Source organism: Henckelia pumila, chromosome 2, assembly GCF_033568475.1.
Source record: "Henckelia pumila isolate YLH828 chromosome 2, ASM3356847v2, whole genome shotgun sequence".
Taxonomy (NCBI): Eukaryota; Viridiplantae; Streptophyta; class Magnoliopsida; order Lamiales; family Gesneriaceae; genus Henckelia; species Henckelia pumila.
The window spans coordinates 114795162-114939340 of record NC_133121.1 but is presented as its reverse complement, the minus strand read 5'-3'; the positions used below and the strand labels follow the sequence as shown (position 1 = coordinate 114939340).

The window sequence follows — 144179 nt, the reverse complement described above, 5'->3', positions numbered from 1 at the left end:
TCTTCAGAAATCCTGCCGATGATGATAGTCTCTGGGCAAACTAATTGCCGCATCATCACCTCTTCCAAGGTCTCATCAATCCTATAAGGATAACCCAAAGTCTTAATACTATATCCCAAGTCTCTTGCATGCATATGATCTGATACCAATAAATGTAGCGATCCTACCTGGATCTGCTACCTAATCAGAGTTAAGAGCATAATTAAACATGCATTAAATAAATCGCTATGGAAGAATTAAAAAAAACAGACCGGCAGAATACAACCGGTTAAACGAATTCGATTTATACAACCAAATCGAATAAATAGCCTAAAGGCAAAACCTACAGCTAATCCTGCTGTCTTCACTGGTCACTGGCTACTCCAAGCTCCTGATGCTTAATCCTGCACCTACACCTGCCCCGTCGAATGGGGTGTCCAAATACACAGAAAAGACTGGACGTGAGCTCTAAGCTCAATATGAAAGCACTGGGTAAAACATACAAATATGATGCATGCAAATGATAGGGTATCCATATCTGGGATAACTGTAAATAACTGCTCAGTAAAGGTGCCTAGGACATGAGTGGTACAACCCGGGGAGCAAACCCTGTCGACACTGCTCATTCCTATAGGACGTGGACTGTCCCCAGATGCTAATCACCCATGACCCGTCAGTCATTGGACATTAGACATCACCCGTCCAGACAGGGCTGAGCGGCCCTACATGGCTCATCTCACAAGATGGACAGACACAATATGATATGCACATGCTGCATAATATGACACACAAATGCAAAATAAAAGCATGCAAAACCCGCTGGCAATCTCAGTCTGTAGTTACGTAGCTTACTACAGGCAGTTCCTAGCAGTCTCACTCTAGGTTCCAAACCTATATCAGTTCTACAATGCAAATACTCATGCATCAATAATTAAGCTCTAAAAGCCTTAATTAAGCTATTGCATACTCCTAAATAATTTAAGGAGACCATAGCTATACCTGCGTCCGTCGTCAGCCCGCTGATGACAATTGCCTCAAAACTTAGGCACATCTTCGCCTCGACGTCGGGATTGCTATGCCACTCCCGGATTCCCAATAGGATGCCTAGAACTCCCTAAATCTGAGTTAGAAGGCTTAGGAATCAGAGAGAAGAAAGGAAAAGGTGCACATCATTGGTAGAAATCCGTACACCTACTAGATCCACACGTTTAGCAGTAACCCAAAGGTTAATACCTATATGCTCAAGGTACACACTCGTCAAGAAAATCCCTCCATGACTGCTTCCCATAGCAGAACACTCAAACTATATCTCTGGCATGCCAGACGATATCGAACCTTCGATATCAAGCCTGATATCTAATCCAAGGTAATACCTCGTCGTGACTGTCACCAAATCCCTAGACTGAGTAGCCTTCCCACCGCCATATTCTGAAGCACAAAGGCTCCCAAGTACCCTCTGAAGTACAAAAACTCCCAGAGTAATACTGGCATAGGGTCGCACCCCATCACGTCTAAGTCCTGGTCATAGTCCACAACTCTCGGCATATACTAGACCTGGTATCCCGATAAAAACCCATCATCACAAGCCTCAACCTAACAAAGGTCAGACAGCCTACTATTTTAAGAAAACAACTTAGAATAAAGCCCAAATGTTTTAAACCGAACAATATCCCTAATGCCTCTAGATGAGTCCACTCATCGCTGGCACTAACATAGTCCACTGACTAAGTAGGTCAATCCTAGGAAAAATCCTAGACTAACCGCATGTCACACTGTCACAGTTGGCCCACTCAAATCCCATGAGCTGCAATAGTTGAACGCTAATCAACTAAACCCAATCCAAACTTCCGCACAATCATGCAATCATCCACGAATTGCTGGATAAATGAAACATGTATCATTGCTTCCATTTATGTACAATTTCTCAATTACAATCTCATGTAATACATACAGTATTCAAAATACAATGAAATGTACAAATCGAACTTGAAATGATACAACCAAAGTATGATGATTCATTACAACTGAAATACTGTTTACAACTACAACGATACAGTATTTAAGTCATCGTACTAGTCTTCGTTTCTTGAGCATGAAGCTTCTAATCGACACACGCATCGATACAAGCATACTCCCGACCAAGTCTCTCTATATGTCCTCCTACATATAACTCTGGAGAAATGGCTCGTGATAGCTAACCAGCTATGCTCTGCGTTAGTGCATGTCAGTCGACCTCTTTTGCTCACGATCTACCATCAGCGTTCTTCTTGTATTCATATCATGCTTTTGAACACGAAGTTTCCCGTGTGCCTACCGAACTCATCGATACAAGCATACCGGCAACTACGACTGGAGAATCTTCAGAGTAGTGTCATCATGGTAATGACTGTACAGATGCAAGCATCAAGTAAGTCCCCACCAATCCTCTGCCACTGCCTCTAGCATTCGGTACTCGATTCAAAACTAGGACCCATATGAGTAGAAGTCTTGAAAACTCGGACATGATCCATCACTCCTGTCCGCACTTGCTGGAATCCCATAAGCCAAATTTTCAGAAATCCTTCCGATGATAATAGTCTCTGGGCAAACTAATTGCCGCATCATCACCTCTTCCAAGGTCTCATCCATCCTATAAGGATAACCCAAAGTCTCTTTACTATATCCCAAGTCTCTTGCATGCATATGCCTTGATACCAATAAATGTAGCGACCCTACCCAGATCCACTACCTAATCAGAGTTAAGAGCATAATTAAACATGCATTAAATAAATCGCTGCGGAAGACTTAAATAAAAACAGACCGGAAAAATACAACCGGTTAAACCAATTCGATTTATACAACCAAATCGAATAAATAGCCTAAAGGAAAAACCTACAGCTAATCATGTTGTCTTCACTGGTCACTGGCTACTCCAAGCTCCTGGTGCTCCACCCTGCACCTACACCTGCCCCGTCGAGTGGGGTGTCCAAATACACAGAAAAGACTGGACGTGAGCTCTAAGCTCAATACGAAAGCAATGATATAAATACAAATATACGCACACAGATGATTTAAAACTCAAGTGAAAATACTTGCTCATGGCGCCGAGAATATACAGTACCGGCTAGAGAGCGACTCCGCGGGGTACTCGTATACTCCGTATCAGGGCTGAGCCAACCCCATCCTGACCCAAAACCAAAACAGGATACAAGTCCCATATGGAAACTGTCATACCTGACTCGAGTCCAAAAATAAGATCATAGTTCCCTATGGAGACTGTCAATGACTCACATCTCTCCGGATGCAGTCACACGTAAAATCATGTATGTGCTAAGACGGTAAAACATGCTAAAACATGATAAAACATATAGCACATACTCATGCAACATATATGCAAATATATCATGCCGGCTATCTCGGCCAGTACTTACGTACCTTACTACAGGCAGTCCTAGCAGTCCCACTCTAGGTTCCAAGCCTATCATCAACTCTACAATGCAAATATCCATGCATCATTATTTAAGCTCTAAAAGTCTTAACTAAGTTATTGCATACTCCTAAATAATTTAAGGAGACCATAGCTATACCTACTCCGTCGTCAACCCGCTGATGACAATTGCCTCAAAACTAGGCCACAGCTTCGCTACGATGCCTACATCGCTATGCCACTTTTGGATTCCTCATTGGATGCCTAGATCTCCCTAGATCTGAGTTAGAAGGCTTAGGAATCAGAGAGAAGAGAGGGAAAGGTGCTGTATCATTATCACACATGTTATCAGTAATGGAGGAATTCAAACACACTGACCTTTGAGAGATGTTGCGGCTAGGTGTGGCGACACCTGCGGCAACACCTAAAGGATTCACTTGAAATTTTTTCTTGCTCTTCAGTAGGGAAAATAAGGCAGTATGGCTTTCTTCATCTTCCTGTTCTTCTTCTTCAGACTCTTCATCACTCAAAGATGTGTTCATTCCTTTCCTAAGCGTGTTGGCACACTCATTTGCATAGTGTCCAAAACCTTGACAAGCATGACATTGAACAGTGTCCAACTTCTTTGAGACAAACTTCTTCTTCCCTTCCAACATCAGTCGAGGCTTAGGAATTTCAACAGGTTTCCTTGGTGATTGTTCTTCAGATAATCATTGAATTTTCTAGTCATGAGAGAGATCGAATCATCTTCTAAGTCAGATTGATGAACTTCTAAGGATTTTGAGGCTTGAAGGGCAATTGATTTTCCTTTATCCTTCTCTTGTTCTGAATTGTTCATCTCAAAAACTTGAAGGATGTTAATCAGTTCAGTCATCTTCATCTTTGAAGTGTCATTAATTTTTTCAAGCGCCCAAATCTTCTCATTAAATCTTTTAGGCAAGGATCGAAGAACCTTGTTCACCATAGTTTCTCTAGCAATAGGTCCTCCAAGAGAATGCGCCTCTGTACCTATCTCCCTTAGTTTCTTATCATAATGCAGTCGGCTATGATTCCATGCATCTGTTAGAGTAGGTGCCCGTCGAGCCAATGTGTTGGTCGATGGTCCTTGAGAGAACTCTTGTATGACAATCTTTATTTTAATAATATTTGACATTATTTAATTTGGCACATCTTTATCTTTATACCCATGCATGCTGCATAGATAAAGCCCTTGAATATACAAATAGTAGAAAGAATATGAGATGGTCATGTGATGACTATCATGAAACTCATATTTGGAATACTGTATATTCTAAACTGTTCCTAGTCGATTCAGCCGCCATAAAGAAGGATAAAGGCCGCTCGAGCTTGAGACTAGTATTTGCGATATGAGTACCATGTTTCATTGGTAGGGAACATGGAGATGTCCAAGCATGCAAATAGGTGCTCCTTGTAGAGTGCACTGAACAACCCTCCCTAAAAGATTTTTCAAGTGGTTCTCACTTATCGAGTGGAGAAGTCCTAGTTTATGGTTGTACACCATTAGTCCTATAACCCGGGACAACATGGAGACTCTATATGCTAGTGCTTTACTTTGACTTGTTTACCGACTCATCTGGGGTCATCAAGTGGCATTGTTGGGTGTTGTGACGAAACATATAGGAGTCAATGCATTGTAGTCGGGGATTCACCGCTTACCTACGGGTATGGATATCCTATCTTATATCATGCATACGTTGCTGAAATCTCTGATCAGAGTAAGTGGTAATTAAGAAAGGAGTTTTTTGAATTACACTTTCGATGCAACTACGGCATGACACATAGTTATCGATTCAATGACAACTCTCGATAAACCAATGGTTGTCGAATCGGTCGGGATATATGAGTTGAAGGGACCGTACTGTACGCTAACCATAATTGATTGGTTCTTGCAGGCACTATCATTTGATACCTAGGGAGTCATGTAAGCAATGCTGCTAGATGTTTACATGACTGGTTGGGTACTATCAGACTTGAGTTTTCTGACGTTCTTATTATCAATGTGTTGATTAATAAGAATGGAGCTATCTAGGGTGAAACGACCCTAGCTATATAATAAATAAATATGCGGAAAATTTTTTTTTTTTTATACTACTAAATAAAATATGTACATATATGCCCATACATATATGCACTGAATAAAATACTTAAAATAAATTCATGACTAAATAAATAAACAATTTAAATACTTAAATAAAATGCATTCTTTGAATTAAATAAATATCTGAGTCAACCCTATAAATTAAAAATATACTGCATAATCAAAATAAATAAAAAGTGTGCATGCACTAAAATATTTAATAAAATATCCCAAACACCTCAACCCAAAAAAAATAATAAAATGTATCATAAGACTCAAGCATGGTGACTCAGAAGCTGTCACGGTCACGGGGCTACTGCAGCACTGCTCATACGTCCTCACCACCGGTAGGGGTAACCTGCTCGTCTACATACTCACCTGCACCATATCAGTGTAGTGAGCCTAGAGGCCCAACATGCATACTAACAAGGGTTCAAAATAATTTAAAACAATTTAATACTAATACATACATATATGTGAATGAGCATGCTTAAAAAATTTCATAACATAACTTACATAAATAAACATAAATAACATAATACATAACATACATAATATCATACATACTTGAGTTGTTGAGCATTTATTTTCTGAACATCGAATGGTCCTATCCGTAAGTGTGACCCATACTTATAGTGCGACTGATCAGTCTAAGAAACCATCGTACGAGGCTGGTGGCGAACCACCCATACATAAATGGCAGAAACTGCCCATACATAAATGGCCACACTACTTCAATTTCCACCTAAAAAATATTTTTATTTGCTCAACCATAGAATTTCAATCATAGCATAAAAATTGATTTCATGAATGCATGTACTTAAATAAATTGTGTGTCCTTCATTTATATTTAATTTATTTTCTAATATCATATAAATATTCAAATAACTTTTCATGCATAAAAATAATTAAATATAAACTCAGGACACATGCAATTTCTCATGGTTTGATTCAGCTGCTGGCCCTAGACATGCAATCCCATTAACTTAAGACTTGGCCCAATAAATCAACCAAAGCCCATTAAGTCTAAATTAGGCCCAATAACACTGTCCCTGGCCCAATGGGCCCAAAAGCCCAATAACAGGCCCAATAACTTTCATGGGCTCCCAAGCCCATAAAAAATTTCTGGTCAACTTAAAAATTTAAATAAAAATTATTAAAAGCCCAAAAATAATTAAATTAACCCAAATTAATTTAATGGAGCCCAAATAAATTTAAATGGTACTAATTAAATTTTTTGGGAATTTAATTAGCCCATTTAATTCCTAATTAATTTAAAAACTTAAAATAAAAATACCCGAGCCCACTTAAAATAACCCGGACCCGGACCCAACTAATTTAACCCATATTATTTTAGACCCGACCCAGACCACATGACCCAACCCGGATCCACCAACAACCCTAACACCAAAACCCTAATCTCCCTTCTCCCATCTCTCGGCCGCCGCGGGACTGCTGCCGCCTCGCTCTGGCTGCCCCTGGCCGGAGCGCCACCGCCCGGACGTAGCCCACGTCCAGGCGGACCGAACCTAGCCCAGCCCCGGTCCCCATGCAACCTAGCCAAGGAAACCGATGCATCCTTTCCTGAACCCTAACATGTGCAGAAAAAAATCGGGCAGTCATGGTTCTCTTCGAACCAGACCGATCCTAGCCCGTTCCAGCCCGTGTCTGACCCTACCCTTCGACCCTAGGGACCCCAAGGAACCCCTCTAACCATGGACCAGCAGCCCACCTAGCCATGGACAAGAAAACGTGAGCATGAATCATCAAAATGCCAACCGAGTGCAATAGAGAAAGGATTTGAAAAACTTGCTGTCCAAAAATGATGAGTCTCGGTACTACTCACCCACACACATACATACACTGATATAGGATTAAAAAGGGAAGAAAATCATGCCTTAACACCGATTGATAGAGCTAAAAGCGTGTACGACGGGCTTCGGGACGACGGGGCGACGACGGGATGACTTCGAGCTAGAAACTCACGGCTAAAGCTTCTTGGATGGTGATGGCCGATGATGAAGAGCTGAGAGGTGAGGGTGACGGCTGATGGGGGGAAGAAGAGTGATCGGCTAGTAGGGTTGGGTAGATTAGGTTTTATTTTGGTGTTAATAAAAATATAGGTTCAATAATTAAATATAAAAGGTTTTAAATATTAACTACACAACTTAAATTCTTAATTAAAACATTAGAAATCTGATAACATAAAAAAAGTCTCGAAATATTAATTTAAGGGGATTTTAAAAATACTAAAAAGTCAATATTTTGACTAATTTTGGATAAAAATGACCTCTAAAATTAAATAAAATTAAATACTTAAAATTTTGAGATAATAAAACTCAAAATAATATTTTAAGGCTCCAAAAAGGCTCATAAAATAATTTGGGTGAAAAGTTGTCATCTCGTCCGTCCACGGTCCCGTCTACGCGATTAAATAATAAAAATACTAAAAATCATAAAAATCACTAATTATGGGTTAAATGCTTAAAAATAATTTAAATTATGCATAAATAATTCACATAATTATTTAACCCATAAATCATAAATTTAAATAATTAAATATCCTAATTATGCAGGCGGATTTACGTATTTAAAATACCGGGTGTTACAATTCTCCCCCCCTTAAATTGAATTTCGTCCTCGAAATTAAAGTACTTACCCGAACAACTCCGGGTAGCGAGTCCTCATATCCTCCTCGGTCTCCCAAGTAGCTTCCTCCTCCGAGTGATTCAGCCACTGGACTCTGACCATCGGTATGACCCGCGTCCTAAGCCTCCGCTCCTCTCTAGCCAAGATCCGCACTGGTCTCTCCTCGTACACAAGATCTGGTGGCAACTGTAAGGGCTCGAAATCCAACACATGCGACGGGTTGGAGACATATCTCCGAAGCATGGATACATGGAAAACGTTGTGCACTGCCGCTAGCCCTGGAGGTAGAGCTAAACGATAGGCCAACGTGCCAACTCGCTCCAAGATCTCGAATGACCCTATATATCTCGGATTAAGCTTGCCTCTCTGTCCAAAACGCGCTACTCCCTTCATAGGTGACACCTTCAAGAATACGTGATCACCTACGGCGAACTCCAAATCGCGTCGTCTGGCATCTGCATAACTCTTCTGCCGACTCTGCGCAGTCCTCATCCTATCTCGAATCTGCGTCACAATGTCAGCTGTCTGCTGCACAATCTTCGGACCCAACAAAATTCGCTCACCAACCTCATCCCAATGCACCGGAGATCTACATCTCCTCCCATACAGTGCTGCATAAGGAGCCATACCTATAGACGACTGAAAGCTGTTGTTATAGGTAAACTCCACTAATGGCAGTCTAGTCTCCCAAGATCCTCGAAAATCGATGACACAAGCTCTCAGAAGATCCTCGAGAACCTGGATCACTCTCTCGGACTGCCCATCTGTCTGGGGATGAAATGCTGTACTGAACAAAAGTCTAGTCCCCAAAGCTGTGTGCAGACTCTTCCAAAACGTTGAGGTGAATCTCGGATCTCTGTCTGACACGATAGACACTGGTATGCCATGCAGTCTAACAATCTCTTTGATGTAAAGCTCTGCATACTGTGTCAAAGTGTAAGTAGTCCTTACCGGCAAGAAATGAGCTGACTTGGTGAGTCTATCCACAATCACCCAAATCGTTGTACACCCTCTGGTACTCCTCGGTAAGCCAACCACAAAGTCCATCGTAATATTCTCCCACTTCCATTCCGGAATAGGGAGAGGTCTAAGAAGTCCCGCTGGGCGCTGATGCTCTGCTTTGACTTGCTGACAAGTCAAGCACTCTGAAACCACTCTCCCGATGTCGCTCTTCATCCCGGGCCACCAATACAATAACTGTAAGTCTCGGTACATCTTCGTACTTCCGGGGTGAATGGAGTACGGAGATGCATGAGCCTCTGCTAGAATCTCGGCTCTCAACTGATCAACGTTGGGTACCCACATCCTCCCACGGTACTGAACGATGCCATCCTCCACTGTATACAAGAGATTACCTCTAGCCTCATCTCTCTGTCTCCATCGCTGTAGCTCCTCATCAGTGGACTGTCCCTCTCTAATCCGATCTCGCAAAACTGGCTGCACCGTCAACACTGACAAGCTCGGTGCATGGCCGCTCGGATAGCACTCCAAACCAAATCTCTGAATCTCGGTCTGTAGCGGTAACTGTACAGTCAAACATGATACCACTGATGACTTCCGACTCAAAGCATCTGCCACTACATTAGCCTTACCCGGATGGTAGCTAATGTCACAGTCATAGTCCTTAACAAGCTCAAGCCATCTGCGCTACCTCATGTTCAACTCCTTCTGGGTGAAGAAGTACTTGAGGCTCTTGTGGTCGGTGAAAATCTTGCACTTCTCGCCGTAAAGATAGTGCCTCCAGATTTTCAACGCAAATACCACTGCTGCAAGCTCCAAATCATGCGTCGGATAGTTCTGCTCATGAATCTTCAACTGTCGCGACGCATATGCGATAACTCTGCCACTCTGCATAAGTACTACGCCCAAACCAAGCTTGGACGCGTCGGTGTACACCACTAACTCCTCATGTGGCACTGTCATAGCTAACACAGGTGCTAAAGTAAGTGCATCCTTCAGCTGATCAAAGCTCCTCTGACAATCTGGACTCCAACTATACTTCGCGTTCTTCTTGGTTAAGGAAGTCAAGGGTACTGCAATAGAGGAAAAACCCTTGATGAACTTCCTATAGTATCCTGCTAAACCCAAGAAGCTACGAATCTCCGAAGCATTCTTTGGAATCCCCCAATCCCTCACTGCCTGCACCTTGGACTGATCCACTGCAATCCCATCCCTAGAAATTATGTGGCCTAGAAACGCCACCTGCTCCAACCAAAACTCACACTTACTGAACTTTGCAAACAGTAGATGCTCCCTCAAAGTCTGCAAGGCTGTATGCAAATGCTGTGTATGCTCCTCAATGCTCCTCGAGTAGATCAATATGTCATCAATGAATACAATGACAAACTGATCTAGATACGGCTGGAAGACACGATGCATGAGATCCATAAAAACTGCTGGAGCATTGGTCAACCCAAAGGGCATCACCAAGAACTCATAGTGTCCATATCGTGTCCTAAAGGCAGTCTTAGACACGTCTGAATCTCTGACTCTCAGCTGATGGTAACCAGATCGCAGATCGATCTTGGAGAATACCGAAGCTCCCTGCAACTCCAATTCCAGATCCCTGATGACACTAGTGGTAGTGATAATCTGTCCGGATGACATGGTAACATCGTAACCACAGTCGACAACCTCCGGTGTAATGCCTATCCGTCTGATAAAATCTCGGGAGATAAACGAATGCGTGGCTCCTGAATCTAGCAACGCAAACGTGGAGTTGCCTCCAACTAGAATTCTCCCTGCACGCAGAAGATTCCCAACAATTCATACCACTATGCTCCCAAGGTTAAAACACTACAATCCTTAATTCTAATCACAAAGAAACAAAATTCTTATTCTAGCATGCTGATAGTTAAACTCAAGTCACAGGCATTCAGATATAATCGCAATAAAACAAAAGCAAAGAATTGAAAAAGTTCTAGGGGTTAGGTATACCGGTGATCAAGGTGGTATCTGGGTCTGCCTCCTCTGCCTGCATCACATATACTCGCCCACTGACGTTCTGCCTCTGCGGGCAGTTGGCAATCTGATGCCCTGGCTCCTTGCAACGATAGCAGACTCCTGCTCCCAATAGACACTGCCCGGAATGCATCTTCTGACACTTCGGACATACTGGATATCTCCCTGGAGTAGGGGCCCCGCCCCTAGTCTGCTGCTGTGGCTTCCCCTGAGGCCTCTGCTGATTCGGGCCCTTAGATGGCCCTGTAAACTGCTTCTTCGCAGGTGGCTGCGAAGATGGACGCTGATATGCAGCCTGAAGCTGCCTCTTCCCCTGCTGCTCCCTCTGGATCTCTCTCTGACCCTCCTCGGAACGCAAGGCTCTACTCACAGCAGACTCGTATGTAAAGACGTCTGCCATACGCACATCATGCCTGATCTCAGCCTTCAGGCCCTCCACAAACTGCCGCAGCTTCTCCGGCGGACTATCAGCAATCATGGGCACAAAGTGACAGCCCCTCTCAAACTGGCTCACATACTCCACAACAGACCTGTCCCCCTGACAGAGACTCATGAACTCCCGGATCATGCAACTGCGCACATCCTCAGTGAAGTACTTGGCGTAGAAGATACGCCTAAACTCGGCCCACGTCAGTGTAGGTAGATGGACTCCTCTAACTGCACCCTCCCACCAAAGGGCTGCATCACCTCTCATCATGTACGTAGCACAGCTCACCCTGTCGGTGTCTGTGATCCCCATATAATCGAAGATGGACTCCAGAGAGCGAATCCATCCCTCAGCCACCAAAGGATCGGTGGTCCCCATAAACTCCTTAGGCCCCTTCTTCTGGGAACCTCTCCGCTACGTCCTCCTCATGTGAAAGTCTGGGACGTGCAGCCTGCTGCTCCAACAGAGCAGTAATCCCTGCCATCATCGTAGCACTGGCCTGCTCCAGTGCTGTCATAGGGTGCTGCGGAGGTGGCAGTGGAGGTGGAGGTGGAGGTCTCCCTCGTCGGTTCACTAGTTTGGGAGGCATTATGCACCACCTCATATTTATTTCCGTAAATCGCCATGCATAACTAAGTGTTTAAAATTAAGGCTAACTTAAATTCTAGAAATTAAATCATACTATAAACATTTAAAACTTACAGACCGGTAGCGTGGATTTTTGAGCTCGCATAGCAGTAATGACCCCTCCAAAGACCGTGCTCTGATACCAACTGAAACGACCCTAGCTCTATAATAAATAAATATGCGGAAATTTTTTTTTTTTTATACTACTAAATAAAATATGTACATATATGCCCATACATATATGCACTGAATAAAATACTTAAAATAAATTCATGACTAAATAAATAAACAATTTAAATACTTAAATAAAATGCATTCTTTGAATTAAATAAATATCTGAGTCAACCCTATAAATTAAAAATATACTGCATAATCAAAATAAATAAAAAGTGTGCCTGCACTAAAATATTTAATAAAATATCCCAAACACCTCAACCCAAAAAAAATAATAAAATGTATCATAAGACTCAAGCATAGTGACTCAGAAGCTGTCACGGTCACGGGGCTACTGCAGCACTGCTCATACGCCCTCACCACCGGTAGGGGTAACCTGCTCCTCTACATACTCACCTGCACCATATCAGTGTAGTGAGCCTAGAGGCCCAACATGCATACTAACAAGGGTTCAAAATAATTTAAAACAATTTAATACTAATACATACATATACGTGAATGAGCATGCTTAAAAAATTTCATAACATAACTTACATAAATAACATAATACATAACATACATAATATCATACATACTTGAGTTGTTGAGCATTTATTTTCTGAACATCGAATGGTCCTATCCGTAAGTGTGACCCATACTTATAGTGCGACTGATCAGTCTAAGAAACCATCGTACGAGGCTGGTGGCGAACCACCCATACATAAATGGCAGAAACTGCCCATACATAAATGGCAGAAACTGCCCATACATAAATGGCCACACTACTTCAATTTCCACCTAAAATATTTTTATTTGCTCAACCATAGAATTTCAATCATAGCATAAAAATTGATTTTATGAATGCATGTACTTAAATAAATTGTGTGTCCTTCATTTATATTTAATTTATTTTCTAATATCATATAAATATTCAAATAACTTTTCATGCATAAAAATAATTAAATATAAACTCAGGACACATGCAATTTCTCATGGTTTGATTCAGCTGCTGGCCCTAGACATGCAATCCCATTAACTTAAGACTTGGCCCAATAAATCAACCAAAGCCCATTAAGACTAAATTAGGCCCAATAACACTGTCCCTAGCCCAATGGGCCCAAAAGCCCAATAACAGGCCCAATAACTTTCATGGGCTCCCAAGCCCATAAAAAATTTCTGGCCAACTTAAAAATTTAAATAAAAATTATTAAAAGCCCAAAAATAATTAAATTAACCCAAATTAATTTAATGGAGCCCAAATAAATTTAAATGGTACTAATTAAATTTTTTGGGAATTTAATTAGCCCATTTAATTCCTAATTAATTTAAAAACTTAAAATAAAAATACCCGAGCCCACTTAAAATAACCCGGACCCGGACCCAACTAACTTAACCCATATTATTTTAGACCCGACCCGGACCACATGACCCGACCCGGATCCACCAACAACCCTAACACCGAAACCCTAATCTCCCTTCTCCCATCTCTCGGCCGCCGCGTGCAGCAGTCCTTTAGGGACTGCTGCCGCCTCGCTCCGGCCGCCCCTGGCCGGAGCGCCGCAGCCCGGACCTAGCCCACGTCCGGGCGGACCGAACCTAGCCCAGCCCCGGTCCCCATGCAACCTAGCCAAGGAAACCGATGCATCCTTTCCTGAACCCTAACCTGTGCAGAAAAAAATCGGGCAGTCATGGTTCTATTCAAACCAGACCGATCCTAGCCCGTTCCAGCCCGTGTCTGACCCTACCCTTCGACCCTAGGGACCCCAAGGAACCCCTCTAACCATGGACCAGCAGCCCACCTAGCCATGGACAAGAAAACGTGAGCATGAATCATCAAAATGCCAACCGAGTGCAATAGAGAAAGGATTTGAAAAACTTGCTGTCCAAAAATGATGAATCTCGGTACTACTCACCCACACACATACATACACTGATATAGGATTAAAAAGGGAAGAAAATCATGCCTTAACACCGATTGATAGAGCTAAAAACGTGTACGACGGGCTTCGGGACGACGGGGCGACGACGGGATGACTTCGAGCTAGAAACTCACGGCTAAAGCTTCTTGGATGGTGATGGCCGATGATGAAGAGCTGAGAGGTGAGGGTGACAGCTGATGGGGGGAAGAAGAGTGATCGGCTAGTAGGGTTGGGTAGATTAGGTTTTATTTTGGTGTTAATAAAAATATAGGTTCAATAATTAAATATAAAAGGTTTTAAATATTAACTACACAACTTAAATTCTTAATTAAAACATTAGAAATCTGATAACATAAAAAAAATCTCGAATATTAATTTAAGGGGATTTTAAAAATACTAAAAAGTCAATATTTTGACTAATTTTGGATAAAAATGACTTCTAAAATTAAATAAAATTAAATACTTAAAATTTTGAGATAATAAAACTCAAAATAATATTTTAAGGCTCCAAAAAGGCTCATAAAATAATTTGGGTGAAAAGTTGTCATCTCGTCCGTCCACGGTCCCGTCTACGCGATTAAATAATAAAAATACTAAAGATCATAAAAATCACTAATTATGGGTTAAATGCTTAAAAATAATTTAAATTATGCATAAATAATTCACATAATTATTTAACCCATAAATCATAAATTTAAATAATTAAATATCCTAATTATGCAGGCGGATTTACGTATTTAAAATACCGGGTGTTACAATTCTCCCCCCCTTAAATTGAATTTCGTCCTCGAAATTAAAGTACTTACCCGAACAACTCCGGGTAGCGAGTCCTCATATCCTCCTCGGTCTCCCAAGTAGCTTCCTCCTCCGAGTGATTCAGCCACTGGACTCTGACCATCGGTATGACCCGCGTCCTAAGCCTCCGCTCCTCTCTAGCCAAGATCCGCACTGGTCTCTCCTCGTACACAAGATCTGGTGGCAACTGTAAGGGCTCGAAATCCAACACATGCGACGGGTTGGAGACATATCTCCGAAGCATGGATACATGAAAAACGTTGTGCACTGCCGCTAGCCCTGGAGGTAGAGCTAAACGATAGGCCAACATGCCAACTCGCTCCAAGATCTCGAATGGCCCTATATATCTCGGATTAAGCTTGCCTCTCCGTCCAAAACGCGCTACTCCCTTCATAGGTGACACCTTCAAGAATACGTGATCACCTACGGCGAACTCCAAATCGCGTCGTCTGGCATCTGCATAACTCTTCTGCCGACTCTGCGCAGTCCTCATCCTATCTCGAATCTGCATCACAATGTCAGTTGTCTGCTGCACAATCTCCGGACCCAACAAAATTCGCTCACCAACCTCATCCCAATGCACCGGAGATCTACATCTCCTCCCATACAGTGCTGCATAAGGAGCCATACCTATAGACGACTGAAAGCTGTTGTAATAGGTAAACTCCACTAATGGCAGTCTAGTCTCCCAATATCCTCGAAAATCGATGACACAAGCTCTCAGAAGATCCTCAAGAACCTGGATCACTCTCTCGGACTGTCCATCTGTCTGGGGATGAAATGCTGTACTGAACAAAAGTCTAGTCCACAAAGCTGTGTGCAGACTCTTCCAAAACGCTGAGGTGAATCTCGGATCTCTGTCTGACACGATAGACACTGGTATGCCATGCAGTCTAACAATCTCTCTGATGTAAAGCTCTGCATACTGTGTCAAAGTGTAAGTAGTCCTTACCGGCAAGAAATGAGCTGACTTGGTGAGTCTATCCACAATCACCCAAATCGTTGTACACCCTCTGGTACTCCTCGGTAAGCCAACCACAAAGTCCATCGTAATATTCTCCCACTTCCATTCCGGAATAGGGAGAGGTCTAAGAAGTCCCGCTGGGCGCTGATGCTCTGCTTTGACTTGCTGACAAGTCAAGCACTCTGACACCACTCTCCCGATGTCGCTCTTCATCCCGGGCCACCAATACAATAACTGTAAGTCTCGGTACATCTTCGTACTTCCGGGGTGAATGGAGTACGGAGATGCATGAGCCTCTGCTAGAATCTCGGCTCTCAACTGATCAACGTTGGGTACCCACATCCTCCCACGGTACTGAACGATGCCATCCTCCACTGTATACAAGAGATTACCTCTAGCCTCATCTCTCTGTCTCCATCGCTGTAGCTCCTCATCAGTGGACTGTCCCTCTCTAATCCGATCTCGCAAAACTGGCTGCACCGTCAACACTGACAAGCTCGGTGCATGGCCGCTCGGATAGCACTCCAAACCAAATCTCTGAATCTCGGTCTGTAGCGGTAACTGTACAGTCAAACATGATACCACTGATGACTTCCGACTCAAAGCATCTGCCACTACATTAGCCTTACCCGGATGGTAGCTAATGTCACAGTCATAGTCCTTAACAAGCTCAAGCCATCTGCGCTGCCTCATGTTCAACTCCTTCTGGGTGAAGAAGTACTTGAGGCTCTTGTGGTCGGTGAAAATCTTGCACTTCTCGCCGTAAAGATAGTGCCTCCAGATTTTCAACGCAAATACCACTGCTGCAAGCTCCAAATCATGCGTCGGATAGTTTTGCTCATGAATCTTCAACTGTCGCGACGCATATGCGATAACTCTGCCACTCTGCATAAGTACTGCGCCCAAACCAAGCTTGGACGCGTCGGTGTACACCACTAACTCCTCATGTGGCACTGTCATAGCTAACACAGGTGCTGAAGTAAATGCATCCTTCAGCTGATCAAAGCTCCTCTGACAATCTGGACTCCAACTATACTTCGCGTTCTTCTTGGTTAAGGAAGTCAAGGGTACTGCAATAGAGGAAAAACCCTTGATGAACTTCCTATAGTATCCTGCTAAACCCAAGAAGCTACGAATCTCCGAAGCATTCTTCGGAATCCCCCAATCCCTCACTGCCTGCACCTTGGACTGATCCACTGCAATCCCATCCCTAGAAATTATGTGGCCTAGAAACGCCACCTGCTCCAACCAAAACTCACACTTACTGAACTTTGCAAACAGTCGATGCTCCCTCAAAGTCTGCAAGGCTGTATGCAAATGCTGTGTATGCTCCTCAATGCTCCTCGAGTAGATCAATATGTCATCAATGAATACAATGACAAACTGATCTAGATACGGCTGGAAGACACGATGCATGAGATCCATAAAAACTGCTGGAGCATTGGTCAACCCAAAGGGCATCACCAAGAACTCATAGTGTCCATATCGTGTCCTAAAGGCAGTCTTAGACACGTCTGAATCTCTGACTCTCAGCTGATGGTAACTAGATCGCAGATCGATCTTGGAGAATACCGAAGCTCCCTGCAACTCCAATTCCAGATCCCTGATGACACTAGTGGTAGTGATAATCTGTCCGGATGACATGGTAACATCGTAACCACAGTCGACAACCTCCGGTGTAATGCCTATCCGTCTGATAAAATCTCGGGAGATAAACGAATGCGTGGCTCCTGAATCTAGCAACGCAAACGTGGAGTTGCCTCCAACTAGAATTCTCCCTGCACGCAAAAGATTCCCAAAAATTCATACCACTATGCTCCCAAGGTTAAAACACTAGAATCCTTAATTCTAATCACAAAGAAACAAAATTCTTATTCTAGCATGCTGATAGTTAAACTCAAGTCACAGGCATTCAGATATAATCGCAATAAAACAAAAGCAAAGAATTGAAAAAGTTCTAGGGGTTAGGTATACCGGTGATCAAGGAGGTATCTGGGTCTGCCTCCTCTTCCTGCATCACATATACTCGCCCACTGACGTTCTGCCTCTGCGGGCAGTTGGCAATCTGATGCCCTGGCTCCTTGCAACGATAGAAGACTCCTGCTCCCAATAGACACTGCCCGGAATGCATCTTCTGACACTTCGGACATACTGGATATCTCCCTGGAGTAGGGGCCCCGCCCCTAGTCTGCTGCTGTGGCTTCCCCTGAGGCCTCTGCTGATTCGGGCCCTTAGATGGCCCTGTAAACTGCTTCTTCGCAGGTGGCTGCGAAGATAGACGCTGATATGTAGCCTGAAGCTGCCTCTTCCCCTGCTGCTCCCTCTGGATCTCTCTCCGACCCTCCTCGGAACGCAAGGCTCTACTCACAGCAGACTCGTATGTAAAGACGTCTGTCATACGCACATCATGCCTGATCTCAGCCTTCAGGCCCTCCACAAACTGCCGCAGCTTCTCCTGCGGACTATCAGCAATCATGGGCACAAAGTGACAGCCCCTCTCAAACTGGCTCACATACTCCACAACAGACCTGTCCCCCTGACGGAGACTCATGAACTCCCGAATCATGCAACTGCGCACATCCTCAGTGAAGTACTTGGCGTAGAAGATACGCCTGAACTCGGCCACGTCAGTGTAGGTAGATGGACTCCTCTAACTGCACCCTCCCACCAAAGGGCTGCATCACCTCTCATCATGTACGTAGCACAGCTCACCCTATCGGTGTCTGTGATTCCCATATAATCGAAGATGGACTCCAGAGAGCGAATCCATCCCTCAGCCACCAAAGGATCGGTGGTCCCCATAAACTCCTTAGGCCCCTTCTTCTGGAACCTCTCCGCTACGTCCTCCTCATGTGAAAGTCTGGGACGTGCAGCCTGCTGCTCCAACGGAGCAGTAATCCCTGCCATCATCGTAGCACTGGCCTGCTCCAGTGCTGTCATAGGGTGCTGCGGAGGTGGCGGTGGAGGTGGAGGTGGAGGTCTCCCTCGTCGGTTGACTGGTCTGAGAGGCATTCTGCACCACCTCATATTTATTTCCGTAAATCGCCATGCATAACTAAGTGTTTAAAATTAAGGCTAACTTAAATTCTAGAAATTAAATCATACTATAAACATTTAAAACTTACAGACCGGTAGCGTGGATTTCTGAGCTCGCATAGCAGTAATGACCCCTCCAAGGACCGTGCTCTGATACCAACTGAAACGATCCTAGCTCTATAATAAATAAATATGCGGAAATTTTTTTTTTTTTTTTATACTACTAAATAAAATATGTACATATATGCCCATACATATATGCACTGAATAAAATATTTAAAATAAATTCATGACTAAATAAATAAACAATTTAAATACTTAAATAAAATGCATTCTTTGAATTAAATAAATATCTGAGTCAACCCTATAAATTAAAAATATACTGCATAATCAAAATAAATAAAAAGTGTGCATGCACTAAAATATTTACTAAAATATCCCAAACACCTCAACCCAAAAAAAATAATAAAATGTATCATAAGACTCAAGCATGGTGACTCAGAAGCTGTCACGGTCACGGGGCTACTGCAGCACTGCTCATACGTCCTCACCACCGGTAGGGGTAACCTGCTCCTCTACATACTCACCTGCACCATATCAGTGTAGTGAGCCTAGAGGCCCAACATGCATACTAACAAGGGTTCAAAATAATTTAAAACAATTTAATACTAATACATACATATACGTGAATGAGCATGCTTAAAAAATTTCATAACATAACTTACATAAATAAACATAAATAACATAATACATAACATACATAATATCATACATACTTGAGTTGTTGAGCATTTATTTTCTGAACATCGAATGGTCCTATCCGTAAGTGTGACCCATACTTATAGTGCGACTGATCAGTCTAAGAAACCATCGTACGAGGCTGGTGGCGAACCACCCATACATAAATGGCAGAAACTGCCCATACATAAATGGCAGAAACTGCCCATACATAAATGGCCACACTACTTCAATTTCCACCTAAAATATTTTTATTTGCTCAACCATAGAATTTCAATCATAGCATAAAAATTGATTTCATGAATGCATGTACTTAAATAAATTGTGTGTCCTTCATTTATATTTAATTTATTTTCTAATATCATATAAATATTCAAATAACTTTTCATGCATAAAAACAATTAAATATAAACTCAGGACACATGCAATTTCTCATGGTTTGATTCAGCTGCTGGCCCTAGACATGCAATCCCATTAACTTAAGACTTGGCCCAATAAATCAACCAAAGCCCATTAAGACTAAATTAGGCCCAATAACACTGTCCCTGGCCCAATGGGCCCAAAAGCCCAATAACAGGCCCAATAACTTTCATGGGCTCCCAAGCCCATAAAAAATTTCTGGCCAACTTAAAAATTTAAAAAAAAATTATTAAAAGCCCAAAAATAATTAAATTAACCCAAATTAATTTAATGGAGCCCAAATAAATTTAAATGGTACTAATTAAATTTTTTGGGAATTTAATTAGCCCATTTAATTCCTAATTAATTTAAAAACTTAAAATAAAAATACCCGAGCCCACTTAAAATAACCCGGACCCGGACCCAACTAACTTAACCCATATTATTTTAGACCCGACCCGGACCACATGACCCGTCCCGGATCCACCAACAACCCTAACACCGAAACCCTAATCTCCCTTCTCCCATCTCTCGGCTGCCGCGTGCAGCAGTCCTTTAGGGACTGCTGCCGCCTCGCTCCGGCCGCCCCTGGCCGGAGCGCCGCAGCCCGGACCTAGCCCACGTCCGGGCGGACCGAACCTAGCCCAGCCCCGGTCCCCATGCAACCTAGCCAAGGAAACCGATGCATCCTTTCCTGAACCCTAACCTGTGCAGAAAAAAATCGGGCAGTCATGGTTCTATTCAAACCAGACCGATCCTAGCCCGTTCCAGCCCGTGTCTGACCCTACCCTTCGACCCTAGGGACCCCAAGGAACCCCTCTAACCATGGACCAGCAGCCCACCTAGCCATGGACAAGAAAACGTGAGCATGAATCATCAAAATGCCAACCGAGTGCAATAGAGAAAGGATTTGAAAAACTTGCTGTCCAAAAATGATGAGTCTCGGTACTACTCACCCACACACATACATACACTGATATAGGATTAAAAAGGGAAGAAAATCATGCCTTAACACCGATTGATAGAGCTAAAAACGTGTACGACGGGCTTCGGGACGACGGGGCGACGACGGGATGACTTCGAGCTAGAAACTCACGGCTAAAGCTTCTTGGATGGTGATGGCCGATGATGAAGAGCTGAGAGGTGAGGGTGACGGCTGATGGGGGGAAGAAGAGTGATCGGCTAGTAGGGTTGGGTAGATTAGGTTTTATTTTGGTGTTAATAAAAATATAGGTTCAATAATTAAATATAAAAGGTTTTAAATATTAACTACACAACTTAAATTCTTAATTAAAACATTAGAAATCTGATAACATAAAAAAAATCTCGAAATATTAATTTAAGGGGATTTTAAAAATACTAAAAAGTCAATATTTTGACTAATTTTGGATAAAAATGACCCCTAAAATTAAATAAAATTAAATACTTAAAATTTTGAGATAATAAAACTCAAAATAATATTTTAAGGCTCCAAAAAGGCTCATAAAATAATTTGGGTGAAAAGTTGTCATCTCGTCCGTCCACAGTCCCGTCTACGCGATTAAATAATAAAAATACTAAAAATCATAAAAATCACTAATTATGGGTTAAATGCTTAAAAATAATTTAAATTATGCATAAATAATTCACATAATTATTTAACCCATAAATCATAAATTTAAATAATTAAATATCCTAATTATGCAGGAGGATTTACGTATTTAAAATACCGGGTGTTACATAGGATATGCTCATATAAGGGACTTGTTGATCCTGAATCACATGGAGATGTGAACCCACTGCTAGTTGTATCAGTGAACCATTGAGGGTCACACTAGTACTAGCTTTTTAGATCCCGTTGAGATTAAAATAAGTTCAATGTGTTGAACAACTTATAAAGGAGTTTATAAGTAAAATAAATTAGAAGTTTGACTTCTAAATTGGAGAATGAATGGAATAAGTAACTTTTAATTTGTGAATGTGTTCCAAGATTAAAAGTTGACTTAAAATAATTAGTTTATGAAAATGGTGATTTTCTAAACTATTATTTTGAACTTAGTTGATTAATTCAAGTGTTGAATTAATTTAACACTAGTAGACATTTTAATGTACAAATAATTAAATTAATTCAAGTGTTGAATTAATTAAACACTATTGAGTCTAGTAGAGCTCAAATTAATATAGTGTTGTATAATTATTGATACTAGTGGACTTGAATGGGTTCAAGTTAAATTTAATTAATTGATTAAACTTAAATGAGTTTAGGTTTAATAATTAATTAAAATTAAGTTCAAATGACATTTGAATATATATATTTATATATGTATATATATATATAGGCGTGTATATATATATATATATATGATATATATATGTGTGTGTATGGAATTTGAAGGGTTGTAAGATGGTTTGCAACTTTCCATGCATGTTTAATTGTACCCATTAAATCCTTAACCATTAATATATTATTATGAATAATATATAGATATAACACACAATATTCCATTCCAATTTCAAAAAAGTGGCCGAACACTCCATTGAATTTTCTCCAAAATTTTTCTTTCATTTTGAGGGAGAATTAAAATGATATCTCAATGAAAAATCCTCTAAATATTCTAGTGCATATTTAGAGTGGATTTAGATTGTCTAGTCGTGGACCTAATTCGGAGGCTCGAAGAGTTGAATCCATTTTGAGCAAGGAGTGCTCTTGGAAGCTTGTAGATTGAGTCTACCATTTTTCAAGAGCCTAGTTGTTAATTAACTTGGTTGGAGCCATAAATCAATCTTTGAGATTGATAGGTAAAATTCTAAACACCCGATGGTTGTTTGAGTTTTTGAATACTACACAAGTGCTCGGATTTCTTTTATTAAAAATTTTATATTTCCGCTGCGTTTCCGGGCACGAGTTAACCGATCCCCTTCAGTGGTATCAGAGCCTAGGTTACTCTTTTGTGTAGTATTTGTTGGATATTATGTTGAGGTCAATTTCTAACCGCATGAGAAAATCAATATTCTAACTTTTAGGGCAAATTTTATAAAAATTATTTTTTTTATTTTCGGGCAGCCCTTGGGCTGCCCGAAGGTGTCCTAGGGGCAGCCGTGGGCTGCCCCATATTTTTAATAAAAAAAAAAAAAATTTGGCCGGAATCCGGCAACGGAGTTTCGGTGACGACTGTGACGACTTGAGTTTTTCAAAAGGTGTTTTGGAATATCATGTGTCATAGGCCCTAAATTGTTAAATATATTATAGTTGATTTTTATGAAAAATTAAACTTTATAATATGTGATTTTTCTCATAAAATAAATAGTTAAAGTGTGACTTTGATTATTTATAGTAAATTGTGATTTACAAGAAATTCAATTATAAATAAATTAATTTGAAAGTAAACAAAGGTGTTTGTTTATTTTGTTAATTTATTTTATAATTGTGGTGGTTAGTGATTGGACCAGGATATATAATATTTGATCAATTAATTATTGAGATAATTAGTTGATGGTGTATGATATGTGATATTGTGCATGAAGGATGATTAAAAGCCCAAGACCAATTTGCTAGGTGTATGCTAGGATATTTTGTGTTGAATGGTTGTAATAATTATCAAATTACAAAGTGAGGCTTGGTTTATGGCCCATTCCCACCCCATGAGATGTATCCCTATTTTCCATGGATATTTTCATGTAAAATATTTGATAGCGGAAGTTCAAGATTGGAAGATGGTGGGTCGTGATGAATTATGAAGATCCAAGACATGTAAATATTGAAAACTTATGTAATTGTTGCATTTGCATCCCATGCATTCCCTAGGAATTGGACCTAGGCCCGTGTTTGGCTCACACGGGCCAAATAGTTTTTGGGGCGATTGATCATCCTTATTAATTAGTATGTGCGTTATTATTTTATAATAACAAATTTGCATGAATCCGGAAAACATACGATCAAACATGGCGATCTTTAAAATTAATGATGAGACCTTTTTCAAAATTAAAAACCCTCATTTTGAATTAGATTCAAAATTTATATCAAGCCCGAAAAGGGAAATTATAAATTTGTTTATAATTTCCATGTCTTCCATCGACAATGGATGCATGACGAACGCTACCCGTATTCAATGCTCGGCTCATATTATTGGGGGGGCTTGGATGCCGAAAAGCTGTGACATCCATTGACATGGTGATGTGAACTACGTGAAACTCCCATGACTTCGGCTCATATTATTGGGGGAACTCATGGCGACCGTCCATTAAGGTTCGATATCGATGGGTAAGGCTTGACACGTAAAGATGAATGACGTCATATTATTGGGTCCTAATCAAGCGTGAGACAAAAGTTTACGTAAGGGTTGCATGGAGATGCAATTGGAAACTACCTTTTAGAAATTATGATTGGCTGATATTATTCGGGATCGTAATTGGCTAATTGGACCTTATGTACCTACTGAGGACAGGAGTTTCCCGTTTTTACTAGAGGGTAGTAAAAATGTCAAAACAGTGGGAGTAAATATTTATAAAGTTAAAGTTCACACTTTATATCTTATTAAATATTTTAAAATAGTCATTGACATTTATCTGTTATTATTTTTCAGTACAAGTTTTGACAATGTCATCAATTCGCAATCCGTTGTCTGCAATACTCGACAAACATTTACTGACCGGTCCAAATTACCTTGATTGGCTAAGAAATCTGAAAATTATCTTGAACTCGGAGAGGATTGCATACACACTTGATGAGTCGCCCCCTGATACGGCTCCGACTGATTGTAGCCCTGAGGAGCTACAGACTTACAAGGATTGGTGTGACCATGACTTGAAAGCCAAGTGTTATATGCAGGCTTCTATGAATGATGAGCTTCAGCGACGTTTTGAGAGTGCAAAGCATGCTGCTGACATTCATTTGCATCTCAAAGAACTCTTTGTTGAACAAACACGCCCACTTCGACATGCGATTGTCAAGGAGCTAATCACTTTGCGCATGCGAGATGGGGCTTCGGTCCATGAGCATGGCCTGAAGTTGATTGGGCTCGTGGAGAAACTCGTTAGCATGGATCTTGTGCTACCAACTGAGTTGACCACAGACGTGTTGCTCTTGTCACTGCCTAGCTCATTTGATCCTTTTGTGGTGAATTTCAACATGAACAGGTTAGATCCAACCCTTGAGGAGTTGGTTAACATGCTTGTTACGTTTGAATCCACAATCAAGAAAGAGAAGCCGGTTCTTTATATGGGATCTTCATCTGGTTCAAAGAATAGACCACATGGGAAAGGAAAGAAGTGTTCCTTCCAAGCTCCCAAAAAGAACGTGCCCTTGACGAGGCAAGCTCCGAGTCCCGTTGTGGTAGCCACACCAGTTAAGGCTAACAAGACTAATGACGTCTGTCATCACTGTAAGAAACCTGGACATTGGAAGCGTAATTGCAAGGAATATCTTGACCAGAATGGTTCTGGAAAAGGTATGTTCTACATTGAAGTAAACATTTCACTTAACTCTTCTTCTTGGGTATTGGATACCGGCTGTGGCTCACATCTCTGTAATGATTTGCAGGTGATGGCAAGAAGTAGGAGACTCAGAGATGGTGAGACCTTCTTGAGGATGGGCAATGGAGCAAGAGTTGCAGCCAAAGCTATTGGAGATGTTTACTTATTGTTGGACAATGATTTTAAATTATATTTGAGAGATGTTTTGTTTGTACCAGATTTGGTGAAAAACATTGTTTCCATTTCTATGTTTGATAAAGATGGATATTCTTGTTTATTTGGCAAAGGTGTTTGCAATATTTACAAGAATGAATGTTTAATTGGTACATGACAATTGGAAAATGATCTCTATAATTTAAAATTAAAAGATATTCCTATGTATAATGTCCAAGAGATATCAACAACATCCAAAAGAAAACAAGATACTCTAAATCCAGCACACTTATGGCATGCTCGATTAGGTCATATATCTTTTAAAAGGATGAACAAGCTAGTGGGAGAAGGCATGTTTGATATGTCTGATATTAATTCTCTTACTACTTGTGAACCCTGTCTAAAAGGAAAGATGACCAAAATTCCCTTTAAGGGCCATGTGGAGCGAGCCAAGGGACTGTTGGATTTGATCCAAACAGATGTGTGTGGTCCACTTAGCATCACCACTAAGCACGGACATTCTGACTTCATTACCTTTACCGATGACTTCTCTAGGTATGGGTATGTGTATTTGATGAAATACAAATCTGAAGCTTTTGAAAAGTTCAAAGTATTCAGAAATGAAGTAGAAAAACAATTGGGACAAAGCATCAAGGCACTTCGATCGGATCGAGGTGGTGAGTACTTGAGTACTGAATTCCAAGAGTATCTTAGGGAGAATGGGATTCTCTCACAGTGGACTCCTCCTGATACACCTCAGTTGAATGGTGTTTCAGAACGTCGTAATCGAACTTTGATGGACATGGTTCGGTCTATGATGAGGTTCACGGAGTTGCCGCCATCCTTTTGGGGAAATGCACTTGAGACAGCGGCACTGTTGTTGAACAATGTCCATTCAAAGGCAGTTGATAAGACACCATATGAGATATGGATGGGAAAATCTCCAAAGTATTCTTATCTCGAAATTATTAAATAGGCTAATTTTAAAAATTAATAAAAGTCAATAAAGAGACTAATTTTGGCTAAAAATAGCCCCTTAAATAAATATATAATTAAATACTAAAATTTTCTTGACAAAATACTTTAAAATATTATTTTAAGGCTCATAAAACTCATAAAATATTTTTGGCTAAATATTTTGGTATCTCGTCCGTCCACGGTCCCGTCTACGCGATCAAAACCAATTAATTTCCATAAATCACAAAAGTCACTAATTTTGGGTTAAATGCTAAAATAACTTAAATCATGCATATAAATCACATAATAACACATAAATTCATTTAACCTTTATTTTAAAATTAATTTCTCCTAATTATGCATGCGAATTTACGTATTAAAATTTCCGGGTGTTACAATTCTCCCCCCCTTAAATTGAATTTCGTCCTCGAAATCCGACGGATCAATCATCTGTCTGGGAGGCATTCTGTACCACCACATATTTCTTTACGTAAATCGCAATGCATAACTAAGGGTTTCAAAAATCTTACTGAACATGAAATACTTAAAATTAATACATATGCTCCTTCTAAATCTTATTAAAACATTTAAAACTTACAGACCAGTAGCAGGATTTCTGAGCTTCACGTGGCAGATGGACACCCTCCGAGGACCGCGCTCTGATACTAATTGAAACGCCCTAGAACTACTAAATGCGGAAAATGAAACGCCCTAGAACTACTAAATGCGGAAAAACTTTTTTTTTTTTTATACTATACTATATACATATACGCCCATACATATATGTATAAACTTTAAAAATAATATTACAAATAATAACTCGCTTAATAAAATAATAAACATTTATTTGATAAAATCTTGAGTCGTGCAATAGATAAAATAATGTATATAATGAAAATTTATAACTTATGTCTACTAAAATCATGAAAAATCAATAAGTATTCATAACCACTGTAAACATAAAAATATCCTGAATATATAACTCATGCATAAATAAAACTCTAGCGAGACGGTCACGGGGCCACTGCCATGCTCGCTCATACGTCCTCGCCACCGGTAGGAGCTACATCATACTCACCTGCACCATATAAGCGTAGTGAGCCTAGAGGCTCAACATGTCTAATCCTTTATAACAAGCTTAAAAATAATGCATCACGTAAATACTAATACATATACATGTACATGAGCATGCGTGGAAACATTTTTCATAACATAAATGCTTAATCATAAATCTTATACATAACATAACTTTCTTCATCATACATAACATAATTGAGCAAGTCATAAACAGAAAAACTGTGTATGGTCATATCCATGAATGTGACTAATAACTGTGCCGACTGATCAGTCTAAAGAACCATCGTACGTGGCGGTGGATAAATCCACCTCTATGCTGGTAGTAAACTACCTCTGTGCCAGTGGTAAAACCCACTTCTATGCCGGTAGTAGAACTACCTCTGTGTCAGTGGTAAAACCCACTTCTATGCTGTCACATCACTTCAATTTCCATAAAAAATATTTTTCATGCTCAATTCTTAATCATAAACACATCATAAAATATTTCATGTATGCATGCACTTAAAATATGTCCGTAATATATATTTAATTAATTTTAATAATAAATATACTTTTACTTAAAATAGACTTAATGCATAAAAATAATTAAATATATATTCCGGACTTAGTTTATTTTCATGGATTGGTCCAGACTGCTGGTCTCTCTACTAAACCCCTTAACTGACTTAAAGCCTGTTAACTAACTTAAAGCCCATAATTAAATAACTACTTTTAAAAAATATAATTTTTACTAAAATAAAATACTTAAATGTTATTGGGCTTAAATAAAAATATTTAGGCCCAATAACTAATTAATTCATAAAAATTCCTAGACTGGCCCAATAAAATCACTGACTAGTCCAAAAATTCCGATGGGCCCACGGGCCCATAAAATTATTGGGTTAACTTAAAATAAATTTAAAAAGCCCAAATAAAATTATTTGGAAGCCCAAATAATTTTATTTCTAATTAAATGGCCCAAAAATCCAATTAAAGCATTAAACATTTTAAAATTAAAAATACTCGAGCCCGGCCCACCTAGCCCAGACCCGGACCTACCTGACCCAACCCTAGACCCTACTGACCCGACCCACTACCTTGACCCGACCCGAAACCACCCAGAACCCCCAACCCGATTCCCCCTCCTCTCATTACCTTCGGCCGTGCGAGCAGCCCCCTATTCCGGCATTCGGCCGGCCAACTCCGACCAAAAATGGCCGGAGCACCACCACCCTCAACAAGCCAACTCCTAGGCGGTTCTTTCACGACAAGAACCAGCCCAAACCATTGCCTAGAGACAGAGAACGAAGCCCTGCAAGTTGGCCCTTCCTCAGCTCGCGCGCAGCCGGAGCAGTCCCAGCGTTTTGCTTCGTGCCGATGACTCAGACCACCAAAGGCCACGAAACCAGTCCTCAATCTTAGCCAACATCCTAAGCTTTCAAACCCAACAAACCTCACCCAAAATAATGGCCTGAGGAAGGAGAACGAAGTCTTCTTCCTCAGGACCCTAATCTGCGCGAGCTGTGCAACAGAAATGGAAGGCTTCGACTTGGACCCCTCCAGCCTCAAACCGACCACACTACTCAACCCTAGGGACCCGACCAAGCCCTTAGCCCTGGACCGAACCATGCTAGGCAAAAACATGAGTTATGATCATGAATTCTCTTATACATGCATCAAACATCAAAAGTTTGCATAAATTCGAAATACTTATGAAATTTCTGAACAAGAACAATCATGCATGAATAATAGCTCATATGGTGGCCAAAGAAAAGTTTTAGACATGCCTTTAAATTATTGAAGAAGAATATCGCGTCTACGGGTTTCCGGAACGACGAACGGACCAAAATTCTTCAAGGAATGAAGCTCGAATGATCGGCTATGGAGGCTGTTTTCTCTAAACGTGAGAATGGGGTGTGTGAGGGAGATGAGTGTCGGCTAAATAATTTGTAGTGGGTGGTGGGGTTTGGGGTAGGTTTAGGTTTTTAAATTAATTTTTGTATAATAAATATTAACTAATTAATATAGATAATATATCATAGAAAATATAATTAAAACTCTAATCATAATAATAATAATCTGATAAGATAACTCCAAATCTCGAAATTATTAAATAGGCTAATTTTAAAAATTAATAAAAGTCAATAAAGAGACTAATTTTGGCTAAAAATAGCCCCTTAAATAAATATATAATTAAATACTAAAATTTTCTTGACAAAATACTTTAAAATATTATTTTAAGGCTCATAAAACTCATAAAATATTTTTGGCTAAATATTTTGGTATCTCGTCCGTCCACGGTCCCGTCTACGCGATCAAAACCAATTAATTTCCATAAATCACAAAAGTCACTAATTTTGGGTTAAATGCTAAAATAACTTAAATCATGCATATAAATCACATAATAACACATAAATTCATTTAACCTTTATTTTAAAATTAATTTCTCCTAATTATGCATGCGAATTTACGTATTAAAATTTCCGGGTGTTACAATTCTCCCCCCCTTAAATTGAATTTCGTCCTCGAAATCCGACGGATCAATCATCTGTCTGGGAGGCATTCTGTACCACCACATATTTCTTTACGTAAATCGCAATGCATAACTAAGGGTTTCAAAAATCTTACTGAACATGAAATACTTAAAATTAATACATATGCTCCTTCTAAATCTTATTAAAACATTTAAAACTTACAGACCAGTAGCAGGATTTCTGAGCTTCACGTGGCAGATGGACACCCTCCGAGGACCGCGCTCTGATACCAATTGAAACGCCCTAGAACTACTAAATGCGGAAAATGAAACGCCCTAGAACTACTAAATGCGGAAAAACTTTTTTTTTTTTTTATACTATACTATATACATATACGCCCATACATATATGTATAAACTTTAAAAATAATATTACAAATAATAACTCGCTTAATAAAATAATAAACATTTATTTGATAAAATCTTGAGTCGTGCAATAGATAAAATAATGTATATAATGAAAATTTATAACTTATGTCTACTAAAATCATGAAAAATCAATAAGTATTCATAACCACTGAAAACATAAAAATATCCTGAATATATAACTCATGCATAAATAAAACTCTAGCGAGACGGTCACGGGGCCACTGTCATGCTCGCTCATACGTCCTCGCCATTGGTAGGAGCTACATCATACTCACCTGCACCATATAAGCGTAGTGAGCCTAGAGGCTCAACATGTCTAATCCTTTATAACAAGCTTAAAAATAATGCATCACGTAAATACTAATACATATACATGTACATGAGCATGCGTGGAAACATTTTTCATAACATAAATGCTTAATCATAAATCTTATACATAACATAACTTTCTTCATCATACATAACATAATTGAGCATGTCATAAACATAAAAACTGTGTATGGTCATATCAATGAATGTGACTAATAACTGTGCCGATTGATCAGTCTAAAGAACCATCGTACGTGGCGGTGGATAAATCCACCTCTATGCTGGTAGTAAACTACCTCTGTGCCAGTGGTAAAACCCACTTCTATGCCGGTAGTAGAACTACCTCTGTGTCAGTGGTAAAACCCACTTCTATGCTGTCACATCACTTCAATTTCCATAAAAAATATTTTTCATGCTCAATTCTTAATCATAAACACATCATAAAATATTTCATGTATGCATGCACTTAAAATATGTCCGTAATATATATTTAATTAATTTTAATAATAAATATACTTTTACTTAAAATAGACTTAATGCATAAAAATAATTAAATATATATTCCGGACTTAGTTTATTTTCATGGATTGGTCCAGACTGCTGGTCTCTCTACTAAACCCCTTAACTGACTTAAAGCCTGTTAACTAACTTAAAGCCCATAATTAAATAATTACTTTTAAAAAATATAATTTTTACTAAAATAAAATACTTAAATGTTATTGGGCTTAAATAAAAATATTTAGGCCTAATAACTAATTAATTCATAAAATTCCTAGACTGGCCCAATAAAATCACTGACTAGCCCAAAAATTCCGATGGGCCCACGGGCCCATAAAATTATTGGGTTAACTTAAAATAAATTTAAAAAGCCCGAATAAAATTATTTGGAAGCCCAAATAATTTTATTTCTAATTAAATGGCCCAAAAATCCAATTAAAGCATTAAACATTTTAAAATTAAAAATACTCGAGCCCGGCCCACCTAGCCCGGACCCAGACCTACCTGACCCGACCCTAGACCCTACTGACCTGACCCACTACCCTGACCCGACCCGAAACCACCCAGAACCCCCAACCCGATTCCCCCTCCTCTCATTACCTTCGGCCGTGCGAGCAGCCCCCTATTCCGGCATTCGGCCGGCCAACTCCGACCACAAATGGCCGGAGCACCACCACCCTCAACAAGCCAACTCCCAGGCGGTTCTTTCACGACAAGAACCAGCCCAAACCATTGCCTAGAGACAGAGAACGAAGCCCTGCAAGTTGGCCCTTCCTCAGCTCGCGCGCAGCCGGAGCAGTCCCAGCGTTTTGCTTCGTGCCGATGACTCAGACCACCAAAGGCCACGAAACCAGTCCTCAATCTTAGCCAACATCCTAAGCTTTCAAACCCAACAAACCTCACCCAAAATAATGGCCTGAGGAAGGAGAACGAAGTCTTCTTCCTCAGGACCCTAATCTGCACGAGCTGTGCAACAGAAATGGAAGGCTTCGACTTGGACCCCTCCAGCCTCAAACCGACCACACTACTCGACCCTAGGGACCCTAGGACACCCCTTGACCAAGCCCTTAGCCCTGGACCGAACCATGCTAGGCAAAAACATGAGTTATGATCATGAATTCTCATATACATGCATCAAACATCAAAAGTTTGCATAAATTCGAAATACTTATGAAATTTCTGAACAAGAACAATCATGCATGAATAATAGCTCATATGGTGGCCAAAGAAAAGTTTTAGACATGCCTTTAAATTATTGAAGAAGAATATCGCGTCTACGGGTTTCCGGAACGACGAACGGACCAAAATTCTTCAAGGAATGAAGCTCGAATGATCGGCTATGGAGGCTGTTTTCTCTGAACGTGAGAATGGGGTTTGTGAGGGAGATGAGTGTCGGCTAAATAATTTGTAGTGGGTGGTGGGGTTTGGGGTAGGTTTAGGTTTTTAAATTAATTTTTGTATAATAAATATTAACTAATTAATATAGATAATATATCATAGAAAATATAATTAAAACTCTAATCATAATAATAATAATCTGATAAGATAACTCCAAATCTCGAAATTATTAAATAGGCTAATTTTAAAAATTAATAAAAGTCAATAAAGAGACTAATTTTGGCTAAAAATAGCCCCTTAAATAAATATATAATTAAATACTAAAATTTTCTTGACAAAATACCTTAAAATATTATTTTAAGGCTCATAAAACTCATAAAATATTTTTGGCTAAATATTTTGGTATCTCGTCCGTCCACGGTCCCGTCTACGCGATCAAAACCAATTAATTTCCATAAATCACAAAAGTCACTAATTTTGGGTTAAATGCTAAAATAACTTAAATCATGCATATAAATCACATAATAACACATAAATTCATTTAACCCTTATTTTAAAATTAATTTCTCCTAATTATGCATGCGAATTTACGTATTAAAATTTCCGGGTGTTACAGTTAGAGTAGGTGCCCGTCGAGCCAATGTGTTGGCCGATGGTCCTTGAGAGAACTCTTGTATGACAATCTTTATTTTAATAATATTTGACATTATTTAATTTGGCACATCTTTATCTTTATACCCATGCATGCTGCATAGATAAAGCCCTTGAATATACAAATAGTAGAAAGAATATGAGATGGTCATGTGATGACTATCATGAAACTCATATTTGGAATACTGTATATTCTAAACTGTTCCTAGTCGATTCAGCCGCCATAAAGAAGGATAAAGGCCGCTCGAGCTTGAGACTAGTATTTGCGATATGAGTACCATGTTTCATTGGTAGGGAACATGGAGATGTCCAAGCATGCAAATAGGTGCTCCTTGTAGAGTGCACTGAACAACCCTCCCTAAAAGATTTTTCAAGTGGTTCTCACTTATCGAGTGGAGAAGTCCTAGTTTATGGTTGTACACCATTAGTCCTATAACCCGGGACAACATGGAGACTCTATATGCTAGTGCTTTACTTTGACTTGTTTACCGACTCATCTGGGGTCATCAAGTGGCATTGTTGGGTGTTGTGACGAAACATATAGGAGTCAATGCATTGTAGTCGGGGATTCACCGCTTACCTACGGGTATGGATATCTTATCTTATATCATGCATACGTTGCTGAAATCTCTGATCAGAGTAAGTGGTAATTAAGAAAGGAGTTTTTTGAATTACACTTTCGATGCAACTACGGCATGACACATAGTTATCGATTCAATGACAACTCTCGATAAACCAATGGTTGTCGAATCGGTCGGGATATATGAGTTGAAGGGACCGTACTGTACGCTAACCATAATTGATTGGTTCTTGCAGGCACTATCATTTGATACCTAGGGAGTCATGTAAGCAATGCTGCTAGATGTTTACATGACTGGTTGGGTACTATCAGACTTGAGTTTTCTGACGTTCTTATTATCAATGTGTTGATTAATAAGAATGGAGCTATCTAGGGTATGCTCATATAAGGGACTTGTTGATCCTGAATCACATGGAGATATGAACCCACTGCTAGTTGTATCAGTGAACCATTGAGGGTCACACTAGTACTAGCTTTCTAGATCCCGTTGAGATTAAAATAAGTTCAATGTGTTGAACAACTTATAAAGGAGTTTATAAGTAAAATAAATTAGAAGTTTGACTTCTAAATTGGAGAATGAATGGAATAAGTAACTTTTAATTTGTGAATGTGTTCCAAGATTAAAAGTTGACTTAAAATAATTAGTTTATGAAAATGGTGATTTTCTAAACTATTATTTTCAACTTAGTTGATTAATTCAAGTGTTGAATTAATTTAACACTAGTAGACATTTTAATGTACAAATAATTAAATTAATTCAAGTGTTGAATTAATTAAACACTATTGAGTCTAGTAGAGCTCAAATTAATATAGTGTTGTATAATTATTGATACTAGTGGACTTGAATGGGTTCAAGTTAAATTTAATTAATTGATTAAACTTAAATGGGTTTAGGTTTAATAATTAATTAAAATTAAGTTCAAATGACATTTGAATATATATATTTATATATGTATATATATAGGCGTGTATATATATATATATATGATATATATATGTGTGTGTATGGAATTTGAAGGGTTGTAAGATGGTTTGCAACTTTCCATGCATGTTTAATTGTACCCATTAAATCCTTAACCATTAATATATTATTATGAATAATATATAGATATAACACACAATATTCCATTCCAATTTCAAAAATGTGGCCGAACACTCCATTGCATTTTCTCCAAAATTTTTCTTTCATTTTAAGGGAGAATTAAAATGATATCTCAATGAAAAATCCTCTAAATATTCTAGTGCATATTTAGAGTGGATTTAGATTGTCTAGTCGTGGACCTAATTCGGAGGCTCGAAGAGTTGAATCCATTTTGAGCAAGGAGTGCTCTTGGAAGCTTGTAGATTGAGTCTACCATTTTTCAAGAGCCTAGTTGTTAATTAACTTGGTTGGAGCCATAAATCAATCTTTGAGATTGATAGGTAAAATTCTAAACACCCTATGGTTGTTTGAGTTTTTGAATACTACACAAGTGCTCGGATTTCTTTTATTAAAAATTTTATATTTCCGCTGCGTTTCCGGGCACGAGTTAACCGATCCCCTTCAGTGGTATCAGAGCCTAGGTTACTCTTTTGTGTAATATTTGTTGGATATTATGTTGAGGTCAATTTTTAACCGCATGAGAAAATCAATATTCTAACTTTTAGGGAAAATTTTATAAAAATTATTTTTTTTATTTTCGGGCAGCCCTTGGGCTGCCCGAAGGTGTCCTAGGGGCAGCCGTGGGCTGCCCCATATTTTTAATAAAAAAAAAAAAAAAATTTGGCCGGAATCCGGCAACGGAGTTTCGGTGACGACTGTGACGACTTGAGTTTTTCAAAAGGTGTTTTGGAATATCATGTGTCATAGGCCCTAAATTGTTAAATATATTATAGTTGATTTTTATGAAAAATTAAACTTTATAATATGTGATTTTTCTAATAAAATAAATAGTTAAAGTGTGACTTTGATTATTTATAGTAAATTGTGATTTACAAGAAATTCAATTATAAATAAATTAATTTGAAAGTAAACAAAGGTGTTTGTTTATTTTGTTAATTTATTTTATAATTGTGGTGGTTAGTGATTGGACCAAGATATATAATATTTGATCAATTAATTATTGAGATAATTAATTGATGGTGTATGATATGTGATATTGTGCATGAAGGATGATTAAAAGCCCAAGACCAATTTGCTAGGTGTATGCTAGGATATTTTGTGTTGAATGGTTGTAATAATTATCAAATTACAAAGTGAGGCTTGGTTTATGGCCCATTCCCACCCCATGAGATGTATCCCTATTTTCCATGGATATTTTCATGTAAAATATTTGATAGCGGAAGTTCAAGATTGGAAGATGGTGGGCCATGATGAATTATGAAGATCCAAGACATGTAAATATTGAAAGCTTATGTAATTGTTGCATTTGCATCCCATGCATTCCCTAGAAATTGGACCTAGGCCCGTGTTTGGCTCACACGGGCCAAATAGTTTTTGGGGCGATTGATCATCCTTATTAATTAGTATGTGCGTTATTATTTTATAATAACAAATTTGCATGAATCCGGCAAACATACGATCAAACATGGCGATCTTTAAAATTAATGATGAGACCTTTTTCAAAATTAAAAACCCTCATTTTGAATTAGATTCAAAATTTATATCAAGCCCGAAAAGGGGAATTATAAATTTGTTTATAATTTCCATGTCTTCCATCGACAATGGATGCATGACGAACGCTACCCGTATTCAATGCTCGGCTCATATTATTGGGGGGGCTTGGATGCCGGAAAGCTGTGACATCCATTGACATGGTGATGTGAACTACGTGAAACTCCCATGACTTCGGCTCATATTATTGGGGGAACTCATGGCGACCGTCCATTAAGGTTCGATATCGATGGGTAAGGCTTGACACGTAAAGATGAATGACGTCATATTATTGGGTCCTAATCAAGCGTGAGACAAAAGTTTACGTAAGGGTTGCATGGAGATGCAATTGGAAACTACCTTTTAGAAATTATGATTGGCTGATATTATTCGGGATCGTAATTGGCTAATTGGACCTTATGTACCTACTAAGGACAGGAGTTTCCCGTTTTTACTAGAGGGTAGTAAAAATGTCAAAACAGTGGGAGTAAATATTTATAAAGTTAAAGTTCACACTTTATATCTTATTAAATATTTTAAAATAGTCATTGACATTTATATGTTATTATTTTTCAGTACAAGTTTTGACAATGTCATCAATTCGCAATCCGTTGTCTGCAATACTCGACAAACATTTACTGACCGGTCCAAATTACCTTGATTGGCTAAGAAATCTGAAAATTATCTTGAACTCGGAGAGGATTGCATACACACTGGATGAGTCGCCCCCTGATATGGCTCCGACTGATTGTAGCCTTGAGGAGCTATAGACTTACATGGATTGGTGTGACCATGACTTGAAAGCCAAGTGTTATATGCAGGTTTCTATGAATGATGAGCTTCAGCGACGTTTTGAGAGTGCAAAGCATGCTGCTGACATTCATTTGCATCTCAAAGAACTCTTTGGTGAACAAACACGCCCACTTCGAAATGCGATTGTCAAGGAGGTAATCACTTTGCGCATGCGAGATGGGGCTTCGGTCCATGAGCATGGCCTGAAGTTGATTGGGATCGTGGAGAAACTCGTTAGCATGGATCTTGTGCTACCAACTGAGTTGACCACAGACGTGTTGCTCTTGTCACTGCCTAGCTCATTTGATCCTTTTGTGGTGAATTTCAACATGAACAGGTTAGATCCAACCCTTGAGGAGTTGGTTAACATGCTTGTTACGTTTGAATCCACAATCAAGAAAGAGAAGCCGGTTCTTTATGTGGGATCTTCATCTGGTTCAAAGAATAGACCACATGGGAAAGGAAAGAAGTGTTCCTTCCAAGCTCCCAAAAAGAACGTGCCCTTGACGAGGTAAGCTCCGAGTCCCGTTGTGGTAGCCACACCAGTTAAGGCTAACAAGACTAATGACGTCTGTCATCACTGTAAGAAACCTGGACATTGGAAGCGTAATTGCAAGGAATATCTTGACCAGAATGGTTCTGGAAAAGGTATGTTCTACATTGAAGTAAACATTTCACTTAACTCTTCTTCTTGGGTATTGGATACCGGCTGTGGCTCACATCTCTGTAATGATTTGCAGGTGATGGCAAGAAGTAGGAGACTCAGAGATGGTGAGACCTTCTTGAGGATGGGCAATGGAGCAAGAGTTGCAGCCAAAGCTATTGGAGATGTTTACTTATTGTTGGACAATGATTTTAAATTATATTTGAGAGATGTTTTGTTTGTACCAAATTTGGTGAAAAACATTGTTTCCATTTCTATGCTTGATAAAGATGGATATTCTTGTTTATTTGGCAAAGGTGTTTGCAATATTTACAAGAATGAATGTTTAATTGGTACATGACAATTGGAAAATGATCTCTATAATTTAAAATTAAAAGATATTCCTATGTATAATGTCCAAAAGATATCAACAACATCCAAAAGAAAACAAGATACTCTAAATCCAGCACACTTATGGCATGCTCGATTAGGTCATATATCTTTTAAAAGGATGAACAAGCTAGTGGGAGAAGGCATGTTTGATATGTCTGATATTAATTCTCTTACTACTTGTGAACCCTGTCTAAAAGGAAAGATGACCAAAATTCCCTTTAAGGGCCATGTGGAGCGAGCCAAGGGACTGTTGGATTTGATCCATACAGATGTGTGTGGTCCACTTAGCATCACCACTAAGCACGGACATTCTGACTTCATTACCTTTACCGATGACTTCTCTAGGTATGGGTATGTGTATTTGATGAAATACAAATCTGAAGCTTTTGAAAAGTTCAAAGTATTCAGAAATGAAGTAGAAAAACAATTAAGACAAAGCATCAAGGCACTTCGATCGGATCGAGGTGGTGAGTACTTGAGTACTGAATTCCAAGAGTATCTTAGGGAGAATGGGATTCTCTCACAGTGGACTCCTCCTGGTACACCTCAGTTGAATGGTGTTTCAGAACGTCGTAATCGAACTTTGATGGACATGGTTCGGTCTATGATGGGGTTCACGGAGTTGCCGCCATCCTTTTGGGGATATGCACTTGAGACAGCGGCACTGTTGTTGAACAATGTCCATTCAAAGGCAGTTGATAAGACACCATATGAGATATGGATGGGAAAATCTCCAAAGTATTCTTATCTAAGAATATGGGGATGCCCTGCTTATGTGAAGCAGATAGTGGGAGATAAATTGGATGCTCGATCCATTTTATGCTACTTCGTGGGATATCCAAGGAATTCGGTTGGATATTATTTCTATCATCCCAAAGAAACAAAGGTGTTTGTTTCTAGGAATGCAACCTTCTTGGAGAAGGAATTTCTATTGGATAGAAAATGGGAGATGATAGAACTCGAAGAAGTTCGAGAAACACCCACGATTATGGAACCCACACCCAAACAGCCAAGAGAGGAGATACAAGCTCCTAGAAGATCCGAGAGGATCTCAAGACCACCTATGAGGTATGGTCTTCTTCTTGAAGAGGGCCAAGATGAGCCTGGCCATGGATGTGATCCAAGGACCTTCAAGGAAGCATTGTCTGATGCTGATTCATCCAAGTGGCTTGAAGCTATGGAATCTGAGATGAATTCCATATATTCGAACCAAGTGTGGAATCTTGTGGATCCACCTTAAGGAATTGTTCCTATAGGGTGTAAATGGATTTACAAGAGGAAGCTTGGGACGGATGGGAAGGTTCTGACCTTCAAGGCTCGATTGATGGCAAAAGGTTATACTCAAAGGCAAGGAGTTGACTTTGAAAAAACTTTTTCTCCAGTCGCAATGTTCAAGTCCATAAGGATATTGCTTGCCATTGCCGCATGGTATGACTATGAAATATGGCAAATGGATGTGAAGACAGCTTTTCTTAATGGGGATATTAAGGAAGAAATTTACATGTCTCAACCTGAAGGGTTCACATCTATTGGAAGTGAGCATAAAGTTTGCAAACTTCAGAGATCTATCTATGGTCTCAAACAGGCATCTAGGAGCTGGAACCTCAGATTTGATGGTACAATCAAAGAGTTTGGGTTTACTAAGAATCCTGAGGAACCATGTGTGTATAAGAAGGTCAGTGGGAGTGCTGTGACATTCCTGATACTTTATGTTGATGACATTCTACTCATTGGGAATGATGTAGGAATGTTGCAATCAACTAAAGTATGGTTATCGAGTAAGTTCTCGATGAAGGACTTGGGTGAAGCATCTTTTGTATTGGGAATACAAATCTATCGGGATAGATCGAAAAGATTGCTTGGTCTCACCCAGTCCACATACATTGATACCATCGTGAAGAGGTTCTCGATGGATGAGTCTAAAAGAGGACATCTACCAATGTGTCATGGCGTGTCTCTATCCAAGTCCATGTCTCCCAAAAATGATGCAGAGATAGAGACGATGACACGCATTCCATATGCATCTGCAATTGGTAATATCATGTATGCGATGATATCTACACGTCCTGACGTGGCCTTTGCACTTAGTGTTACAAGTAGATATCAATCGAACCCTGGTCTTCCACACTGGAAAGCTGTGAAAGACATTCTCAAGTATTTGAGAAAGACTAAGAATATGTTCTTGGTTTATGGGGGTGGAGAACTAAAATTGGAAGGCTATACCAACTCTAGCTTCCAAAGCGATGTTGATGATTCGAAGTCAACTTCCGATTTTATATTCATGCTCAATGGTGCTGCTGTTTGTTGGAAGAGTTCCAAGCAAAATAGCACTGCGGATTCAACCACTGAGGCAGAATATATTGCTGCATCCGATGCTGCAAAGGAAGCTGTTTGGATTAGGAATTTTGTTCAAGAGTTGGGCGTTATTCCTAATGGAGTTGATCCAGTCCCGGTGTACTGCGACAACACTGGTGCAGTTGCTCAGGCAAAAGAACCAAGGTCTCATCAAAAATCCAAACATGTACTGAGAAAATACCACATCATCCGGGAAATTGTGGAACGAGGAGATGTCTTGTTAGTCCTATCAAAAATCCAAACATGTACTGAACAACCCTCCCTAAAGGATTTTTCAAGTGGTTCTCACTTATCGAGTGGAGAAGTCCTAGTTTATGGTTGTACACCATTAGTCCTATAACCCGGGACAACATGGAGACTCTATATGCTACTGCTTCACTTTGACTTGTTTACCGACTCATCTGGGGTCATCAAGTGGCATTGTTGGGTGTTGTGACGAAACATATAGGAGTCAATGCATTGTAGTCGGGGATTCATCGCTTACCTACGGGTATGGATATCCTATGTTATATCATGCATACGTTGCTGAAATCTCTGATCAGAGTAAGTGGTAATTAAGAAAGGAGTTTTTTGAATTACACTTTCGATGCAACTACGGCATGACACATAGTTATCGATTCAATGACAACTCTCGATAAACCAATGGTTGTCGAATCGGTCGGGATATATGAGTTGAAGGGACCGTACTATACGCTAACCATAATTGATTGGTTCTTGCAGGCACTATCATTTGATACCTAGGGAGTCATGTAAGCAATGCTGCTAGATGTTTACATGACTGGTTGGGTACTATCAGACTTGCGTTTTCTGACGTTCTTATTATCAATGTGTTGATTAATAAGAATGGAGCTATCTAGGGTATGCTCATATAAGGGACTTGTTGATCCTGAATCACATGGAGATGTGAACCCACTGCTAGTTGTATCAGTGAACCATTGAGGGTCACACTAGTACTAGCTTTCTAGATCCCGTTGAGATTAAAATAAGTTCAATGTGTTGAACAACTTATAAAGGAGTTTATAAGTAAAATAAATTAGAAGTTTGACTTCTAAATTGGAGAATGAATGGAATAAGTAACTTTTAATTTGTGAATGTGTTCCAAGATTAAAAGTTGACTTAAAATAATTAGTTTATGAAAATGGTGATTTTCTAAACTATTATTTTGAACTTAGTTTATTAATTCAAGTGTTGAATTAATTTAACACTAGTAGACATTTTAATGTACAAATAATTAAATTAATTCAAGTGTTGAATTAATTAAACACTATTGAGTCTAGTAGAGCTCAAATTAATATAGTGTTGTATAATTATTGATACTAGTGGACTTGAATGGGTTCAAGTTAAATTTAATTAATTGATTAAACTTAAATGGGTTTAGGTTTAATAATTAATTAAAATTAAGTTCAAATGACATTTGAATATATATATTTATATATGTATATATATATAGGCGTGTATATATATATATATGATATATATATGTGTGTGTATGGAATTTGAAGGGTTGTAAGATGGTTTGCAACTTTCCATGCATGTTTAATTGTACCCATTAAATCCTTAACCATTAATATATTATTATGAATAATATATAGATATAACACACAATATTCCATTCCAATTTCAAAAAAGTGGCCGAACACTCCATTGCATTTTCTCCAAAATTTTTCTTTCATTTTGAGGGAGAATTAAAATGATATCTCAATGAAAAATCCTCTAAATATTCTAGTGCATATTTAGAGTGGATTTAGATTGTCTAGTCGTGGACCTAATTCGGAGGCTCGAAGAGTTGAATCCATTTTGAGCAAGGAGTGCTCTTGGAAGCTTGTAGATTGAGTCTACCATTTTTCAAGAGCCTAGTTGTTAATTAACTTGGTTGGAGCCATAAATCAATCTTTGAGATTGATAGGTAAAATTCTAAACACCCTATGGTTGTTTGAGTTTTTGAATACTACACAAGTGCTCGGATTTTTTTTATTAAAAATTTTATATTTCCGCTGCGTTTCCGGGCACGAGTTAACCGATCCCCTTCAGTGGTATCAGAGCCTAGGTTACTCTTTTGTGTAGTATTTGTTGGATATTATGTTGAGGTCAATTTTTAACCGCATGAGAAAATCAATATTCTAACTTTTAGGGCAAATTTTATAAAAATTATTTTTTTTTATTTTCGGGCAGCCCTTGGGCTGCCCGAAGGTGTCCTAGCGGCTGCCCCATATTTTTAATAAAAAAAAAAAAAATTTGGCCGGAATCCGGCAACGGAGTTTCGGTGACGACTGTGACGACTTGAGTTTTTCAAAAGGTGTTTTGGAATATCATGTGTCATAGGCCCTAAATTGTTAAATATATTATAGTTGATTTTTATGAAAAATTAAACTTTATAATATGTGATTTTTCTCATAAAATAAATAGTTAAAGTGCGACTTTGATTATTTATAGTAAATTGTGATTTACAAGAAATTCAATTATAAATAAATTAATTTGAAAGTAAACAAAGGTGTTTGTTTATTTTGTTAATTTATTTTATAATTGTGGTGGTTAGTGATTGGACCAAGATATATAATATTTGATCAATTAATTATTGAGATAATTAATTGATGGTGTATGATATGTGATATTGTGCATGAAAGATGATTAAAAGCCCAAGACCAATTTGCTAGGTGTATGCTAGGATATTTTGTGTTGAATGGTTGTAATAATTATCAAATTACAAAGTGAGGCTTGGTTTATGGCCCATTCCCACCCCATGAGATGTATCCCTATTTTCCATGGATATTTTCATGTAAAATATTTGATAGCGGAAGTTCAAGATTGGAAGATGGTGGGCCATGATGATTTATGAAGATCCAAGACATGTAAATATTGAAAGCTTATGTAATTGTTGCATTTGCATCCCATGCATTCCCTAGGAATTGGACCTAGGCCCGTGTTTGGCTCACACGGGCCAAATAGTTTTTGGGGCGATTGATCATCCTTATTAATTAGTATGTGCGTTATTATTTTATAATAACAAATTTGCATGAATCCGGCAAACATACAATCAAACATGGCGATCTTTAAAATTAATGATGAGACCTTTTTCAAAATTAAAAACCCTCATTTTGAATTAGATTCAAAATTTATATCAAGCCCGAAAAGGGGAATTATAAATTTGTTTATAATTTCCATGTCTTCCATCGACAATGGATGCATGACGAACGCTACCCGTATTCAATGCTCGGCTCATATTATTGGGGGGGCTTGGATGCCGGAAAGCTGTGACATCCATTGACATGGTGATGTGAACTACGTGGAACTCCCATGACTTCGGCTCATATTATTGGGGGAACTCATGGCGACCGTCCATTAAGGTTCGATATCGATGGGTAAGGCTTGACACGTAAAGATGAATGACGTCATATTATTGGGTCCTAATCAAGCGTGAGACAAAAGTTTACGTAAGGGTTGCATGGAGATGCAATTGGAAACTACCTTTTAGAAATTATGATTGGCTGATATTATTCGGGATCGTAATTGGCTAATTGGACCTTATGTACCTACTGAGGACAGGAGTTTCCCGTTTTTACTAGAGGGTAGTAAAAATGTCAAAACAGTGGGAGTAAATATTTATAAAGTTAAAGTTCACACTTTATATCTTATTAAATATTTTAAAATAGTCATTGACATTTATCTGTTATTATTTTTCAGTACAAGTTTTGACAATGTCATCAATTCGCAATCCGTTGTCTGCAATACTCGACAAACATTTACTGACCGGTCCAAATTACCTTGATTGGCTAAGAAATCTGAAAATTATCTTGAACTCGGAGAGGATTGCATACACACTGGATGAGTCGCCCCCTGATTAGGTCATATATCTTTTAAAAGGATGAACAAGCTAGTGGGAGAAGGCATGTTTGATATGTCTGATATTAATTCTCTTACTACTTGTGAACCCTGTCTAAAAGGAAAGATGACCAAAATTCCCTTTAAGGGCCATGTGGAGCGAGCCAAGGGACTGTTGGATTTGATCCATACAGATGTGTGTGGTCCACTTAGCATCACCACTAAGCACGGACATTCTGACTTCATTACCTTTACCGATGACTTCTCTAGGTATGGGTATGTGTATTTGATGAAATACAAATCTGAAGCTTTTGAAAAGTTCAAAGTATTCAGAAATGAAGTAGAAAAACAATTGGGACAAAGCATCAAGGCACTTCGATCGGATCGAGGTGGTGAGTACTTGAGTACTGAATTCCAAGAGTATCTTAGGGAGAATGGGATTCTCTCACAGTGGACTCCTTCTGGTACACCTCAGTTGAATGGTGTTTCAGAACGTCGTAATCGAACTTTGATGGACATGGTTCGGTCTATGATGGGGTTCACGGAGTTGCCGCCATCCTTTTGGGGATATGCACTTGAGACAGCGGCACTGTTGTTGAACAATGTCCATTCAAAGGCAGTTGTTAAGACACCATATGAGATATGGATGGGAAAATCTCCAAAGTATTCTTATCTAAGAATATGGGGATGCCCTGCTTATGTGAAGCAGATAGTGGGAGATAAATTGGATGCTCGATCCATTTTGTGCTACTTCGTGGGATATCCAAGGAATTCGGTTGGATATTATTTCTATCATCCCAAAGAAACAAAGGTGTTTGTTTCTAGGAATGCAACCTTCTTGGAGAAGGAATTTCTATTGGATAGAAAATGGGAGATGATAGAACTCGAAGAAGTTCGAGAAACACCCACGATTATGGAACCCACACCCGAACAGCCAAGAGAGGAGATACAAGCTCCTAGAAGATCCGAGAGGATCTCAAGACCACCTATGAGGTATGGTCTTCTTCTTGAAGAGGGCCAAGATGAGCCTGGCCATGGATGTGATCCAAGGACCTTCAAGGAAGCATTGTCTGATGCTGATTCATCCAAGTGACTTGAAGCTATGGAATCTGAGATGAATTCCATATATTCGAACCAAGTGTGGAATCTTGTGGATCCACCTGAAGGAATTGTTCCTATAGGGTGTAAATGGATTTACAAGAGGAAGCTTGGGACGGATGGGAAGGTTCTGACCTTCAAGGCTCGATTGATGGCAAAAGGTTATACTCAAAGGCAAGGAGTTGACTTTGAAGAAACTTTTTCTCCAGTCGCAATGTTCAAGTCCATAAGGATATTGCTTGCCATTGCCGCATGGTATGACTATGAAATATGGCAAATGGATGTGAAGACAGCTTTTCTTAATGGGGATATTAAGGAAGAAATTTACATGTCTCAACCTGAAGGGTTCACATCTATTGGAAGTGAGCATAAAGTATGCAAACTTCAGAGATCTATCTATGGTCTCAAACAGGTATCTAGGAGCTGGAACCTCAGATTTGATGGTACAATCAAAGAGTTTGGGTTTACTAAGAATCCTGAGGAACCATGTGTGTATAAGAAGGTCAGTGGGAGTGCTGTGACATTCCTGATACTTTATGTTGATGACATTCTACTCATTGGGAATGATGTAGGAATGTTGCAATCAACTAAAGTATGGTTATCGAGTAAGTTCTCGATGAAGGACTTGGGTGAAGCATCTTTTGTATTGGGAATACAAATCTATCGGGATAGATCGAAAAGATTGCTTGGTCTCACCCAGTCCACATACATTGATACCATCGTGAAGAGGTTCTCGATGGATGAGTCTAAAAGAGGACATCTACCAATGTGTCATGGCGTGTCTCTATCCAAGTCCATGTCTCCCAAAAATGATGCAGAGATAGAGACGATGACACGCATTCCATATGCATCTGCAATTGGTAATATCATGTATGCGATGATATCTACATGTCCTGACGTGGCCTTTGCACTTAGTGTTACAAGTAGATATCAATCGAACCCTGGTCTTCCACACTGGAAAGCTGTGAAAGACATTCTCAAGTATTTGAGAAAGACTAAGAATATGTTCTTGGTTTATGGGGGTGGAGAACTAAAATTGGAAGGCTATACCAACTCTAGCTTCCAAAGCGATGTTGATGATTCGAAGTCAACTTCCGATTTTATATTCATGCTCAATGGTGCTGATGTTTGTTGGAAGAGTTCCAAGCAAAATAGCACTGCGGATTCAACCACTGAGGCAGAATATATTGCTGCATCCGATGCTGCAAAGGAAGCTGTTTGGATTAGGAATTTCGTCCAAGAGTTGGGCGTTATTCCTAATGGAGTTGATCCAGTCCCGGTGTACTGCGACAACACTGGTGCAGTTGCTCAGGCAAAAGAACCAAGGTCTCATCAAAAATCCAAACATGTACTGAGAAAATACCACATCATCCGGGAAATTGTGGAACGAGGAGATGACTTGTTAGACAGAGTCGCCTCCGCAAATAATGTTGCTGATCCACTAACTAAGCCTTTACCAGGACCATTGTTCAAAAAGCATCGCATCAGTGGGTTTGAAGAATATGGGTAGTTGGCTCTAATGCAAGTGGGAGATTGTTAGAGTAGGTGCCCGTCGAGCCAATGTGTTGGCCGATGGTCCTTGAGAGAACTCTTGTATGACAATCTTTATTTTAATAATATTTGACATTATTTAATTTGGCACATCTTTATCTTTATACCCTTGCATGCTGCATAGATAAAGCCCTTGAATATACAAATAGTAGAAAGAATATGAGATGGTCATGTGATGACTATCATGAAACTCATATTTGGAAAACTGTATATTCTAAACTGTTCCTAGTCGATTCAGCCGCCATAAAGAAGGATAAAGGCCGCTCGAGCTTGAGACTAGTATTTGCGATGTGAGTACCATGTTTCATTGATAGGGAACATGGAGATGTCGAAGCATGCAAATAGGTGCTCCTTGTAGAGTGCACTGAACAACCCTCCCTAAAGGATTTTTCAAGTGGTTCTCACTTATCGAGTGGAGAAGTCCTAGTTTATGGTTGTACACCATTAGTCCTATAACCCGGGACAACATGGAGACTCTATATGCTAGTGCTTTACTTTGACTTGTTTACCGACTCATCTGGGGTCATCAAGTGGCATTGTTGGGTGTTGTGACGAAACATATAGGAGTCAATGCATTGTAGTCGGGGATTCACCGCTTACCTACGGGTATGGATATCCTATGTTATATCATTCATACGTTGGTGAAATCTCTGATCAGAGTAAGTGGTAATTAAGAAAGGAGTTTTTTGAATTACACTTTCGATGCAACTACGTCATGACACATAGTTATCGATTCAATGAAAACTCTCGATAAACCAATGGTTGTCGAATCGGTCGGGATATATGAGTTGAAGGGACCGTACTGTACGCTAACCATAATTGATTTGTTCTTGCAGACACTATCATTTGATACCTAGGGAGTCATGTAAGCAATGCTGCTAGATGTTTACATGACTGGTTGGGTACTATCAAACTTGAGTTTTCTGACGTTCTTATTATCAATGTGTTGATTAATAAGAATGGAGCTATCTAGGGTATGCTCATATAAGGTACTTGTTGATCCTGAATCACATGGAGATGTGAACCCACTGCTAGTTGTATTAGTGAACCATTGAGGGTCACACAAGTACTAGCTTTCTAGATCCCGTTGAGATTAAAATAAGTTCAATGTGTTGAACAACTTATAAAGGAGTTTATAAGTAAAATAAATTAGAAGTTTGACTTCTAAATTGGAGAATGAATGGAATAAGTAACTTTTAATTTGTGAATGTGTTCCAAGATTAAAAGTTGACTAAAAATAATTAGTTTATGAAAATGGTGATTTTCTAAACTATTATTTTGAACTTAGTTGATTAATTCAAGTGTTGAATTAATTTAACACTAGTAGACATTTTAATGTACAAATAATTAAATTAATTCAAGTGTTGAATTAATTAAACACTATTAAGTCTAGTAGAGCTCAAATTAATATAGTGTTGTATAATTATTGATACTAGTGGACTTGAATGGGTTCAAGTTAAATTTAATTAATTGATTAAACTTAAATGGGTTTAGGTTTGATAATTAATTAAAATTAAGTTCAAATGACATTTGAATATATATATTTATATATGTATATATATATATAGGCGTGTATATATATATATATATGATATATATATGTGTGTGTATGAAATTTGAAGGGTTGTAAGATGGTTTGCAATTTTCCATGCATGTCTTGCAACTTTCCATGCATGTTTAATTGTACCCATTAAATCCTTAACCGTTAATATATTATTATGAATACTATATAGATATAACACACAATATTCCATTCCAATTTCAAAAAAGTGGCCGAACACTCCATTGCATTTTCTCCAAAATTTTTCTTTCATTTTGAGGGAGAATTATAATGATATCTCAATGAAAAATCCTCTAAATATTCTAGTGCATATTTAGAGTGGATTTAGATTGTCTAGTCGTGGACCTAATTCGAAGGCTCGAAGAGTTGAATCCATTTTGAGCAAGGAGTGCTCTTGGAAGCTTGTAGATTGAGTCTACCATTTTTCAAGAGTCTAGTTGTTAATTAACTTGGTTGGAGCCATAAATCAATCTTTGAGATTGATAGGTAAAATTCTAAACACCCTATGGTTGTTTGAGTTTTTGAATACTACACAAGTGCTCGGATTTTTTTTATTAAAAATTTTATATTTCCGCTGCGTTTTCGGGCACGAGTTAGCCGATCCCCTTCAGCATCCTCATATCCACAGTTGCAAAAATTGCATTGAGTGCTTTAGCATTGTAGCTTGAACTTTGTCTTTTCTCGGCAGTCCAAGTTTCTTCTTGCTTGATGATGTAGTCTCCATCTTCATCTAGCGTCTTTAGAGGAGTCCAATCAGTCAGAATACTTTGCCAAGCACGAAAATCCATAGCCTTAATAGTATATCGCATCATATTCTTCCATAGTGCGTAATTCGTGCCATCAAGGACCGGAGGTTTCAGAAACGAGTTCGCAACAGACGATGAGTCCATCTTATTTCCTGTATAAAATAAACAAACCAAGATCAGTTCTTAGTGTATCAAGAAGATGACTCTGATGCCACTTGTAAGAGAAAAGGGGTTGCACATAAACAGTTTGAGGTGTTGTCACAAAGTGTTGACAACACCTACAATAACACCTTCAGTAATTTGCAGCGAAATATAATTAAAGCGTAAATAAAATAAACAAGCAACTATATAAATAGACTCAATTGATTTAAACAAGAGTATAAAATACTCTTGCAGCGCCTCAGGGCAAAACTTCATTAAAAACTTTCAAAGAGTTTTACAAACCCTAAAACTAGTGATTATTGTAAAATTCAATTTCTCAAAACAAGTGAGAAAATAAAGAGTAAAAGTTCTCCTAAAACATTCTATATGAACTAGAATAACGAAAACGAAGTAAGGAGAAAAACTTGAAGTCAAAACTCGTGAGACAATAACACTCTTCGATCAACAATCTTCGAGTGTTCTTCACGGCTTCAAGCAATCAACTTTCCCAAAGATCTCTGAAATTTCAATGAACTCATTTCTAATAAATAATTCAGAATGATGAGTATTAGAAAGAGCATATGGAATTTGATATGTAATAGAATATGGTCTATTACCTTCCTTCATCAGTCTCTTTTCCTTGAATTTTTGATGCAACGTCAAGGCTCGACTAAAGTCCCTGTCAGCTAAATTGATAACTCCTACAATTTTTCCTGCACAAAGATTTCTCGAGATAGTACCCAGGACATCATCTTGAATATTCCCCATTCTTTTATCACATACTACGATATCTATGAGTGAATCTATTCCTTCTTTAAAAGTTGCCTTGATCATTATTTGGATTGCTCCAATATGAGTCCAAGACATCGTCCTTGCTACCTCACCTTTCAACTTTTGCAATTCCTCTCTTATTTCTTCAAAAGGAATTAACTGCATCTCTATTTGATTACTTGTTAACTCCATGGGGATTGCCATTTCCCTTCTGGATACTTTATAAATCAAATTATGTCTTCTTTGTCTAAGCCCTAGGTTGCCTAAGACTCTTTCTACTTGTCCTGCCAAAAATCCCTGGTACTTTTGTAACGTTGGATTTTTTCTCATATCCTTTGGACCATATTATGAGATATCGTGGTTTGGCTAAAGAATCCAGCCAAACTTTCATGTGTTTCATGCCGAAACACTTCTTCTTTATTCTGATTCTGATCCATCCTCAGAATCTTCTTGACTAAACAATATCTCTTCTTCGTATATGCTTTCATCTGAGGGGATATCCTCAAATTGATATACTTGGACTAGATCTTGAAAAAAGACCGCATCATCCATATCTGGTGTTGCTTCAAAGAGTTTAACTCTTTTTTTCTCGTTTTCTGGACAATTTGTAGATATATGTCCTCTTGCTCCATATGTCCAGCAGTTGCAATCCTTGAAACTTTCACTTGCTCTTGTATAAGTTCTTCTGAAAGTTCTTCTTGATGGTGTTCTTCCCCTGCTTTGTGATGAGATTGTTACTGGGGATGTTCTTGTAGGTCCACTTCTTTTTCCTGACCTATAAGATCTGGCCTTTTGTTTGGACCAAATTGTCCTTGGTTTTCAAGAACTTCTCATTCTTTTATTGTAGGGATTACTTCTGAATTTCTTCCTTTTAAATCCCTGTGATCTGTTTCCAATGATCGTTAGAAGATCATTATCTTTACAACATAAAGGTGTACGTTACCCCTTATTTTCTTGTAGTTCTTCTGTAATGCTGCCATATGGCACCATTCTGCCAATTTTCCTTTCAAAAAGGATGCGCGTCTTGCCAAAGTATCAAGATGACCTGGAACGTATTCTTTAATCAACATTTCTCTTCAGGGACTTGGCATTTTTGCGAAAAATAGCTGAATAGCTACATTTTCCTTAACTCCTTAATTCCATCTGTATTTAGTGAATAACATAATGTATTCATCAACTAAACAGATATCATGTAACTCGAGGATATACAGAGCTTGAGTATATCTTCTCTTTTTCACTATATCTTGATTGTTGAAATAGTCTACCCCTATGAATTGTGCTTTAAATAAGGTGGCCATTCTTTCTCAAATTTCGCTGAGGGATTCTCCTGCTAAGATTGATTCCTTCGTATCTAGCATAGTCATCTCCCAAGCAATCTTGACATATCCCATTAGACTCTTTTCTAGAAGTTTAATGAATCCCTCTTTATTGAGATCTAATGTCCCTGCTGCAATTCTCATAGCTGACGTCCAATCATCTATAAGATCTTCTCTGTTTTTGAAGTCCAAAAAATCAAGGTTTAACATAACCCCGTAAGGATGTATTGGATCTAAAATAGTTTTTTCGTAAGGAGTTTGATGGAGTGGGATTTTACTCCTTCTTGATCTGGTTCCTGCTGGATGTGAATTTTCTCCAACCTAAAACTCACTATGTGGTTCTTTTGTTTTAACCACATATATTGGGGGTTTTCCTATGGGTTGTTCACCCTCAGGGGAGTTCATTTTTAGATCTACTACTTTGAGATTCGCAAAAGAATCTGCGAGATCTTGTAGATCCTCGAGATTTAATCTATCTAAAGTAGTCATCAGATAGTGTTTTTCTCTGATACTGCTTTTATAAGATTAATCATCCTTTCATCATCAGTTAAAGGTTTTTGAACTATTTTGGTTTTACATTTCTGATGTAACAACGGTTCGGTATCAAACGAGAGTGGTAACCTTCCTCCTGTATTTCTTTTTCTAGTACCTGAAGTTTGTTCTAGATTTGTGACTTTAGTTTGAAGATCCTTTAGGGTTACAAGAATTTCTTCTTGTTTCTTAAGGATTCCTTCAATCTACCGAGGTATTTCATGCAGCTGATTGCTGTAATATTGTACCGTCTTTTGAATTTCTCTAAGATCTCCGAAGAGTTTAGAGGAATCTGGGGTAATTTCTAAAAATTGAGAGTTAGAAATCATCTTTCTGTCGTAAGTAATCTATTGTGAACAAATTAACTTGTTTATAGGATTTCATATAAATAAAATCCTCTTGATTCAAACCTTCGTTTGAAGTCATCTTTTGTAAAAAATCTTCTCCTCAACAAAGAAAAGTATGAGTTAACGAATAATATTAAGTCTGAATATTTAACCTAAAGCTTTGATACCATTTTTGCGGATGATTCAAGTACCATAATTGAGCACAAACATTGCATAAATGGAGTACATAAATGCATAAATTGGGTACAAGAATTAAACATTGGATTTGACCAAGTTTGGTGGTCTTAGGGAGTTTTAAGAAAGAATTTTTATTGTAGGGATTTATAAAAAAGTTAGGTTTGGGTTTAGAGATTTATTCACAATTGACTCTTATTTTAAACTTCTTAGACCTTAAATATATCATACATTAAAAATTAAAAATTAAAAATTAAAAATTAAATTCTCTAAATACATTATACAATAGGGTTGTATACCATACTATCTCCCCTTTTATCAACATCACAATTTCCTCCTCCCTCCTAAATCTCATCACCGTCACCTTCTTCCCGATCAATTTTTCCATTTTGAGGGTCACCCCATTTCCGTCGATTTCCACTCATTTTACAGTATCCCCAATTTTCCTTGACATCCCCATCCAAAAATTCTCATCAACACAGAAAAATTGGGCAAGAAAGCAGATAAGAAACCCTAAATTGAAATTAGTTGAGTTCAAGGTTTGGAACACAATCTCGGTTGAACTTTACGAAGAATCAAAGAATCTTGAAGCAGGTTTCATTGTTGATTAATTGAAGAAAAGCTCTATTGTCGGTAGAATGGAATCTAAAGATAAGTTTTCTTCCAACCTTGCGTTATTAGGTACCTGTAAGTGCAAATGTCAACTTTTTGTCATTTTAATTTTTAGTGGATGTAGTTTGGAAGATATATTTTTTATTTTGTCTGGCAAATATGAAGAAATAAATCTCTTGTCTATGTCATTACAATACCTAGCTCCGTAGCACAAGATGTATGTTACCTTAAATGATAACGATGATGTTCGTAATATGATTCATCTTCACATGTATATGAGGCTGAGTGTGATCGAATTGAGGGCTGAGTTGAAAGACCAGATTCAAAGAGGGTTCAATATGGAGAGGTAAAATACATATGTTTCTTGATTATTCTGCCCTATGACCTTATTAGTGATGTTATGATTTTTTTTAATCGGTGTGCTTCTGTAACTCATGTTAAGCATGAATTTGCACATGACATTATTTATACATCTTTTAGTTCAAAATATTAATTTTATAGCTCTATATTAGTTGATTAGTCCTTTATGAAACATGACTGCACAATATAAAATTATGTACATATTTAAGTTCATTTTCAATCTTGATGGTGCGTATGAAATTGTTTCTACATTTTTAAGTTCAAAGTAGTAATTTTATATACGTACAATATATTTGTCGTGGTATGTTGAATTCTGAAGTTATGAATATGAAATTCATAAGGGTTGAAGAAGATAACAGACAATCCAGAAGTGATAATGTGGTTGAAAAAGCCCCCATACAAAATTCACTTGAATCTTGGTTACATTGCATTCCCGGGAAAGGGCAGACATTTAAGGATACTACAGAATTTTGAACGTACACTAAAAATTATACTGTTGCAACTCAACGCTCATTTTGTTATAAGAAAAATGATATCAGAGAGATTAATTTGTTTGTACTGAAGTAAATTGCAAATGGAAAATTTATTCCTCTAGACATAAAGCAGACAATCTATTTGGTATCATAAAATGCAATTTACAACATACATGTAGAGATTATGTGGCAGAGGACATCCAGGGCCGGTCCTATTAGTTTTTTTGGCTTGAGTCTAACTTAAAAAAGGTCCCTACGAACACTCATAATACTTCATTACAAATTTCTTAAGTAAAATCGGCAAAACGAAAATACAATATTTATTACAATGCAATATTTTTGTTATAACTAAACATGCCAAACATATTAAAAATGTTCACTTTAACACAACTCGCCTTACAGTTTTGGTGGCAAAAATACTAATCAAATCAGTATAATCAAGTTGTTCAATAACTTTTTTTTTCAATTGATAACATAGCCAACCCATTCAATCTTTCTTGTGACATAGTAGATCGTAAAAATGTTTTGATGAGCTTCAACTTTGAAAAACTTCTTTCTGCGCTTGCCACTGTAACTGGTATAGTTAACAGGATTGCTTAGGAAAACAACCATCCATCCTTTTCAAATAATCTAATATATCAATGGCTGATGTTGATTCTTCTAGCAAAGAACACTTCAAAAATGTTAACTCCGAAAACAAATCATCTCCATTAACATCAGAACAACCATTATGTTTAAGAGAAATTTCAAGATTTTTGCATGACATCAACAAGCTTTCATCATCTGCAAGTCGTAGTCTCTCTACCTTGAATAGAAAATCAAATATTTCTTCATATTTTTAAACTGCTCAAATCGAGACTCAATAGACGAACGAGTTTGATCAACTATAAAGAGAAAGTAGTTAACTCTGAATGACTCCTCTGCTGACAGTGCTACTTCAGTACTACTACTTTCATCAAATTATTTTTTTCTACGGACAACTCATTTTTCTCGAAATACAGCTTCAATACCCATTACACTTGCCATTTCTTTAGCTTCAACAATTGCCTTATCAAAACCAGATTCTCTATAATCTTCAAGAAATACCAAAATTCCTTGTAAGAGTTTGATAGCAACATCAATATCTATATTTTTGGATTGAATAAATTTACTCACAGTGTTTATTGCGAATAACAAATTATACCAAATCACAACACCAAGTAAGAATTTCAAACTTCTCAAGTTCATATAATGCCAAGGACTCTGCTTCACTCTTTGTTTTTGGATCTTCAGTTTCTTTTGTCAAATCAAGCAAAGCATCTCTAATTTGAGCAATTTGTTCTTTTATAGGTTTCACGCTCTCTACATGACTTTCCCAACGTGTTTGTGATAATGGCTTAACTGTCAAACCCTTTACATGATCTTTAAAAATTCTCCATCGCTTGGTAGATGAGGAGAATAATGTATAAATGCGTTGTATCACTCCGAAAAATGACATAGCTTGAGGACAACAGTTCGCAATATCACATAATGCCAAATTAAGGCTATGACAACCACATGGAGTATAAAAGGCTCTGGGATTTATTTCAAGAAGCCTTTTTTGTGCACCTTTGTGTTTTCCTTTCATGTTAGATCCATTGTCGTACCCTTGACCTCGTATATCATCAATATCAAGCCCAAGATTGATCAAAGAATCCTTAAGATGCATAAAAAGCCCAAGCCCAGTCGTGTCATCCACCTCTATAAATTCTATCCAATATTCTTTCACTTTTGTTGAATTTTCCGACTCATCCAAACATCGTATGACAAGAGACATTTGCTTCTTATGACTAATATCTGGAGTACAATCTAAGATGATTGAAAAGTATTTTGCCTTTTTGACTTTTTCAAGTAATTTCTTTCTTACTTCATCTGCCATCATTTGTATCAATTCATTCTGAATTTTTTAACCAATATATGTAGTATAGGTTTCATGGTCTTTGATACGTCGGAGATGCTCTTTCATTATCGGATCAAACTCAGCAATCATTTCAACCATCTGCAAAAAGAGGCCATTATTTTCAACATAAAGTTTCTCACAACTTTCTCGAAATGCCAATTCATTTTTCGCCAATGTTTGCACTATGGCAATTATCCTGTGCAGCACAAGTTTCCAGTGTTCTTTTTCTTTGTTCAAATGTACCTGTGCTTTTGCATCAATTGTTTGATTCTTTTGTAACCTTCGTTCCAGTTCAATCCAATTAGTCATACACTTCATATGCTCCTTACTCGCTTCATGGGCTATAAGACAACAACTTAAATTATGCCAGTCGTTGTATCCTTCATTAGCTAATTGGATACCAATCTTGTTCTTTTGTTTTTTGAACAATTTACAACAAAAACAAAATATTCTGTCCACATAATTTGAATACAACAACCATCTTCTATCATTTTCCTCCCCGTTTGACAAAATTCTTTTATAATGCAATACATTAAAATGTCTATTAGTACTATCTTTTGAAAACAAAGTACGAGCATCTCTCTTTGGACCCCTCTCTACTAAAAAGTCTATCATTTTTTGATCAATATTATCCCACTTTTTTGGATCATCAAAACATGTCATTTGACTTAAAATTTCATGTTGAACTTTCTCATCATTTTTCTCAGAAAAATTGGATTCTTCTATATTGGAATTTTCAAGAACCCCCTCATTGTTGCCCATTTCATCCATATTGACAGATTCAAGAACTTCCTCCTCATCATTTAATTCAATACATTCTTCTTCATTCACCAAATTTTCAGCCACATTTTTACTCTCTGCAATACTAGGATTGAATACTTACCGATATCTCCGGCTTGACTTTGAATTAATGATTCTATCCTCAACTTTCTTTTTCTTTTTTGGTATCCCGACATGTACTTGGGAGGCATGATATATGAATTTGCCTAACAAAAAAACAATGAAACAAAATATAATTTTTTTTCACTTAACCAATTCACAAATAACAATGTAATAGCTATAAAATTGCAATCATAGTTGAAAAGATAATATAAATTCGATGGCACAATTCAAAGCAAAATGAGCAATATGATTAGTGATTATTTGAGAAGGATTAATCAACACAACCCAATTATATAATCTAGAATAAATGTCAACACTTTAATTTAAGAAATTTGTTTAACAAGTCAATAAAATTTGAAGCCCAACAAACAATAATTTAATAATATTAAAAATCAAAACAAATAAACAATGATATCAAATTAGGGCTCACGGTTTTCCCAAATCTAAAACAAAAAAATATTTCATATTCACTAATTAGTAATTACTGACATGTGGCTGAGGCGTAGATTTAGTTATTTGATGAAATTTTTCTACGTGATGAAAAGCTTAAAGATTAAACCCACCAAAGCAGAGAAGTGATTTTCTCGGAGAAACGAAAAGCAGAAAACAACTTTTCCCTTTATTTCGTAAAATGAGCTTACTTTCTCGGAATTGTTATTTGTTCAATGTGAAAGAATTATAAATGGGCCGGTGGATTGAATTTTAAAGTTTTTTTTATAATCATAGACTTATATTTATTATTAATATATACTTATATAAACCCAAAAAAACGGGCCCTAAAAAAAATTGAAATTTTAGGGCCCGAGTCCATTGACTCTTTAGCCTCAAGAAAGGACCGGCCCTGAGGGCATCCAAGAGCTGATGCAACTTGGGTTGTAATTTTGATGAAAGAAAAAATAAGGGCAGAACCATCTTATCATCCATCTTCATTGTTGAAAGATAAACATAGGGATTATGGAGTAGAATTAGAGTACCACAAGGTTTTGAAGGTCAAGGAATTAGCTATGCATGATATCTATGGTACCAAAATTGATTGTTACGATAAATTGATGGTATTGTCGTAATGTTCGAGAAACAAATCCTAGTGTGGCAAAGTACGAGATTGATGCTTTAACTAATAAATTTAAACGTTTATTCATTTGTTTCAATGTATGTGCCAGTAATTTTTCCAATGGTTGTAGACCAATGATTTTTTTGGATGACACTCATATAAAAACAAGTATAAAGGTAGCATCGTACTTGTTGTGAGAAAGGATGATAATGATGATATTTTTACATTGACATATTCTGTAGTGGATGCCGAGAATGATTGTAACTGAGAATTATTATTTTTTTTAAATTTGAGAAGTCTTCTACTTTCACAACATATCAGGGGGTTCGAAAATTTCACCTACTTCTCTGATAGACATTCTAGTATCATCAAGGTTGTTCATTTATTATTTCCTGGTAGTCACCGTGCTTATTGTAAGACCTCGATTCTAGTCATCTAATTAAGAAATAATCCAATCAATAAGCATACAAGATCCAAGATTGAAAATAATAATAAAAAAAATTCTTTTCGTGAACAGTGCCTCGCTCGAGCGCACGGAACCCGCGCTCGAGCGAGCAAAGTTCTGTCCATTTGTAAAAACAGGGCCTCGCTCGAGTGCAGGAAAGGCACGCTCGAGCGAGCCAATTTCTGCTCAAAAATAATTTTCCCAAGTTTCTCTCGCTCGAGCGTAGGAAGTGGCGTTCGAGCAAGACCTGCTCTGCCTCAAAATTAAAATACAGGCTCAAAACTCCTAATCCAACATCTAAGCCATTACACGACATGTCGGGGTATAAAATACATTCACAACATCATACAAACCTCAAAACTCCAATATTGATACAACATACTTCAAATAAAGTTCAAGTCCTAAGCATGCTTCAAAACATAACGAGTTTATCATGCTATTCGAATGCTATTCCAAAGCCTCACTTCTATCAATCACAACCCGATCTAGCCATGCTGCCTTTGACTTGATCATGTCCCACCTGATGCCAAACACACATACAAAGACAAGACAACAACCGGATAAATCCAGTGAGAATAATATTCTCAGTAAAAGAGACAAACATGCAATAACAAATAATATATCAAAACATGATATATCAACCACTAGACATGCAATTTCACGTAGTATATCAATAACATGAAATCAATAACTCATTTTGAAATGTAATAAAATGCAATGCATGTCATCAGGTTTCAAGATCATCTAAATCGGATGATCAAAGGGAGTTTTGTTTTTTGATTCGTCGGTTGGGATCTCGAGGCCAAGACATCACCACCACCCACCGACTCTCCTGATCAAGGTAAATGCGATATATCTTGCTTCCTCTAGACTTAGGAGCACTATAAGGAGTTATTTTATTCTCGACCATTGGAATAAATCATCGACCAATGCCTCTCGATTATAGTCTCCAAACGTCTAATTCGATGAGATTCAAGTAATTCGGCTCAAGATGAATGCATATGAAAATCGTAATACATTCAACATATAATAAAATTAATTCAACTAAACATGCAAGTATGTGGTTTAGTGACTCGAGAATCAATCTGAATTCGAGTATTCGTCCCTATTTGATTCGATGTTGGCTTTTACCTTTTCTTCGATTTGATGAAGCTTCCCAATCTGATCAAACTACAATGGTAAAAGATTCAATCAGAAATCATTCGATTCAAAACAACGAATAAGGTATCCTCGATACCAAACCTCGATCAATTCTTCGAGCTTTGAATTCTACGAACTCTGAATCCAACATCCCTCAGTCAGCTCTATACGGAGATATAAAGAATTCAATATCAAACAATCCAATTCAAATCAATTTAAAAGCTTAATTCCAACTCCTAAAATCCCGAAAAACTCAAGCTGACTGCATAACGGCTATAAATTCGACTATCCGAAATCACAGAAAACAATCTATAAATCTAAACAACTCAAAATAACAATAATTCATCTCATTCCATCAAATTCCAACAAATCCCAAAATACCATTTTTGAATTTATGCCTAAAAATTCATAACAATTACGAACGACATTCTTTTTCCGATCCGATTTCGGATATATGATCTATGCTAGCTCAAGCACGTTATATCCGAATTTCATCCAATTTTAATGGCATCCAAAAATTGACAAAAAGCCGATCAAAGAAAAACTTACGGTATAACGGAGCTCTCTAATCTATGATTGAGAATACACCTTCAGATTGAAATTCCATCGGACGGATCGAGCAGAAACTGAAATCTAAAAGCTTGGGAGAGGTGTTAATGGAGTTGGGCAAGATGGAGAAGAAGATGGAAAGGGAGAATTCTTAGTCACACGCCTAATCACCTATTTATATTAAGTAAAGTAGTCAAATTGTATTTTGGTCCCTGAATTTTTCAAAAATTACAATTCAGTCTCTTATCAAAAATCAATTCAACCCTCGGATCTCATAACCTCTGGTTATAATTCTTAATCTCCTTTAAAATTGGTTAGGCTAATTTGGAGTGTTACACTTATTGTTTGAGGCACTTGGTGAATAATTTTATGAAGCAGGTTAGTAATTATTTGTAATATGAATTTCCAGAATTTTGTTATTTTTTTTATTTCGATGTAATAATGCATTTATTTTGTTGTTATTGTAGGTTATGCGAATTTATCCAATACACAACAAGAAGCATTGATCTTCTGTGTTTAAAAAGGTTGCATACGCCGCTTATCATTAGGAGTTTATGCGAAAAAATTAACAATATCTCAGAATCCATGCCTCTTGCAAGAAAGTTTATTAGTAATTCAGAACCTAAAAGTTGGGCGAATGCTTTGTTTTGTGGAAAACTTTGGGGTGTCGTGAATAATAACATGGCTGAATGTTGGAATAATTGGGTTAAACCAACACATTATCTTCCAATTGTGGGTATGGTGGATCATATATGTGACGTCCCGTATTTTTAATATTTAATAAAAGTGTTGCAGAAACAAATGAGAAAAAATTTTCTAAACTTTTTAAACTATGCAGGGAGTGCATCGCCTGAGTAAATAAACAAAATAAAATATGAAACACGGATGCAACCCTACATTTAAGTCCATCTAAGGTACGATACGTCAAAACCTACTACTAATATTTAAATGGAATAAGGGAATGTGAGTTACTATAAACAAATTATTACATCAAATACATTTAAAATAATCTAGGAACTCACTTAACAATTATCAAACCGAAATGAACATTTAAAAGACTAAATATTTGAAATCCTCAAAACTCATCATTAAAAGACTGACAATGAAAATAATTAAATCATTATTTTTAAACATCGTACGTATAATATTGACAATAAGACATAAATAAACATAGGTAAATCTTTTTGCTTTAAATACATTAGAGCATCTGAACTGTCGTGTCATGCAATGAATTCGCCTCTTGGACTATTCAGCCGTGCTACCAAAGCTTTTTAAATAAAAACTGCTAAACCATCTGCACCATTCAAGTGTTGGAACATGCGTCCTCGGATCAAAGATGTGATATCCGGTGCAGCGAAAGTTTAAAATTTTTTTATATGGAACGATTCCATATCATGGATATCAAATCCTAACGATTAAATTATGCAAGTAAAATAATAATAACAATTAATATTTTACCTCTTCAAGCTATGACTTGATTATGGACTCCAACAGATTAAATCTGCTCTTGTTGTAAATCCCAGGAACTGATGACTCGCTCGATCAATCTCCTGAATTAGGTCCACGAACAGAAAACTAAAACCCTCTGATTGATTGCACTAGAAATCAATCAGATGTTTATCGAAGAGATTTACAGATTTGATCTGTCAATTCAGAATGTAATTTTCCAAAAATCACAGACTGAATTCTCTCTCAAAAGGGAGACAGGATTTTCGAATTTTCCTTAGAACTCTTCTAGGATTTTTGAAAATTGCTCTGTCAATTATGAGATTGTGTGTCTAATTTATGTACTGCAATAACTTATTTATAATGTGGGCTACTAACAACTTAGGGTCCATTAGTCATAAGTTCAAGCCTGACAAGCAAAGCCCGCATGTTCAGAAATTAATATAAAATTCATCGTGACTCAGAATGATAAACCAATTTCACCATTGTGCATAGAAACCATTTCTGCAGCTTTTAAAGTGAAGATAATTTTTCTGAATCCGAATTCAGTGATTTCCAAAAATGCCCATCCTTATGTCATTTTAGGAAATTCTACTCCCTTTAGTTAAGAAGTCCAACTTTTCTTTCGCTAAATTTAACTCTTTAAATTTAACTATCTCAACGGGGATTAGTAATTCATTACTTGTGTGACCCTCAATGGTTAAGGGATACAGTTAGCCGTGAGCTCACAACTCCTTGTGACTCGGAACAACAATTTTCGACTTACTCATCGAATCATGGTAAGAGCGTCTAGCAACATCGCCCTATGATTCCCTAGGTATCACTGATAGTGCCTACAAGAACCAGTAGGTTTTGGTTAGCGTACAGTACGGTCCCTTCATCCACATATCCCGATCGAATCAACAACCATTGGTACATCGAGAGTCGTTCGAGATTCGATAACTATGCAATGCATCTTGAAGATCAAATAGTGACATCGCATGTGCTACTAGGAAACCAAGTGTAACACCCGGTATTTTAATTACATAAATCCGCCTGCATAATTAGGATATTTAATTATTTAAATTTATGATTTATGGGTTAAATAATTATGTGAATTATTTATGCATGATTTAAATTTATTTTAAGCATTTAACCCATAATTAGTAATTTTTATGATTTTTAGTATTTTTATTATTTAATCGCGTAGACGGGACCGTGGACGGACGAGATGACAACTTTCTAGCCAAATTATTTTATGAGCCTTTTTGGAGCCTTAAAATATTATTTTGAGTTTTATTATCTCAAAATTTTAAGTATTTAATTTTATTTAATTTTAGGGGTCATTTTTATCCAAAATTAGTCAAAATATTGACTTTTTAGTATTTTTTAAAATTCCCCTAAATTAATATTTCGAGTTTTATTTATGTTATCAGATTTTTTTTAAGGTTCAATTAAGAGTTTAAGTTGTATATTAATTATTTAAAACCTTTTTATCTTTATTATTTAACCTATATTTAATTAACACCAAAAATTAAACCCTAATCAACCTAAAAATCCTAGTAGTCGATTTCTTCACCCCTTAGCCGCCTCCACTCTCACAAAATCTTCATCTCCTTCGGTCAAGACCAGCTCCAAGAACACCATAGCCATTATTTCGAAGGTTCCAAGCAAGCCAAGGCATCCCGTCGTCGTCCCGTCGTCCCGAAGCCCGTCGTTCACGCTTTTAGCTCTATAAATCGGTATTAAGGCATGTTTCTATTCACTTTTCAAACCTATATCAGTGTATGTATGCGTGTGGGTGTGTAACATCAGAATTTATCAATTTGACAGCAAGCTTTTCGAATTTCCTTCACTAATGCTCTCGGTTTTGAAATGTGTTGGTTCATGCTCACGTTTTTGTCATCCATGGCTTGAAGGGGGCTGCTGGCTAGGTCCTACGGGGTCCCTAGGATGTCTAGATGAGTCGCCATGGCTGGGTTGGGGCTAGGAATCACGGCCGATTGGGTTTTCAGAAAGGAACCTTAGGCGCGCAGGTTAGGGTTAAGGTGGAAGAGGGTTCGGTGTAGGCTAAGGGGGCAGCATGGGGTTCGGGCCAGGGTGTGGTTCGAACCGGCAGGACCCTGGGGAGGTCCTGCCAGCGGGGCTCCGGACACGGTGGCCGGAGCTGGGCTGCAGCAGGCCGTGAAGGCCTGCTGCTCGCGCAGCCGAGGCGAAGGGAAAGAAGGTAAGGTAGGGTTTCGGGTTCTAGGGTTAGGCTTGGATCCGGGTCGGGTAAGGTGGTCCGGGTCGGGTCTAAAATAATATGGGTTAAGTTAAGTGGGTCCGGGTCCGGGTTATTTTAATTGGGCTCGGGTATTTTTATTTTAAAGTTTTTAAGTTAATTAGGAATTAAATGGGCTAATTAAATTCCCAAAAATTTAATTAGTACCATTTAATTTTTTTTTGGGTTCCATTAAATTATTTTGGGTTATTTTATTTATTTTTGGGCTTTTAATAATTTTTATTTAAATTTTTAAGTTGGCCAGAAATTTTTATGGGCTTGGGAGCCCATGAAAGTGATTGGGCCTGCTATTGGGATTTTGGGGCCCATTGGGCCAGGGACAGTGTTATTGGGCCTAATTTAGTCTTAATGGGCTTTGGTTGATTTATGGGCCAAGTCTTAAGTTAATGGGCTTGCATGTCTAGGGCCAGCAGCTGAATCAAACCATGAGAAATTTGCATGTGTCCTGAATTTATATTTAATTATTTTATGCATGAAAAGTTAATTGAATATTTATATGATATTAGAAAATAAATTAAATATAAATGAAGGACACACAATTTATTTAAATACATGCATTCATGAAATCAATTTTTATGCGATGATTGAATTTCTATGGTTGAGCAAATAAAATATTTTAGGTGGAAATTGAAGTAGTGTGGCCATTTATGTATGGGCAGTTTCTGCCATTTATGTATGGGCAGTTTCTGCCATTTATGTATGGGTGGTTCGCCACCAGCCTCGTACGATGGTTTCTTAGACTGATCAGTCGCACTATGGGTCACACTTACGGATAGGACCATTCGATGTTAAGAAAATAAATGCTCAACAACTCAAGTATGTATGTTATGTATTATGTTATTTATGTTTATTTAAGTAAGTTATGTTATGTAATTTTTAAACATGCTCATTCATGTATATGTATGTATTAGTATTAAATTGTTTTAAATTATTTTGAACCCTTGTTAGTATGCATGTTGGGCCTCTAGGCTCACTACACTGATATGGTGCAGGTGAGTACGTAGAGGAGCAGGTTACTCCTACCGGTAGTGAGGATGTATGAGCAGCGCTGCAGTAGCCCCGTGACCGTGACAGCCTCTGAGTCACCATACATGATGTCATATGATACATTTGGAATATTTTAAGGGTTGATGTTTTTGGATATTTTATTAAATATTGTTAGTGCATGCACACTTTTATTTATTTTATTTATGCAGTATATTTTTAATTCTTAGGGTTGACTCAGATGTTTAATTATTTTTAAATCATGCATTTTCTTAAGTATTTAATTGTTTATTTATTTAGTCATGTATTTATTTTAAATATTTTATTCTGTGCATATATGTATGGGCATATATGTACATATATTTATTTAGTAGTATAAAAAAAAAAAAAATTTCCGCATATTTATTTAGTAGAGAGTTAGGGTCGTTTCACCAAGTAACCTAAATCACATCGAGTACTCTGGCCAGAGATTTGGCACACTAATATCTCCTCAGATCGCATAGGATATTCACACTCGCAAGCGTGTGGTGAATCCTTGACAACAAAGCATCGACTCCTATATGTGTCGTAACTGTACCCAATCCCGACACCTGATGACCCTCATAGAGTCGGTAAACGAGTCAAAGTATAGTACTAGCATATAGAGTCTTCATGATGTTTCAAGTAGTAAGGACTAATGGTGTACAACCAAAACCGCGGACTTATCCACTCAATTAATAATAACCACTTGGAAAGTTCGAATAGGGTAGTTCGATCATTCATCATATGAATATCCATTTGCATGCTTTGAACATCTCTATGTTTCATACCAATGAAACGTGATACTTGGCATCGCAAATGCTAGTCTCGATCTCCAGCGATCCTTATCCTTATTTGCGGATGGCTCAATTAACTAGGAACTGTTTAGAATATACAGTGACTATAAGATGTGTTTCATGATAGTGATCTCTCTTTATTCACTATCTCATCTTACTTTCACTATAGTATATTCAAGGTCTTTATCAAAACAACAATAGTATATCACAATATAACATTATGAAGAAAGATAAAGAAAATGCCATTAATGAATATAAATTATATTAAATAAAGATTGTTTACAATAAGAGACTCTCAAAGCCCTTAGCCACAACTTGGCTAGCGGAGCATCAACTCTTTCAATCTTCCACTTGCCCTATAGCCAACTAGTCATACTACATAGTCCCATTGCTTCGCGATGTTTGTCAAACAATGGTCCTGGCAAGGGCTTAGTAAGCGGATCAGCGATATTGTCTGCAGAGGCCACTCTCTCGACAGTGATGTCTCTTCTTTCCATGATCTCCCGGATGATGTGGTATTTCCTCAGTATGTGTTTGGATCTTTGATGAGACCTTGGTTCCTTTTTCTGAGCAACGGCACCAATGTTGTCACAGTACACTGGGACTGGACCAACAGCTTCAGGAATTACACCCAACTCTTGGACGAAATTCCTCATCCAAACGGCCTCTTTAGCAGCAGCTGATGCTGCAATGTATTCTGCCTCAGTGGTGGAATCTACTGTGGTGTCCTTCTTGGAACTCTTCCAAGAGACAGCACCGCCATTGAGCATGAATACAAAACCAGAGGTTGATTTCGAGTCATTCACGTCGGTTTGGAAGCTAGAGTCGGTATAGCCTTCCAATTTCAATTCTCTTCCTTCATAAACCATGAATACATTCTTAGTCCTTCTTAAGTACTTAAGACCATAAATGCATTCTTAGTCCTTCTTAAGTACTTAAGAATATCCTTCACGGCTTTCCAATGCATTTGATCGGGGTTGGCCTGATATCTGCTCGTGACACTCAGAGCAAAGGCTACATCCGGTCTGGTAGATATCATCCCATACATGATACTACCTATGGCTGACGCATATGGTATGTGTGTCATTTTCTCTATCTCTTTGTCAGTCTTGGGAGACATAGACTTGGATAAAGAAACTCCATGATACATAGGTAGATATCCTCTCTTGGACTCATCCATAGAGAACCTCTTCAATATAGTGTCAATGTAGGTAGCTTGAGTGAGTCCTATCATTCTCTTAGATCTATCTCTATAGATCTGTATTCCTAGAATATAGGATGCCTCACCTAAGTCTTTTATCGAGAATCTACCTGATAATCATATCTTTGTTGACTGCAACATCCCTACATCATTCCCAATGAGTAGGATGTCATCAACATAAAGCACTAAGAACGTCACAGCATCCTTAACTACTTTCTTTTACACGCATGGTTCCTTCGGGTTCTTGATGAAACCAAGTCCTTTATTGTTTCATCAAATTTTTGGTTTCAACTTCTTGATGCCTGTTTGAGATCATAAATTGATCTCTGAAGCTTGCATACCTTATGCTCACTTCCCATGGATGTGAATCCCTCAGGCTGCATCATATAAATCTCTTCCTTAATGTTTTCATTAAGAAATGCAGTCTTCACATCCATTTGTCATATCTCATAGTCATACAAAGCTGCTATGGAAATTAGGATTCTTATGGATTTGAACATTGCGACTGGTGAAAAGGTTTCATCATAGTCAACACCTTGTCTTTGAGTATAACCTTTTGCCACCAATCGTGCCTTGTAGGTCAATACCTTACCATCAGGCCCAAGTTTTCTCTTGTATATCCATTTACACCCTATTGGAACAATTCCATCGGGAGGATCTACTAAAGACCAAACTTGGTTTGTATGCATCGAGTTTATTTCTGACTGCATAGCTTCAAGCCATAAATTCGAATCCGCATCAGAAATTGCTTCCTTGAAGTTTTTTGGATCATATCAAATGTCGGGTTCACTTTGATCCCTTTCAAGAAGTAAATCATATCGAATAGGAGGTCTAGAAGTCCTCTCGGATCTTCTAGAAAGAGGCGTGTCATTTAATGGTTCCTGAGGTGTGGGATCGTTATTTTGTATCTCGGGTTCTTCTCGAATTTCTTCAAGTTCCATCATCTTGCCTTTCTTATCAAGTAAGAACTCATTCTTCATGAAGGTGGCATTTTTTGAAACAAACACTTTTGTTTCAGTAGGATGATAGAAATAATATCCGATTTAATTCTTCGGATACCCTACAAAATAACATAAGGTGGATCGACTATCCAACTTATCTCCCACTGTCTGCTTCACATAAGCAGGACATCCCCAAATCCTCAAGTACGAATACATAGGAATTTTGCCAGTCCATAATTCATATGGAGTTTTGTTCACTGCTTTAGTGTAAACATTGTTCAACAACAATACCGCCGTTTCAAGCGCATAGCCCCAAAACGAAGGTGGAAGCTCAGTAAAGCTCATCATAAATCAAACCATGTCCAACAATGTTCGATTGCGACGCTCCAAAACACCATTTAGCTGAGGTGTCATAGGAGGAGTCCACTGAGAAAGAATCCCATTCTCTTTTAGATAGCCCAAAAACTCGGTACTTAAGTATTCTCCACCTCGATCCGATCGAAGTGCTTTAATACTTCCGTACCTAGAATAATCATCAGTAAAGGTAATGAAGTAGTTGTGACCAAATTTAGTACCAATACTAAATGGGCCGCAAATATCTGTATGGATCAAATCCAATAAATTTTGACTACGCTCAGGTTTTTCTTTGAAAGGAGTTTTAGTCATTTTTCCTTTTAGGCAGGACTCACAAGTTGGTAGAGAGTTAATATCAGACATATCAAACATGCCCTCTCCCACTAGCTTGTTCATCCTCCTTGAGGAAATATGACCTAGCCTAGCATGCCAAAGGTTTGCTGGGTTTTGACTATCATTTTTCTTTTTATTTGTTGTTATCGGTTTATCAACATAATTAATTGAAACGTCTTTTAATTTTAAGTTATATAGATCGTTTTTAAATTGTCCATTTCAAATCAAACATTCATTCTTGTAAATATTTCAAATCCCATTCGCAAAATTGCAAGAAAAATCTTCTCTATCAAGAATAGAAATAGAAATAATGTTTTAATGAAATCTTGGCACAAATAAAAAACATCTCTTTCAAAATATAGCTTACAATTGTTTTGCAAAATCAAACAAATGTTTTCCATAGCTTTGGATTCAACTCTGGAATCATTCCCGAGCCTTAACTGGATCTCACCCATCCTTAGCCTATTACTACTTGTCATCATCTGCAACTCATTGTAAATGTGAGATCTACATCTGGTATCCAATATCCAAGAAGTAGTATTAAGTGAAACATTTATTTCATTATAAAATATATCCTTAGCAGTTCGTAACTACTCGATATATATATTCTTTGCAGTTGCGCTTCCAGTAACCGGGTTTCTTGCAGTGATGACAAACTTTTTTAGACTTGTCCATCTTTGCATGTAACATTTGGCCTTAAGATCATGGTCCTACCATTTCTCTAGTTCGGCCAACCTTTTCGAAGTTACATCAGCCGAGGCTGTTTTTGGAGGAGCCTTTTTTAGCACGTAGAAAATCTTTTCCGAACTCAAGATAATCTTTTAACTTACGGAACCATTCCGTATAGTTTGCGCCAGTCAGTTTGTTTTGTTCGAGAATTGAGACATGTGGATTACGAAGATTCATCATAATGATATACTGAGATAAAAGCAGATAATTATCGGTGATTGCTTAATTAATTTACTAAGACATAAAATATGGCAAGATTTATTTTATGAATTTTACTCTCACTATTTTAACGATTTCACTACCCTCTAGTGAAAACGAGAAACTATTTTCTTTAGTGGGAACATGGAGTCCAATTGACAAATCATAGTCCCGAATAATATCAGCCAACCATAATTTTCAAAAGGTAGAGCCAAATTGCTTCCAAAGCAATCCCCATGTTTTTATCTTATGTCCAATAAGAGCCCAATAATATGACGTCGTTTATTGTGACATGTCAAGATGACCCATCAATATTAAGTTGTGATGGACGGTCGCCATGTGGATCCCCAATAATATGAGTCAATCCCATGTGAGTTTCACCCAACTTACAACATGTGTCGATCCAATGCACAACTTTTCGACGAACGAGCCCCCCCAATAATATGAGCTGGACCGTGCCCGCGGGTAGCATCTCATACATTGATCGTTGATGGAAGGTAGGAACATTTAAACAATATTTAAATTCCTTTTTATCTTGATATCAATTTTAAATCAATTTAAAATGAGGGATTTTATTTTGAAAATTTGTCTCATCATTCAATCTTTGTATGCTTGCGGGATTTATGCAATTTAGTCTAAACATGCATACAACAATAATATCATATATATTGTTTAAAGGATGATCGATCCCAAGAACTAATCGACCCGTGGTTGCCAATCACGAGTCTAAGTCCAATCCTAGGTGATATGCAGGTATGCAATGCAATCCTATTACATTGAGCTTCCAATTTACATTTCTTCGGTCTTTATTGTCTGCTGGGCCCACCATTGTCTTCAAATCTTTATCTCCCACTACGTCTAATAAATTTACAATAAATTTCGATGACAAGTAGGGGATACATATTTAAGGGTGGGAACGGGTCATAAACCAGGCCCACTTTTTATTACAAATGACAATTCAAATTGGGCCATAAACCAAGCCCATTAAAAAAAACCCAACAACAATAAAACCAAATGTAAACAACCTAACATACACCTACAAAATTGGTCATGGCAATCGATCATCCTTTTATCCAATAATTAATTCAATAATTAAATAATTGGATAACATGCAATGACAACATAATTAAAAAGATAAAATCAAATTTTATCTAATATATTCATAAGATCATATCTTATCATCAATTGTACCAAAATAATTAATTTTATAAAATCTAATTTAACGGATAAAATTTATAAATTTTCCAAAAATTCAAATTTATCCAAAAATCAATTTTAAAAATTTCGGACTCAAACAATTTGACCCGATGCCTCGTGGACCAATCAAAAACAATTTTCGATCGGACCAAAAACTAAAATTTCAAAAATCTAAAATTCTTTTAAAAAATTAAATTTTAATTTTCCGGGCTGCTCGGGACGTTTTCGGGCAGCCCCGCCTCCACGTGGGACAGGGCTGCCCACGTGGAGCTGGGCAGCGATCAAGTCGCTGCCCTTGGGCAACAACAGACCCTGCCCTGGGCTGCGATCACATCGCTGCCCCGGGCAGCGACGATCGCTGCCCGTGTTGCCCTTCAAAAAATTTTAATTTAAAATTTTGTTTTGTTTCAAAAACCGAGGCTAAAAATTTTGTACAATCGATTAATTTTAATCATTTGATCTGAGAACAACCTGTCTCTGATACCACTGTTGGAACACGCGTTCTTGGATCAAAGATGTGATACCCGGTGCAACGGAAGTTTAAAATTATTTTTATATGGAACGATTCCATATCATGAGTATCAAATCCTAACGATTAAATTATGCAAGTAAAATAATAATAACAATTAATATTTTACCTCTTCAAGCTATGACTTGATTATGGACTCCAACAGATTAAATCTGTTCTTGTTGTAAATCCCAGGAACTGATGACTCGCTCGATCAATCTCCTGAATTAGGTCCACGAACAGAAAACTAAAACCCTCTGATTGATTGCACTAGAAATCAATCAGATGTTTATCGAAGAGATTTACAGATTTGATATGTCAATTCAGAATGTAATTTTCCAAAAATCACAAACTGGATTCTCTCTCAAAAGGGAGACAGGATTTTCAATTCTCCTTAGAACTCTTCTAGGATTTTCAAAAATTGCTCTGTCAATTATGAGGTTATGTGTCTAATTTTTGTATTGCAATAACTTATTTATAATGTGGGCTACTAACACCTTAGGGCCCATTAGTCATAAGTTCAAGCCTGATAAGCAAAGCCCGCATGTTCAAAAATTAATATAAAATTCATCGTGACTCAGAATGATAAATCAATTTCACCATTGTGCATATATAGAAACCATTTCTGCAGCTGTTAAAGTCAAAATAATTTTTCTGAATCCGAATTCAGTGATTTCCAAAAATGCCCATCCTTATGTCATTTTAAAAAATTCCACTCCCTTTAGTTAAGAAGTCCAACTTCTCTTTTGCTAAATTTAACTCTTTAAATTTAACTATCTCAACGGGGATTAGTAATCCATTACTTGTGTGACCCTCAATGGTTAAGGGATACAGCTAGCCGTGGGCTCACAACTCCTTGTGTAGTAGCCCGTAACCAAAATCAGTGATTAAGGAATTAATCATAAATTACTTGGGAAGGGTTCGGAAGCTCCAAAGGCAAGATCGGAAGCTCCGAAGGTGAGTTCGGAAGCTCCGAACAGGATCAGAAGCTCCAATCGAATTACGTCAGGCATGACGTGTGGCATGATTGGAAGCTCCGATCAGGATCGGAAGTTCCGATCACCTCTATCCAAAGTCAACCAGTGAGATTTTGACACGTGAAAGATGAGCGAGATCGGAAGCTCCGATGTCGGGATCGAACGTTCTGATCGAGGAACGGAGATTCTGATCGTCGTCTATAAATAAGGGGTGCCGAGCTCACATTTGAGTGCACCAATTCCTCTCTTCTCTCTCAATTCCTTTGCCTTCTAACTTTGATCTAGGGAATTCTAGACGTCTCGTAGGGAATCCGGAAGTGGCATAGCAATCCAGGCGTCGTAGCGGAGCCGTGGCCTAGTTTTGAGGCACTCGACATCAAAGGGCTAACGACGGACGAAGGTATAGCTTTTGCTTCCTATAAATATTTAGGAGTATGCAATTGCTTAGTTAAGGCTTTTAGAGCACTTTAATGATAGTATTATCATTTGGCAGTGTAGAGCAGACTATAGGCGTGGACCTAGAGTTGGTAGAGCTTGCACTGATTTGAGGTACGAAAGTACTGTTCGAGATATCCTGACTGAGTATGCATGTATTATGTAACTGCATGGTTTATATGTCATTGATTTATGCTGCATTCATTTGCATACTGAGCTATCTCCTTTGAGATGTCTGTTAGTAGGGTTTTTCCCTACGTGGTTGGACTTCCATCGATTTGGGTCTGGCATATCCACTGGTATATTTGTATGGGAGCCACCTCCTGAAGCGACGACACAGCGTGCTACATACCAGGGCCCGGTGTGTCTCTGTTATCTGATCCTTGACCTCGAGTTTATAGGGAGTTCACTTTGCATCCATGTATACTCATACTCTCGTACTAAGCGTTTTATGCTCACGTCTCGTACTCTGTGTTTCTGAACACCCTATTCCATGGGGCAGGTTTGCGATTGGACGAGGCGGGTGGATCCAAGAGGGGCTAGGTAGTGGTTGGTCAGCTGGAGCTTCGCCTAGGTTTTATTCTGTTGTTATTTGGAATAATACAGCTGTTCGATATGGTTGTATAATATTTGGGTATTTACAGATTTCTTGCCTTGGGATTGTATTTTGTTTATGGTTTCCGCAGTTGAATTCTGATTTTTGTTTTGATTAAGTTAATTGCATGCCTAAGTTCTTTTTAGTAGGTTAATTTTTTGTTCTGATTTTTTATTCTGTCACTACATTTATGGTATCAGAGCATGCAAAGTATTCTTGGAATTTAGATTCTACATAAGATAACCGTTAGGTTAATTTTGTAGATGTCAGATCGTGACGACCAGAGTTCTCATGGTAGTATTGGTGGGCGTTGGGGTGATGCCGACCGGGAGCCTCGTCGGGAACGTCGCCATCGTCATCGAGATGAGGACCATTTCAGTGTACTTCGATTCTTGCAGACGGGGCCTAAGCCCTTGGTTGGAGTTGAGTCTCTGGAGGATGCGGAGAACTGGTTATACCGCATGGAGACGACTTTTCAGACTTTCCAATGCACCGAGGAGCAGAAGATGGAGACACTGGGTTATCTTCTGGATGGACGTGCGCACAGGTGGTGGAGGTTTACTTCTGCACCTTTTGTTGCGGCGAGAGGAGTGGCCACCTAGGCCGAGTTCCTCACAGCTTTTCAGAAGCTGTATTTTCCTCCTGCACTCCGTCAGTCAAAGGCTGGCGAGCTACTGATTCTGCGATAGGGAGCCATGTCTATTGATGAGTATCAACAGAAGTTCTTTGATCTTCTATCCTATTGCCCCGAGATTGCTGACAGCTCTAGGATGAAGTATAATCTGTTCCTTCAGGGCCTTAACCCTGAGATCCATGACCGTGTGGCGGTTGGTGACGACATGTCCTACGAGGGTTTGGTGAGCCGTTGTCACCAGGCAGAGGACAGCATTCGGCGGAACAGGTCTTTCTCTCAGTCGAGACCTGCTAGTTCTTTGGGTCTCCGTGCCCAATATTTCAAGAAGTCTGGATCTACTTCTTCTTCCTCTGGCTCTGCTGGTGTTGTCCGTTTCGAAAAGAAGGACAAGTGTGATCATTGTGGGAAGAACCATCCATCCGACAAGTGCCGTAGAGCTTTTGAAGCTTGTTTCCATTGTGGAGAGAATGGTCATATCCGGAGGGATTGTCCACTATCTGGGGGAGGCGGTTCTGGTTCTGGATCTGGTTCTCAGGCCACCGTTCCGTAGAGGTCACAGGGACAGCCTGCTGGGAGTTCTCATTTGAGGCCTTGAGCTTCTAGCCAGGTGTTTGCCCTGAGACATGATCAGGCAGTGGAGGAGAATGAGAAAGTCATCGCAGGTACATTTCTACTTTATGGTATACCTGCTCTTGTACTTATTGACACTAGTGCATCTCATTTCTTCATTTATGCACGTTTTGTTAAGAGGCATAAGTTACCATGCATTGCACTAGACGTAGTGATGTCTGTTTCTACTCCGACGGGCCAATCTGATTTGGCTAAGCATCTAGTGATGGGTTGCCCTTTAGAGTTCGAGGGGAACATTCTGTTAGCGAATCTCATGGTCCTTGCGATGGACGACTTTGATTGCATTCTGGAAATAGATATGTTGACTACCTATCGAGCTTCAGTGGACTGATATCAGAGATTAGTACGCTTTCATCCGTAGGGGAGTGAGAGCTGGTTTTTCTATGGAGAGGGAGCGTGACCCCCGATGCCTTTGGTATCAGCTTTGAGAGCCTGTCAAGCTCTAGAGTCTGGCGGGGAAGGCTACCTTATCTATGCAGTTGATTTGTCTGTTGAGAGTATTGGGATAGAGAGTATTCCTGTTGTGGATGAATTTCCAGATGTATTTTATGATGAGATTCCGGGTTTTCCTCCTGTTAGGGAAGTCGAGTTTGGCATAGAGTTGATGCCGGGTACTTTGCCTATTTCTCGAGCACCGTATTGTCTGGCTCCATCAGAGATGCGTGAGTTGAAGAATCAGCTATAGGATCTTTTGGACAAGGGGTATATTCGTCCTAGTGTATCTCCTTGGGGAGCTCCTGTTCTCTTCGTGAAGAAGAAGGATGGGTCTATGCGGCTATGCATTGACTATCGGCAGCTGAATCGAGTCACTGTGAAGAACAAGTATCCTTTGCCTCGTATTGATGACTTGTTTGATCAGCTGCAGGGCACTTTAGTTTACTCCAAGATTGACTTGAGATCTGGGTATCATCAGTTGAGAGTTCAAGATCAAGACGTAGCCAAAACTGCATTCCGTACTCGCTATGGGCATTACGAGTTTCTAGTGATGCCATTTGGCTTGACTAATGCACCGGCTTTATTTATGGATCTGATGAACCATGTCTTCAGGGAGTATTTGGACAAGTTTGTCGTGGTCTTCATTGACAACATCTTGGTGTATTCGCTTAATACAGAAGAGCATGTTTCTCACTTGCGGTTGGTACTGCAGACTCTTCGATATGAGTAGTTGTATGCCAAGCTGAGCAAGTGTGAGTTCTGGATGGATCGAGTGGTCTTTCTTGGCCATATCATATCCAGGGAGGGGATTTTTGTTGATCCAAGCAAGATTGAGGCGGTGCTTAATTGGTCGCGACCGACGACAGTTGCTGAGATCCGTAGCTTTTTGGGTCTAGCAAGATATTATCATCGCTTTATTTTGAATTTCTCTCAGCTAGCTCGACCTTTGACGCAGCTTACCCGCAAGGGTGTGGATTTCGAGTGGTCCTCCGAGTGTGAGGAGAACTTCTGTGAGCTTCGACGGCGGTTGGCTTCTGCGCCGGTGTTGGCATTACCGTCAGGATCTGGAGGGTATGTGGTGTACACTGATGCTTCTCTTCAGGGGTTAGGTTGTGTCCTGACTCAGAATGGGCATGTGATCGCATACGCTTCTAGACAGCTGAAGCTTCACGAGGACAACTACCCAGTCCATGATTTGGAATTGGCAGCCATTGTGTTCGCTTTGAAGATCTGGCGTCATTATCTGTATGGCGAGAAATTTGAGATATTCACCGACCATAAGAGTCTCAAGTATTTGTTCACTCAGGCGGAGTTGAACATGAGGAAGAGACGTTGGATGGACTTGCTTAAGGACTATGATTGCGAGATTAAGTACCATCCGGGATCTGCTAATCTCACCGCTGATGCTTTGAGTCGCAAGGTGCGACTATCCGCACTTCAGACTTGTTCAATGTCTAGAGCGATCAGTGACTGTTGTACTTCAGGATATACTTTCAAGCATAAGAAAGGTATGCAGGGTATCTAGATGTTTGCGATATTATCTGAGCCAGCTTTGTATTTGCGGATTCAAGATGCTCAGATGTCTGATTCGAAGACCCAGCGTTTAGCTCGTCTAGCTAATGAGGGTAGCTCGTCTTGATTTCATTATCAGTCAGATGGATTTCTGTGTTTGTCTGGTAGGCTTGTGGTTCCGCAGGATGTAGAGTTGCGAGAGGAGATTTTGTCTCAGGCACATCGCACTAATTTGAGTATTCATCCTGGGAGCAACAAGATGTACAAGGATCTACGTACTCGTTTCTGGTGGAAGGGAATGAAACGCAGTGTTTATCAGTTTATTTCAAGATGTTTGGTGTGTCAGCAGGTCAAGGCAGAGCACCGACGACCTGGAGGATTGCTTCACAGTCTGCCTATTCCGGAATGGAAATGAGAGTTTATCACAAAGGACTTTGTGACCCATTTGCCGGTATCCCCGAGGAACTGTGATGCTATCTGGGTTGTGGTGGAGCGACTCACCAAGTCAGCGCATTTCATTGCCTATAGCCGAGAGTACTCTGTGGATCATATGGCTTGGTTGTACATTCAGGAGATCGTTCGACTTCATGGAGTGCCTGTGAGCATTGTCAGCGATCGGAACCCCAGGTTTACTTCTAGATTCTGGGGGAGTGTTCAGCGTGTGATGGGTACTACTCTCAGTTTGAGTACTGCCTATCATCCGGAGACTGATGGTCAGTCAGAGTGCACTATCCGTACTTTGGAGGATATGCTTAGAGCGTACGTCATGGATTTTGGTTCAGCCTGGCAGGATCATTTGCCATTGATCGAGTTCGCGTACAACAACAGCTATCATACTAGTATTGGGATGAAGCCTTTTGAGGCATTGTACGGGCGACATTGTCGTACTCCACTCTTTTGGGAAGAAGTGGGGGAGAGACAGGCTGAGGGACCGGAGTTTATCCAGCAGGCGGTAGACATTGTTGATCAAATCAAGAAATGGATTAAGACTACACAGGATCGTCAGGCCAGCTATGCTAACACTAAGCGTAGGCCTTTGTAGTTCGATGTCGGGGAGAAAGTGTTTCTGAGAGTGTCACCTTTTCGCAAATTCTCAGATTTGGCCTTAAGGGCAAGTTTTATCCAAGGTTTATCGGTCCGTTTGAGATCTTGGAGAGCATTGGCGATTTGGCTTATCGACTAGCTTTGCCACCGCATCTTTCCAGTATTCACGACGTGTTCCACGTATCTCTGTTGCGTCGGTATGTGGCGGATGAGTCTCATGTTTTGCAGCGGTCTGAGGTTCAGGTGAGCAAGGATTTGACCTATGTTGAGAAACCTATTCGTATCCTGGATCATAAGGATAAGATTTTGCGGAACAAAGTCATTCCTTTGGTTTTAGTTCAGTGGCAGCGCCGAGGCACTGAGGAAGCTACTTGGGAGCTTGAGGACAGGATGTGTGAAGACCATCCTGAGTTATTTTGATTTCATTCTTAAAGTTGTATTCAGTTGCAAACTCTGTAAATGTTTTATTTGAATAAAGAATGTTTTTGATTTCTGTATTACATTCAGTACTTAAGATCTAATTTCGAGGAAGAAATATCTTAAGTGGGGGAAAATGTAGTAGCCTGTAACCAAAATCAGTGATTAAGGAATTAATCATAAATTACTTGGGAAGGGTTCGGAAGCTCCGAAGGTGAGTTCGGAAGCTTCGAATAGGATCGGAAGCTCCGATCGAATTACGTCAGGCATGACGTGTGGCAGGATCGGAAGCTCCGATCAGGATCGGAAGTTCCGATCACCTATAACCGAAGTCAACCAATGAGATTTTGACACGTGGTAGATGAGCGAGATCGGAAGCTCCGATGTCGGGATCGGACGTTTCGATCGAGGAACGGAGGTTCCGATCGTCGTCTATAAATAAGGGGTGCCGAGCTCACATTTGAGTGCACAATTTCCTATCTTCTCTCTCAATTCCTTAGCCTTCTAACTCAGATCTAGAGAATTCTAGACGTCCCGTAGGGAATCCGGAAGTGGCATAGCAATCCAGGCGTCGTAGCGGAGCTGTGGCCTAGTTTTGAGGCACTCGACATCAAAGGACTAACGACGGACGAAGGTATAGCTTTTGCTTCGTATAAATATTTAGGAGTATGCAATAGCTTAGTTAAGGCTTTTAGAGCACTTTAATGATAGTAGTATCATTTGGCAGTGTAGAGCAGACTATAGGCGTGGACCTAGAGTTGGTAGTGTAGTGACCCTTACCTGGATCACCTACTAAACAGAACTTAGGCATGCAATTAACTTAATTAAACTGATATCAGAATAAAACTGCGGAAACCATAAACATTATACAATCCCAAGGCAAGGAATCTGTAAATAACCAAATATTATACAACCAGATCGAACAACTGTATCAATCCAATAACAACAGAAATAAAAACCTAGGCGAAGCTCCAGCTGACCAACCACTGCCTAGACCCTCTTGGATCCACCCGCCTCATCCAATCGCAAACCTGCCCCATGGAATAGGGTGTCCAGAAATACAGAGTATGAGACGTGAGCATAAAACGCTCAGTACGAGAGTATGAGTATACATGCATGCAAAGTGAACTCCCTATAAACTCGAGGTCAAGGATCAGATAACAGAGACAGACCGGGCCCTGGTATGTAGCACGTTGTGCCGTCGCTTTAGGAGGTGGCTCCCATACCATAATACCAGTGGATATGCCGGACCCAAATCGATGGAAGTCCAACCACTAACAGGATAGAGAAAAACCCTACTAACAGACATCTCGAAAGAGATAGCTCAGTATGCAAATGAATGCAGCATAAATCAATGACATATAAACTATGCAGTCACATAATACATGCATATTCAGTCAGGATATCTCGAACAGTACTTTCGTACCTCAAATCAGTGCAAGCTCTACCAACTCTAGGTCCATGCCTATAGTCTGCTCTACACTGCCAAATGATACTACTATCATTAAAGTGCTCTAAAAGCCTTAACTAAGCTATTGCATACTCCTAAATATTTATAGGAAGCAAAAGCTATACCTTCGTCTGTCGTTAGCCCTTTGATGTCGATGCCACCAGAACTTGGGCAAAACTCTGCTATGACTTTCGAACGCCTCGACGACTCCCGGGTCAAGCCTAGGAAGGCTAGAACAACTCGAATACGACTAGAGTAGAGAGAAAATCAGGAATTGGCAATTGAAAGTAAATTCTCAGCCTTCTATTTATAGACAACGATCGGAGCCTCCGATCCTCAATCGGAACTTCCGAACCTCGATCGGAACATCCGATCCTGCCATTGGAGCTTCCGAAGATCCTGATCTGCCACATGTCAAAATATCACTTGTTGACTTCGGATAGGGGTGATCGGAACTTCCGATCCTGATCGGAGCTTCCGATCCTGCCACACGTCATGCCTGACGTAATACCATCGGAGCTTTCGATCCTGCATCGGAGCTTCCGATCTCGATCGGAACGTCCAATCCTGCATCGGAGCTTTCGATCCGTCCGGTACTCAATTTATTTAATTAGCGTTGATTAATCCCTTAATCACTAATTTTTGGTTACGGGCCACTACAGGTAGATCTTGCACTGATTTGAGGTACGAAAGTACTGTTCGAGATATCCTGACTGAGTATGCATGTATTATGTGACTGCATGGTTTATATGTCATTGATTTATGCTGCATTCATTTGCATACTGAGCTGTCTCCTTCGAGATGTCTGTTAGTAGGGTTTTTCCCTATCCCGTTAGTGGTTGGACTTCCATCGATTTGGATCCGGCATATCCACTAGTATATTGGTATGGGAGCCACCTCCTAAAGCGATGGCACAGCGTGCTACATACCAGGGCCCGGTCTGTCTCTGTTATCTGATCCTTGACCTCGAGTTTATAGGGAGTTCACTTTGCATGCATGTATACTCATACTCTCGTACTGAGCATTTTATGCTCACGTCTCGTACTCTGTGTTTCTGGACATCCTATTCCATGGGACAGTTTTGCGATTGGACGAGGCGGGTGGATCCAAAAGGGGCTAGGTAGTGGTTGGTCAGCTGGAGCTTCGCATAGGTTTTATTTTGTTGTTATTTGGAATAATACAGTTGTTTGATATGGTTGTATAATATTTGGGTATTTACAGATTCCTTGCCTTGGGATTGTATTTTGTTTATGGTTTCCGCAGTTGAATTCTGATTTCTGTTTTGATTAAGTTAATTGCATGCCTAAGTTCTGTTTAGTAGGTGATCCGGGTAAGGGTCACTACATCTTGTGACTCGGAACAACAATTTCCGACTTACCCATCGAATCATGGTAAGAGAGTCTAGCAACATCGCCCCATGATTCCTTAGGTATCACTGATAGTGCCTGCAAGAACCAGTAGGTTTTGGTTAGCGTACAGTACGGTCCCTTCATCCACATATCCCGACCGAATCAACAACCATTGGTACATCGAGAGTCGTTCGAGATTCGAACTATGCAATGCATCTTGAAGATCAAATAGTGACATCGCATGTGCTACTAGAAAACCAAGTAACCTAAATCACATCGAGTACTCTGGCCAGAGATTTGTCACACTAATATCTCCTCGGATCGCATATGATATCCACACTTGCAAGCGTGTGGTGAATCCTTGACAACAAAACATCGACTCCTATATGTGTCGTAACTGTACCCAATCCCGACACCTGATGACCTTCATAGAGTCGGTAAACGAGTCAAAGTATAGTACTAGCATATAGAGTCTCCATGATATTTCAAGTAGTAAGGACTAATGGTGTACAACCAAAACCGCGGACTTATCCACTCAATTAATAATAACCACTTGGAAAGTTCGAATAGGGTAGTTCGATCATTCATCATATGAATATCCATTTGCATGCTTTGAACATCTCTATGTTCCATACCAATGAAACGTGGTACTTGGCATCGCAAATGCTAGTCTCGATCTCGAGCGATCCTTATCCTTATTTGCGGACGGCTCAATTAACTAGGAACTGTTTAGAATATACAGTGACTATAAGATGTGTTTCATGATAGTGATCTCTCTTTATTCACTATCTTATCTTACTTACACTATAGTATATTCAAGATCTTTATCAAAACAACAATAGTATATCACAATATAACATTATGAAGAAAGATAAAGAAAATGCCATTAATAAATGTAAATTATATTAAACAAAGATTGTTTACAATAAGAGACTCTCAAAGCCCTTAGCCACAACTTGGCTAGCGGGGCATCAACTCTTTCATCAAGTATAGTGAGTATAAAGGACTCAGCAAGATTAAAATATACATATCAATGCCATCATGGTTTCCAAATAATTCAAACTTAAAAGAACATGAACATCATGATGCATTAGACTTAAAATTATTGAACATAATCTTCAAAGCTCTTAAAATGCAAAGGTCATAACCATGAACTGCGTCATGCCTTACATCAAAAGCTTGAAAATCAACTTCATGCGTGAATGCATAACCTTACCTTTTGATCCTTGAAGAAATGTATGCACTTAAAAATCTTACTCAAATAACGAGGCTTGAACATACATCAAACCATGAACGTAAATCATGAACATAAACCATGAACTTAACATATCATGACATAAACATAAACATGAGGGTGAACATGATTATAATCTTAATTGATGAATTATGTAAAGTTGTGGCAACCGTCTGATAGGCCTGATCTTATCATTCATTGTTGATCAACAAGTAATTGGAAAGGCCCCTCCAAAGCTTATCCCGAAGTGACAGTCCCGTGTCTTTCCATAGCTTAACTCATAATTGGAAAGGCCCCTCCGGAGCTTATCTCGAAATGTCAGTCCCGTAGATTTGGAAAGGTCCCTCCGGTGCCCATCTCGAAGTACCAATCTCGTATTTGCCACCACAAAGACACATAAGACATCAAATTCCTTTATACTTCATCATCATATCATTTCATCGTCATATCATCTTACTTTCATCATAACTTATCATTCATCATATCATTATGAAGCATCATTGTTTCATCGTAACTTTCGTCATAACTTTCATTTCATGAACATAAAACTTTACTCAATAACTTAATGCATGCTATAGATGATTAAAAATCATACTTTCATATTGAACATAGGTTTCATGAATGAAACTTAGACATGTACATGCATAATCGGTCCACGTAAGTCGTTCTTTTCTCTCTTGACTTAAAACTTGAAACTTTTTGCATAGAAACTCTTAAATATACTTTATAAGCCTTTAAAGATCATAAACATGAATTTAGGACCCTAAAATAACATAAAAAAACTTCAAATCAGAAGGCCATGCGCGCGGGGGCGCCACCTTTCGGGCGTGGGCGCGCATTCTCTGTTTATGGGTCTGCTTGTTTGTTCTTAAACTCTATTTTGTAGTCGGAATTTGGAAAAATGGTAAACATAAAAGTTGTATCCCATGATCTTGGATTTAAAATGCAGGAAACCTCAACTCAATTGGAGTTTTCAGTAAAACGTTATGTTCATTCTCCCGAAATGTGTCACTTCTAGAAATTCAAATCACTCGACACACTTCGGGGCGATTTTGACTAATCTTTCAAAATGATTTTGACAAAACTCAAAACATGAAAGTTGTATATAAATGAGGTATCTTTCAAATAAAATTAGCCTCATAACATTTGGATTATTAAACTAGTCTTAATCATCAAAATAGTAACAAGTGCCGCTAATCCGGTGCTACCAAACACGTCTCATTTCAATGTTTTAACTTAAAAGTTAACTCCAATACTTCTAAATCATAAAAATCATATTTTTCACAATACAATACTTGAAATAACTTTCATCATAACTACAAGAACTCTTCAAAACTTAAAAGAAACATGAACTCTTGAATCAAACTCAAGAACTTGACAACAACAACCTACGCTTCACGATCTCGTAAAATCATAACTTCATGCTCTTGAAATTCATGAAAATCATGCATTCATATCTCAACATACATCAATTCATATCAAAATACATAATAGTTTGAATGGGTTTCAAAATCTTTTAAATTTGTACTTGCCTTAGATCTTTGAAGAACAAGATTAACTTGGACCTTGGTAGAAATCTAGCCATACCCGAACGGAATCGAGACATGATCAAAGTGAGGCTAAAATGAGATGATATGAAAAGATTTATTCAGCTATTACTAGGCTCAAAATAACACATATACATGGTGAGGAGACACCAAAAACCAAAGACAAAATCAAAGAAGAATTGCAGTAGAAATTAAGTGCAAAGGCAGCTTACAAGAAGGCTTTGATCTAGACTGAAACGTCCACCAAAAATAGCGATTCATAGCTCAAATCGAATGTACGGATGTAAAGAAGATAACCATTCAACGGATTGAAGTTTGGACATCAAATGAAGAAGTTATGACCATAATACAAAAGCTGCTCATAGGATGACGAGTTTGAGAGATGAAGATAGAAAGAAGAAATGAAGAAAAGGAAAGAAAAGAAAAGAATAAGATGATGCAACGTGAAACATGGAGAAGGAAGGGGACAAAAGGATTGATTTGGGGGAAACATGGGTATCATGGGTGGGGTAGGGAGTAGATAGTGATAAGGACGGTGATTATGAATGCTACATCAAACTTAGTTTGTCTAGCACACTTCAAACTGGAATAATAAGATTTTTCCCTCCCGATTATTAAAATAACATCATATCAATATTATACTCAAAATAATCATAGAATTATTTACTACGATCTCGTGCGTAGGCTAGTCTCATTTTCACAGTTCAAGATTAATTCAATCATGAAACAATTAAATTATTTAACAAGACATAAAATATATTAGGCATATACCTAACATCAATTAATTTAAATCATAACTTTAAAATTCATAATTAAAGTGCACAAACAATTAAAATCATTTAACACAATAATTAAAAGTATATTTTTAAAACGTGAATTATTCACTTTTAAATCATTTACACAACACATAAAATCATTTACACAACACATAAAATTATTTAATTAAGAATAACGTTTAAATCATAAATAATCAAATGAAATAACTTAAAATTCATTTAAAATTCTTGTAATAAATAATGAATAGATTTATGGATTTTTCAGATATTACAATCTACCCTCCTTAAAAAGAATTTCGCCCTCGAAATTCGACTGATCGATCTCTAAAAACATAATTTTGCATCAAGTTAATCCATACAATCGCACATTTACATTTCAATTTCCAAAATTCATTGTCTCATGAATCATACATCCGCTGCGCACTCTAATAAACAAAATATTACATCATTCTTATTTGAAATTTTTAGTCTTATCGGATCGAACATTTCTGTTCGAATCGGCTACAAATCTGCTTTACGACTTAATTCTGATCACCAAAATCCACAATATCTTCAGACACGTGATTTATACTCAAACGCTAGGTAAAGGTCAAAGAAAATGATAACAAAACGACTTGTTTTCTTCTTCTTTCGCCCTATAAATATGATCACAAAACAAATTTCAATCACACTCAACTTACACTTTCGTACACAAGGTATTTCTCTAAGATCTCGAAGAAGATGGCATTTTTAATGTTATTCATTGAAACCATCATGATTATCCTTCTCATGTACCTTGTATTTACCGGTGAATATCCACCCCAACATTTTTTATTTGTTCTTACAAATGCTTGTACTCCTTGTTCTTCCATTATCTTGTATTGTCGTAATAATAGAGCTTAATTAAACCCAATCAAATTCTCAAATTCATATGCAAAAACTTAGCATTCAAAGTATTAATATCAAAAATAAGCTTGTTCCAGCAAACTTAACCTTGTAATACTCCAAAATTAATTTCACATGTCAACAAATTTTCGCGTCACATCTTAATCCTAAATCATTCTTCTTATAGTCCAAAGAAACAATCACCGAGAACATTATTTGTCATCGAACCTATTCTATACAACAAGAGTATTCCAACGGAAAATCAATTATCATCTTACATCCTCATGCTGAAAGTATAACATCATCAGAGAATATTCTTAACTTAATGCCCAAGAAGAAAATTTTCATCAACAAATCATTACTTCCCCAAGATACTCTTAATCAAGTCAGACTCATTACAATTCCAATCCAAAAATCCATCAAACATAAGAAAATTTTCTGTTGAAAATCACAGGTGATCATAACTGTAAGAGAAAACACAATTGAAAATTTCAAAAATTAAACTTACAGTCATGAAGGCAGGAGCATTTGATTCCTTGACGAGATTGCATGCACGAACTATCTCCTAGAGCCAATTTCTCTGATACCAACTGTGACGTCCCGTATTTTTGACATTTAATTAAAGAGTTGCGGAAACAAAGGAGAAAAATTTTTCAAAACTTTTTAAACTATGCAGGGAGTGCATCACCCCAGTAAATCAACAAAATAAAATATGATACACGGATGCAACCCTACATTTAAGTCCATCTAAGATACGGCATGTCAAAACCTACTACTAATATTTAAATGAGATAAGGGAATGTGAGTTACTATAAACAAACTACTACATCAAATACATTTAAAATAATCTAGGAACTCACTTAACAATTATCAAACCGAAATGAACAATTAAAAGACTAAACATTTGAAATCCTCAAAACTCATCATTAAAAGACTGACAATGAAAATAATTAAATCATTACTTTTAAACATCTTACATATAATATTGACAATAATACATAAATAAACATAGGTAAATCTTTTTGCTTTAAATACATCAGGGCATCTAAACTGTCGTGTCATACAATGAATTCGCCTCTTGGACTCTTCAGCCGTGCTACCAAAGCTTTTTAAATGAAAACTGCTAAACCATCTGCACCATTCAAGTATAGTGAGTATAAAGGACTCATCAAGATTAAAATATACATATCGATGTCATCATGGTTTCCAAATAATTCAAACTTAAAAGAACATGAACATCATGATGCATTAGACTTAAAATTAATGAACATAATCTTCAAAGCTCTTAAAATTCAAAGGTCATAACCATGAACTTCGTCATGCCTAACATCAAAAGCTTGAAAATCAACTTCATGCGTGAATGCATAACCTTACCTTTCGATCCTTGAAGAAATGTATGCACTTAAAAATCTTACTCAAATAACGAGGCTTGAACATACATCAAACCATGAACGTAAATCATGAACATAAACCATGAACTTAACATATCATGACATAACATAAACATGAGGGTAAACATGATTTTAATCTTAATTGATGAATTATGTGAAGTTGTGGCAACCGTCTGATAGGCCTGATCTTATCATTCATTGTTGATCAACAAGTAATTTGAAAGGCCCTTCCGGAGCTTATCCCGAAGTGCCAGTCCCGTGTCTTTCCATAGCTTAACTCATAATTGGAAAGGCCCCTCCGGAGCTTATACCGATGTGTCAGTCCCGTAGATTTGGAAAGGTCCCTCCGGCGCCCATCCCGAAGTACCAATCCCGTATTTGCCACCACAAAGACACATAAGACATCAAATTCCTTTATGCTTCATCATGATATCATTTCATCGTCATATCATCTTACTTTCATCATAACTTATCATTCATCATATCATTATGAAGAATCATTGTTTCATCGTAACTTCCGTCATAAATTTCATTCCATGAACATAAAACTTTACTCAATAACTTCATGCATGCTATAGATGATTAAAAATCATACTTTCATATTGAACATAGGTTTCATGAATGAAACTTAGACATGTACATGCATCACATAACATAATCGGTCCACGTAAGTCGTTATTTTCTCTCTTGACTTAAAACTTGAAACTTTTTGCATAGAAACTCTTAAATATACTTTATAAGCCTTTTAAAGATAATAACCATGAATTTAGGACCCTAAAATAACATAAAAAAACTTCAAATCAGAAGGCCATGCGCGGGGGCGCCACCTTTTAGGCGCGGGCGCGCATTCTCTGCTGATGGGTCTGCCTGTTTGTTCTTAAACTCTATTTTGTAGTCGGAATTTGGAAAAGTGGTAAACATAAAAGTTGTATCCCTTGATCTTGGATTTCAAATTCAGGAAACCTCAACTCAATTGGAGTTTTCAGCAAAAAGTTATGTTCATTCTCCCGAGCTGTGTCACTTACAAAAATTCAAAGCACTTGACACACTTCGGGGCGATTTTGACAAATCTTTCAAAATGATTTTGACAAAACTCAAAACATGAAAGTTGTAGATAAATGAGATATATTTCAAATAAAATTAGCCTCATAACATTTGGATTATTAAACTAGTCTTAATCATCAAAATAGTAACAAGTGCCGCTAATCCACTGCTACCAAACACATGTCTCATTTCAAAGTTTTAACTTAGAAGTTAACTCCAATACTTCTAAATCATAAAAATCATATTTTTCACACTACAATACTCGAAATAAATTTCATCAAAACTAAAAGAACTCTTCAAAACTTAAAAGAAACATGAAACTCTTGAATCAAACTCAAGAACTTGACAACAACAACCTACGCTTCACGATCTCGTAAATCATAACTTCATGCTCTTGAAATTCATGAAAATCATGCATTCATATATCAATATACATCAATTCATATCAAAATACATAATAGCTTGAATGGGTTTCAAAATCTTTTAAATTTGTACTTGTCTTAGATCTTTGAAGAACAAGATTAACTTGGAAATTGGTAGAAATCTAGCCATACCCGAACGGAATCGAGACATGATCAAAATGAGGCTGAAATGATCTGATATGAAAAGATTTATTCAGCTATTAATAGGCTCAAAATAACACATATACATGGTGAGAAGACACCAAAAACCAAAGACAAAATCAAAGAAGCATTGCAGTAGAAATCAAGTGCAAAGGCAGCTTACAAGAAGGCTTTGATCTAGACTGAAACTTCCACCAAAAATAGCGATTCATAGCTAAAATCGAATGTACGGATGTAAGAAAGATAACCCTTCAACGGATTGAAGTTTGGACATCAGATGAAGAAGTTATGACCATAATACAAAAGCTGCTCATAGGGGGACGAGTTTGAGAGATGAAGATGGAAAGAAGAAATGAAGAAAAGAAAAGAAAAGAAAAGAAGAAGATGATGAAACGTGAAGAATGGATAAGGAAGGAGACAAAAGGATTGATTTGGGGGAAACATGGGTATCATGGGTGGGGTAGGTGTTGGAGAACGACGATCAGATCAATCAAGATTGATACCCGGTGCAGCGAAAGTTTAAAATTTTTATATGGAACAATTCCATAATGGGTATCAAACCTTTACGATTAAATTGTGTGTGTGTAAAAATTAAATAACAATTATAAATTTTTACCTCCAATCTCGAATCGAGATTTATGGACACCAACAGATTACTCTGCTCTTGTTGTGTATCCCTGGAACTGATGGACGAACAGTTCTTCAATCAGGTCCACGAACGGATAATTAATCCCTCTGATAGATTGCACTAGAAAATCTATCAGAAGTTTTTACGAAGAGAATTAACGAATTTGATCCGTTAAACCAGACTGTAATTCAAAATTCACAGGCTGGATTTTCCCGAAAAGAGGGGGAGGGAGGCGGCCACTATTGAGAGAAAATACTTAGGGTTTTCGAAAATTTGTGACCTGTTGTGTCTAATTTCTGTACTGCAATAACTTATTTATAATGTAGGCAACTAACAGCTTATGGCCCATTAGTCATAAGTTCAAGCCCGACAAGCAAATCTCGCATGTTCAGAAATTAATATAAAATTCATCGTGACTCCGATTGATAAACCGATTTCACCAATGTGCACAGAAACCATTTTTGCACCTTTTAGAGTCAAGATAAATTTTCTGAATCCGAATTCAGTGTTTTCCAAAAATGCCCATCCCTATGTCATTTTAGGAAATCTTACTCCTCTACTCTTAAATAAGAAGTCCAACTTCTTTGTTCATTAAATTTAACTCTTTAAATTTAACTATCTCAATGGGGATTAAAAATCCATTACTCTGTGTGACCCTCAATGGTTCAGGGATACAGCTAGCCGTGTGCTCACAACTCCTTGTGACTCGGAACAACAATTTCCGACTTGCCCATCGAATCATGGTAAGAGCGCCTAGCAACATCGCCTCATGATTCCCTAGGTATCACTGATAGTGCCTGCAAGAACCAATAGATTTTGGTTAGCGTACAGTACGGTCCCTTCATCCAAATATCCCGATCGAATCAACAACCATTGGTAAATCGAGAGTCATTCGAGATTCGATAACTATGAAATACATCTTGAAGATCAAATAGTGACATCGCATGTGCTACTAAGAAACCATTTCTTAAAACACATCATGTACTCTGGCCAGAGATTCGTCACACTAATATCTTCTCAGATCGCATAGGATATCCACACTCGCAAGTATGTGGTGAATCCTTGACAACAAAGCATCGACTCCTATATGTGTTGTAACTGTACCCAATCCCGACACCTGATGACCCTAATAGAGTCGGTAAACGAGTCAAAGCACAGTACTAACATATAGAGTCTCAATGATGTTTCAAGTAGTAAGGACTAATGGTGTACAACCAAAACCGCGGACTTTATCCACTCGATAAGTGATAACCACTTGGAAAGTCCGGATAGGGTAGTTCGATCATTCATCGTATGAATATCCATTTGCATGCTTCGAACATCTCTATGTTTCTTACCAATGAAACGTGGTACTCTGCATCGCAAATGCTAGTCTCAATCTTGAGCGATCCTTATCCTTATTAACGGACGGCTCAATCGACTAGGAACGATTTAGAATATACAGTGACTATAAAATGTGTTTCATGATAGACATCCCCATGTTCTACCACATCTTACATACACTATAGTATATTCAAGGTCTTTATCAAAACAACAATAGTATATCACAATATAACAATATAAAGAAAGATAAAGTCATTGCCATTAATAAAAGTGTAAATTATATTAAACAAAAGATTGTTTATACAAAGAGTCATCAAAGCCCTTAGCCACAAGTTGGCTCACCGGGCACCCACTCTTTCAATCTCCCACTTGCCCTAAAGCCAACTAGTCATACTACGTAGACCCATTGCTTCGCGATGTTTGTCAAATAATGGACCTGGCAAGGGCTTAGTAAGTGGATCAGCGATATTGTCTGCAGAGGCCACTCTTTCGACAGTGATGTCTCCTCTTTCCACGATCTCCCGGATGATGTGGTATTTCCTCAGTACGTGTTTGGATCTTTGATGAGACCTTGGTTCCTTTGCCTGAGCAACGGCACACGTGTTGTCACAGTACACCGGGACTGGACCAACAACTTCCGGAATAACGCCCAACTCTTGGACGAAATTCCTCATCCAAACGGCCTCTTTAGCAGCAGCTGATGCTGCAATGTATTCTGCCTCAGTGGTGGAATCCGCTGTGGTGTCCTGCTTGGAACTCTTCCAAGAGACAGCACCGCCATTGAGCATGAACACAAATCCAGAGGTTGACTTCGAGTCATCCACGTCACTTTGGAAGCTAGAGTCGGTATAGCCTTCCAATTTTAGTTCTCTTCCTCCATATACCATGAACATATTCTTAGTCCTTCGTAAGTACTTAAGAATATCCTTCACGGATTTCCAATGCATTTGACCGGGATTAGCTTGATATCTGCTCGTGACACTCAGAGCAAATGCTACATCCGGTCTGGTAGATATCATTCCATACATGATACTACCTATGGCTGACGCATATGGTACATGTGTCATTTTCTCTATCTCTTCATCAGTCTTGGGACACATAGACTTGGATAGAGAAACTCCATGACACATGGGTAGATGTCCTCTCTTGAACCCATCCATTGAAAACCTTTTCAATATGGTGTCGATGTAGGTTGATTGTGTGAGTCCTATCATTCTCTTAGATCTATCTCTATAGATCTGTATCCCTAGAATATAGGATGCCTCACCCAAATCCTTCATCGAGAATCTACCTGATAACCATATCTTTGTTGACTGCAACATCCCTACATCATTCCCAATGAGTAGGATGTCATCAACATAAAGTACTAAGAATGTCACAGCATCCTTAACTACTTTCTTGTACACGCATGGTTCCTCCGGGTTCTTGATGAAACCAAAATCCTTTATTGTTTCATCAAATTTCTGGTTCCAACTTCTTGATGCTTGTTTTAGACCATAAATTGATCTCTGAAGCTTGCATACCTTATGCTCGCTTCCCATGGATGTGTACCCCTCAGGCTGCTTCATATAGATTTCTTCCTTAATGTCTCCATTAAGAAAAGCAGTCTTCACGTTCATTTGCCATATCTCATAGTCATACCAAGCAGCTATGGCAATAAGGATTCTTATGGACTTGAACATTGCAACTGGTGAAAAGGTTTCATCATAGTCAACTCCTTGTCTTTGAGTATAACCTTTCGCCACCAATCGCGCCTTGAAAGTCAATACCTTACCATCAGGCCCAAGCTTTCTCTTGTAGATCCATTTACACCCTATTGGAACAATTCCATCGGGAGGATCTACTAAAGACCAAACTTGGTTTGTATGCATCGAATCTATTTCCGACTGCATAGCTTCAAGCCATAAATTTAAATCCGCATCAGAAATTGCTTCCTTGAAGTTTCTTGGATCACATCCAACATCGGGTTCATCTTGATCCCCTTCAAGAAGAAGACCATATCGAATAGGAGGTCTAGAAGTCCTCTCGGATCTTCTAGGTACAGGCGTGTCTATCAATGGTTCCTGAGGTGTAGGATCGTTATTTTGTATTTCGAGTTCTTCTCGAATTTCTTCGAGTTCCATCATCTCGCCTTTCTTATCCAATAAGAACTCCTTCTCCAAGAAGGTGGCATTCCTTGAAACAAACACCTTTGTTTCAGCAGGATAATAGAAATAATATCCGATTGAATTCTTCGGATACCCTACAAAATAACATAAGGTGGATCGACTATCCAACTTATCTCCCACTGTCTGCTTCACGTAAGCAGGACATCCCCAAATCCTCAAGTACGAATACTTAGGAGCTTTGCCATTCCATAACTCGTATGGTGTTTTGTCCACTGCTTTAGTGTGGACATTGTTCAACAACAATACCGCCGTTTCAAGTGCATAGCCCCAAAACGAAGGTGGAAGCTCAGTGAAGCTCATCATGGATCGAACCATGTCCAACAAAGTTCGATTACGACGCTCCGATACACCATTCAGCTGTGGTGTTATAGGAGGAGTCCACTGAGAGAGAATCCCATTCTCTTTCAGATAGTCCAAAAACTCGGTACTTAAGTATTCTCCACCTCGATCCGATCGAAGTGCTTTAATACTTTTACCTAGCTTGTTTTCTACTTCAGCCTTGAATTCTTTGAACTTTTCAAATGCTTCAGACTTATATTTCATTAAATATAAATACCCATACCTAGAATAATCATCAGTAAAGGTAATGAAGTAGGTGTGTCCATATTGAGTACCAATTCTAAATGGACCACAAACATCTGTATGGATCAAATCCAACAGATTTTGACTACACTCAGGTTTCCCCTTAAAAGGAGATTTAGTCATTTTTCCTTTCAGGTAGGATTCACAAGTAGGTAGAGAGTTAATATCAGACATATCAAACATGCCCTCTCCCACTAGCTTGTTCATCCTCCTTGAGGAAATATGACCTAGCCTAGCATGCCAATGGTTTTGCCGGGTTTTGGCTATCGATTTTCCTTTTGTTTGTTGTTGCCGGTTTATCAACATAATTTATTGGAACGTCTTTTAGTTTTAAGTTATATAGATCGTTTTCAAGTTGTCCATTTCCAATCAAACATTCATTCTTGTAAATATTGCAAATCTCATTCACAAAATTGCAAGAATAACCATCTCTATCAAGCATAGAAACAGAAATAATGTTTTTAATCAAATCTGGAACAAATAAAACATCTCTTAAAAGTAACTTAAAACCGTTCTGCAAAATTAAATAAATATCTCCCACAGCTTTAGCTTCAACTCTGGAACCATTTCCGAGCCTCAGCTGGGTCTCACCCATTCTAAGCCTGCGACTTCTTGTCATCACCTGCAAATCATTGCAAATGTGAGATCCACATCCGGTATCCAATACCCAAGAAGTAGTATAAAGTGAAACATTTATTTCAATATAGAACATACCCTTCGCAGTTCGCAACTGCTCTAGATATTCCTTGCAGTTACGCTTCCAATGACCGGGCTTCTTGCAGTAATGGCAAACATCCTTGGATTTTTCCATGTTTGAAGCCTTTGTCTTGTACTTCTTCTCGGGTTTGATTTTCTTGGGTGGGGCAGAACGTTTCTTACCCTTTGTACTTGGCCCCTTCTTAGCAGAAGAAGAGGAGCCCACCAAGAAAGCCGGTTTATCCTTCTTTAAAGTGGATTCATATGTCACAAGCATATTGATCATCTCTTCAAGGGAGGCCTCTATCTTGTTCATATTGAAATTCACCACAAATCCGTCAAACGAAGAAGGAAAAGATAGAAGTAGTAAGTCCACGTTGAGTTCATGCTCCAACACCAAATCAAGGGTTACCAACTTCTGTATGAGCCAAATCACTCGTACCCCATGATCACGGACCGAAGTTCCTTCACGCATGCAACAAGTCATTAGCTCCTTTACAGTAGCGAACCTTTCAGCCCTCGATTGAGCCCCAAAAAGTTCCTTGAGTTGTACGTGAATGTCAGCAGCATTCATGGTGTCCTCAAATCGCCTCTGGATTTCATCCGACATCGAGGCTTGCATATAGCATTTGGCCTTGATATCATGGTCCCACCATGTATCAAGTTTGGCTAACTCTTTCGGACTTATGTCAGCTGGTGCTTCCTTTGGAGGAGATTTTTCTAACACGTAGAGCATCTTCTCCGAAGTCAAGACAATCTTCAACTTACGGAACCATTCCGTATAGTTTGCGCCAGTCAACTTATTTTGTTCGAGGATCGAAAAAATTGGATTACGCGAATTCATCTTTATGAAATACTGAAAAGAAACAGACAAATATCAGTGATTGTTTAAGTAATTTACTAAGACATAAAATAGGCGAAATTTATTTTATGAATCTCACTCCCACTATTTTAACGATTTCACTACCCTCTAGTGAAAACGGGAAACTGTTTTCCTTAGTGAGAACATGGAGTCCAATTGACAAACTATGGTCCCGAATAATATCAGCCAACCATAATTTTCAAAAGGTAGAGCCCAATTGCTTCCAAAGCAACATCCACGTTTTTACCTCATGTCCAATAAGGGCCCAATAATATGACGCCGTTTATTGTGACATGTCAAGATGACCCATCAATATTAAGTTGTGATGGACGGTCGCCATGTGGATTCCCCAATAATATGAGCCGATCCCATGGGAGTTCCACCCAACTTACAACATGTGTCGATCCAATGTACAGCTTTCCGACGAACGGGCCCCCCCAATAATATGAGCCGGACCGTGTTCGCGGGTAGCATCTCATACATTGATCGTTGATGGAAGGTAGGAACATTTAAACAAATTTAAATTTCCTTTATTTATCTTGATATCAATTTTAAATCATATTTAAAATGAGGGATTTTAATTTTGAAAATTTGTCTCAACATTATTAAAATTTTGAATGCTTGCCGGATTCACACAATTTTGTCTAAAACATGCATACAAACAATAATATCATATATTATATAGGATGATCGATTCCATTTCTAATCGACCCGTGGTTGCCAATCACGAGTCTTAGTCTAATCCTAGGTAATATGCAGTATGCAATGCAATCCTATTACATTAGCTTCCAATTTACATTTCTTCTGTCTTTATTGTCTGCTGGGCCCACCTCCATCTTCAAATCTTCATCTCCCACTAAATCTAATGTATTTACAATAAATAACAATGACAAGTAGGGGATACATTTTTAAGGGGTGGGAACGGGCCATAAACCAAGCCCACTTTTATTACATATGACAATTCATATTGGGCCATAAACCAGGCCCATTAATAAATCCAACAACAATAAAAACAAATGTAAATTCCTAACATACACCTACAAAATTGGTCATGGCAATCGATCATCCTTATCCAATAACATTTAATTCAAAATTAATTTATTGGATAACATGCAATGGCAATTTAAATTTAAAAAGGATAAAATCATATTTCATATATAAAATCTTATTTTACATACAAAATCATATTTTATCTTTTTATCAAATAAAATCATATTTTATCTATAAAATCCAATTTTATACATAAAATCATATTTTACTCAATATATCCATAAGATCATATCTTATCATCAATTGTACCAAAAATAATTAATTTCAAAATTCAATTTAACGGATAAAATATTTAAATTTTCCAAAAATTCAAATTTATCCAAAAATCAATTTTAAAATTTTCGGACTCGAACAATTCGATCCGACGCCTCGTGGACCAATCAAAAACAATTTTCGATCGGACCAAAAATAGAATTTTAACATATTAAAATTTTAATTTTAAAAATTAAAAATTAATTTTCCCGCGGGCCGCCCGGGACAATCCCGGGCTGCCCGCGCCTCGGGCCGGGCAGCCCGGCTGCCCCTAGGGAAGCGACGATCGCTGCCCTGCACGGGGCAGCGACCATCGCTGCCCGTGTATTTTTGCCCGAAAAATTTTTAATTTAAAAAAATATTTATTTTTGTTTCAAAAACCGAGGCTTAAAAATTTTTGTACAATCGATTAATTTAATCGCTTGATCTGAGCAACCTGGCTTTGATACCACTGTTGGAGAACGGCGATCAGATCAATCAAGATTGATACGCGGTGCAGCGGAAGTTTAAAATTTTTATATGGAACAATTCCATAATGGGTATCAAACCTTTACGATTAAATTGTGTGTGTGTAAAAATTAAATAACAATTATAAATTTTTACCTCCAATCTCAAATCGAGATTTATGGACACCAACAGATTACTCTGCTCTTGTTGTATATCCCTGGAACTGATGGACGAACAGTTCTTCAATCAGGTCCACGAACGGATAATTAATCCCTCTGATAGATTGCACTAGAAAATCTATCAGAAGTTTCTACGAAGAGAATTAACGAATTTGATCCGTTAAACCAGACTGTAATTCAAAATTCACAGGCTGGATTTTCCCGAATAGAGGGGGAGGGGGCGGCCACTATTGAGAGAAAATACTTAGGGTTTTCGAAAATTTGTGACCTGTTGTGTCTAATTTCTGTACTGCAATAACTTATTTATAATGTAGGCCACTAACAGCTTAGGGCCCATTAGTCATAAGTTCAAGCCCGACAAGCAAAGCCCGCATGTTTAGAAATTAATATAAAATTCATCGTGACTCCGATTGATAAACCGATTTCACTAATGTGCACAGAAACCATTTCTGCACCTTTTAGAGTCAAGATAAATTTTCTTAATCCGAATTCAGTGTTTTCCAAAAATGCCCATCCCTATGTCATTTTAGGAAATCTTACTCCTCTACTCTTAAATAAGAAGTCCAACTTCTTTGTTCATTAAATTTAACTATCTCAACGGGGATTAAAAATCCATTACTCTGTGTGATCCTCAATGGTTCAGGGATACAGCTAGCCGTGGGCTCACAACTCCTTGTGACTCGGAACAACAATTTCCGACTTGCCCATCGAATCATGGTAAGAGCGCCTAGCAACATCGCCCCATGATTCCCTAGGTATCACTGATAGTGCCTGCAAGAAACAATAGATTTTGGTTAGCGTACAGTATGGTCCCTTCATTAAAATATCCCGATCGAATCAATAATCATTGGTAAATCGAGAGTCGTTCGAGATTCGATAACTATGCAATACATCTTGAAGATCAAATAGTGACATCGCATGTTCTACTAAGAAACCATTTCTTAAAACACATCATGTACTCTGGCCAGAGATTCGTCACACTAATATCTCCTCATATCGCATAGGATATCCACACTCGCAAGTATGTGGTGAATCCTTGACAACAAAGCATCGACTTCTATATGTGTTGTAACTGTACCCAATCCCGACACCTGATGACCCCAATAGAGTCGGTAAACGAGTCAAAGCACAGTACTAACATATAGAGTCTCAATGATGTTTCAAGTAGTAAGGACTAATGATGTACAACCAAAACCGCGGACTTTATCCACTCGATAAGTGATAACCACTTGGAAAGTCCGGATAGGGTAGTTCGATCATTCATCGTATGAATATCCATTTGCATGCTTCGAACATCTCTATGTTCCTTACCAATGAAACGTGGTACTCTGCATCGCAAATGCTAGTCTCAATCTCAAGCGATCCTTATCCTTATTAACGGACGGCTCAATCGACTAGGAACGATTTAGAATATACAGTGACTATAAGATGTGTTTCATGATAGACATCCCCATGTTCTACCATATCTTACATACACTATAGTATATTCAAGGTCTTTATCAAAACAACAATAGTATATCACAATATAACAATATGAAGATAGATAAAGTCATTGCCATTAATAAAAGTGTAAATTATATTAAACAAAAGATTGTTTATACAAAGAGTCATCAAAGCCCTTAGCCACAAGTTGGCTCACCGGGCACCCACTCTTTCAGTAGGGAGTAGATAGTGATAAGGATGGTGATTATGAATGCTACATCAAACTTAGTCTGTCTAGCACGCTTCAAACTGGACTAATAAGATTTTTCCATCCCGATTATTAAAATAAAATCATATCAATATTATACTCAAAATAATCGTAGAATTATTTCCTACGATCTCGTGCGTAGGCTAGTCTCGTTTTTTCAGTCCAATATTAATTCAATCATGAAACAATTAAATTATTTAACAAGACATAAAATATATTAGGCATATACCTAACATCAATTAATTTAAATCATAACTTTAAACTTCATAATTAAAGTGCACAAACAATTAAAATCATTTAACACAATAATTAAAAGTATATTTTTAAAACGTGAATTATTCACTTTTAAATCATTTACACAACACATAAAATCATTTAATTAAGAATAACATTTAAATTATAAATAATCAAATGAAATAACTTAAAATTCATTTAAAATTCTTGTAATAAATAATGAATAGATTTATGGATTTTTCAGATATTACAATCTACCCTCCTTAAAAAGAATTTCGTCCTCGAAATTCGACTGATCGATCTCTAAAAACATAAGTTTGCCTCAAGTTAATCCATACAATCCCACATTTACATTTCAATTTCCAAAATTCATTGTCTCATGAATCATACATCCGCTGCGCACTCTGATAAACAAAACATTACATCATTCTTATTTGCAATTTTTAGTCTTATCGGATCGAACATTTCTGTTCGAATCGGTTACAAATCTTCTTTAAGACTTAATTCTGATCACCAAAATCCACAATATCTTCAGACACGTGATTTATACTCAAACTCTAGCTAAAGGTCAAAGAAAACAGTAACAAAACGACTTGTTTTCTTCTTCTTTCACCCTATAAATATGATCATAAAACAAATTTCAATCACAGTCAACTTACTCTTTCGCACACAAGGTATTTCTCCAAGATCTCGAAGAAGATGAAGAAGATGGCATTTTTAATGTTATTCATTGAAACCATCATGATTATCCTTCTCATGTACCTTGTATTTACCGATGAATATGCACCCCAACTTTTTTTATTTGTTCTTACAAATGCTTGTACTCCTTGTTCTTTCATTATATTGTATTGTCGTAATAATAGAGCTTAATTAAACCCAATCAAATTCTCAAATTCATATGCTAAAACTTAGCATTCAAAGTATTAATATCAAAAATAAGCTTGTTCCAGCAAACTTAACCTTGTAATACTCCAAAAGTAATTTTACATGTCAACAAATTTTCGTGTCACAGCTTAATCCTAAATCATTCTTCTTATAGTCCAAAGAAAAAATCACCGAGAACATTATTTGTCATCGAACCTATTCTATACAACAAGAGTATTCCAACGGAAAATCAATTATCATCTTACATTCCTCATGGTGAAAGTATAACATCATCAGAGAATATTCTTAAGTGTAATGCCCAAGAAGAAAATTTTCATCAACAAATCATTACTTTCCCAAGATACTCTTAATCAAGTCAGACTCATTACAATTCCAATCCAAAAATCCATCAAACATAGGAAAATTTTCTGTTGAAAATCACAGGTGATCATAACTGTAAGAGAAAACACAATTGAAGATTTCAAAAATTAAACTTACAGTCATGGAGGCAGGAGCATTCGATTCCTTGACGAGATTGCATGATGAACTATCTCCTAGAGCCAATTGCTCTGATACCAACTGTGACATCCCCGTAATTTTTACATTTAATTAAAGAGTTGCGGAAACAAAAGAGAAAAATTTTTCAAAACTTTTTAAACTATGCAGGGAGTGCATCACCCCAGTAAATCAACAAAATAAAATATGAAACACGGATGCAACCCTACATTTAAGTCCATCTAAGATACGGCACGTCAAAACCTACTACTAATATTTAAATGAGATAAGGGAATGTGAGTTACTATAAACAAACTACTACATCAAATACATTTAAAATAATATAGGAACTCACTTAACAATTATCAAACCGAAATGAACATTTAAAAGACTAAACATTTGAAATCCTCAAAACTCATCATTATAAGACTGACAATGAAAATAATTAAATCATTACTTTTAAACATCGTACATATAATATTGACAATAAGACATAAATAAATATAGGTAAATCTTTTTGCTTTAAATACATCAGAGCATCTGAACTGTCGTGTCATGCAATGAATTCGCCTCTTGGACTCTTCAGCTGTGCTACCAAATCTTTTTAACTGAAAACTGCTAAATCATCTGCACCATTCAAGTATAGTGAGTATAAAGGACTCAGCAAGATTAAAATATACATATCGATGTGTAACACCTGGTATTTTTAATTACCTAAATCCGCCTGCATAATTAGGATATTTAATTATTTAAATTTATGATTTATGGGTTAAATAATTAGGTGAATTATTTAAGCATGATTTAATTTATTTTTAAGCATTTAACCCATAATTAGTAATTTTTATGATTTTTAGTATTTTTATTATTTGATCGCGTAGACGGGACCGTGGACGGACGAGATGACAACTTGCCACCCAAATTATTTTATGAAACTTTTTAGAGCCCAAAAATATTATTTTGAGTCTTATTATCTCAAAATTTTTAGTATTTAATTTTATATAATTTTAGGAGTCCTTTTTATCCAAAATTAGCCAAAATATTGACTTTTTAGTGTTTTTAAAATTCCCTTAAATTAATATTTCGAGATTTTTTTTATGTTATCCGATTTCTAAAGTTTTAATTAGGAATTTAAGTTGTATATTTAATAATTAAAAACCTTTTATCTTTATTTATTTAACCTATATTCTATTTAACACAAAATCAAACCTAATCTACCCAAACCCTATTTATCCGATCACTCCACCCCCTTAGCCGCCTCCACCCTCACAAAAATATTCACCTTCTTCATCGGTCTAGCAAGAAAGCTCCATAGGAATCGATTTCTTCAAGCTTCCAAGGTGGTTGTTCATCGTTCGTCATCCCGGGAATTGTTCTACGCGCTTCTAAAATCGAACACCGGTGAAAGGCATGATTTTCTTCTCATTTTAACATCATATCAGTATATATTATGTAGGTTATGGTAGGCATCGAAATTCTTTAATTATTTTTAGAAAAATTGTTGAAGGATGTTCTTTGCATGCATATTCATGGTTCACGTTTTTTTTCTTGTTATTGGATCGCATGGTTTGGTTCAAGGCTGAGGGTTCGGTCAGGAGGGGTCCTTGGGTGCCTAGGGAGCGAACCTTGGTCAGGTTGCAGGCTGGATGAAGGCTAGCCGATCGGGTCTTGACTTGGAAAGGCTGGGGGTGCGGTTTAGGGTTAGGTGGAAGGTTGGTTCGGGTTCGAGCTAGGGGTCCTGGCTGGGGCCGAGCCTGGTTGGGTTGGGACCGCCCAGATGTGGGCTACATCTGGGCGGTAGGGCTCTGGCCAGGGGCGGCTGGAGCCGGCCGGCAGCAGGCCGTGAGTACCTGCTGCTCTCGGCCGAGAGGGATTCAAGAGGGGGGGAGTCGGGTTTAGGGCTCCAGGTGGCTTCCGGGTCGGGTCTTGGGTCCGGGTTGGGTCAGTAGGTTAGTGGGTCGGGTTAAGTGGGTCCGGGTCCGGGTTATTTTAATTGGGCTCGGGTATTTTTATTTTTAAGTTTTTAAGTTAATTAGGAGTTAAATGGGCTAATTAAATTCCCAAAAATTTAATTAGTACCATTTAATTTATTTGGGCTCCATTAAATTATTTTGGGTTAATTTAATTATTTTTGGGCTTTTATTAATTTTTATTTAAATTTTTAAGTTGGCCAGAAATTTTTATGGGCTTGGGAGCCAATGAAAGTTATTGGGCCTGTTATTGGGCTTTTGGACCCATTGGGCCAGGGACAGTGTTATTGGGCCTAATTTAGTCTTAATGGGCTTTGGTTGATTTATTGGGCCTAGAAAAGTTGTTAATGGGCTTAAGTACACTAATGGGCCAAGTCTTAAGTTAAATGGGCTTGCATGTCTAGGGCCAGCAGTTGAATCAAACCATGAGAAATTGCATGTGTCCTGAGTTTATATTTAATTATTTTATGCATGAAAAGTTATTTGAATATTTATATGATATTAGAAAATAAATTAAATATAAATGAAGGACACACAATTTATTTAAGTACATGCATTCATGAAATCAATTTTTATGCTATGATTGAAGTTCTATGGTTGAGCAAATAAAATATTTTAGGTGGAAATTGAAGTAGTGTGGCCATTTATGTATGGGCAGTTTCTGCCATTTATGTATGGGTGGTTCGCCACCAGCCTCGTACGATGGTTTCTTCGACTGATCAGTCGCACTATAAGTATGGGTCACACTTACGGATAGGACCATTCGATGTTAAGAAAATAAGTGCTCAACAACTCAAGTATGTAGGATATTATGTATGTTATGTGTATTTCAGTGATTTCTTTAAGCAACATTTATGTTAATATTTTTGAGGCATACTCATGCATTTATAGGTTTAGTATTATGTACGAAAGTGTATTAAATTATTTTAAACCTTTGTTAGTATGCATGTTGGGCCTCTAGGCTCACTACACTGATATGGTGCAGGTGAGTACGTTGAGGATGACGTTGTACCCACCGGAGGCGAGGACGTATGAGCAGACATGTAGCAGTGGCCCCGTGACCGTGACAGCTTCTGAGTCACCATGCATGTTGTGTTATGATACATTTTAATATTTTCGAGGGTTGAGTTTTTTGAATATTTTATTAAATATTTTTAGTGCATGCACACATTTCATTCATTTTATTTATGCAGTATATTTTTTATTATAGTGTTGACTCAGATATTCATTTAATTTAAAGAATGCATTTTACTTAAGTATTTAATTATTATTTATTCAGTTATTTTTAAATTTTTACTATTCTGTGCATATATGTATGGGCATATATGTACATATTTTATTTAGCAGAAAAAAGAAAAATTTCCGCATATTTATTTATTATAGAGTTAGGGTCGTTTCAGTTGGTATCAAAGCCAGGTTCTCGGAGGGGTCATTACTGCTATACGAGCTCAGAAATCCACGCTACCGGTCTGTAAGTTTTAAATGTTTATAGTATGATTTAATTTCTAGAATTTAAGTTAGCCTTAATTTTAAACACTTAGTTATGCATGGCGATTTACGTAAATAAATATGTGGTGGTGCAGAATGCCTCCCAGACCAGTGAACCGACGAGGGAGACCTCCACCTCCACCTCCACCGCCACCTCCGCAGCACCCTATGACAGCACTGGAGCAGGCCAGTGCTACGATGATGGCGGGGATTACTGCTCTGTTGGAGCAGCAGGCTGCACGTCCCAGACTATCCCATGAGGAGGACGTAGCTGAGAGGTTCCAGAAGAAGGGGCCTAAGGAGTTTATTGGGACCACCGATCCTTTGGTGGCTGAGGGATGGATTCGCTCTCTTGAGTCCATCTTTGATTACATGGGGATCACAGACACCGACAGGGTGAGCTGTGCGACGTACATGATGAGAGGAGATGCAGCCCTTTGGTGGGAGGGTGCAGTTAGAGGAGTCCATCTACCTACACTGACGTGGACCGAGTTCAGGCGTATCTTCTACGCCAAGTACTTTACTGAGGATGTGCGCAGCCGCATGATCCGTGAGTTCATGAGTCTCCGTCAGGGGGACAGATCTGTTGTGGAGTATGTGAGCTAGTTTGAGAGGGGCTGTCACTTTGTGCCCATGATTGCTGATAGTCCACAGGAGAAGATGCGACAGTTTGTGGAGAGCCTGAAGGCTGAGATCAGGCATGATGTGCGTATGGCAGACGTCTTTACATACGAGTCTGCAGTGAGTAGAGCCTTGCGTTCCGAGGAGGGTCGGAGAGAGATCCAGAGGGAGCAGCAAGGGAAGAGGCAGTTTCAGGCTGCATACCAGCGTCCGTCTTCGCAGCCTCCTGCGAAAAAGCAGTTTACAGGGCCATCTAAGGGCCCGAATCAGCAGAGGCCTCAGGGGAAGCCACAGTAGCAGACTAGGGGCAGGGCCCCTACTCCAGGGAGATATCCAGTATGTCTGAAGTGTCAGAAGATGCATTCCGGGCAGTGTCTTATGGGAACAGGAGTCTGCTATCGTTGCAAAGAGCCGGGACATCAGATTGCCAACTGCCCGCAGAGGCAGAACGTCAGTGGGCGAGTATATGTGATGCAGGCAGAGGAGGCAGACCCAGATACCTCCTTGATCACCGGTATACCTAACCCCTAGAACTTTTTCAATTCTTTGCTTTTGTTTATTGCGATTATATCTGAATGCCTGTTACTTGAGTTTAACTATCAGCATGCTAGAATAAGAATTTTGTTTCTTTGTGATTAGAATTAAGGATTGTAGTGTTTTAACCTTGGGAGCGTAGTGGTATGAATTGTGGGGAATCTTCTTCGTGCAGGGAGAATTCTAGTTGGAGGCAACTCCACGTTTGCGTTGCTAGATTCAGGAGCCACGCATTCGTTTATCTCCCGAGATTTTATCAGACGGATAGGCATTACACCGGAGGTTGTCGACTATGGTTACGATGTTACCATGCCATCCGGACAGACTATCACTACCACTAGTGTCATCAGGGATCTGGAATTGGAGTTGCAGGGACACTCCATTCGAGCAGATCTAGTGGTTCTTCCATTGACCAGGTTTGACTTGATTTTGGGTATGGACTGGCTATCAGTTAATGGAGCTTCGATTGATTTCCGACGTAGGACAGTGTCAGTGAAGCCTGCAGGAGGTGAGATGTTTACTTTCTTTGCATCTCAGTCTAGCAGTATTCCTCAGATGATATCACTTGTTCGTGCAAGAAAACTATTGCGCCATGGATGTCAGGGCTTTCTTGCCAGTGTGGTCACTACCTCAGACGTTTCTAGCAGATCTTTATCAGATATAGAGGTGGTACGTGACTATCCAGATGTTTTTCCTAACGATGTTGCAGGAGTTCCACCAGTGAGAGAGGTGGAGTTCAGTATTGAGTTGTTGCCGGATACTGTGCCTATCTCTAAGGCACCGTATCGACTTGCTCTTACAGAGATGAGAGAGTTGAAGGAGCAGATTCAGGAGCTGTTGGAGAAGGGCTTTGTTCGTCCTAGCTTTTCTCCATGGGGAGCTCCAGTGTTGTTTGTGAAGAAGAAGGACGGCAGCATGAGATTGTGCATCGACTACCGAGAGCTCAACAGAGTCACAGTGAAGAATAAGTATCCACTACCGAGGATAGAGGATTTATTCGATCAGTTGCAGGGAGCTTCGGTATTCTCCAAGATCGATCTGCGATCTGGTTACCATCAGCTGAGAGTCAGAGATTCAGACGTGTCTAAGACTGCCTTTAGGACACGATATGGACACTATGAGTTCTTGGTGATGCCTTTTGGGTTGACCAATGCTCCAGCAGTTTTTATGGATCTCATGCATCGTGTCTTCCAGCCGTATCTAGATCAGTTTGTCATTGTATTCATTGATGACATATTGATCTACTCGAGGAGCATTGAGGAGCATACACAACATTTGCATACAGCCTTGCAGACTTCGAGGGAGCATCGACTGTTTGCAAAGTTCAGTAAGTGTGAGTTTTGGTTGGAGCAGGTGGCGTTTCTAGGCCACATTATTTCTAGGGATGGGATTGCAGTGGATCAGTCCAAGGTGCAGGCAGTGAGGGATTGGGGGATTCCAAAGAATGCTTCGGAGATTCGCAGCTTCTTGGGTTTAGCAGGATACTATAGGAAGTTCATCAAGGGTTTTTCCTCTATTGCAGTACCCTTGACTTCCTTAACCAAGAAGAACGCGAAGTATAATTGGAGTCCAGATTGTCAGAGGAGCTTTGATGAACTGAAGGATGCACTTACTTCAGCACCTGTGTTAGCTATGACAGTGCCACATGAGGAGTTAGTGGTGTACACCGACGCGTCCAAGCTTGGTTTGGGCGCAGTACTTATGCAGAGTGGCAGAGTTATCGCATATGCGTCGCGACAGTTGAAGATTCATGAGCAGAACTATCCGACGCATGATTTGGAGCTTGCAGCAGTGGTATTTGCGTTGAAAATCTGGAGGCACTATCTTTACGGCGAGAAGTGCAAGATTTTCACAGACCACAAGAGTCTCAAGTACTTCTTCACACAGAAGGAGTTGAACATGAGACAGCGCAGATGGTTGGAGTTAGTGAAGGACTATGACTGTGACATTAGCTACCATCCGGGTAAAGCTAATGTAGTAGCCGATGCTTTGAGTCGGAAGTCGTCAGTGGTATCATGTTTGACTGTACAGTTACCACTACAGACCGAGATTCAGAGATTTGGCTTGGAGTGCTATCCGAGTGGCCATGCACCGAGCTTGTCAGTGTTGACGGTGCAGCCAGTTCTACGAGATCGGATTAGAGAGGGACAGTCTACAGATGAGGAGTTACAGCGATGGAGACAGAGAGATGAGGCTAGAGGAAATCTCTTGTATACAGTGGAGGATGGCATCGTTCAGTACCGTGGGAGGATGTGGGTACCGAACGTCGATCAGTTGCGAGCTGAGATTTTGGCAGAGGCTCACGCATATCCGTACTCCATTCACCCCGGAAGTACGAAGATGTACAAAGACTTGCAGCTATTGTATTGGTGGCCCGGGATGAAGAGTGACATCGGGAGAGTGGTGTCAGAGTGCTTGACTTGTCAGCAAGTCAAAGCAGAGCATCAGCGTCCAGCAAGACTTCTTAGACCTCTCCCTATTCCGGAATGGAAATGGGAGAATATTACGATGGACTTTGTGGTCGGCTTACCGAGGAGTACCAGAGGGTGTACAGCGATTTGGGTGATTGTGGATAGACTCACCAAGTCAGCTCATTTCTTGCCGGTAAGGACTACTTACACTTTGACACAGTATGCAGAGCTTTACATCAGAGAGATTGTTAGACTGCATGGCATACCAGTGTCTATCGTGTCAGACAGAGATCCGAGATTCACCTCAGCGTTTTGGAAGAGTCTGCACACAGCTTTGGGAACTAGGCTTTTGTTCAGTACAGCATTTCATCCCCAGAAAGATGGTCAGTCCGAGAGAGTGATCCAGGTTCTCGAGGATCTTCTGAGAGCTTGTGTCATCGATTTTCGAGGATCTTGGGAGACTAGACTGTCATTAGTGGAGTTTACCTATAACAACAGCTTTCAGTCGTCTATAGGTATGGCTCCTTATGCAGCACTGTATGGGAGAAGATGCAGATCTCCGGTGCATTGGGATGAGGTTGGTGAGCGGATTTTGTTGGGTCCGGAGATTGTGCAGCAGACAGCTGACATCGTGACGCGGATTCGAGAGAGGATGAGGACTGCACAGAGTCGGCAGAATAGTTATGCAGATGCCAGACGACGCGATTTGGAGTTCGCTGTAGGTGATCACGTATTCTTGAAGGTGTCACCTATGAAGGGAGTAGCGCGTTTTGGACGGAGAGGCAAGCTTAATCCGAGGTATATAGGGTCATTCGAGATCTTGGAGCGAGTTGGCACGTTGGCCTATCGTTTAGCTCTACCTCCAGGGCTAGCGGCAGTGCACAACGTTTTCCATGTATCCATGCTTCGGAGATATGTCTCCAACCCGTCGCATGTGTTGGATTTCGAGCCCTTACAGTTGCCACCAGATCTTGTGTACGAGGAGAGACCAGTGCGGATCTTGGCTAGAGAGGAGCGGAGGCTTAGGACGCGGGTCATACCGATGGTCAGAGTCCAGTGGCTGAATCACTCGGAGGAGGAAGCTACTTGGGAGACCGAGAAAGATATGAGGACTCGCTACCCGGAGTTGTTCGGGTAAGTACTTTAATTTCGAGGACGAAATTCAATTTAAGGGGGGGAGAATTGTAACACCCGGTATTTTTAATTACGTAAATTTGCCTGCATAATTAGGATATTTAATTATTTAAATTTATGATTTATGGGTTAAATAATTAGGTGAATTATTTATGCATGATTTAATTTATTTTTAAGCATTTAACCCATAATTAGTAATTTTTATGATTTTTAGTATTTTTATTATTTGATCGTGTAGACGGGACCGTGGACGGACGAGATGACAACTTGCCACCCAAATTATTTTATGAACCTTTTTAGAGCCCAAAAATATTATTTTGAGTCTTATTATCTCAAAATTTTTAGTATTTAATTTTATATAATTTTAGGAGTCCTTTTTAGGGTTAATTGCATTCACACCCCCTGTGAAAAGTCTAAAAGGCATATAACCCCCTAAGAAATATTAATAGGCTAATGCATCCCTCGGTTTTTTAAAATGTAGCACATTTCACCCCTATGTTATACAAACTCGGGCACATTTATACCCTCTCATAGGGGTTTTTATGCTAATTTTTTTAAAACATAGGGTCTAACATGCTATTAATTTTACACATGGGGTTTTATGCCTTTTAGACTTTTCACAGGGGATGTGAATGCAATTAGCCCGTCCTTTTTATCCAAAATTAGCCAAAATATTGACTTTTTAGTATTTTTAAAATTCCCTTAAATTAATATTTCGAGATTTTTTTTATGTTATCCGATTTCTAAAGTTTTAATTAGGAATTTAAGTTGTGTATTTAATAATTAAAAACCTTTTATATTTATTTATTTAACCTATATTCTATTTAACACAAAATCAAACCTAATCTACCCAAACCCTATTTAGCCGATCACTCCACCCCCTTAGCCGCCTCCACCCTCACAAAAATATTCACCTTCTTCATCGGTCGAGCAAGAAAGCTCCATAGGAATCGATTTCTTCAAGCTTCCAAGGTGGTTGTTCATCGTTCGTCGTCCCGGGAATTGTTCTACGCGCTTCTAAAATCGAACACCGGTGAAAGGCATGATTTTCTTCTCATTTTAACATCATATCAGTATATATTATGTAGGTTATGGTAGGCATCGAAATTCTTTAATTATTTTCAGAAAAATTGTTGAAGGATGTTCTTTGCATGCATATTCATGGTTCACGTTTTTTTTCTTGTTATTGGATCGCATGGTTTGGTTCAAGGCTGAGGGTTCGGTCAGGAGGGGTCCTTGGGTGCCTAGGGATTGAACCTTGGTCAGGTTGCAGGCTTGATGAAGGCTAGCCGATCGGGTCTTGACTTGGAAGGGCTGGGGGTGCGGTTTAGGGTTAGGTGGAAGGTTGGTTCGGGTTCGAGCTAGGGGTCCTGGCTGGGGCCGAGCCTGGTTGGGTTGGGACCGCCCAGATGTGGGCTACATCTGGGCGGCGGGGCTCCGGCCAGGGGCAGCCGGAGCCGGCCGGCAGCAGGCCGTGAGTACCTGCTGCTCTCGGCCGAGAGGGATTCAAGAGGGGGGGGAGTCGGGTTTAGGGCTCCAGGTGGCTTCCGGGTCGGGTCTTGGGTCCGGGTCGGGTCAGTAGGTTAGTGGGTCGGGTTAAGTGGGTCCGGGTCTGGGTTATTTTAATTGGGCTCGGGTATTTTTATTTTTAAGTTTTTAAGTTAATTAGGAGTTAAATGGGCTAATTAAATTCCCAAAAATTTAATTAGTACCATTTAATTTATTTGGGCTCCATTAAATTATTTTGGGTTAATTTAATTATTTTTGGGCTTTTATTAATTTTTATTTAAATTTTTAAGTTGGCCAGAAATTTTTATGGGCTTGGGAGCCCATGAAAGTTATTGGGCCTGTTATTGGGCTTTTGGACCCATTGGGCCAGGGACAGTGTTATTGGGCCTAATTTAGTCTTAATGGGCTTTGGTTGATTTATTGGGCCTAGAAAAGTTGTTAATGGGCTTAAGTACACTAATGGGCCAAGTCTTAAGTTAAATGGGCTTGCATGTCTAGGGCCAGCAGTTGAATCAAACCATGAGAAATTGCGTGTCCTGAGTTTATATTTAATTATTTTATGCATGAAAAGTTATTTGAATATTTATATGATATTAGAAAATAAATTAAATATAAATGAAGGACACACAATTTATTTAAGTACATGCATTCATGAAATCAATTTTTATGCTATGATTGAAGTTCTATGGTTGAGCAAATAAAATATTTTAGGTGGAAATTGAAGTAGTGTGGCCATTTATGTATGGGCAGTTTCTGCCATTTATGTATGGGTGGTTCGCCACCAGCCTCGTACGATGGTTTCTTAGACTGATCAGTCGCACTATAAGTATGGGTCACACTTACGGATAGGACCATTCGATGTTAAGAAAATAAGTGCTCAACAACTCAAGTATGTAGGATATTATGTTATGTGTATTTCAGTGATTTCTTTAAGCAACATTTATGTTAATATTTTTGAGGCATACTCATGCATTTATAGGTTTAGTATTATGTACGAAAGTGTATTAAATTATTTTAAACCCTTGTTAGTATGCATGTTGGGCCTCTAGGCTCACTACACTGATATGGTGCAGGTGAGTACGTTGAGGATGACGTTGTACCCACCGGAGGCGAGGACGTATGAGCAGACATGTAGCAGTGGCCCCGTGACCGTGACAGCTTCTGAGTCACCATGCATGTTGTGTTATGATACATTTTAATATTTTCGAGGGTTGAGTTTTTTGAATATTTTATTAAATATTTTTAGTGCATGCACACATTTCATTCATTTTATTTATGCAGTATATTTTTTATTATAGTGTTGACTCAGATATTCATTTAATTTAAAAAATGCATTTTACTTAAGTATTTAATTATTTATTTATTCAGTTATTTTTAAATTTTTACTATTCTGTGCATATATGTATGGGCATATATGTACATATTTTATTTAGTAGAAAAAAAAAATTTCCGCATATTTATTTATTATAGAGTTAGGGTCGTTTCACGATGTCATCATGGTTTCCAAATAATTCAAACTTAAAAGAACATGAACATCATGATGCATTAGACTTAAAATTATTGAACATAATCTTCAAAGCTCTTAAAATGCAAAGGTCATAACCATGAACTTCGTCATGCCTAACATCAAAAGCTTGAAAATCAACTTCATGCGTGAATGCATAACCTTACCTTTCGATCCTTGAAGAAATGTATGCACTTAAAAATCTTACTCAAATCACGAGGCTTGAACATACATCAAACCATGAACGTAAATTATGAACATAAACCATGAACTTAACATATCGTGACATAAACATAAACATAAGGGTGAACATGATTTTAATCTTAATTGATGAATTATGTGAAGTTGTGGCAACCGTCTGATAGGCCTGATCTTATCATTCATTGTTGATCAACAAGTAATTGGAAAGGCCCCTCCGGAGCTTATCCCGAAGTGCCAGTCCCGTGTCTTTCCATAGCTTAACTCATAATTGAAAAGGCCCCTCCGGAGCTTATCCCGAAGTGTCAGTCACGTAGATTTGGAAATTTCCCTCCGGCGCCCATCCCGAAGTACCAATCCCGTATTTGCCACCACAAAGACACATAAGACATCAAATTCCTTTATGCTTCATCATTATATCATTTCATCGTCATATCATCTTACTTTCATCATAACTTATCATTCATCACATCATTATGAAACATCATTGTTTCATCGTAACTTCCGTCATAACTTTCATTTCATGAACATAAAACTTTACTCAATAACTTCATGCATGCTATAGATGATTAAAAATCATACTTTCATATTGAACATAGGTTTCATGAATGAAACTTAGACATGTACATGCATCACATAACATAATCGGTCCACGTAAGTCGTTCTTTTCTTTCTTGACATAAAACTAGAAAGTTTTTGCATAGAAACTCTTAAATATACTTTATAAGACTTTAAATATCATAACCATGAATTTAGGACCCTAAAATAACATAAAAAAAACTTCAAATCAGAAGGCCATGCACGGGGGCGCCACCTTTCAGGCGCGGGCGCGCATTCTCTGCTGATGGGTCTACTTGTTTGTTCTTAAACTATATTTTGCAGTCGGAATTTGGTAAGGTAGTAAACATAAAAGATGTAGCCCTTGATCTTGGATTTCAAATGCAGGAAACCTCAACTCAATTGGAGTTTTCAGTAAAACGTTATGTTCATTCTCCCGAGATGTGTCACTTCCAGAAAGTCAAAGCACTCGACACACTTCGGGGCGATTTTGACTAATCTTTAAAAATGATTTTGAGAAAACTCAAAAAATGAAAGTTGTAGATAAATGAGGTATATTTCAAATAAAATTAGCCTCATAACATTTGGATTATTAAACTAGTCTTAATCATTAAAATATTAACAAGTGCCGCTAATCCGATGCTACCGAAAACATGTCTCATTTCAAAGTTTTAACTTAAAAATTAACTCCAATCCTACTAAATCATAAAAAATCATATTTTTTACACTACAAATCTTGAAATAACTTTCATCAAAACTACATGAACTCTTCAAAACTTAAAAGAAACATGAAACTCTTGAATCAAACTCAAGAACTTGACAAGAACAACCTACGCTTTACGATCTCGTAAAATCATAACTTCATGCTCTTGAATTCATGAAAATCATGCATTCATATCTCAACATACATTAATTCGTATCAAAATACATAATAGCTTGAATGGGTTTCAAAATCTTTTAAATTTGTACTTGCCTTAGATCTTTGAAGAACAATATTAACTTGGACCTTGGTAGAAATCTAGCCATACCCGAACGGAATCGAGACATGATCAAAGTGAGGCTGAAATGAGCTGATATGAAAAGATTTCAGCTATTACTAGGCTCAAAATAACACATATACATGGTGAGGACACACCAAAAACCAAAGACAAAATCAAAGAAGAATTGCAGTAGAAATTAAGTGCAAAGGCAGCTTACAAGAAGGCTTTGATCTAGACTGAAACGTCCACCAAAAATAGCGATTCATAGCTCAAATCTAATGTACGGATGTAAGAAAGATAACCCTTCAAACGGATTGAAATTTGGACATCAGATGAAGAAGTTATGACCATAATACAAAAGCTGCTCATAGGGTGACGAGTTTGAGAGGTGAAGATGGAAAGAAGAAATGAAGAAAAGAAAATAAAAGAAGAAGATGATGCAATGTGAAGAATGGAGAAGGAAGGAGACAAAAGGATTGATTTGGGGGAAACATGGGTATCATGGGTGGGGTAGGTAGTAGATAGTGATAAGGATGGTGATTATGAATGCTACATCAAACTGAGTCTGTCTAGCACACTTCAAACTGTATTAATAAGATTTTTTTTCTTCCCGATTATTAAAATAAAATCATATCAATATTATACTAAAAATAATCGTAGAATTATTTCCTACGATCTCATGCGTAGACTAGTCTCGTTTTCTCAGTCCAAGATTAATTCAATCATGAAACAATTAAATTATTTAACAAGGCATAAAATATATTAGGCATATACCTAACATCAATTAATTTAAATCATAACTTTAAACTTCATAATTAAAGTGCACAAACAATTAAAATCATTTAACACAATAATTAAAAGTATATTTTTAAAACATGAATTATTCACTTTTAAATCATTTAAACAACACATAAAATCATTTAATTAAGAATAACGTTTAAATCATAAATAATCAAATGAAATAACTTCAAATTTATTTAAAATTCTTGTAATAAATCATGAATAGATTTATAGATTTTTCAGATATTACAATATACGTGTTCAATTCATGAATATGATGCACCCGCATCGTGAAAAACCTTAGCCATGGTCCAAGAATTAAACCTGAAGAAGGAAAAAACTCTTGCAAGCACATATATTGAATTTCAATACTTGATAGTTCACGGATCATGTGGTTGGAAATTTGAGGTTGTTGATGGTGACAAATCATTTTTTGTTAATTTGAATGATTGGAGTTGTTCATTAGAGCTTGTGAGATCAACATATTATCGTGTACGCATGCTTGTGCAGCTATTAAGTCGAAGTCTTTGTCTCTCTACTCTTTGTGTGATCGGTATTTTCACAATGAAATTTATCAAGCGTACAAAGGAATTATTAATCTCATACCTACATTTGACATGTATGAGGACAATATTGGTGAAGAATCTATAATCAATGCTCCTGATGTACGCTGTCAACCCGGTCGTAGGAAGACTAAAACGAAATACCATCCCAGGTTGAAACACGGTTGCAAAGTGTGGTCGTGGTTGTAAGAAAGGGCATAATAGACGCAGTTGCAAAGAAGCTATAGAATAAGTTTTTTTTTTTTTACTTTTCCTTGACGCAGTCCTACTCTTTAGTGCAGTTATAATGACTGGTTTGCCTAGTTATTTTTCTTTATATTATATGATATATGACACATACTACTGATATACACTGTGTTTACATTTCCACGGGAAAAAGAGGATGAATGAAGTACAATCATCCATGGATTTACCAAAGAGGAGGCATACATGTTATGGTCATAGCATTGGTGGTGTTTTGCTTTCATAGCCTCATATTGTTGACATTTTCTGGAAGTTTTGTTTTGAGAGATTCAAGTAGTTGGACTTTATTTATGGTTTAATTCCTAGAACATCTTTGTTTTGTGGACAAACTTTTGTGTTGGCATATTAAGTCAAATTTGTATTCTGGAAAAGTTTTGATATTGTTGTGTTTGATTTTTTTTTTGTGTTATTAGGTTGATGTGATGGTGTGTGTTGTGTGTTTTTTTAGCACCGTAGATTTTTTTAAAAAAAAACGACAATAGAATGTTGAATTTGAGACTAAAAATGAGTACAGATATAGTGAAATTAGGTATAGTTATTTCTAATATAAGATACTCTTGAACCCAAATCGGGTATACAACTAACGAACAAAAAGTTTTTCAATTATGGCATCCAAATTAGTACCAAAATCAAAGATCAGTTTCATCCATCAATGTCTCATTAGAACAATGAAAAGAACAAGAAGGAGAACAAGTGCATTGAGAAAAAATGTACAACTGAAACAACAACATATTCGTGCAATGTAAACACCCATCATGTCATTCCTTTCAAAGATTTGGTGATCAAGCTGCTAAGTTAAACCAAGTGTTGAGGTTGATGATGATTGTTGATCCGGTGAGTCACCATATTGGATTCATAGTTGTGCACTTGTTGGATTTTGTCGCGGTGTCATGTGTATCATCATGGTATTCATCACACCAATACAATTGATTTTTCTGTTGAAGATCACTTGGACAAATGTAATAATACTTTCTCGGTTGTGTAGCACGAGCTTCAGCTTGTCTTAATATCATTTTCCCGAAACCACATTGGTATTGTGGTGCGTCCTTGTACTCCATTCTCTAACCGCAATAACTTGTGAGGTGAGAGAACGACGTTCAAAAAAATTTGAATGAAATGCATACCTGGATTAATTCGGAAAGCAATTCCTTGAAGCAAAAATGTATGAAGTAGTAGGATTGAACCGTGTAAAATTTGGTTGGTCAACATTCAATGAGTTGAAGTGGGTGAGATATGCTTGTATAAAGCTGCTAGATTCTACAGCTGTTATCGAGTAATATTCAGGGTATAATAATATAATAATGGGGTTGTACAGCTGTCCAGAAATATGTACCTGATAGTACTGAACGTGCTTGGTTTCCCACTATCTGTACCTATATGACACTCAAGTGTACCTATTGGGCATGCATTTGTACCCCGTAAATTTATTGTGTTACAATTAAGATTCAATACTTTGGATTTGAAATTATTCAACCTTGTTTGTCTAAATACTCTGAGATTTAAGTATGTGAAACATATGTCAACATGTCATTATATGTTTTGGATATTGGTGGTCACTACATGAAATCATATCATTCAAGCATATCATATTCATTCTTGTACTAGTTACAGTGAAGTTGAAAACTTTTTCATACTAATTATCACAATTTTTAAAGAATTCTAAAAATTACAAAGAATTTGATCACATGTTTCATACTTATGTAAACATATCATATACATGAATGTGCTTGATGCACATTCATATGTACTCCATGGTGTACTCGACTTACTCTATACATACTTTATTAAATACTAAACGTACCCATTTTGCATGCATTTGTACCTTGTAGGCTTATGATGTGTACTTAAAAAATTAAATTATCTACAACCGATCAAATAGTACTGAATGTGCTTGGTTTCTCACGATTTGTACCTACATGACGCTCAAGTTTACCTATTGGGCATGAACTTGTACCTCGTAAATTTATTATGCCACAATTAAGATTCAATACTTTGGATTTGAAATTATTCAACCTTTTTTGTCTAAATACTAAGAGATTTAAGTATGTGAAACATATGTCAACATGTCATTACATGCTTTGGATATTGGTGGTCACTACATGAAATCATATCATTCAAGCATATCATATACATTCTTGTACTAGTTACAATAAATTTGAAAATGTGTTTCACATTAATGATCACAATCCTTAAAGAATTCTAAAACTTATAAAGAATTCGATCACATGTTTCATACTTATGTAAACATATCATATACATGAATGTTCTTGACTCACACTCATATGTACTCCATGGTGTACTCGATTGACTCTCATACGTACTCCATTAAATACTAAATGTACCCGTTTTGCATGAATTAATTTGTACCTCTTAGGCTTATGATGTGTACTTGAGAAATTAAATTATCTACAACCGATCAAATGGTACTGAATTTCCTTGTTTTCCCATGATCTGTACCTATATGAAGCTCAAGTATACCTATTGAGCATGCATTTGTACCTTGTAATATGCACATGTACTAGAAATATGCTTGGTTTCCCACAATCTGTACCTATATGACGCTCAAGTGTACCTATTAGGCATGAATTTGTACCTTGTAAAGTTATTATGTGTAATTGTGAAATGGAATTATTTACATTCATCAAATATTACTAGATATATGCTGGATTTCTCACGATATGTACCTATATTACGATCAAGTATATCTATTATGCATGCATCTGTACCTCGTAGGCTTATGATGTGTACTTGGGAAATTAAATTATCTACAACCAATCAAATAATACTGAATGTGTTTGGTTTCCCACGATCTGTACTTATATGAAGCTCAAGTGTACCTATTGAGCATGCATTTGTACCTCGTAAAAATATATGTTGTGTACTGGAAATATGATTGGTTTCCCACGATCTGTACCTATATGACGCTCAAGTGTACCTATTAGGCATACATTTGTACCTCGTAACGTTGTTATGTGTACTTGTGAAATGGAATTATTTACATTCATCAAATATTGCTGGATATACCCAAAAATATTTAATTTAAGAATTTATGGGATTGAGATTTAAATTTCGAGATTCTTAAATTAAAGAATTGAATTGAAAGTTGCAAACTTGATATGGATGAATTGTAATTATTGAAGTTTTCAGGGACTAAAGTGAAAATTCCTTGGAAATTATTGGGACACTTGGCTTATATATATATATATATATATATATATATATATATATATATATATATATATATATATAAACGTGTAAATCATATGTATTCATCAGAATTGTTCATCCAAAAATCGATAAGTTCAGATTTTATCAACCAATTCATCTTCCAAATCTCGATTCTCATAATTCGTCCGTTTGAATTCAGAATCAATCGTATATTCGCGATCATCGCATCGAAGGCTTCAACATGAATTAAGTTTTTCTATGATCGAGCATGTTTTGATTTTAAATGATGTTGGAAATAGATATTATTGTATATATATGTTCTTGATCTGGTAGAGATTGTATATCTTAGACGGATTGGAAAAAGATCGACGTTTGATTATGCTTTTGATTTCAAAAATATTTTTGAAAATACCAATTTTTGATATTGCTGGTTTTGATGATATTTTTGCTGCTATGTTGAGGATATGAGTTGTGTTTGATTGATAACTTGATTTAGTTTAAGTTCAGTTTGCCGGTTTGTAACTGTTATGCAGCCGATTTGAGAATTGTAGAGTTTTGTGTCTAAGATTTGATTGCGTTTGAATGGTGATATTGAGCTTATTTACGCTTCATTTCATATTTATCTTGAAGGGTGTTGAACTCTAGAAATCCCTGAATTCAAAACAATGAAGTTGAAGCACATTTTGCAGCCATTTCTACTTTGAGGATTGATATGTATTGCAGCAGATTTTGATATAAATTCCTTATTGTAGATTCGAGCAACTTGAGATCAATATTTGAGGTATGAGTTGATATCACTTAAGATAGGAAAATTACTCGAGAAAGATGAGATTCTTGAGTTTCCTAAAATCACATACTTACATGCTTGATTGCTCTTGTTTGATTTATGTGTTTTATTGTATGGTTTGATTAACATGAGATTATACTTGCCTTGTTTATAGATTATTGAATCTTGCTTATGTATGCATTCATCTTGAGCCTTAAACCATTAAGCATAGAATACGGAATGACCTAGATTACAAAAGACGTTTGGAGAGCTATAATTGAGTGGCATGAGATGTAGATGAACTCCTAGAGCTAGATAACTCATTATAGTTGCACCAAAGTCTGGGGATTGAGCTACTCTACACCACCTCAATTGGGAGAATTGGTGGCTTTGTAGCGAGGTCTTTTCCCCGTGATCCCAAAAGAAGAACCAAGATTATTTTGAAAGCAGATTTTATAGCCTTGTTACCAAAACATGCATTTCATTTTTAATATGTTTACTTGTTATTGCATATTATCGTTTCTTATGCTGAGAATATTATTCTCAAGTGAGTTATCCGGTTGTTGTTTTGTTTGCATGTGTGCATAATAGCAGGTGGAATAGGAGTTGGTTAGAGATGACTTGGGTAGCTCGATATTGATTCATAGACATGGACTTCGGGTTTAGAAGTCGAAGTTTGAACTCGTTTTGTATTATGATAAACTTGAATTTTCGTATTTACATCGTTGAACAACTTTTATAGAGGTGTTGTATGCATTTAGAACCACGAGTAGTTATTAGAAGTGAATTTATGTTGCATAACTCGTTCAGGTAGATTTAGTGTATTTTTTTCAAGTTTGGTACAGCAAGGGGTCACGCCCGGGTGGCCAGATTTTACCGTCCGAGAGCAACTTGTGGGAATATTTCCCTTTTCCAATGCACTAGAACGCCTGGGCTGTCATATTCTACCGCTCGAGCACACCATGTGCTGAATTCTCCCTTGTCCAGAGCACTTGAGTGCCCGGTCAATAATTTTCTACCCCCCGAGCAGATCTATTTTAAAAAAAATTCGTCCCAGCTTTAGTTGTTTAGAGTTTGCACCCGAGGCCCCACACTAGGTGGTATCAAAGCCTAAGTTTCTTGGAATGAGATAGAAGTTAGTAAGTGAAACGACCCTAACTCTATAATAAATAAATATGCGGAAATTTTTTTTTTTTTTCTACTAAATAACATATGTACATATATGCCCATACATATATGCACAGAATAAAAAGATTTAAAAATAACTAAATGAATAAATAAATAAATAATTAAATACTTAAATAAAAATTGCATTCTTAAAAATAAACTAACTATCTGAGTCAGAAATTTAATTAAAAATTACTGCATAATTAAAATGAATAAAGTTTGCATACGCTGAAAATATTTAATAAAATATGCCAAATTCACAACCCCTGAAAATGATAAAAATGTATCGTGATAAAAATACTCAAAACAACATGCATGGTGACTAAGAAGCTATCACAGTCACGGGGCCACTGCATGTCTGCTCATACGTCCTCGCCTCCGGTGGGTACAATGTCATCCTCAACGTACTCACCTGCACCATACCAGTGTAGTGAGCCTAGAGGCCCAACATGCTAACATAACAAGGGTTTAAAATAATTTAAATCAATTTAATACTAATACATACATATACATGAATGAGCATGCTTAAAAATTACATAACATAACTTAACTTAAATAAACATAAATAACATAATACATAACATTTTGAGCAATTCATTTTCTAACATCGCATGGTTGTATCCGTAGTGTAACCTTAAATCATACATTAAATACTGATCAGCGTGGAAACCTACGTACGTGGCCGGTGACGAATCACCTCATTAAATTGGCAGTAAACTGCCCTTCAATCATATGGGGACAAGTCCCCCTTAAGTTGTCACACTACTTCAACTTTCAACATAAAATATTTTATTGCTCAACTTAAACATTAAATCATGCATAAAATATTATTTCATGAATGCGTGTAATTAAATAAAAGGTGTGTCCTTCATATATATTTAATTTAATTTCTTACTAACATATAAATATTAAAATAACTTAAATGCATAAAAATAATTAAATATATATTCAGGACGCATGCAAATTTTCATGGATGGTCCTGGACTGCTGGCCCTAACACTCAAGCCCATTAACTTAAAACTGGCCCATTAACATGCTTAAGCCCATTAACTTAACTTTAAGCCCAAATAATTATTCTAAGCCCAATTAAATTAAATAAGCCCAATAAAATCCACTAAGCCCAATAACCACTTAAACTGGCCCAATGGGCCCAAAAACCCAAAGCCTGGCCCAATAATTTTATGGGCCCAAAAGCCCATAAAATTAATGGACTAATTTAATTAAAATTTTAAAAGTCCAAATAAAATTATTTGGGAGTCCAAATAATTTTATTTTAATTTAATTGACTCAAAAACCCATTAATTCATAAAATATTTTAAAAATAAAAAGACTCGAGCCCGGCCCACCAAACCCGGACCCGGACCCACTTAACCCAACCCGCTAACTTACTGACCCGACCCGAGCCCCCCACGATCCGACCCGGTACCCTAAACCCTAGAACCCGAACCCCCTTACCTCACCAAGGCCGCGGCCGTGAGCAGCAGCCATTCCATGGCTGCTGCCGGCCGGCTCCGGCCGCCCCTGGCCGGAGCGCCGCCGCCCGGACGTAGCCCACGTCCGGGCGGACCTAACCCAACCCAGCCTCGGTCCCCATGCATAGTAGCCGTAGGATCCGAAGCCCTTTTCTCCCAAACCCTAGCCTGCGCCGACTGCACTCTTCCACCAAGAACCCGATCGGCCTAGCCCTTCTCAGACCCAAGCCCTGCCATGGTTCGATCCTTAGGCACCCTAGGACCTCTCCTGACCGAACCCTCAGCCCTGAACCAAGCCATGCCATCCAAAAATTCGTGAATCATGAATCATGCACGCAAACAACAACACCATTAACGATTTTTCTGAAAAATTCTTTAAATCAATCGGTATATACACGACACACTCTTAAATATACACTGATATAGTACAAAAAAATAAGAAGAATCATGCCTTGCACCGTAGAAAGGAAAGATGAAGGCGTAGATGACGATTCCGGGACGACGGGGCGACGACAACGAGCTTGGACCTTCAAAAGTGTGGCTATGGTGTTCTTGGAGCTTGCTAGGTCGAAGATGGTGAGGTTTTTCTGTGAGGGTGGCGGCTAGGTTGAGTGATCGGTTTGGTGAGGGAAGGGTTTGGGTAGATTAGGTTTTGTTTTAATTAAAATAGGTTTTAGGATAATTAAAAAGGTTTAAATATAAAATATAAAATTTAAAAACTCTAATTAAAAGTTGAAATCTGAAATATTAAGTTAAACATATGAAAATCCCGAAATATTAAATTAAGGGAATTTTAAAAATACTAAAAAGTCAATATTTTGGCTAATTTTTGAATAAAATGGACTCCTAAAATTATATAAAATTAAATACTAAAAATTTTGAGATAATAAAACTTAAAATAATATTTTAAGGCTCTAAAAAGGCTCATAAAATAATTTGGCTAAAAAGTTGTCATCTCGTACGTCCACGGTCCCGTCTACGCGATCAAATAATAAAAATACTAAAAATCATAACAAAATCACTAATTATGGGTTAAATGCTTAAAAATAAATTAAATCATGCACAAATAATTCACATAATTATTTAACCCATAAATCATAAATTTAAATAATTAAATATCCTAATTATGCAGGCGGATTTACGTAATTAAAAATACCGGGTGTTACAATTCTCCCCCCCCCCTTAAATTGAATTTCGTCCTCGAAATTAAAGTACTTACCCGAACAACTCCGGGTAGCGAGTCCTCATATCTTCCTCGGTCTCCTAAGTAGCTTCCTCCTCCGAGTGATTCAGCCACTGGACTCTGACCATCGGTATGACCCGCGTCCTAAGCCTCCGCTCCTCTCTAGCTAAGATCCGCACTGGTCTCTCCTCGTACACAAGATCTGGTGGCAACTGTAAGGGCTCGAAATCCAACACATGCGACGGGTTGGAGACATATCTCCGAAGCATGGATACATGGAAAACGTTGTGCACTGCCGCTAGCCCTGGAGGTAGAGCTAAACGATAGGCCAACGTGCCAACTCGCTCCAAGATCTCGAATGGCCCTATATACCTCGGATTAAGCTTGCCTCTCCGTCCAAAACGCGCTACTCCCTTCATAGGTGACACCTTCAAGAATACGTGATCACCTACAGCGAACTCCAAATCTCGTCGTCTGGCATCTGCATAACTCTTCTGCCGACTCTGAGCAGTCCTCATCCTATCTCAAATCTGTGTCACGATGTCAGCTGTCTGCTGCACAATCTCAGGACCCAACAAAATCCGCTCACCAACCTCATCCCAATGCATCGGAGATCTACATCTCCTCCCATAAAGTGCTGCATAAGGAGCCATACCTATAGACGACTGAAAGCTGTTGTTATAGGTAAACTCCACTAATGGCAGTCTAGTCTCCCAAGATCCTCGAAAATCGATGACACAAGCTCTCAGAAGATCCTCGAGAACCTGGATCACCCTCTCAGACTGACCATCTGTCTGGGATTGAAACGCTGTACTGAACAAAAGCCTAGTCCCCAAAGCTGTGTGCAGACTCTTCCAAAACGCTGAGGTGAATCTCGGATCTCTGTCTGACACAATAGACACTGGTATGCCATGCAGTCTAACAATCTCTCTGATGTAAAGCTCTGCATACTGTGTCAAAGTATAAGTAGTCCTTACCGGCAAGAAATGAGCTGACTTGGTGAGTCTATCCACAATCACCCAAATCGCTGTACACCCTCTGGTACTCCTCGGTAAGCCAATCACAAAGTCCATCGTAATATTCTCCCATTTCCATTCCGGAATAGGGAGAGGTCTAAGAAGTCCTGCTGGACGCTGATGCTCTGCTTTGACTTGCTGACAAGTCAAGCACTCGGACACCACTCTCCCGATGTCACTCTTCATCCCTGGCCACCAATACAATAGCTGCAAGTCTTTGTACATCTTCGTACTTCCGGGGTGAATGGAGTACGGAGATGCGTGAGCCTCTGTCAAAATCTCAGCTCGCAGCTGATCGACGTTCGGTACCCACATGCTCCCATGGTACTGAACGATGCCATCCTCCAATGTATACAAGAGATTACCTCTAGCCTCATCTCTCTGTCTCCATCGCTGTAACTCCTCATCATTGGACTGTCCCTCTCTAATCCGATCTCGTAGAACTGGCTGCACCATCAACACTGACAAGCTCGGTGCATGGCCACTCGGATAACACTCCAAGCCAAATCTCTGAATCTCGGTCTGTAGTGGTAACTGCACAGTCAAACATGATACCACTGATGACTTCCGACTCAAAGCATCGGCCACTACATTAGCTTTACCCGGATGGTAGCTAATGTCACAATCATAGTCCTTCACCAATTCCAACCACCTGCGCTGTCTCATGTTCAACTCCTTCTGTGTGAAGAAGTACTTGAGACTCTTGTGGTCTGTGAAAATCTTGCACTTCTCGCCATACAGATAGTGCCTCCAGATTTTCAAAGCGAAGACCACTGCTGCCAACTCCAAGTCATGTGTCGGGTAGTTCTGCTCATGAATCTTCAACTGTCTTGACGCATACGCAATAACCTTACCACACTGCATAAGCACTGCGCCTAAACCTAGTTTAGACGCGTCGGTGTACACCACTAACTCCTCGTGTGGTACTGTCATCGCTAACACTGGTGCTGTAGTGAGTGCTTCCTTCAGCTGATCGAAGCTCCTCTGACAGTCTGAACTCCATATAAACTTCGCATTCTTCTTGGTCAAGGAAGTCAAGGGTACTGCAATAGAGGAAAAACCCTTGATGAACTTCCTGTAGTATCCGGCCAAACCCAAGAAACTGCGAATCTCTGAAGCATTCTTCGGAATGCCCCAATTCTGCACTGCCTCCACTTTAGACTGATCGACTGCAACTCCATCTCTCGAAATAATGTGGCCAAGAAATGCCACCTGCTCAAGCCAAAACTCGCACTTGCTGAACTTGGCATACAATCGATGCTCCCTCAAAGTCTGCAAGGCGGTCTGAAGGTGCTGTCTATGCTCCTCGATGCTCCTAGAATAGATCAAAATATCATCAATAAAGACTATGATGAACTGATCTAGATATGGCTGAAAGACTCGGTTCATGAGATCCATGAAAACCGCTGGAGCATTGGTCAACCCAAATGGCATCACCAAGAACTCGTAATGCCCATATCGTGTTCGGAAAGCAGTCTTGGACACATCTGCATCCCTAACACGCAACTGATGGTAACCAGATCGCAAATCGATCTTGGAGAACACTGAAGCTCCCTGCAACTGGTCAAGCAAGTCCTCTATCCTCGGCAGTGGATACTTGTTCTTCACTGTGACTCTGTTAAGCTCTCGGTAATCGATGCATAGTCTCATACTGCCATCCTTCTTCTTCACAAACAACACCGGAGCTCTCCAAGGAGAAAAGCTAGGTCGAACAAAGCCTTTCTCTAACAACTCCTGAATCTGCTCCTTCAACTCTTTCATCTCGGTAGGAGCAAGCCTGTACGGTGCCTTAGAGATAGGCACGGTGTCTGGCACTAAGTCGATACTGAACTCCACCTCTCTCACTGGTGGAATTCCGGCAACATCCTCCGGAAAAACATCCGGAAAGTCACGAACCACCTCTATCTCGGATAATGATCTGCTAGATGGCTCGGATGTCGTGACAATACTCACTAGAAACCCCTGGCAACCCCGTCTCAACAACTTTCTCGCCTGAATATAGGATATCACCTGAGGAATATCACTGCTCTGAGATGCATGAAAAGTGAACGGGTCGCCCCCTGTAGGTCTCACTGACACTGATCTCTGACGAAAATCAATCGAAGCTCCATTGACTGTCAACCAGTCCATACCCAAAATAAGATCAAATCCACTCAAAGGCAAGACTACTACATCTGCTCGAATGGAGTGTCCCTGCAGCTCTAACTCCAGTCCTCGAATAACCTTCGAGGTAGAAATGATCTGCCCCGACGGCATAGTAACATCATACCCACTGTCGCTACTCTCAGGTGTGATGCCTACCCGTCTGATAAACTCCAGGGAGATAAACGAATGTGTATCCCCTGAATCTAGCAATGCAAACGTGGAGTTGCCTCCAACTAGAATTCTCCCTGCACGCAAAAAATTCCCAACAGTTTCATACCACTACTAAATTTTTCCCAAACGAGTCACTACAAGTTCTTAATTCTAACCACAAGTAAAACATGCTTCCTATTCTAACATGCAGTTAAATGACCCAAATAACAAGAATTTCAAATTGAATACTAAATTTTTAACCAAAGGAGAATTATTAAAATACTAGGGATAGGATGTACCGGTGATCAAGGAGGTGTCTGGATCGACCTCCTCAGCCTACATCACGAACACCCTACCAGCGGTGTTCTTCTTCCTGGGGCAGTTGGCAATCTGATGCCCCGGCTCTCTGCAGTGAAAAAAAACTCCTGCTCCCAATAGGCAAGGTCCCGAATGCATCTTCTGGCACTTCGGGCATGTAGGATAAGCTATGGCATTAGGGGCCCCGCCCCTCTGCTGCTGCTGCGGCCTCTGCTGCTGTGGCCTCTGCTGCTGATTCGGGCCCTTAGCCGGCCCTGTATACTGCTTCTTCGCAGGAGGCTGTGAAGATGGACGCTGGTATGCAGCCTGAAACTGCCTCTTCCCCTGCTGCTCTCTATGGATCTCTCTCCGACCCTCCTCGGAACGCAAGGCTCTACTCACTGCAGACTCGTATGTAAAGACGTCCGCCATACGCACATCATGCCTGATCTCAGCCTTTAGGCCCTCCACAAACTGTCGCAGCTTCTCCTGCGGACTGTCAGCAATCATGGGCACAAAGTGACAGCCCCTCTCAAACTGGCTCACATACTCCACAACAGACTTGTCCCCCTGACGGGGACTCATGAACTCACGGATCATGCGGCTGCGCACATCCTCAGTAAAGTACTTGGCGTAGAAGATACGCCTAAACTCCGTCCACGTCAGTGTAGGCAAGTGAACTCCCCTAGCTGCACCCTCCCACCATAGGGCTGCATCCCCTCTCATCATGTACGTCGCACAGGTCACCCTGTCGGTGTCTGTGATCCCCATGTAATCAAAGATGGACTCAAGTGAGCGAATCCATCCCTCAGCCACCAAGGGATCGGTGGTACCAATAAACTCCTTAGGTCCCTTCTTCTGGAACCTCTCAGCCACGTCCTCCTCATGGGATAGTCTGGGACGTGCAGCCTGCTGCTCCAACAGAGCAGTAATCCCCGCCATCATCGTAGCACTGGCCTGCTCCAGTGCTGTCATAGGGTTCTGCGGAGGTGGCGGTCGAGGTGGAGGTGGAGGTCCCCCACGTCGGTTCACTGGTCTGGGAGGCATTCTGCACCACCACATATTTATTTACGTAAATCTCCATGCATAACTAAGTGTTTAAAATTAAGGCTAACTTAAATTCTAGAAATTAAATCATACTATAAACATTTAAAACTTACAGACCGGTAGCGTGGATTTCTGAGCTCGCATAGCAGTGAGGACCCCTCCGAGGACCGTGCTCTGATACCAACTGAAACGACCCTAACTCTATAATAAATAAATATGCGGAAAAATTTTTTTTTTTTTTCTACTAAATAACATATGTACATATATGCCCATACATATATGCACAGAATAAAAAGATTTAAAAATAACTAAATGAATAAATAAATAAATAATTAAATACTTAAATAAAAATTGCATTCTTAAAAATAAACTAACTATCTGAGTCAGAAATTTAATTAAAAATTACTGCATAATTAAAATGAATAAAGATTGCATACGCTGAAAATATTTAATAAAATATGCCAAATTCACAACCCCTGAAAATGATAAAAATGTATCGTGATAAAAATACTCAAAACAACATGCATGGTGACTCAGAAGCTATCACGGTCACGGGGCCACTACATGTCTGCTCATACGTCCTCGCCTCCGGTGGGTACAATGTCATCCTCAACGTACTCACCTGCACCATACCAGTGTAGTGAGCCTAGAGGCTTAACATGCTAACATAACAAGGGTTTAAAATAATTTAAATCAATTTAATACTAATACATACATATACATGAATGAGCATGCTTAAAAATTACATAACATAACTTAACTTAAATAAACATAAATAACATAATACATAACATTTTGAGCAATTCATTTTCTAACATCGCATGGTTGTATCCGTAGTGTAACCTTAAATCATACATTAAATACTGATCAGCGTGAAAACCTACGTACGTGGCCGGTGACAAATCACCTCATTAAATTGGCAGTAAACTGCCCTTCAATCATATGGGGACAAGTCCCCCTTAAATTGTCACACTACTTCAACTTTCAACATAAAATATTTTATTGCTCAACTTAAACGTTAAATCATGCATAAAATATTATTTCATGAATGCGTGTAATTAAATAAAAGGTGTGTCCTTCATATATATTTAATTTAATTTCTTACTAACATATAAATATTAAAATAACTTAAATGCATAAAAATAATTAAATATATATTCAGGACGCATGCAAATTTTCATGGATGGTCCTGGACTGCTGGCCCTAACACTCAAGCCCATTAACTTAAAACTGGCCCATTAACATGCTTAAGCCCATTAACTTAACTTTAAGCCCAAATAATTATTCTAAGCCCAATTAAATTAAATAAGCCCAATAAAATCCACTAAGCCCAATAACCACTTAAACTGGCCAAATGGGCCCAAAAACCCAAAGCCTGGCCCAATAACTTTTATGGGCCCAAAAGCCCATAAAATTAATGGACTAACTTAATTAAAATTTTAAAAGTCCAAATAAAATTATTTGGGAGTCCAAATAATTTTATTTTAATTTAATTGACTCAAAAACCCATTAATTCATAAAATATTTTAAAAATAAAAAGACTCGAGCCCGGCCCACCAAACCCGGACCCTGACCCACTTAACCCAACCCGCTAACTTACTAACCCGACCCGAGCCCCCCACGACCCGACCCGGTACCCTAAACCCTAGAACCCGAACCCCCTTACCTCACCAAGGCCGCGGCCGTGAGCAGCAGCCATTCCATGGCTGCTGCCGGCCGGCTCCGGCCGCCCCTGGCCGGAGCGCCGCCGCCCGGACGTAGCCAACGTCCGGGCGGACCTAACCCAACCCAGCCTCGGTCCCCATGCATACTAGCCGTAGGATCCAAAGCCCTTTTCTCCCAAACCCTAGCCTGCGCCGACTGCACTCTTCCACCAAGAACCCGATCGGCCTAGCCCTTCTCAGACCCAAGCCCTGCCATGGTTCGATCCTTAGGCACCCTAGGACCTCTCCTGACCGAACCCTCAGCCCTGAACCAAGCCATGCCATCCAAAAATTCGTGAATCATGAATCATGCACGCAAACAACAACACCATTAACGATTTTTCTGAAAAATTCTTTAAATCAATCGGTATATACACGACACACTCTTAAATATACACTGATATAGTACAAAAAAAATAAGAAGAATCATGCCTTGCACCGTAGAAAGGAAAGACGAAGGCGTAGATGACGATTCCGGGACGACGGGGCGACGACAACGAGCTTGGACCTTCAAAAGTGTGGCTATGGTGTTCTTGGAGCTTGCTAGGTCGAAGATGGTGAGGTTTTTCTGTGAGGGTGGCGGCTAGGTTGAGTGATCGGTTTGGTAAGGGAAGGGTTTGGGTAGATTAGGTTTTGTTTTAATTAAAATAGGTTTTAGGATAATTAAAAAGGTTTAAATATAAAATATAAAATTTAAAAACTCTAATTAAAAGTTGAAATCTGAAATATTAAGTTAAACATATGAAAATCCCGAAATATTAAATTAAGGGAATTTTAAAAATACTAAAAAGTCAATATTTTGGCTAATTTTTGAATAAAATGGACTCCTAAAATTATATAAAATTAAATACTAAAAATTTTGAGATAATAAAACTTAAAATAATATTTTAAGGCTCTAAAAAGGCTCATAAAATAATTTGGCTAAAAAGTTGTCATCTCGTCCGTCCACGGTCCCGTCTACGCGATCAAATAATAAAAATACTAAAAATCATAACAAAATCACTAATTATGGGTTAAATGCTTAAAAATAAATTAAATCATGCACAAATAATTCACATAATTATTTAACCCATAAATCATAAATTTAAATAATTAAATATCCTAATTATGCAGGCGAATTTACGTAATTAAAAATACCGGGTGTTACAGTAAGCAGGGTCGATTGAGTCCTCTTGATTTATTTATTTCGCAGGATATTGATTTCATTATGTGAAAATAGGAATTTCATGCGAACATGTTTTACTATTTCATAAATTATATGCCTACGTGACTATGTGATTTAAATTTTAAAGCATGTATTATTTGTAAAACAAATTAGAACCAGTTCTTAATCCGAACCCGAATTCTCATAAGAACGCATGAGCATGCCAATCAGAGAGGATATCAACAGAATTGTTGAATATGATATTGTGAGATACTTGTGTACTAATCTTTTGAATATCAGATATGTCTCCTCGTCGTGTACCGAACGTACCACAAACAGTGGCAGTTCCTCGGACAGAACAGGTGAACGTACCACACAATGGCAATTCCTCATAATGAACAGGCAATAATGCTAATGATCCTATGGATGTTACTCCGACACCTATGGAAACATTATTGAAGAGATTCCAATAGTTCAAATTACCAAACCTAAAGGGAACAGAAAATTCAGTTGAATGTAAAAGTTGGTTGGATGATATTGAGCAGTTGTTTGAATCTTTTGACTACTCAGATGACCGCAAGATCAGATTGGTTGTGCATCAACTTCACAATGTTGCAAAAAATTGGTGGATCACAACTAATAAAGCATTGGACAATAAAGGTACGACTATTACCTGGAGTTTTTTTTAAATTGAATTTTATCAGCGTTTCTTTCCAGTAACATACAAAAAGGATAAAGGGCTGATTTTGCTATCTTGATGCAAGGAAATCTAAACATCGAAGATTCATATTGTTCCAAGATTTGCTCCGTGATTTACAATCGAGAGTTGAAGGGTTTGGAATTCATGGGAATCAAGTTGGAATATTTGAAGATCATTTTGGAGGAAGTTATAATAATATTGAAGACCAAAAGGATCAAGAAAGAAAATAAAACATCAAAGGAAACACAAAAATAAAGTGTATGGTTCGAAGCCAAGGCGCGCCCGCGCTACGTTTTGTGCACAAAAAGCGCGCCCGCGCCGTTCCAGAAATTGTGAAGATTTATTTTGCGAAGTTTAAGCACGCCCACGCCGACGTTCTCTCACACACACTTCGGCATGTAGTGTGTGCGCGCGGAATATTGAGTATTTTGATATATTGTGATATTTTGAGTCTTTTAAGTTTATTAGGAAATTTTTAGATGATATCTTTGATATCTTTAGATATATTTTTGCATTATCTTTAGGATTTTGAAATTATAGTCCAACTAGGAAATCTTTAGTTTATTCTAATAGGATTCCTAGTTTATTTTCTTCTATATATTGTAAACTTCTCATTCATGAGAGTTAATTAATGAATTATTCAGTTTATTGATTTTATAATTCTTAAAATTCTTTCTAGAATTTTGTCAAAGCTTTGCTTTGTATTTTATCAAAATCAAATTTATCAAAGTTTAACAACTTTGTGGCATTTGTCGATTGATTATCTTCGAGGGTTGTCAAAGACAGGTTCCTTTGAAGTTCCCGTTGTGATCGATTGTTTATTCCGCAATTATCTGTTGCTAGTTACGGGTTCAACTAGAGGTGGATTTTGCAAACTTACTTGTTTCAAAGATAGGGAAAAATCGTTGTTTCTTTTGTTATCGAATTGAGGTGCGATTCGTTGTAATCGTGTTGCCTTTCATACATAAGATTCACATCATTTGGTATCAAAGCTTAAGGTTTTGACTCAAGTAAGTCGTATCCTTCTTTACTCTATATTCTTTCTTCGTTCTTCGTTCATCTTTCCTTGTTCTTCGTTCTTCATCTATCTCATCTCAAATTTCTGTGTCATTCTTTCAAACTTGTTATCCAAGTCTCGTGTCTTGTGCTACAAGTTATAAATTCAAAAAAAAATTCAAAAAAAAAAAGTGATTTGAAATCGGTCAAAAAAAAATTAGAGACCAAAATTGTCAAAAAAAAAAAAGAGGAAGCAAAATAACTTGTGGTCAAAATTTCTTGTGTCTTGTGAGTCTTGGGTGCCAAGTTTATTTCAATCTTCATAAAGTCAATTTCTTGTTTTTGTGCAATCTACGTGAGTCGATTGACAAGTGTTTACAAGTTTTGAACTTGTGAGTTTGATATTTAAAATCACAAAGCATAAGCTATTCCATATATTTGAGTGGAAAGAAAAAGAGTGATTGAGTGATTTTTTTTTTGGAGTGACTAGTGAGAATTTGGGTAAGGATATTTTATTACTAACCTTTTTCTTGCAGGTACTATGTTTGAGAGAAAATTCAATGGGTATAGGGAGAGTGAAAGGAGATTTGATTATGGGAGTAGGAGAGAGAGAAAAATTGATGTGTATAGAGATGATGATGGTTGTCGTGGAGAAAAAGATTTTAATTATTATTTGGATATGTTTAAAAAAAATAAAATTCCGTCATTTGATGGATATTCGGATTCGGAATCGTACTTGAATTGGGAGAAAAGAGTAGATAATATATTTGAAGGTCGTGATTTTTCTGAATCTAGGAAGTTTAAACTTGTTTTACAAGAGTTTACCGACTATGCTTGCACTTGGTGGGATAAAGTTGTGGTGAACAGGAAAAGACATGGAATGAATCCTATTTCTACATGGGATGAGTTGAAGAGAGCTATGCGGACACGTTTTGCTCCTAATGAGAAGCAACGTGGGGTTTTCAAATGTGAACATCAAGGTACATCTAAACTTTCAAATTCTAGTATCTTTGATATTGCATGCTTATGGTGTCGTAGAAAAGATAAGCATGATATGAGCCAATGTTTTAAGGAGGCTATGAAGAAAGTGGTGGATTCTCGTGTAGAGATTGAATCTAATGGTGTAGTAGAGGTTGAATCAAAAGTTGAAGTTGAGTCGATAATTGAGGATGAAACTTCATTGATTGATGATGTGAGTGTCGAAATTTGTGCGGTGAAAGGAGAGTGGCTTGATGAAAAACCTTCTATTGTACATGGTGTGGTTGATAGTGTTGGCAAATGTGAAGTTGTAGGTGAGTTTGTAGGTGTTGAAGAGTCATCTAATATTTTTGTGGTAGATGAGAGTCCTATGGATGTTCACAGTGGGACTAGTAATTTCTTGGATGAGTCTTGTAATATTGCTATTCAATTGAGTCCAAAAAAATTTCTTGTGGATCAATTGAAAATTGAAAATTTGAGTGATATGGCTGAAAAAAAGAGTGATAAAAAAAGTGAGATGACCATGGAAAAAGAAAAAGAAAAAGAAATATTTGAGGCCAAAAGAAAGATAGTTCAAAAGAGTGAGATGACCTTTGAGGTAAAAAAAGAGAGGAAAGAAATTGAGTTGAAAGAGACCAAGAAAAAAAGAAATATTATGGTCCAAAATTATGAGATTGAAAATTTTGTGCAATTGAATAAGATCTTTAAAGTACTTATGTAAAAAGAGATTTTATCTCATTGTGATGATATAGCCGGTTCAATCCCGAGCATTGTTTGTTCTTCTTTGCAGGATTTTGGAGATGTGTTGTTGAAGAAGCAAAGGAGATACAAAACTAAAAGGCTTAACATGTTGGATCCATGTCAAGGTGAGGTTGGAGGTTTGCAAATTGTTCCCTTTGTGAGGTATGGTTTAAATTCAAGTTTAAACTACAAATCCAATTTCAACTTTCAAAGGTATGAACTCAATTCAATATTGCATGGATTTAATTACTTTATTGAAGGATTTGAGAAAGTGTTAGTTATTACTTATGCTTTAATTTCAAATTCCGATCTCAAGTCTCTTGAAATTTTGCATACTACAAGAGTGATTGATTTTGATCATATTGATTTGTTGAAGTCACTTTTTGATCTCAAGGTGTTTGAATTGTTGTATGTTATTAAATTAAGTGATTTGGTTTATGTTTTTGTGCGCGAGTGTTGCATGAATAGCATAGGTAGAAAGTCCTATTTTCTTGAATGGCTAGTGATGACTTTTGGGCTAGCTTATGTGCATAATCCTTTCATGGGATTGTTGGGTTGTATTTTGCATGCATCTATGGGTAACTTTGTTGTTGTCTGCTTTGATTATATCTTAGTATATAGCAAAATGTTTAAAGTGCATGTTGAAAATTATGGAATTGTGTTAATCATGTTGGGTATAAAGTTTTTGGATCATGAGCATGTTAGAAATTTGAATGTTTTTCGTGCGAAAGAACTTGTTGGTTTTGGTGTAAGTTCTCAAGGATTTAGAATTGTTAGTGAAGAGTTGATCAAGTACCAGCGAGGTAGGAAAAATGTGGTAGTTACTACACTATCACAAAGGTATGAGTTCTTATCTCTTTTGGTTATAAGGTGCTTATGGTTTGAAAATTTTAATGAATTGCATGAATAAGTTCTTGGTTTTGAGGAAGTGTTTGGAAAATACTTGTGCGGTGTTAATGATGAATTCTATGTGATCAATAAGCGTTTGTTTAAGACGAATAGAATTTTTATTCCATCTTCGTCATTGAATAAGTTACTTGTTGTGGGAGCATGTAGTATAAAGTTGATGAATAAGTTGCATGAATATTTGTTGTGATTGCACATGAAAAGATTTATTGAGTGGAGTTGTGAGTGTCATAATGCATGTGAGTTGTTTCTTATTCCTAAAAAACAATGGTTGTACTTAACTATGAACATTGTGTTGGTGTTAACTAGGTATAAGGAGGGGAGGAATTTAGTGGTTGAAATGCTTAATGAGATTTTAATCATGTTTAAGCATGTGAATGGTTATGAAGTGTTTAATTTGTGCATAAGAAATTTCGTGACTCTTGATATGGTTTTGAGTATGCAAGGTATATTATTGCTTGTCGGTTATATTCTTAAAGTTTCTAAATTTTGTTTGAATTTTGTAGGCAAGGGTCAAGATTTGAGGACAAATTTTTTTGAAGAAGGGGAGTCTGATATGAATTTAGGAGGTGCTCGAAGATTTATATTGTTCCAAGATTTGCTCCGTGATTTACAATCGAGAGTTGAAGGGTTTGGAATTCATGGGAATCAAGTTGGAATATTTGAAGATCATTTTGGAGGAAGTTATAATAATATTGAAGACCAAAAGGATCAAGAAAGTAAAGAAAACATCAAAGGAAACACAAAAATAAAGTGTATGGTTCGAAGCCAAGGCACGCCCGCACTACTTCATTGGCGCGCCCGCGCCATTCCATAAATTGTGAAGATTTATTTTGCGAAGTTTAAGCGCGCCCGTGCCGACGTTCTCTCACACACACTTCGGCGTGTAGTGTGTGTGCGCGAAATATTGAGTATTTTGATATATTGTGATATTTTGAGTCTTTTAAGTTTATTAGGAAACTTTTAGATGATATCTTTGATATCTTGTGAAATCTTTAGATATATTTTTGCATTATCTTTAGGATTTTGGAATTATAATCCAACTAGGAAATCTTTAGTTTATTCTATTAGGATTCCTAGTTTATTTTCTTCTATATATTGTAAACTTCTCATTCATGAGAGTTAATTAATGAATTATTCAGTTTATTGATTTTATCAATTCTTAAAATTCTTTCTAGAATTTTGTCAAAGCTTTGCTTTGTATTTTATCAAAATCAAACTTATCAAAGTTTAGCAACTTTGTGGCGTTTGTCGATTGATTTTCTTTGTGGGTTGTCAAAGACAGGTTCCTTTGAAGGTCCCATTGTGATCGATTGTTTATTCCACAATTATCTATTGCTAGTTACGGGTTCAATTAGAGGTGGATTTTGCAAACTTACGTGTTTCAAAGATAGGGAAAAATCGTTGTTTCTTTTGTTATCGAATTGTGGTGCGATTCGTTGTAATCATGTTGCCTTTCATACATAAGATTCACATCACAAGGGCAATCAAAAAATCGTCCACCTCTTTTCAACGACATAAAATAGGGCTATTGGAAAAATCGAATGTCCCTATACATCCAATCCGTAGACTATAACATTTGGAAAGTAACTGTGAAAGGTCCCTACATATCTATGAAAGAGGTTGAGGGAGTCAAAGATCCTAAGGAAATGGACGACTTTTCCAAGGAGGACATGCGATTAATTTTTCAAAATGCTAAAGCTATGAATATTTTGCATTGTTCCCTAGATATGAACGAGTACAATCGGATCTCGATGTGCTCCTTGGCGAAAGAAATATGAGACAAGTTGGAGATATGACACTAAGGGACCAATCAAGTCAAGGATACAAAGATCGATCTACTACAATTCAAATATGAGACCTTCGACATGGAATCCAATGAATACGTGGATACAATGTTTCGAAGGCTCACTCAAATCATCAATGAGAGATAGCCCAACTTGGAGAACAATATCCAACCAAGCAAGTGTGGAGGAGAGCTCTACATGCCTTATCCAAGGTGTGGGATGCCAAGAGAACTGTCATCATTGAATCCAAAAAAGGTGAAACCGCATCCTATGACCTTGATCAACTACATGGAACCCTAAAAACCTATGAGTTGTAATTTTCTACAAGGAATGATTTAAAGAAAAAAGATGAAAAGATCAAGGCAAAGGGGATTGTCTTATCTAGTCAATACAAAGAAGAAGATGATGATGATATGGCACTATTAGCTAGAAAGTTCAAAATGTTTATGCGAGGAAACAACTTCAAGAAGAACAAAAGGCCGGTCAAATAAGTAACTTGCTACAACTGCCAACAACAAGGCCACTATGCAAATGAGTGCTTTCTTAAGAAGAAAGTTGACAAAGGCAAGAAGAAAGCCCTAATAGCAACATGGAGTGACAGTTATGATGACGAGGAGGAAGCCAACATCTCTCTCATGGCTAGGGATGATGACATTGTCTCCAACGACGATGATGAGGTACCTTCCTACGATGAATTAATACATGCATATAAACTTATGTTTGACATGGCCAAATCACTTAGAAAATAAAATAGAAACCTCAAAAATGAATTAGAGCCTAAGGAGCATGAAACCTAAGATTAAAGGATGACATAGCTCAATTAGAAAAAATCATTCGATAAATTCAATGTTAGTAGTAATAAGTAGAATAAGTTACTAAGCATGCAAAAATGTAGCTTTGATAAGGGTGGAATAGGGTATGGTAAGAAATCAATAGATTTTACTAGCCTTATCGCTAAAACTAAAATGAGATCACCCCCTGCATGCTCTTACTGCTGTAAAATAGGTCATGCTAGACATAAATTTAGATCTTTTAAATATCAATATGATCAAAAGAGCTATATGAAATGGAGGCCTAAGAGTACTTAACAACTCATCATTAGGCATTATGGGAACATGATCTAAGGGAGTTCATCATAGACCGGTTTAAACTGCCTTGACTTGCGACTGGTCTTCCTGATGAACGCTGCTCTGTATAAGGAAATAGGTTTTTTAAGAGGTCTTAGCCCTACCTACTACTAGGATCACTCTTGGAAAGTGTCGATGATGTCGCTATGAAAGACTGAACTCTTAGAAATCTATTTTGTATCTCTCTTTTCTAATAGTGTGGACCCAAAAAAACTAAAGGGTACAAAAATTAATTCTTGCAAGAACATAGGAAAATTGTTCTCCCTAGCATATGTTATCTAGACAGTGGATGTTCTAGACATATGACGGGAAACAAGGATCTACTCCAATCAGTCAAACCAAAGGAGAAGAGAACTGTCACCTTTGGAGACAACAACAAATGAGTGATTGAAGGCATTGGCTCGATAGATTTATCTAATTCCTGTTTGATTGATGATGTACTCCTAATGAATGGACTTAAGCATAATCTACTAAGCATAGTCAATTGTGCGATAGAGGTTATGAAGTCAAATTCACTTCCCAACACTGCACTATATCACTCATCAATGATAAATCCATAAACTTCAAAGGATATAGAAGTGAAAATGTTTACAAGGTTTCTTTGAATAATTTATCTTTTTCAAAAATAAAAATCCTTGTATCCTTGAATGATGATGACAAAATTTTTTGGCATAAACGATTAGGTCAATTTGTGTTGTTGAAAATCATCGTTACTGTTGGTGATTGTTATTCTTGCACTGATTGAAATTTGTATGATTTAATTGTGGATTGAGACTTGTTTAAAACTAACTCGGACACTCCTCGAGGTGAAATACGGCATAGGTGTGATTAGGAATGATGTAGGCAAATTTTTTGACATCGTTTGTGTCTTTCAAGCTACCCATTGATACATGTTATCTCTAGTACCTTGTTTGAGCCTTATTGAAAATGAATGACATGCGTGTAAACGTGTGATAAACCCCCATTTGGCATCGTTTCAAGGTCCTACATTTACTATCTATGATTCGCTTAAACATTATTTTCTACCTTTAAGGAAGTAATTTAAATTTTTGAATTTTATATGCTCAGTTTATAATTGTGAATATCGAATGGTGTGGTGGAAGAATTGAAAATAAAAAGGTAGTATTGAAAAAAAAAAAAAAGATGAAATATCAATGGGGTGAAAAAGAGTTGTGAATTGTGAATGAAAAGGAGCTGAAATTAGAGATGGAGCATAAGTTACTCCTTTTTTTGAATTCTTATTCCTTTGTTTGAAGCCAAGAACAAGGCTTGACTTTACAAGTCGATTAAGTCCTACTGACCGAGTCACAGTCGCCCAATATACTAATGGAGAGGGGTTGCGAGAGTCTAGCCTATGAACTGTCGATTGACACATTTAATGAGTATGAATTTTTTATCAAAACACACACACACTACTTTTTTTTGAATTAACCTGATTGTGAGTGTTTTGATTAATATCCTTAATTTGATCATGTGCTACCTTGAAAAGTCATCATGATCTGTGAACGTTTGAATTGAATTTGAAGAAGAGTATTTTGAAACGTGAGTTGCGGATAGGGATGGCAACGGGGCGGGTTTGGGAAAACCCGAGACCCACCCCGCCAATCCGCCCCGTCTCGTGGACCCGACGGGTTCAATTCGGGTTAGACCCGTTGGATCCTCCAAATTAAATATAATTTAAATTTTATTAAATAAAAATTAAATAAGTTAAAAAATTAACAAATCATCATTAAATTATTTTTTAAATTTATATTAATAATATTTAGGACAAAAAAATATTCCTACAAGTTAAAATATATCATTTTTTATTTAATTAATAATTAATAACAAAAAAATCATAATAATATATTTTCATATTAAAAATATCATAATATATTAAAATTATTTAAATCCAAAAATATTATAAAATCAAATTAGGAATAAAATATTGATTATGTAATATAAATAATATAATTAAATATTATTAATATATATACATGTATATTTTATATTTATATTAAAATATATTTAATATATATATATTTTTCGGGGCGGGTCCCGCGCATGTGGACCAGCTTGGCCAGGTCTAAACCCGCCGGCCCGGGCCGGGTTCAATGCGGGGCCGGGTTTAGACCCGACTCATTTCCATCCCTAGTTGCGGAGTTTATAAGTTTATGAGGTTGAGCTAATTTTCTTGATAAAAATTTTTTCAAGTGTTAGTAGGTTTCATCTGATTGGATTTGAATTTTTGAAATCAACGCTGAGGTCATTGATCCATAGTACTTCTTGAAGCATATGTGTTGGAAGTTTGGAGTTTGTGTGGTTAGTTATGTTCGGGACAAACAAAAGTTCAAGTTTGGGGATATTTGAAAAGTGTATATTGTGCACTTAATTTGTTTATGATTTTACTTGATTTTTGTGATTTAATTGGAAGATATTGCGTGAATTTGTTTTTGTTTTTGTGATTGTAGGGAAAATAAAGTTTGATGAGTTTAAGTGGAATTAAGCCCAAAAGGTTGGAGTTTAAATGAAAAATCAAGAGTTGAAAAAGAGAAGAAAAGAGCTAAAGTCGAGGGTAGCACGCGCCCATGCAGTCTGTGAAGAATTGAAGAACCGCGCAGCTTTTACGCACACCCGCGCGATCTGGAGATTTTTGAAGAATTAAAGTGCAAACTTTCAGTGCGCCCGCACCATAGCGTATTCGGAATTTTATTGTTTGTGTTTTATGGAAGTTTTGGGGGATTTTCTTAGGCTTATTTTGGACAATCTTTAGGGCATATAAAAGGAGTTTTTCTGAGTAAGATGGGGAATTATCAGCCGCCACAAGCACAATAATTTTGAGAGAACACTTTGTGAGATTTTTTGAGCTCGTGAAGTGAAGAATACTGAGAACAAAGACGGAAGCTTTTCACCCGGACACGGAAGAAATATTACGACTTGTTATTCTATTTTTATTCATCTGTTGATTGTTGAATTATGCTTGAATTATTAAACATGATTTGGTTGTGTTTGAAGTTTGCTATGAACTAAATTTTCTTAGTCTAGAGGTTGATGTAGCCTGGTTGAGACTCGTTCATGAATTTATGATTTTATTGAATTGAGTTTTTCTAGATTATTTGTGATTCTAGTTTTGGTTTTCTTTTCAATTTACTGGCCATAAATTGATTTGTTATATTTATTTGGAATCCGACAATCGGGAGAGGGGATTTTGAATAGGATCGTTAGAATTCATACTATTAATATTTATATAGCTCGGGAGAGTATATAATTTTAATAGAGATATTGAAATTGAAACGCCCTAGTACTACTAAATGCGGAAAAACTTTTTTTTTTTATATACTAAAAATAATACTATACATATACGCCCATACATATATGTATATAAAAAAAAATAACATACTTTTCTTAAGTAACCTAAAAAAAATATTAAATAAATAAATCCTTAAAATTGTTTCATGCATCAATTTAAAATATTAAACAGTGCTGCTAAAAAAATATCTCATATGCGGAATAATATTCAAATAAAACATGTTTCAAAATTCAATCATAGTAAACTAAATAACTGCGACGGTCACGGGGTCCACTGCTCCGTGAGCTCATACGTCCTCCCCACCGGTAGGAGCTACATAAATGTCATCATGCTCACCTGCACCATATAAGCGTAGTGAGCCTAGGGGCTCAACATGTCTAATCCTTTATATCAAGGTTAAAAATAATGCATCACATAGATACTAATACATATACATGTACATGATCATGCATGGAAACATTTTTCATAACATAAATGCTGAATCATAAATCATAAACATAACATAACTTTCTTCATCATACATAACATAATTGAGCATGTCATAAACATAAAAACTGAGTATGGTCATATCCATGAATGTGACTAATAACTGTGCCGACTGATCAGTCTAAAGAACCATCGTACGTGGCGGTGGATAAATCCACCTCTATGCTGGTAGTAAACTACCTCTGTGCCAGTGGTAAAACCACTTCTATGCCGATAGTAGAACTACCTCTGTGTCAGTGGTAAAACCCACTTCTATGCTGTCACATCACTTCAATTTCCATAAAAATATTTTTCATGCTCAATTCTTAATCATAAACACATCATAAAATATTTCATGTATGCATGCACTTAAAATATGTCCGTAATATATATTTAATTAATTTTAATAATAAATATACTTTTACTTAAAATAGACTTCATGCATAAAAATAATTAAATATATATTCCGGACTTAGTTTATTTTCATGGATTGGTCCAGACTGCTGGTCTCTCTACTAAACCCCTTAACTGACTTAAAGCCTGTTAACTAACTTAAAGCCCATAATTAAATAACTACTTTTAAAAATTATAATTTTTACTAAAATAAAATACTTAAATGTTATTGGGCTTAAATAAAAATATTTAGGCCCAATAACTAATTTAATTCATAAAAATTCCTAGACTGACCCAATAAAATCACTGACTAGCCCGAAAATTCCGATGGCCCACGGGCCCATAAAATTATTGGGTTAACTTAAAAATAATTTAAAAAGCCCAAATAAAAATATTTGGAGGTCCAAATAATTTTCTAACTAATTAAATGGCCCAAACAACCAATTAAAACATTAAACATTTAAAAATTAAAATACTCGAGCCCGGCCCACCTAGCCCGGACCCGGACCTACCTGACCCGACCCTAGACCCTACTGACCCGACCCACTACCCTGACCCGACCCGGAACCACCCAGAACCCCCCCTACCCGACGCCCCCTCTCCTTTGCCCTCGGCTGCGCGAGCAGCAGCCCTTCAGGGGCTGCTGCCGCCTCGCTCCGGCCACCCCTGGCCGGAGTGCCGCCGGCAGGACCTTCCCAGGGTCCTGCCGGTTCGAACCCAACCTTGGCTCGGCTGGGTCATGGCCTAGCATGACCAGCCGAGCCCTCCTTCCACTAAACCCTAAACTGTGAGCCACCCTTGACCAACTTGTTTCCAGCCTTGTACCCGATGAACCTAGCCTCTAACCAACCAACCAAACCATCTCCCAAGACCCTTACGCACGCATGACGGCACGGACCAGCAGCCATGCCCCCATCCATGAGAGAAAACGTGATAAATGTGCATCTAAACCATCGAATACATATACCGCAAGGGAAAAATCATTATTTTCTAACATAAATCAGAAACATGAACGTAAAAATCTTTCAAAATCTGTCCATGAATGCATACATAGCTTATATGGTGTTCAAACGAAGGAAAAAGACATGGATAATTTTTAAAGAAGACTATCGCGTGTACGGCACCCGGACGACGAACCAACGGACAACTCTAAATTTTTCCTTGAAGAACACGGCTATGGAGTGAATTTTCTGCTGTTGGATCGTGAGAATGGTGGTGAGGGAGGTGAGATGTCGGCTAAGGGTTGTTGGGAGCGTGGGGTTTGGGGGTAGGTTTAGGTTTTTAAATTATTTTTTGTATAATAGATATTAACTAATTAATATAGATAATATATCATAGAAACTATAATTAAAACTCTCTAATAAAAATAGTAATCTGATAAGATAACTCCAAATCTCGAAATTATTAAATAGGCTAATTTTAAAAATTAATAAAAGTCAATAAAGAGACTAATTTTTGCTAAAAATAAACCCTTAAATAAATATATAATTAAATACTAAATTTTCTTGACAAAATACCTTAAAATGTTATTTTAAGGCTCATAAAACTCATAAAATATTTTTGGCTAAATATTTTGGTATCTCGTCCGTCCACGGTCCCGTCTACGCGATCAAAACCAATTAATTTCCATAAATCACAAAAATCACTAATTTTGGGTTAAATGCCAAAATAACTTAAATCATGCATATAAATCACATAATAACACATAAATTCATTTAACCCTTATTTTAAAATTAATTTCTCCTAATTATGCATGCGAATTTACGTATTAAAATTTCCGGGTGTTACAATTCTCCCCCCCTTAAATTGAATTTCGTCCTCGAAATCCGACGGATCAAATTCTAATAACGGAGTTCTTCAAAATCCAATTCGCTAAACTCATTATCACATATCTAGTTCCCAAGTTTCGGTATCCCAAAAGTAATGCTTCTGCTGCGCACTCTGATAAACAAAATATTTTTAACTTCACCAAAGTTCCCTTAAAAGAATAGGTTAGGGCATACCGGAGATTAAAGAGGTGTTTGGGTCTGCCCCAGCTGCTTGCATGACAAACACCCTCCCGGTGGTGTTCTTCTTCCTTGGACAATTTATGGACATGTGCCCCGGCTCCTTGCAATGGAAACACACATTCGACCCACTCAGGCACAGACCCGAATGTGGTTTCTGACATTTCGGGCAAAGTGGTACTCCTCCTGCCTTAGGGGCCCCGCCCCTCTGTTGCTGCTGCTGCTGACCCTGCTGACTCTGCTGGTTAAGGTCCTTAGATGGCCCTGTGAACTGTTTCTTCGTGGGTGGCTGCGAAGATGGTTGATAAGATTCTAGCTGGAGCTGTCTCTTACGCTGCTGTTCCTTCTGTATATCCCTTCTCCCCTCCTCAGAGCGCAATGCTCTACTAACTGCAGCCTCATAAGTAGCGACATCCAACATGCGGACGTCATGCTTAATGTCAGCCCGTAACCCATCAACAAACTGTCTCAATTTATCCGGTGCACTGTCAGCAATAAGGGGTACAAAGCGACACCCTCTCTCGAACTGTGTGATGTACTCCACCACAGACTTGTCCCCCTGGCGGAGACTCATGAACTCCCGGATCATGCGGTGCTACAACTTAAATTGTAATTCACCCAAGTGTAGGTTGTCTGCAAGTAATATACTCGTGAGTACGAGATCGATCCACGGAGAGGATGTTGTAAGTTTAATTTTAGCAATAATATATTATAGATGAAAATATTATTATAAAACTTCAAATACACAAATTATAAAATTGTCAAGGTTTCAAAGGTTCATTGTTGGTTTATTTAAGATTGCTAAATAAAAATAAATAAAAGAAACTAAAATAAAAATAAACATAAAAGAACAATGAAATATTTAAACAAGTATATCATATAATATAGTTCCCACTATATTAATATCAGATTAACCGATATTTAATACATGGTACCCATAATATATATATAGATGAATAAATATAAACATAAAAAGAACAATTAAATATTTAAACAAGTATATCATATAATATAGTTCCCACTATATTAATATCAACCGATAATTAATACATGGTACCCATAATATATATAAATGCATAAATATAAATTGACATAAAAGTAAATGTTAGATCAAATCACAATATTTTATTTAGAACAACCGGCAGAGCCACGCTATCGTCTAAATAAAATATATGACTTTATGTTAGATGCGATAAAGTAAATGTTAGTTGCGATAAAGTAAAAGTTAGATGCGAGAAAGTAAATGTTAGTTGCGGAAAAGTAAATGTTAGTTGCGATAAAGTAAAAGTTAGATGCGAGAAAGTAAATGTTAGTTCAAATCACAATATATTATTTAGAACAACCGACAGTGTCACGCTATC

At 38.0% G+C, this 144179-nt stretch overlaps 1 pseudogene; it reads right to left on the bottom strand.

The window, feature by feature from the left end:
- Window positions 1-54737: 54737 nt before the first annotated feature.
- Window positions 54738-57050, bottom strand: LOC140878211 (uncharacterized; annotated as a pseudogene).
- Window positions 57051-144179: the final 87129 nt, after the last annotated feature.